General features: G+C 47.2%; 1 protein-coding gene, 2 long non-coding RNA genes and 1 pseudogene across 9 annotated transcripts in view; 3 read left to right on the plus strand and 1 right to left on the minus strand.

Moving 5' to 3' along the window:
- The first annotated feature begins 11,565 nt into the window (after window positions 1–11,565).
- Window positions 11,566–14,827, plus strand: LOC128929711 (uncharacterized). The gene is made up of 2 exons (XR_008476703.2): window positions 11,566–11,815; window positions 13,789–14,827. It is a non-coding gene; the product is annotated as an uncharacterized LOC128929711 (long non-coding RNA).
- An 11,367-nt stretch (window positions 14,828–26,194) lies between these two features.
- BDH1 (3-hydroxybutyrate dehydrogenase 1) lies at window positions 26,195–82,556 on the plus strand. Of its 6 annotated transcripts, none has more exons than XM_008981430.5 (7): window positions 26,195–26,383; window positions 51,529–51,654; window positions 57,633–57,705; window positions 58,664–58,774; window positions 70,993–71,134; window positions 77,865–78,017; window positions 79,976–82,556. In XM_008981430.5, exons 2-7 carry the CDS (start codon window positions 51,572–51,574, stop codon window positions 80,443–80,445), a joined length of 1,032 nt encoding a protein of 343 aa, XP_008979678.1. In that variant the 5' UTR covers window positions 26,195–26,383; window positions 51,529–51,571; the 3' UTR covers window positions 80,446–82,556. The 6 variants fall into 6 exon arrangements, with proteins under 6 accessions (XP_008979678.1, XP_002758259.1, XP_078206680.1 ...); XM_002758213.6 differs by lacking the exon at window positions 26,195–26,383 and adding an exon at window positions 43,569–43,941; XM_078350554.1 differs by lacking the exon at window positions 26,195–26,383 and adding an exon at window positions 44,160–44,266.
- On the minus strand, window positions 38,988–44,198 carry LOC108588393 (uncharacterized; annotated as a pseudogene). The gene is made up of 2 exons (XR_013527227.1): window positions 43,457–44,198; window positions 38,988–39,110 (listed from the first exon to the last, which is right to left on the minus strand). The product of XR_013527227.1 is annotated as an uncharacterized LOC108588393 (transcript).
- A 53,986-nt stretch (window positions 82,557–136,542) lies between the features above and the next one.
- Window positions 136,543–143,086, plus strand: part of LOC144579511 (uncharacterized) — a 15,963-nt gene continuing 9,419 nt past the window's right edge. The window contains exons 1-2 of the long non-coding RNA XR_013527228.1: window positions 136,543–136,645; window positions 137,025–137,183. This is a non-coding gene — a long non-coding RNA (uncharacterized LOC144579511). The remainder of the gene's footprint in view (window positions 136,646–137,024; window positions 137,184–143,086) is intronic.

Here is a 143,086-nt window from a genome sequence, read left to right on the forward strand (position 1 = left end):
TGACTTTTCAGGGCCTCGTCATCTTCAACACCACTCCATTTTTTTCAGATGGACAATCACATTTTTTCCAGTCTTTAAAGTAAAGTGCCTTACAATTCTGGATGAAAGTCCCTCTGCCCTTTCCAAAGACATTGCCCAGCCTGAGCCCCTCCGTAAAGAATTGTAGAGAGCTGTGACTGGCGACAGGATAGGATGTCCGCAGTGCTGAGAAGGCACAGGCCTTGGGAAATGAAGTGAGATAGGATTGTGTGACCGGGGAGGGCTCAAACCCTTCCCTTCCCAGACCACAAATACATTCAGAACCTTTGTTGTTATTGTTTCCTGCGACTCATAATCTATCTCTACCCGGTGTTACTCTGCTGAGTTTAATGAGGCCGCGAACTTATGGACTAACAAGGTCAAATTGACTACTATTTGTTTTTTTGTTTTTTTTTTTTCAGATGGAGTCTCACTCTGTCACCAGGCTGGAGTGTAGTGGCCTGATCCTGGCTCACTGTAACCTCTGCCTCCTGAGTTCAAGCGATTCTCCTGCTTCAGCCTCCCGAGTAGCTGGGGCTACAGGCGCCCACCACCATGGCCAGCTAATTTTTGTATTTTTAGTAGAGACGAGGGTTTCACCATATTGGCCAGGCTGGTCTCGAACTCCTGACCTTGTGATTCACTGGCCTCAGCCTCCCAAAGTGCTGGTATTACAGGTGTGAGCCACCGTGCCTGGCCTTGACTGCTATTTGCATATAATTTTTGGCAAGCCTGTTTCCAATTACAGGTAGGGTGCCCACCCATCTCAGTTTGCCTGGGACAGTCCTGGCTTATATCTGTCCCCTGGCATATTTATTAATAGTGTTCACTCTCTGAGAAGAGTCTCATTTCAATGATAAATTACAGTCTCTCTATTCACAGATTGTTCCCATAAGAAAACACTTAGGCATTAGGATTTAGAAGAGATGAGAGGCTGGGCACGGTGGCTTACACCTGTAATCCCAGCATTTCAGGAGGCCGAGGCGGGTGGATCACGAGGTCAAGAGATCAAGACTATCCTGGCCAACACGGTGAAACCCTGTCTCTACTAAAAATACAAAAATTACCTGGGTGTGGTGACAGATGCCTGTAGTCCCAGCTACTTGGGAGGCTGAGGCAGGAGAATCGCTTGAACCTGGGAGGCAGAGGTTACTGTGAGCTGAGATTGTGCCACTGTACTCAAGCCTGGTGGCAGAGCAAGACTCTGTCTCAAAAGAAAAAAAAAATTATATGTGTGTGTGTATGAGATAATGCCAGGAATTTGAGATTTAAGGGGTTATTATAATCTTGGCATAATTAGCTCTAAGCTCCCTGGAGTTAGAACAAAAGAAAAATATAAAGTGTTAGAAAGTTGATTCTGCCTTATAAAATTCTGGAGGGACATATTCATCAGGGACTAACTTTTAGGAGGATTTTTTCACGTAAATTGTTTTATAAGGAACATTAAGTAACACAAGGAACTAGGTCCTCTGTGGGGTTTTTGCTGCAGTTTCTATGTGGCCATTCTTTTTATCTTGGTGCTCAAAAATGACTGTATTTTTCTAATTCTCTTTCTCTGTGAAAAACAAGGGGGGAATAAAAATTAGGGCCAGGCGTGGTGGCTCAAGCCTGTAATCCCAGAACTTTGGGAGGCTGAGGCAGGTGGATCACGAGGTCAAGAGATCGAGACCATCCTGGTCAACATGGTGAAACCCCGTCTCTATTAAAAATACAAAAAATTAGCTGGGCATGGTGGTACGCGCCTGTAATCCCACCTACTCAGGAAGCTGAGGCAGGAGAATTGCCTGAACCCAGGAGGCGGAGGTTGTGGTGAGCCAAGATCGCGCCATTGCACTCCAGCCTGGGTAACAAGAGCAAAACTCCGTCTCAAAAAAAAAAAAAAATTAGTTCACAGGGATTAACTGAGATAATATGTGTTCAGATGCCAAATAAACTATAAACATCAAAACATTGTCATTTTCATGCACCCCTTCTTGTCCATACCTCTTCTTTCAGTGATAAGAAAGGTTCAGAGAGAGAGGAGTGGTTAATCAGTGGCAAAGCTGACAGGCCTTAAGACTCCTGTTTAATTCCAAATGCTAATAAAACTTCAAATCACTGTTCACCAAGACATTATTGAGATACTACCAGGCCACCAGTGTGGGGTGGGAAGATGATATAGAAAAAAAAGTTAGAGGCCTGAGTTTTGGGCCATAGTGGGCATGGTGGCCCAGATCCAGAGGCTAGAAATGGAGTTTTTAGTCATTGTCATAGAAACATGTTATTAATGTCAGGCATGGTGGCTCATGCCCATAATCCCAACACTTTGGGAGGCTGAGGCAGGCCAGTCACCTTAGGTCAGGAGTTCGAGACCATCCTCGTCAATACGAAACCCATCTTTACTAAAAATACAAAAAATTAGCTGAGCGTGATGGCATGCACCTGTAATCCCAGCCACTTTGGAGTCTGAGGCAAGAAAATCGCTTGAAACCAGGAGGTAGAGGTTGCAGTGAGCTGAGATAGTGCCACTGCATTCCAGCCTGGGCAACAGAGAAAAACTCCATCTCAAAAAAAAAAAACAATGTGGCCAGACGTGATGTCTTACACCTGCAGTCCCAGCATTTTGAAAGGCTGAGGCAAATCACCTGAGGTCAGGATTTTGAGACCAGCCTGGCCAACATGGTGAAACGCTGTCTCTACTAAAAAAATACAAAAATTAGCCAGGTGTGGCACCTGTAGTCCCAGCTACTTGGGAGGCTGAGGGAGGAGAATTGCTTGAACCTGGGAGGTGAAGGTTGCAGTGAGCCGGGATCACGCCATTGTACTCCAGCCTGGGTGACACAGTGAGTCTCCATCTCAAAAAAATAAGTTAACATGTTTTAGCAAAATAAAATCTTTTTGTGGTGTTTGCTTGGCTTGACCTCATGATCCGCCCACCTTGGCCTCCCAAATATATACACCTTATACATACACTATATATGTATATTAAAAATTTATTCTAATATATATATATATAAGAATACACCTTATACATACACTATATATGTATATATGGTGAAACCCTGTCTCTACTAAAAATACAAAAAATAGCTGAGCATGGCGGCGTGTGCCTGTAATCCCTTGATTCTCAGCCTCTCCTTCTGGAGGCCAGCGGGTCTCAAAGTGTGGTTCCCAGACCAGGGAACCACCCTTTAGTAGAGACAGGGTTTCACCATATATACATATATAGTGTATGATAAGGTGTATTCTTATATATATATATATATTAGAATAAATTTTTAAAAGTTAAGAAAAGGCAAAGAAAGAAAGATGAAGAGAAAAGAAAAAAAGAAAAGCAAAGAGGGGCTGTTCCCATTCTGGTTTCACGCAGCCTGTGGGCCTAGTTCCAGTACTGGATTTTCCAGCATTATCACACAACCTTGTTCTCAGCCTCTCCTTCTGGAGGCCAGCAGGTCTCAAAGTGCGGTTCCCAGACCAGCAGTATCAGCACCACCCAGAAACATTTTAGATGTGCAGATTCTCAGGTTCCACCCCAGACCCACTGAATCAGAAACTGGGAGTGATTCTGTTGCACATGAAGGTTTGAGAACCCCTTGAGGCTGTTCTTAGGGTCCTGCCTGGCTTCAAAGAGAAGAAAAGCAAGCTCACAGCTGTTCTCCCTGTTGCTGCCCATCCCCTCACACCAGCCCTGACCCTACCAAGCTGTCCTTTCTAAACCCCTAATACCACTGCTTTTGTTGTTGTTGAAATGGAGTCTCGCTCTGTCACCCAGGCGGGAGTGCAATGGTGCCATCTTGGTTCACTGCAACCTCTGCCTCCCAGGTTCAAGCTATTCTCTGGCTTCAGCCTCCCAAGTACCTGGGATTACAGGCACACGCCGCCATGCTCAGCTACTTTTTGTATTTTTAGTAGAGACAGGGTTTCACCATATTGGCAAGGATGATCTCGATCTCTTGACCTCATGATCTGTCTGTCTCGGCCTCCCAAAGTGCTGGGATTGCAGGTGTGAGTCACCGCAACTGGCCACCACTGCTTTTTTAGTTGTGGCCATTTGCACCTGGACTTGCTTAAAAAATGAAGTGGCGTGACTTTTGTCTAATGCTTTGCCTAGCCAAGACCACTGCTGGAAAACAAAAACCTTGACCAAGTGCCTTGACCAAGCACTTCATATATGGCCCAATTTAGTTTAGTTTTAAAGAAAAAACAGCTATCTCTTCTGCCTCTGATGTCTGTGGTTGATTTTCCAATAGAATAAGCTAAAAAACATCCCATTTATTTTTTAAGGACAATTAGGTTTCCAGGAAGTCCAGAATGTAGAATTCTGTAGAAAGTACCCAGATCAACTGCTATTTCCTTCTACAAAGAGCTTTTTACATTTCCAGATCGGTCTCAGCAGAATAGTTTGTCTGAGCCTGACAGAATATTGATCATTTTTCAAAGAATTTTGAAAAATGTTTACCAGTTTTACTTGCTCACCCTACCATTGCAAGAGACCAGTGTTATGGGCACAGACTCATCAATGGGTAAAACAACCCTTGATCCTCCCCTGTGAAGGCTTTTCTTTGGCTAGATATAAACTCTAAAGGAAGTGAATGGAATTCTGGCTGCATGCCCCTCACACTGCCCTCTTCTGCTGCTGTCTTTCTTCCTTGAGGGAGCTTGCGTGACTATTCAGAATGCTCTCCCTCAAGCTTTATTTTTTATGCGACTTGCTGCCAGGAGAGTTGGAATTCATTCTGCTTACATTACAGAGAGGAAGTGGAAGCCTGAGTTCCTCCTGCACGGGTAGACAGGAGGGCACAGCAGGAGGAGCTGACTTCATTTCCCAAATGGGTCAGCGTGTGCATCCGAGCCCTGGAGCAAGCTGTTATGGCCCATTGGGAGGGCAAAAAGACTGGAGGGAGGATGGGAGAGAAGAGAGAGTGACAGATGGAGACAGGAGAGCATCGAGAACGGAAGCGGCCTACCTCCAAAATGGTGCTTGAGCTGCACTTTAGAATCACCTGGGGAGGTGTAAACTTTCTGTTTTTGGTTTTTGTTTTGTTTTTTTGAGACAGGGTTTCACTCTGTTGCCAGGCTGGAGTGCAGTGGTGCGATCTCAGCTCACTGCAAACTCCACCTCCTGGTTTCAAGCAATTCTCCTGCCACAGCTTCCCGAGGAGCTGGGACTACTACTCGGGAAGCTGTGCCACCATGCTCAGCTAATTTATGTATTTTTAGTACAGACAGGATTTCACCATGTTGGCCAGCATGGTCTCGATCTCTTGATCTCATGATCTAACCCCCTCAGACTCCCAAAGTGCTGGGATTGATTACAGGCGTGAGCCACCGCACCCGGCCTAGGAGGTGTAAATCTAGCCTCATTCTGACAATGAGGCTAGACCCTAGACCCATTAAATCAGGATCTCTGGGAGTAGGATCCAGGCATTAGCATTTTTTTTTTTTTTTTTTTGATATGGAGTCTTGCTCTGTCACCCAGGCTGCAGTGCAAAGGTGTAATCTCAGCTCACTGCCACCTCCACCTTCCAAGTTCAAGCTATTTTCCTGCCTCAGCCTCCTGAGTAGTTGGGATTACAGGCACTGCCACCACACCTGGCTAAGTTTTTATTTTTTAGTAGAGACGAGGTTTCACCATGTCAGCAAGGATTATTTTGATCTCCTGACCTCGTGATCTACCCAACTCCGCCTCCCCAAGTGCTGGGATTACAGGTGTGAGCCACCTCGCCTGGCCAGCATCAGCATTTTTAAAAGCTCCCTGGTGGTTCTAATGTGAAGCCCAGGTTGAGAACCATGATCCCAGCATCACTTCTCCAACAACTGTTGTTTTCCTGCCTTCTCTCTGGATAACTGGACATTGGGGCCACTTCTCATCTGGCTTAATTTGTGTTTTCTTTATTCTTTGACCTTTGAGAGCCATGATATAGAGTCAGGGGCATCTTATGCTAAGTGAAATTTTAATCTGAACTTCTTTTGCTCCAGATGTCTTATTTCTCCTTGGGTCCTGTATCTTTATCAAACGCTGATTTGGCATCCCTGAAAAAATCATTCGTTTTATTATTCAATAATGAGGTACACAGATAGACCTATCATTTGGGTTTGAATTCCCTGGTCATTTGTTTCCACATGATGAATAAATGAACCTTTTCATAAGACAATGCTTAATGATAGTAAGGAAAGAAAATCAGTCTCAACAGTAGAACAGACTTCAAATTTTTACTGGATAAATGTAGTGACCCCTTTCAAACATATGTCACCAGTGTTAGAAGCAAATTTTCAGTGCCACAAAAGAAATAGCACTCGAACATACATTTTGTCAGCAAGGCAAATTTACTTCTATAGAGGGGTGCATCTCACAGATGGAGCAATGGCAAGATCACACCAGACAAGGGAGAGGAAGGGATTCTTATCTGCAACACAGTTAGTCCCTACTGCTGTGTCGTTCCCTGTTGGCTAGGGTTGGACCACACAGTCTAAGCTAATTCTGATTGGTTATTTTAAAGAGAGCAGGGGTATGAGCCAGAGTGGCAGGGTAAGTAGTTTTGGCTGGGAGGATGGTTACAGAGCAAATGACTAAGGATGACTAAGGATGGAGCAGGTAACTAGGGATGATGAAAGACTCTAAATATGTGAGTATAGCGCTTAGGAGGGGTTGTTTACTGCAACTAGGGGCAAGGAGGTGTAAAGAATGAGGAAGTTAAACTTTAAAATGGAGAACAAAGAACAGGGAAATTGAACATACTGACATACTGTTTCTTTGAAGAGGAACTCAGAACTCATTGTACTTAACAATGTTCCTCTTCTTGAATTTTAAAGGAAGTTAACAGGCTAAACCTTTGAAGAGGAGTTTACTGTATTCTATAGCAGGGTCCTTCTACACAGCTGTTTTAAAGTTTACCGACTTATGACATAAGATCAACGTTTCTCTTGGCTACGGTGCTATCTTGTGTTTAGCCGAGTGCTATAGGATGCCTCCTCTCTTGCTGACTACAAAGCCATTTTTGAAAGGTGTCTGGGGTTGAATTCTATGTAAAAGCAAGCCTGGGGGCAGGTGTGGTGGCTCATGCCTGTAATCCCAGCACTTTGGGAGGCCAAGGGTGTAGATCACCTGAGGTCATGAGTTGAAGATCAGCCTGGCCAATGTGGTGAAACCCCATCTCTACTAAAAATGCAAAAAAAAAAAAAAAAAAAAAATGCCGGATGTGGTGGTGCACGCCTATAGTCCCGGCTACTTGGGAAGCTGAGGCAGGAGAATCACTTGAACCCAGGAGGTGGAGGTTGCAATGAGCCAAGATGGCACTACTGCACTCCAGCCTGGGTGACAAGAGCGAAATTCCATCTAAAGAAAAACAAAGTAAGCCAGCTATTGTGCCAGACCCCTGTTGGCTGCACTGGTGATGGCACCGTGTTTGTGAGGCTGGAGAAGAGGCTGGGAGTCAGCGAATGAGATATAGGGTTTACTGAGAGGACTTAACATACAGGGCAGCCCAGTGGCTGCAGGTTGGACTGGAGAATGGCAACCATTTGTAAAAAGCATGCAGCTTATGTAGATTTTCACCTAGCACCTTCCCCCTAGCAACCTCCACCTGGCAACCTTCATTTAACCCAAAAGAAAAGGCTTGGATCCCATCTATGACTCGCATTCCACGGGAAGGATGAGGGGTTCAGATGCCCATTATGAATGAGGAATGAATCTCCAGGTTGGCCCCACTTCCCAATTCCTTAGCTCAGAATTCCAAACACACATTCTTCATAGACCATAGGGTCATTCTCAGGGTATGCTTAAGTTATTGCTGTCAGGTGAATCCTCCATACACGTGTGATTTTTTTTTTTTTGAGACAGTTTCACTCTTGTCACCTAGGCTGGAGGACAGTGGTGCAATCTCGGCCACTGTAACCTCGCTTCCCGGGTTCAAGGAATTCGCCTGCCTCAGCCTCCCAAGTAGCTGGGACTACAGGCATGCGCCACCATGCCCGGATAATTTTTTGTATTTAGTAGAGACAGGGTTCACCATGTTGGCCAGAATGGTCTCGATCTGCTGACCTCATGATCCGCCCGCCTCAGCCTCCTAAAGTGCTGGGATTACAGGCATGAGCCACCGCTCTCAGCCTATATTTTGAATTTGTATTGATTTAGTCTTTATGTTACGCTTCCAAATCTTTGTGTTTTTCCATAGAAGTTGGGTTTTCTGTTTTCATCCCTAGCTAGATGGACTTACTGTCAGGATTCCACAGTTCCAGGGCCAGGAAGAGAGCCTCCCCTCTTCTTAGAACATGTGGAATCATGAAGACCCCTGCCTTAGCCCAATTTCCCTCTTGCAGGAAAGTGAGAGTAAAGGACGAAGGAAGGAAGGAGGCAGAGCGCATACAAGGTGGGAGGTTAGCAAGCGGGCCATGGCTTCCTCAGCACCCACCGCCCGTTGCTCCCTCCGTGGGGGCTTGATGAAGGAGGCTGGGCCTAGCAAGAGTTCCCTTGGGGCACTTCCTTTCTCAGGATGCCCTGGCAAGGACCTCAGGTGATGAGGCAAACTTGAGAGTAGAGAAAGTGGCAGCCAGTGTCAATGGCTGCAATGGAAATGGCAGCATGGCCCTGGCAGATGGCAATGAAAACATAAAAAGCCTGAGGAAAGTGGGCATACTGGGACGGCTAAATCATCTGAGATCAGAAGAGCCACCAGGAGAGAATGTATGATGGGTGGGCCCAGAGAACATGTGATTCAACAAGACCATCAGGAATGCTCAGGTGAGAGACACCAACAGTACTAAATAGGAGAGCTGGTCACAGAGCTGGGCTCATCGCTACCCATGGCAATGAAGCTCCTCTACCCCCAGGTCATAGAGGCCAGGTGGTGGCCTTTGGCTTCCAGATGCCAGGAGGCCACAATTACCATAATGGCCAGCAGAGTTTGTCATGCAGCCAACAGGGCCTGGCCCACACAGAGTTGTGGTCCACCGAGCACAGCATCCCCCTGGGGTAGAATAGATGGACAACCTACTGATATGCTGCTTAGCCTGTCCAGCCAACAAGAGGCACAAGTGAGACGCAGGAGGCTCAGAGCCCTAATACGAACTTATAGTCCCTTGCTCAATTGCTTTGACCTAAGCCAATTTTCAGATATAGAATACATGGACTGAAGAGGTGGCTGGGTCTCTAAGAAAGAACTCAGCACCACTGTGGCAAGAAAAGAGGATTCCCCTAATCTTTCTCTGGAGGACCCATGGCCATTTACTTGGGTGATTGTACACAAAAGAAAAAGGAATCCCCCCCATATCTGGAGGGCTACTCTGTCGGGGTCCGGCACGTCTGCCGGGGGACTACCGACCCGCAGGAGTCCCCGAGACCGCCAACGTAGATGTCTCGTTCAACCTGAGAGAGAGAGTGCGCGGAAAAGAAAGAATATAGAAAAGTAGAGTCTGGAGGGCTGCGTGAAGATTATGGCCAAAACGCAGCAAATTTATTTTTGTGGGTTACAGCTTTTATACCTTTTGTCTTGTTTACATTTACGTCATCTCAGCAGAAAGAAACAAAGGGGAAAACAGAAAGGAAACAAAAACTCCATAAAATAGATATCCGGGGCTTGATATCCTGCTCAGGAAGCAGTTTAAGGGGGCTAATGGTAGTAGTTTACATTTCGATGATTTTACATTCTAAAGATACAATGGCGCCCTTAAGGTGGCTGGTTAAACCTGTTTTGCATCAGGAACTAGAACAAAGGCTTGGCTCCAGGGAAAATATGGGCAGAGGTCTCTGCTCTTCTTAGACATTTCAATTGCAGCAAGTTTATTGCTTACACAGAGACTGAAGGGGGACATGGAAGCAGACAGCACAATGTCCTCATAAACTGCAGGCCTTTGCTTTGCATTCTGTTGTTGCTTTTAGTGAGTCAGCTTCCGGCCCTGTCTCACTCGACAGCCCTCGAGGTAAGGAAATGCAGTACAGGTCCAGCAGCCAAACTGAGACGAATCAACTAACTGTCTCGAGCTTTTGGCGCGAACACCACACTACTCGATGTAGCATCTGAGTTGAAACAGACACCTGGAGACCCAAAGCTTCATAGTGGTCTCCTTGCTAGACTGAGGGGCTGTGGAGGCCAGCCGATCAATGAAGTCCCACCTAAAGTCTGACACACTCGTGTCAGACTGGCCTGAAAGTGGAGGGACATTTATTCCAGGAGACACAACATTCCCCACCTGAGGTGGCTGCAGGGCAGTGTAACAGTTCTGTTAGAGCAGGAAGGGGAGGGGGAAGAGAATTTTTATCATCTTTTATTAGTCATCTTTATTTTCTAAATTTTCTGGAATAAGCTTTCAGTATTAGTGTGAACCAGTCATCAAGAGTTCCTCATCTGGTGTGTTTTCCTGGATGCACAGTGTGGATCCTGCCAAAGGATAGCCCACCATCCTTCAGAGAGGTAAGGTTCAAATCCGAAGGAATGAAGCCCAGGAGAGGTTACCTCTTTGCAGAGGTGATGAAAAACACTAGAAGAGACAGGCCCTGATGTCAACTCAACGAACACCACCCACGTGCCAGGCACTGAGCCGGGCACCAGGATACAGAGATTAATCCAACTTGTCTTTGAAGTCCAGAAGCCCCCAGACCAATAATCAATAAGTAGCCATGGAAGACTTCTCACTAGGGGAGAGGCCACCTCCGTGGGCCTCTCTCAGAACTTGGGATGTCAGTGTTTATTCACTGCTGGGAAGAGCTGACCTTTGAGTTGTTTTCCTAGTTGCAGAAAGTCCTCTGATCCGCCACCTGCATGGGTAAGATTCGGCTGGGTCAGGGCCAGAGCTCCCCGCTGAGCCTGCAGGGCACTGGGCCTGCTATGTGTAAACCAGCAGAGCGGCTTCTCACCCACTGCCCAGGCTGGCAGCCTTCTAGGGAAATCCGTAAAGAAAACACATTTTTAGGTGTGACATATTTTCTCCTGGGTTTCTGCTACCTTGGAAGCAAAGAAGGAGAAATAACTGGCAGTAGCTGGCTGAACAAAATTCCACGGGCTTGGAAAGGCAATTCTCAGACCTGTGGTTGGGTAGCCCAGTGCCTGGCACAGCGGCTGATTGTGAGAGACTTCCGGTTGCTGTTGTTGAGAGGCTTCCGGTTGCTGTTGCCCCAACGAGGCAGTGGGGGTGCCTCCTCACAAGAGAGAGGACCAGAGACCACCCTGGAGGGGAATGGGTCCCTTCATGGTCACCAAATTTGTTGTAAACAGACGCTCGGTGCTGCAAAGAAAAATCAGCACGGTTACCAGATGTGTCTGAGAGAAATCAGAGATTGTTACCAGATGTGTCTGAGAAATTGTACAAAGTGTATTTTTTGGTTATTGTTTTTATTATGAAGTACTAAATGTTTGGAAAACTCTGCCCCTACCGCAAAATCTCTCTCTTTCCCTCCCCCCACAAAGAGGCTCCCTTATCTCTCACTTTACATACCGGCCCTAGCCCTCCCGCCGCCCAGCTTCCCGCCCAGCAGTTCAAACTGACCAACAGTTGCCCACCACCTCGGCTTTTGGCTTCCCCACCCCCCAGCCCTTCAGCCCCCTATAAAACAACCCTGCCCCTCTGAGCGGCGCGGCCATTCTCCTCTTCCTCCCGGCTGGTCCGCCCGGAGGCTCTTTCCTCTCAATAAAGCCTGAACTTAAGGAATTTCCTCTAGCCTGCGGTCCGGTTTCTTTCCCAATGAGCCCAGTCTTCCCGCAGAGGGTAGGTCGGACAAATGGTGCCGGAAACCCGGGACGGGAGCTGAGGCCGTTGGCCCGGCCACGGCCCCCCTCCCCGACCTACCCAACACTGGCCCTGCCACCTCCACGTTCCGATTAAGGTAAGCCAAGTTTTTCTTGCTTTGCCTTCCCCTGCTTCCCGTCTCCTCTTCCTACGGCACGGTGCAGTTGCTCCCTCTCCGGTGTTCCGCACGGACTCCTTGCCTAGTCTCGGCCGAGCCAAGGTAGTCTTCCATTCCGGCTCCAGGAGCCTTCCGAGGGACAGCCGCCAGACGGGGGACGCCCCTCTGACCGCTTCCCTTTCCGTACTTAATTGTACTCCGGGGAATTTGCAACGAACGGGGACGCCTTTTCGTTGCATCTGCCCATCCGCGCCGGAGAGTCTGTAGCTGTGCCTGCCATGGGAAATTCGGAGTCCAAAATACCTCTGAGCACCCCCCTTGGGTGCTTGCTGCGAATTTTACCAAATTGGGATATTCCCAAACCCTCAGAAAGAAAAAGCTTATCTTCCTGTCTCAGGTGGCTTGGCCCCAATACAAACTCGGTAACCAGTCACATTGGCCCCCGACTGGCACTTTTGATTTCAACACCCTCCGAGATCTCGACGATTTTTGTCGCCGCATGGGCAAGGACAATGAAATTCCTTACGTCCAGGCTTTTTGGGACCTCCGTACCCACCCCAACCTATGTTCTTCCTGCTCCACCTACCAAATCCTCTTATCTCGAACCCCCCGTAAATCTTCCTCCACTACCTCTCCCCCTCCCTACTCCTCACCGGAGGATCTGCCTGAACATCTGTCCTCTCCTGCCAATCTCAGCAACCACTCGCCATCAACGGCACGCCCTTCCCCCACTCCCTCTGCACCTCCTACCTCAGAGGCCATGCCTCGCTCTCCCTCTACTCCCTCTGAGCCCCCTCCCTCAGAGGCTGCACTTCCTCTTGCCTCTCCGGTGGCGGCCCACACCCGCTCCCACCAGCCAGCTATCCTGGCCCCACTCCGAGAAGTAGCAGGCGCAGAAGGTTTAATCAGGGTCCATGTTCCTTTCTCACTCCAAGACCTGTCCCAAATTGAGCAACGTTTAGGATCCTTCTCAGCCAACCCGTCCACCTATATTAAAGAATTCCAATACCTCACTCAAACATAAGAAGCCCTAGTCCGGTACACTCGACTAGATCCAGCTCCCAAAACGGGGCCACTGTATTAGCCTCCCACTTTATCTCCCAATCAGCACCCGACATAAGAAAGAAACTAAAGAAAGCAGAAGAGGGGCCAGAGACTCCCATCCAAGACCTGGTAAAAATGGCCTTTAAAGTATTCAATGCCAGGGAAGATGCGGCTGAGGCTGCCCGCCAAACTCGCATGAAGCAGAAGGCTGCCCTCCAGACCCAAGCCCTAGTGGCGGCTCTAAGGCCGGCAGGGAACCAGAAGCCCAAGGCCGAAACCCATGCCCCTCCAGGGGCATGTTTCAAATGTGGAAAGGAAGGACACTGGTCCCGAGCCTGTCCACAACCATGGCCACCAACTAAGCCTTGCCCTATCTGTTGGCTCCCGGGACACTGGAAGTCAGACTGCCCCAGCTTCCCCAGGGTGCCGGTTCCTCAAAACAGACACACTGGCGTTACGCAGCCGGCGGTCACCCTCAGTAGGGAGGAGCCTGCTTGCCAGGAGCCGACCTCCGAGGGAGCTCCGTTCCCCAGTCTACTAGGGCTGCTAGATGACTAGCGGGGCCCTGGCTTTCCGACTCCGGTTACCCTCACCGAGCCTAGGGTCACAAGACATGGGGGCTACCTACTCCGCTCTTCCTTCTTATTCTGGTCATCTCACCCCTTCCCAGGTCTTAGTCATGGGAATCGATGGGACCCCGAGTATTCCCTACCAAACCCCACATTCCCTAGGCCGAAACTTCCCTAGCTGTAACAGAACTATACGGGTAACCACTAATATAACAGCCCCACGAGGAACGTTTTTCAGGTGTAACAAGACCTTAACAAAAACTCTCTACATTGGCCTTTCCTCATCTCTTTTATGCCTCCCGGTAACCCTAGTCCCTTGACTCACTATATATTCCCCAGCCGAATTCCAGATGCTGCAAACTCCCCATCGCCGCACCTGATGAGCTGCCTTCCTACCCATTGCCGTTGGAGTCTCCCTTGCTGGTTCAGCACTTGCAGCAGGATTAGGAGGAGGGGCACTAGTCCACTCTCACCTGGCTATGGCCCGACTGACCTCGCAATTCCAAGCAGCTATTGATGACTCTACTGAGTCTTTAGCATCACTCCAACGACAGATCACCTCAGTTGCCCAAGTTGCCTTGCAGAACCGAAGAGCCCTAGACCTGCTCACTGCTGAACGAGGAGGGACCTGTATCTTCCTACAAGAAGAGTGCTGTTACTACATCAATGAATCCGGCCTAGTAGAAACCCGAATCGAGAGCCTCCAGAAACTCAAAACTAACCTGCAGAGTCAGAAGTTCTCGGCTGAAGCCACAGCGTGGTGGTCTTCCTCTATGTATACCCTCTTGTCCCCATTGCTTGGGCCCCTAGTAGCTGTTTGCCTAATCTTACTTATTGCTCCTTGCTTTCTACAGTTCCTATAGCGGCGCTTTCAAGAACTGACTCGAGTCACCATCCACCAGATGCTGCTCCAACCCTACCCTGAACGAGTGCAAGAAACAGACCTCTCCCCGAACATCCAGGCTCGTTAAGAAAAGAGACCTCTTCAGAACCCCCATCGACCCTTGTCAGCAGGAAGTAGCTAGAGAGACAACCGACGCCCCTGACCCCCTCTTTTTCTTTTCTTTAAGGAGTCGGGAATGTTTGGAAAACTCTGCCCCTACCGCAAAATCTCTCTCTTTCCCTCCCCCCACAAAGAGGCTCCCTTATCTCTCACTTTACATACCGGCCCTAGCCCTCCCGCCGCCCAGCTTCCCGCCCAGCAGTTCAAACTGACCAACAGTTGCCCACCACCTCGGCTTTTGGCTTCCCCACCCCCCAGCCCTTCAGCCCCCTATAAAACAACCCTGCCCCTCTGAGCAGCGCGGCCATTTTCCTTTTCGTCCCGGCTGGCCTGCCCGGAGGCTCTTTCCTCTCAATAAAGCCTGAACTTAAGGAATTTCCTCTAGCCTGCGGTCCGGTTTTTCCCGAACGAGCTCAGTCTTCCCGCAGAGGGTAGGTCGGACACTAAATGCTCTGACAAATTTGAACAGATGGAAGTGTGAGATGAAAACTACCCTATCTGTCCCTTCTCTTAGTAACCAGAGGTAATAACTCTCTTGTAATTCCTTCTAGGTAATTTCTTAGCAAATGTAAACATAAGCATATATATACAGCTATAGATAGATATAGCTATGTAGATGTACAGACATACAGTTGGTTGTAGTTTGCATCAGATCCTCGATTAGCTTTTCTCACTTAATGGTGTATATTAAAGATCTTTCACACAGGCCTGTCACTCCTGGACTCAAGAGACCCTCCCACCTCAGCCTCTTGAGTAGCTAGAACTACCATGCCCAGCTATTTTATTTTTTGTAGAGGCTAGCTCTCTCTATCTTACCCATGGTCCCAAACTCCTAGGCTCAAGCAATCCTCCTACCTCCGCCTCTTGAAGTGCTGGAATTACAGGTGTGCACTGCACCTGGTCTGTTTGCTTGATTTATAGCATTTTCATATGTAATCGTGTGATACATGGGTATGCATTTGTGTACTGTTACTTTAACCCTGCAAATGTTAGGGGTGGGTCATATCTAAGTTTCAGATCTCTTGTCAACCTGCTGGTGAAAAATGGTGTATGTAACTTTGTGTATTTTAAAAAATTAATAAAGTTGCTGGGCACGGTGGCTCACGCCTGTAATCCTAGCACTTTGGGAGGCCGAGGTGGGTGGATCACCTGAGGTCAGAAGTTCAAGACCAGCCTGGCCATCATGGTGAAACCCCATCTTTAAAAAAAAAAATTAATAAAGTTGAGCGCCTTTATATATGTTTCTTAGCACACTTAGGAAAAATTTGCCTTTTTTCCTGTGCACCACCTGTTCATATCCTTTGCTCATTTCTTTCTTTTTAATATTGTTTTATCTTTGTGTATTAAGTGTTCTTGGTGTATTAATTAGCTCTTTGTCATATGTGTTGCAAATATTCTCCTTCCCTCTTTTTGTTATTTATCTCTTGATTTCCTTGAGGATATATCTGAAATATGCAAATATATAATATATAAATATTTACATGCATAAATATAGTATATAACATAAAAATGTTTATAAGTATAAATATGAACCATGTTAACATTTATTTTTTGCCATATAAATGTTCAAATATTTTCTTTGTTCAAATGTATTCATCATTTTTCTTTTTTCTTATTTCTTTCTTATTTTTAAAGTTTTATTTATTTATTTTAGAGACAGGCATTGCTCTCTTCCCCAAGGTGAAGTATGGTGGTGTGATCATAGCTCACTGCAGCCTCCCAGACTCAAGTGATCCTCCCACCTCAGTCTTCCATGTAGCTAGGACCAAAGGCACACACTACCACACCCAGCTAATTTTTGTAGTTGCAGAGATGAAATCTTGTTATGTTGCCCATGGTGGTCTTGAACTCCTGGGCTCAAGCAGTCCTCCAGCCTCAGCCTCCCAAAGTGCTGGGATTACAGGCATGAGCCACCATGATGCCTGGCTAGCCAACTTTTAAACTGTTTGTAGAGACAGAGTCTCAGTGTGTTGCCCAGGCTGATCTCTCTAACCTCCTGGCCTCAAGCAATCCTCTTGCCTCAGCTTCTTTTTTTTAAAAATAGCCATTAGTTACATGCTATTTATTTGTATTTTAAAAACCTAACTTTAACCAATGCGACTGCCTTTAAAAAAAAAAAAAACCTAACTCACTGTGGGATCATTTTTTTAAAGAAAAACACATGTTTTTTTTCCCCAAGAGTGAGCTACCACGTCAGGCTGGAGTTTCTTTTTTTCTTTTTCTTGTCTTTCCTTTTCAACAGACAGGGTCTCATGTGTTGCCCAGTCTGGCTTTTCTTCCCAGCACATTTGAGCATATCATTATATACGGAGCAGTCCAAAATCAGTTGCAGGGAGAGTAAAAGGAAGGCAGAATAGGAAAATATATTTGAAGAAATAATGGCAAAAAAATTCAAAATTTGATTAAACTGCAGACCCACAAATACAAGAAACTCAATGAACCCCACATATAAGAAATGTGAAGAAAATGACACCAAGGGACATCACAATCAAATTGCTCGAAATCAATGATCAATAGAAAACCTTAAAAGGAACCAAAGGAACATTTAGGAAAAATGTATAGATGAACAAAGATTAAGATGACACCGGATTTCCCATTGGAAAAACACGTGAGCAAAAAGACATTGGAAAGCCTGGTGCAATGGCACACACCTGTGGTCCCAGTTATTCGGGGGCTGAGGTGGGAAGATCACTGGAGTTGTGGCCAGCCTGGGCAATACATGAGACCCTGGCTGTTGAAAAGAAAAGGCAAAAAAAGAAAAGAAAGAAAAGAAAATCTGGCCAGATATGGTGGCTCACTCCTGTAATCCCAGCACTTTGGGAGGCCGAGGCGGGTGGATCACAAGGTCAGGAGATCGAGACCAGCCTCACCAACATGGTGAAACCCAGTCTCTACTAAAAATACAAAATTAGCTGGGCGTGATGGCGTATGACTGTAATCCCAGCTACTCAGGAGGCTGAGGCAGGAGAATCGCTTGAACCCTGGAGGCGGAGGTTGCAGTGAGTCGAGATCGCGCCATTGCACTCCAGCCTTGGGGACAGAGCCAGACTCCATCTCAAAAAGAAAATCTGTAAGCAAAATCCTTTAAAAATCCTGTTAAGTGGAATTCCTTCATAACCTTCATAAATGAAGGAGGTGAAATGAAGTCTTTTTTTCAGACATAAAAAAGCTGTAAGAATTTATCCCAAGTGGACCCACACAACAAGAAAGGTTAAAGGAAGTCCTTTAGGCAGAAGGAAAGTGATATCAGATGAAAATACGAGTATATATAAAGGAATGAAGAGCAACTCTGTGGGTAAGTATAGAAGTTCTTTTCCTTATTATATAAATCTCTTTAAAAGATAAATGTTTAAATAAAACTGAGAACAATGCTGTGTAGGCTTTGTAGCAGAAGTAAATGTAAAAATGGCAGCAGGAAGTTCAAGAGGGGAGAAATGAGATCATCGCATGGTTCCTGTACTAGACTATAGTGTACAGTATATCACTTGAAGGTAGAGTGGTTAATGATAGATGCTATAAACCCTTTCAATTTCCTTTCTGGCAAACTGGACACATCTAGTTTAACGATTACCTATTCCTACTCATAAAAAAAAGGGAAGTTGTTTTGGAAACAGATCCACGTAATGCCGTTTCAGCTGTCTTCCCCACCGCAGTCTGTCTTTGCAGCCATGGATACGGTCCTGTAATAGCTAACTGATAATGTAAAGGCAGTGTTTACTTACTGGCAGCAAAGAGTAAAAACGGGTAACTCATTTTGTTTCAACTTTACTTATTTCTCTGTCTCTCTCTCTCTCTCTCTCTCTCACTCACTCATCTGTCTCTATTACCTATTAACTCTCCAGGTTAGTGGCTTCCAGTAAGGAAAATCCTTGCTCAGTTGTCTGAGTTCTGCTTGCATCTATCAGGTTCTGTTCCTCCAGGGCTGAAAAGAACCTGGAGAAACAGCCCACAAGTTGCAAAGATAAAAGGAAGGTCCCAGAGACCAGACCAAAAGGTATGAACTAGGGCCGGGCATGGTGGCCGGGGATGAACTAGGGCCGGGCATGCCTATAATCCCAGCGCTTTGGAAGGCCAAAGCGGGTGGATTACCTGAGGTCAGGAGTTCGAGACAGCCTGACCAACGGGTGAAACCCATCTCTACTAAAAATACAAAATTATCTGGGCGTGGTGGTGCATGCCTGTTATCTCAGCTACTCAAGAGGATGAGGTAGGAGAATCGCTTGAACCTGGGGGGCGGAGGTTGCAGTGAGCCAAGATTTCACCATTACACTCTAGCCTGGGCAACAAAAGCAAAACTCAGCCTCAAAAAAAAGGTGTAAACTGCTGACTGGTACTGAAGGCAGCGCAGCCAGACAGAACAGGCTGGAGGTTTAGCTGGGGTTTGTATGTCACTCTCCTAAAGTCTGGGTTCTAATTGATACGCCTTCTCACTCTTGTCAGGATCATCAATGATTTCTGCATGTTGTTAAATTCAGAGGTCAATTTTCAGCAGCATCTGGAGCACTAGATCACTTCTGCTTCTTTGACACCTGTTGCTCACCTGGCTTCAGAGAGCTCGCTCTTTCTTGGTTCTTCTGTCAGCGTCTCTGCCTGTTCCTTTTTTGTCTCCTTTGCCAGTTCTCTCTCGTCTCTTAGACTGTTCAGTATCAGAGGGCTTCGAGGATCCACTCTGCAACCACTTCTTTTCTCTGCTACAGTCACTCCCTTGGTGATCTATTCCAGGTTTAAGAAATTGTCATTTCTTGCCCAGAATATCTTCCAGACTGAATTACGGACTCCATCTCTCCCTTTGGAGGTATAAACATCTCAAACTTAACATGTTGAAAACTGAACTCTAATCTTCCACTTCAGAGTTCAAATTTCCCTTTTCTGGGCTGGGCATGGTGGCTCACACCTGTAATATCAGCACTTTGGGAGTCCAAGGAGGGTGGATCACGAGTTTGAGACCAGCCTGACTAACAATGGTGAAACCCCGTTTCTACTAAAAACTACAAAAAAATCAGCCAGCTGTGGTGGTAGATGCCTGTAGTTCCTGCTATTCAGGAGGCTGAGGCAGGAGAATCACTTGAACCTGGGAGGCAGAGGTTGCAGTAAGCCAAGATTGCGCCACTGCACTCTAGCCTGGGTAACAGAGCAGGACTCCATTTCAAAACAAAAACGAATTTCCCTCTTTTCAGTTAATGGAAATATATCCTTCCAGTTACTCAGGACACAAAATCTTCAGAGTCATCCTTGCTATCTCTCTGTCTCTCTGCTTTACCTAAAAAGGATCCAGTAGCAAATCCTGTAGACTTTATCTTCTGAGCATATTCAGAATAAGCTACTTCTCACTCCTCTGCTGCCTCCACCCTGGCTTGAACCACCATCTGCTCTCTCCTAAGTTATTCTAACTAGTTCTAATTGGTCTGCTGCTTCCATCCTTGACCTGCTCCTGCGTATTCTCCAAGTAGCAGCCAGAGGGATTCTTTTAAAATCGAAGTCAGCTCATATTACTTCTCTGCTCAAAAACTGCCAGTGGCTGGGAGTAGTGGCACTTTGGGAGGCTGAATCAGGAGGAGCCCAGAAGTCTGAGACCAGCCTAGGTACATAGTGAGAACCCATTTCTACAAAAAATAAAAAGTTAGCTGATTGTAATGGTGCTTGCCTATAGTCCCAGTTACTCAGGAGGTTGAGGTAGGAGGATCGCTTCATCTGGGAGGTCAAGGCTGCAATGAGCTGAGGCTGTGCCACTGCATTCCAGCCTGGGTGACATCCTGTGTAATCTGGCCCCTGCTACCTCCCTGATCATGCCTCCTCCTTCATATCCCCTCATTGTGCACTCCAGCTACCCTGGCCCCCTGGTGCTGTTCTAACTCACGGTACATGCTCCTTACACAAGCTCCTGCCCTTAGCACTTGCTGTTCTCTCTGCATGGAATGCTCTTCCTCCAGCAGAAGCAGAATTACCAATAAACGAATGGAGCATAGCTTCCCGCCCTTTACCAACGTGGGCCCTCTCAAGGCCTTATACCTAATTTTGTATTGATAATTACATGCTCTATTTCTAAAAGAGGTTCTCAAAGTTGTATAAATTTTGGATCCCACAAATCTTGGATCTATTCCTGTCCCCCAGATAGTCGCACGGCTCACTAGTCCATCTCCTTCAAGTCATTGTTCAAATATTGCCTTTGAGGTGAGACTGTTTAAAACTGCACCACTATCCCTTTCTCTAGTAACTATCTTCCTTTCTACTTTGCTTTCATCTTTAGAATTTGTTATTACCATGTGCAGTGTTAATCTTCATTTATTTATCTTATTTATTTTCTGTTTCCCTCATTAAAATTTAAGCTCCGCAAAGGCACAGATTTGTGTATTTTTTTCCAGCTATCCCCAGTGCTTAGAGTAACACTTGGCAAGTAGTAAGTGCTCAATAAATTTGTGTTGAATGAATGAAGCTCTCCTTTTGGCAAAGGAGTGAAATAAAACAATTTGTATTTGTAGATCCCCAAAAGGGACAGTATGACTTTATGAGGAGGACAGAGGCAGGAGGAATAGAAAGGAGGCAGGTGGTTCTGTTTTCACCAAGGACCTGATACCTAAGTCCTGCCAACAACAGTTCAAGGTTGCTGTTTGGTCTGGAGGTGCTGGGGCCAATGGAATGTGGATATTCTGTAAGGGGCAGATGCCCAGAAGCAGGAGCAGACTTGAGGGCCCGATCTTGCTGCGTTGTCTCTAAGGCACCTCACAGCGGATGGATGCTCCCTTTCTGAGCAGGCCACCTGATTCCCTCTGCTTCAGAGATCTCTCCCATGATAAGAAGCCCCTCTTCCCCAGTAATGCTCAGAACACGTGCAAGCCCTGGGAACACCTGAAAGGAATTGAGTAGAATGAATGCAAAAATTTGAGGAAGGGTGAAAACATTAGGTTTAAAGAGTAAGTTAGATTAGGCTGGTTGTGGTGGCTCACACCTGTAATCCCAACACATTGGGAGGCTGAGGCGGGTGGATCACCTGAGGTCATGAGTTTGAGATTAGCCTGGCCAACACAGTGAAACCCCGTCTCCACTAAAAATACAAAAATTAGCCAGGTGTGGTGGTATGTGCCTGTAATCCCAGCTACTCAGGAGGCTGAGGCATGAGAATGGCTTGAACCCAGGAGGAGGAGGTTATAGTGAGCCGAGAACATGCTACTGCACTCCAGCCTGGGTGACAGAGTGAGACTCCATCACAACAAAACAAAACAAAACACACACACACACACACACACACACACACACACACACACGAGTAGGTTAGATTAGTCCAAAGACAGTAAAATAAGGCACGAGCTGGGAAGTTCAGGACAGATTAGAATGGACATGGAGACAGGTCAAGATGTGTGGCTCTGGACAAATGCCGTGAGTAGGCAGGAGTATTCAAAGCTCATTAGTAAATGGTACAGGCTGCCAGGTGGCTTGGTAGTGACAGGAAGCGCAGATGCATCCTGCAGAGGAAGCTGCCAAAGCCGGATTGAATTCTAGATAAATGTGGGGGGAAATCCATCTTGTATAATGTTGCTTCCTACCTGGAAACATGGTACATCTCTTGATTTTTCAGTACATCTTTCATGTCACTCAGTAATGACATATATCCTTTATCGTGACTCTACATTTTCTTGTCTTTAGGTTTTGTTGCTATTGTGACTTTTACGATTTCTTCTGTTATATATTTTGAATGGGAAAGCATCTAATTTTTTTCCTTACATTTGTTTTGTATTCAGCCAACTTACTGAATTCCATTATTATTATTCTGCCTTTTGTCCTCGCCATTATGGTGTCTTGATGGGATGTCTCTCTTTGGCAACCTTTGGGATAAGACTCTGAACTCTGCCTTCCAGTTGCAGTCCCCTCAACCCTGGATGGAGCTCTGTTATTTCTGTGTGGGGATGGAGGCTTATCTCCTGAGCCAGCCTTGGCTTGCAGAACACACTCTTCCTGCAAGCATGGCTTCCACTCTTCTCTGTTGTGGCAGCCACAGCCTCACATCATGAGGATGATAAGCAGCCGTTTAAGGGAAAACCTCTCAGGATAACCTGGCATACCCTGAAAGTCAGCAAACATGAGGGCCCCCTCATAGGTCACTTCTTTTCCCACTGCCAGTTGGGCCTTGCCTTCTAGCTCAGTCAACACTGGGAGACTAGGCTGCTCAATCTGTGGCCTTTGTTTCCAGCTCTCCCGGTATCCTATTGTGTGTTCCTCATGCCCCATGCTCTCCTTGACTCTTCTCTAATTGAAATCCTCCATCTCCCCAGACCTGACCTAGTGAGTGAAGAGAGGAAGCAGGGTGTTGAGACAGGTAAGCTGAATTCCTGCTGCACTGGAGGCTGGCTGCAGAACCTGGGGAAGTAGGAGGGGTGAGGAAGCAAGAGAGGTTCCAGCAACCTTTAGCCTGCCTCAAGAAGTCTCCAGCTGGAAGGCAATGCTAAACCAGAACAACCTAGAGATATCTTGGCTGGCCAGGGCCTCCTAAAAAAGACACCTTGCCACATGGTTACGTTGCCTTAAGAGCACACTCATCACTCAGTGAATTTGCTGTGAATCAGAGGGATGCCCCTGAAGACACATTACCTGGAGGAGACAAGCTCCCCATCCCCAGCACAGCCATTCCCCAGCCTCTTCTATTCCGCTTCTTTTTCTACAGGCTCCTCCTTCCAGTTCGGCTCAGGCCACAGCTGACACCCTGTTCACATTCTGCATCACCCTCCTGAGACAGGGCCTTCTCCAAGTGGTTTGCCTCTGGGCAGGTTCCAAGGCCACCACCTGGAGCTGCTGGAGAGGGTAGTCTGGACAGCAACCCCCTGGTGACCCGGTACTTGCTAGCTCCTCCCCTGAGCCCTCGCAGTGCTGGATGCAGAGGGATGGACCAGGCGGCTGCATGTAAGGGGTGAATGGGAGGGCGTCTGGGTGACTGAAAGGGGAGAAGAGAGGGGAAAGAATGGGAGAGGCTGAAGCAAACATCTCTGAGGAAAATGGCTAATGACAGAGCTGGTAGACAATGGTGAGAAAGGAAGGATGACACCGAAAGTAGTCATGCTCCTTTTTATTTGAGATTTCCTTTTTCTCTTTTTGCTAACTAATAATATGCTATGGTCTGGGGAATGCTTGAGAAGGCCCCATTGTTCAAATATCTCTTTCAGGAACCAGGCACACCATCATTTGAGACTTACTTCTTTAGGTCTCGAAGGCTTTTTGGTCTTTGAGATGCTTTTCTGTAAAGTCAATGCACCTCCAGTGCCCTCTGAACAAAGGCTAGTGAACGTGGACCAGACTTCCCTGGCCATCCTCATCTCCTGCTGCTTACCCTCCTTTCTTCCCCAACCTGAAGGAGTAACTTCCTCCCCATAGAGAGCTCCACGGCTATGCCTAACTTATATCACCCTCCCCAAGCTGAAGGAATAGTTCCCTCCCGCTTCCAAAGCTCTATGGCTATTCCTAACTTACCTCACTGTGCCCAAGCTGTCCTGGAAGGGAGGAAGCTTTGGATGTGCCTGTTCTCTTCCTTGGGCTGTGAGCACCTGGACAGCAGGGACTGCAGAGACCTCAGGGTGTGGAGGGGGTGGAAAGCAAGTCTCACATGTCCAGTTTGGCCTGAGACAGCCCCCTACCTTGACCTATGCTCCAGGCCCTGGAGAGACCAATTCCACAGTAGAGGAATCTATTTCAATGTTGTATCAGAGTCCAGTCCAGAAAGCAGACCATGCTATATATATCAGTCAGGGTTCCCCAGAGAAACAGAACCAATCTATACACAGTGGGGTGTGTGTGTGTGTGTGTGTGTGTGTGTGTGTGTAGAGAGAGAGAGATTTTAAGGAATTGGCTCATGTGACATTGGCTCGAGGCATCATCAGAGGTGTTTGAATCAGAGCAACACCATCTTGAGTAGCAGTTGGGTAAAGTAAGGCTGAGACCTACTGGGCTGCATTCCCAGAGAGTTAGGCATTCTAAGCCACAGGATGAGATAGGAGGTCACAAGATACAGGTCATAAAGACCTTGCTGATAAAACAGGTTGCCATAAAGAAGCTGACTAAATCCCACCAAAACCAAGATGGTGATGAGAGTGACATTTGGTCAACCTCACCGCTATCTGTTTGACCAAATATCTGAGTACTTGGCTGCCATGAGGAAAGCAGCTGCCAAGGACTGAGCCCCCTCCTCTGCATGCTAAAACCTTTACAGAAAAAAAATTACAATTTCAGTCCTGCCAAGTTGACACATAAAATTAACCATCACCAGTTCGCTCCTTGTCCATTAGGGACCCACACATATCTCCTTAAATCATACTTAACTTCCAACTAAAGACAATAACAAGATCGTATTTCTGTGTAACATGACACAACTATCCTTCATATAACTGCATTCTACTGCACGAATCCTTTTCCCAGAAGAGGATACAAAGTCCTTAGCTGTATGAACGCAAAATACATCTTGGGGCCCCAAAATCACTAAGATAAAGGGAAAAGTCAAGCTGGGAACTGCTTAAGGCAAACCTGCCTCCCATTCTGTCCAAGGTTGTCCCTCTGCTCACTAAGATAAATGCATATCTTATTGCCTCCTTTGAAAAGGCTAATCAGAAACTAAAAAGAATGCAACCATTTGTCTCTTATCTACCTGTGACCTGGAAGCCCCCTCCCTGCTTCAAGTTATCCCGCCTTTCCAGACCGACCCAATATTCATCTTACATATATTGACTGATGTCTCATGTCTCCCTAAAATGTATAAAACCAAGCTGTGTACCAGCCACCTTAGGCACATGTCAGGATTTCCTGAGGCTGTCACAGGTGTGCATCCTTAACTTTGGCAAAATAAACTTTCTAAATTGACTGAAACTTGTCTCATTTTGGGGGTTCACAGGTGATATTTACTATTCTTGACATCCTGTAACTTAAACACTATAATATAAAGTTAGCAATATTAAATTCTGTGAGATAAAGTAATACATCTTATGTTACATGCTAGAGGAATAAGAAAGGGAAGAAAACAAAGATGCTATACACACACCAACAACTCACAACAAAATAAGGAAGAAACACTCATGAAAGTTCCACCTATTGTTTTTGTAACTGGTCATGCACTCGTAGCTGGTATTGATAACTATCTTCTTTCACTACTCATTCCATATTCCCTTTGCCCTCAGCAAGCACCTGAGCTGGTCATGGATCATTAGCTGGTGAGGTGACCGGAACCTCCATTCCTAAAGCATCTGGGCCATTAGTAGTCCTGCCTGGATTGATTGCTGTAATTTTCCATTGACTTTCATCACAAGGCATGGGAATACTAAGAGTTGTCTTAAGAAATCTCACGTATTTCAGACATACTCTTCCTTACCTCCATTGCGACATTCAAGGGGTATGGCTTTGGCCCCACCTTCTTGCAAATGACCCTATCTAAAGCCACTTGGCCATTTTGAAATCTTTCTTAGGTCCTGATTCTGGGCTATGCTCAGGGCAGTCTCTGAAGACTTCTCACCCTGTTCAGGCTGGTTCCTGTGCTAATTTATGCCCACACACACCTGGCAGGGAGGGCTAAAGATGGAGTCAGTGGGAGCTGCCCTTTGGCCTAATTTATTTTTAATGTATTTCCAAGCAGCAGCATCTATCCTTGACCCTCTGCTTGTCAGAGGGCCAAACTCACAGACATTTTAAACTTAAAACAAACAGTTACAAAGCTGTTGAACTTTGCCTGTGCAAGGGCAAACATAAAAACATCCCAAGCCACCGGCTTTACTTATCACACATATATGAGAATGTCCCTTCCCAGCTAAAACAAGCATTGAAAGAATATACAGAAAGCCTGGAGAAGGTTTTCAGGGTGTTTATTCACCCTGTCAACTGAGAATTAAGAGGATCTGGCTGGTCACTTGCTTGGAGAGGATCCTGCAGGCTGATAGTGCAGCCTGGTAGCACCCACTGGCTAAGGTGAGAGAAAGCTGAACTTGAATGTGAGGGCTGTCAGTGAGAAGAAAATTCAAGCCATGGGTAAGGCCTGGTAGAGAGGGAGGAGGCTGGGGAGGAGTGAATAGGCCTTTGGAAAAGACGCTGTTAACCCAAACAGAGAGGCAACAGCTTTGCAATTAGATTTTCTATTTGAAAGAGCAGGCTTTGTCCCTGGTAGCAATTGGCATAAGTAAAAATCATATACATTCATTGGGGAAAAGAACTGGAAAAAGAATTAGGCAAAATAAGCATGGTGTTGTATCTTGTTTTTTAAAACAGCTTATTGTAACAAGTTAGATAGTCGTTGAAAAAACCGGAATTTGAAGTTCAGAAAATCAAATCAGTTTTAGGGGTTGAGAATCAACATTACACACTTTTGCCTTTTAAAATTGTTTATTTGTTTGTTTATTTATTTAGAAATGGGGCCTTGCTATGTTGTCCAGGCTGGTGTGTAGTGTTCAATCGTACCTCACTGCAGCCTCAAACTCCTGGGCTCAAGGGATCCTCCTGAGTAGCTGTCACTATAGGCTGGCACACCTCAACTTGTTCCTGGACCAAACCGAAGGTTGGGTTCTTATTCTTGCAGCCCAGTGATGACATGCAGATAAACTGGGAAAGAAGGGAGTTCATTGCTGTAACTGAGGAGAAGGCCTGGAAAATATCACAAGACCAATTCAAAATTACAAAGTTTCCAGAGCTTATATACCTTACAAGCTATATGTCTATGTGTATGTGTGTATTCATCTAAAGACATAAGTGATTGGCTTCTTCTAATCTAAAACTGAAATCTGAGTCTTGAAGGCCTTCCTCTGGAGCCTCAATTAATTTACTTAATCTAAATGGGTCCAGGTCCTAGGGTGATTACCCTTTTCTTATCTGCTGCTAAATCACAGAGTTTTGGGGAGTTCCTTTAGTCCCCAAGAAAGCTTGTTTGTGAAGGTCTGAGGAGTTTCTTAAGACCCACAATAAACTTGTTTAATCCCAAATGGGTCCTGTTAAGAATTCCTTTGTTATCTTGTCATGCTTCAAGGCCTAGGAAAGGGCTAGGCAACTGTTTGTGGGCTTTTGTTACATTCCAGCCTTGGTATAGGGCACTGGTTCTATCAGCTTTTAATATTTAACTTAACCACTCAGTGCTGAAACGCTTGTTGTGAAGGCGTACCTGTTTAGCTGTTAGAAAGACCTGGTCTGCCACAAACTTGCCTGGCTAATTTTTAAATTTTTTGTAGGAACAAGGTCTTGCTTTTTTGCCCAGGCTGGTCTTGAAATCCTGGGCTTAAGTGATCCTCCCATCTTGTCCTCCCAAAGAGTTGAGATTACAGGCATAAGCCACCGTGCTTGGCCATCTTTCAAAGTTTACATGTGTATTAGTCCATGTTCTTATTGCTGATAAAGACATACCCAAGACTGAGTAATTTATAAAGAAAAGGAGGTTTAATAGATTCACAGTTCCACATGGCTGGAGAGGCCTCACAATTATGGCAGAAGGCAAAAGGCACATCTTACATGGTGGCAGGAAAGAGGAGAATTAAGCCAAATGAAAGTGGTTTCCCCTTATAAAACCATTAGATCTTATGAGACTTATTCACTAGCAAGAGAAAAGCACATTGGGGAACTGCCTCCATGATTCAATTATCTCCCACTGGGTCCCTCCCACAACATGTGGCAATTATGGGAGCTACAATTCAAGATGAGATTTGGGTGAGGACACAGTTAAACCATATCATTCCACTCCTGGCCCCTCCCAAATCTCATACCCTCACATTCCAAAACAATAATGCCTTCCCAACAGTTCCCCAAAGTCTTAACTCACTTCAGCATTAACTCCAAAGTCTACAGTACAAAGTCTTATCTGAGACAACGCAGTCCTTTCCACCTATGAGCCTGTAAAACAAAAGGCAAGTTAGTTACTTTCTAAATACAATGGGGGTACAGGCATTAGATTAATATACCCATTTCAAATGGGGGAAATGGGCCAAAATGAAGGGGCTAAAGGTTCCATGCAAGTCCAAAATCCAGCAGGGCAGCCAAATCTTAAAGCTCCTTTGACCCCATGTCTCAGATCTGGATCTGAAATATGGGGTTAAAGGAGGTTTAAGATTTGGCTGATGCAAGAGGTGGGTTCCCATGATCTTGAGCATCTCCACCTCTGTAGCTTTGCAGGGTACACCCTCCCTCCTGGTTGCTTTCATGGGCTGACAATGAGTGTCTGCAGCTTTTCCAGGAACATGGTGCAAGCTGTCAGTAGATCTACCATTCTGGGGCTGGAGGACAGTGGCCCACCTCTCACAGCTGCACTAGCCAGTGCCCCAGTAGGGACTCCATGTGGGGGCTTCAACTCAACATTTCCCTTCTGCACTGCCCTAGCAGAGGTTCTCTCTGAGGGTCCCACCCCTGCAGTCCAGGCCCCACTTCTGCCTAGACATCCAGGCATTTCCATACATCCTCTGAAATCTAGGTGGAGATTCCCAAGCCTCAATTCTTGACTTCTGTGCACACGTAGGCTCATCACCACATGGAAGCTGCCAAGGCTTGAGGCTTGCACCCTCTGAAGCCACAGCCTGAGCTGTACCTTGGCCCCTTTTACCCATGGCTAGAGCAGCTGGGATGTAGGGCACCAAGTCCCTAAGCTGCACACAGCAGGGGGACCCTGGACCCAGCCCACAAAATCATTTTTTTCCTCCTAAGCTTCCAGGCCTGTGATGGGAGGGGGCTGCTGCAAAGGCCTCTGACATGCCCTAGAGACATTTTCCCCATCATCTTGGCAATTTGGCTCCCCATTACCTATGCAAATTTCTGCAGCTAGCTTGCATTTCTCTTCAGGAAATGCATTTTTCTTTTCTATTGCATCAGGCTGCAAATTTTCCAAACTTTTATGTTCTGTTTTCCTTTTAAAACTAAATGTTTTTAACAGCACCCAAGTCAGCTCTTGAATGCTTTACTGCTTAGAAATTTCTTCCACAAGATATAGTAAACCATTTCCTTCAAAGTTCCACAACTCTCTAAGGCAGGGACAAAATGCTATTAGTCTCTTTGCTAAAACATAGTAAGAGCCACCTTTACTACAGCTCCCAAGAAGTTCCTCATCTCTATCTGAGACTACCTCAACCTGGATTTTATTGTCCATATCATTATCAGCATTTTGGTCAAAGCCATTTAACAAGTCTCTAGGAAGTTCCAAACTTTCCCACATTTTCCTGTCTTCTTTTGAGCCCTCCAAACTGTTCCAACCTTTTCCTGCTACCCAGTTCCAAAGTCACTTCCACATTTTCACATACCTTATAGTAGTGTCCCACTCTACTGGTACCAATTTACTGCATTAGTGCATTTTCTTGCTGGTTATAAAGACATACCCAAGACTGAGTATTTTATAAGGAAAAAGAAGTTTAACAGACTCAAAATCATGGTGGAAGGCAAAAGGCATGTCTTACATGGTAGCAGACAAGAGAGAGAACAAAAGCCAAGGAAAAAGGGATCTCCCCTTATAAAACCATCAGGTCTCATGAGACTTATCCACTACCATGAGGAAAGCATGGGGGAAACTGCCCCCATGATTCAATTTTCTCTCACCAGGTCCCTCCTGCAACCCATGGGAATTATGGGAGCTACAATTCAAGATGAGATTTGGGTAGGGACACAGCCAAAACATTTCAATATAATCACTAGAACCAGTAACTTTTCCTCATTGAGGACATCAGAAATTGGTGTCTGTATTGTACTCATTGAATATAATTTCTGTGTAACAAAACAATTTCAGTTTATGTTGGATTATCCACACAAATAATGCCCAACTGATTATAAAAAATTCTGTACTCCATGCTGAGTTTCCGTAACTCTAGAAAAAGAAAAAAAATCTGTACTCCAAATAACCATAGAAACTGGGATTTAAAAAAATCCCTTTCTTCAAAGAAAGAACCACAGGACAATTGGTGGTGCAATTTAAGCAAAGCATTTGGAGTAGGGACTTGGACAGGATCTGTCTTTGCCACTTTCTGGTTGTATAGTTGTGGGCAAGTTATTTGACCCTGCTTTCTGTCAAAGTTTTCAGTTGCAAATGGGAATAATCTTAACCTACTTTTGGGATTATTGCAAGATTAAGTGAGATAATGCATAGAGGGCACTTGGCACAGTGGCTGGTACATAGAAATCAACTATTAATTGCTAAATTGTAGTATTATTGCAAACAGGGAGTCTGCATTGATTTATCTTTTCACTCTAATAATATAGCACAATCCCTGGGATATAACAAGGACTTAATCAGTGCAACCTGAATGAATGAATAAATTGTATGGGTTGTTGCAGCTTAGGGTATGATGGGCAGAGATTTTTTTTAAATTTAATATCCTCATATTTTCCCTCTCCACTATCCCAATTACCTCAAAAGAAAATTGCTTAAATGTCCAGACAACCCGTTCCCATGCACAAAATATTTGTGCTTATACAAACACTCATCTTAATGAATACATAAGAGTTAAGAGACAGAAAGCAGGTGGGGGTGCCTGGTACTCCCCCTCTTTTCCCCTTGAAGTCAAGCACTTGTTTTACTAGCTCATTCACTGGAAGGAAAAGGCAGCTCCTCCAGTTCTCATTCATCCACAGAATTCAGTATTACAATCACATTCAGATCAGCTGTCACAGGCTCTTTTTAAAACACTGGATTCTGATTGCCATAGCTTTGTTTTAGAAGCAGCATGGAATAATATACTGAGCTTCTTTCCTTCAATTACAGAAAAAGCTACTCAATACCTCTAAAATTCTACAGATTTACAGAAAAAGCTACTCAATACCTCTAAAATTCTGCAGATTAAAGGTATGATTTCTAGGGGAAAAAAACCTTTAAGAAAATTCAATTGCATCAAAACAAACAGAAAACTGGGGGGGGTTTGGGGCGGTAGATAATGTTTTTGTTCTGTATACCCCAGTATAACTCAGCAAAGCAGGCTGCACACTGGCTCTGTGAGGACTTGGAGTGGCTGCCTAAGGGCAGGATTTAACCTGCACTGTCCCTAGTTAATACTTAACACTGAGCACTTAATACTAAGGGCAGAGAAGATCACGGGCATTCAGACCCTGGACAGGGCCAGATCCAGCAAGGGAGGGCTGGGAATGATTACATTCAGCTTGCATTGGAGGAGAGAGTGAGCTAGGAGGGAAACAGGCAGGAGAGAACACCATGGTCTCTCAGGACAGGGGCCTCTTTTAGGGGTGCTTCATTCTGACTGAGAATCTTTCAGAATACTATCTCTTCTACAAAGTCTGTGCTGAACCCTTATTAGAACTCTGATGACACTTATTTGTCCCTCTTTAAAAGACTTAGTTCTAACAATTCATTTAGCTTACATACATGTCTCATTTCCATCTATGAACCCTGAAAATCTGAGACAGATCTCAGTTGATTCAGAAAGCTTATTTTGCCGAGGTTGAGGATGAGCACCTGTGACACAACCTGAAGAGGTCCTGACAACATGTGCCCAAGGTGGTCAGAACACAGCTTGGTTTGATCCACTTTAGGGAGACATGAGACATCAATCAACATATGTAAAATGAACATTGGTTTTGCCCAGAAAGTTGGGATAACTAAAGGCAAAAGCAGGACAGGGAGGGTCTTCCAGATCACAGGTAGGTGACAGACAAACACTTGCATTCTCTTGAGTTTCCGATCAGCTTTTCCAAAGGAGGCAATTAGATATGCATTTATCTCCGTGAGCAGAGGGATGTCTTTGAATAGAATGGGAGGCAGGTTTGCCCTAAGCAGTTCCCAGCTTGACTTTTCCCTTTGCTTCGTGATTTTTGAGGGCCCCAAGACTTATTTTCCTTTCACGTTTCCCCCTTTTCTTTTAAAAAATATTTTGGAGAAAGCATTTTAAGAGAAAATGAGTCTCTGTTCCCAGGTTTCATCTAGTATATCATGGCTAGGAAGGATGGGTTATTTCTAGATGGGGAGGTCCCAAGTTATTAGGAAAGCTCATATTTAGAAGGTTGTGAAGTCTCATGTCCTGTGAAGAGAAAATAGGGGGAGGAAGGTAGAAAAACAACAAAAGAACAATCCTGGAAAACTGATATAAGCCACATTACTCTGAAGTTCATACATCAGTAGGCATGTATAAAAGTGGCTTTTATATATATATATATATATGATTGCTGTTATTTTCTTAAGTTTGTCTAGCTTCAGTTTTCAGGGCTTTATGAAAGCACAGCTTAGTTTTTATTGACTCCAAATTAGAAAAAATTGGAAAGAAAGAAGAAAAAAAATGGAAAACAAAGTAACAAAACTTACTCTGAAAACTTGGAACCAAGAAAAATTAGAATTTGTTTCAAACTGTAGAAAATAATAAAAATCAAAAAACATTAGGTGAGGCTAGAATCTAACAATAGCTGTACCACAGTTTTGAATCAAAATTTTTCTATCTCCACTTTCCCATTTTTACTAAACACAAATAATGGTAGAACTGGTGTGCTTTATTATACTTGTCCTAATTATTTGTATACAGTGCAGCAAGAATAATTATTTTTTTACATAGGCTTTTAAATTGGCTTTGAAGGAACTTTGTTTCATAGAAGGAATCTCAGATAAGATGTTTTTTAAAGCCAAGACCAACCATGGATTTGTGCCATCAAGTACCTATGAGTTGGGTGATCCTTTCCTCTTGAGGTTCCAAGATAAACTTGGGGCTTCTGGTCCTGTCAGAAAGTGACATTCTTTACTTACCACGAGTCAGGAACTCTGTACAGTGACTGTGTAGACAAAAGTATGAGGCCAGTTTATCTAACGGGCTTTTACTGGCTCCATAAGTCAAGTATGAATCCTTAAAGGAAAGCACCCCATTCCAGTCAAAACCTTACTAAAATAACCAGTTTCTCCAATTGTGTCCTGTTACAAATGAAAACAGATTCTTATTGCACTTACACAGATAACTGTATTGTCATAAGTTAAGAATACTCACAAATAGTTCCCAAATCCTGGAGAAATCAGATAGAAACAAATAGGCTCGAAATTTTGTTCATAGAAGTATACTTCACTCAATTGTTAAAAGCCGTAGATAGCTTAACAGTCGTTTTCTTGTTTCTGAAAAACAAAGGATCACAATGTTTTAAGCAAAAAGTTAAAAAGATTTAGTCTTTTATTAGTTCAGTTCATGCAGTTAACTTTTGTTCTGATATTCATGAATATTTCAGTTCTCCATGAGAGTCCTGAAAGTTGTTTTCTCTATCCTAATGTCACAATCTCCAAAGCTATCAGAAACCTGCATTTAGGAACACCTGTTAGAGTTCTACAGGTGATTATAAAACCAATTTCTAAGGAGGACCAAAACAAGACAAGTGTTTGTGGATAACAAAACATTTTAGGACAGCCACAGTCAAAGACACAACTGACAAAGAAACTTGTTATCTCTGTGGCAACAATAATTTAACATAACAATTATAATTATTACTGATAACATACACTAAGTCATATCAAAATTATAGGAGTTTCCTGTGATTATGGAACACATACCAATAACATATTTATACAAATAAAGCCAAAAGAAAACCAAACACCATTTAATATTTGACATTTCCTATATAATTTTTATACCAACTAAGCCAAATTATGTCATTTTGGGCTTTAGGAAACCAAATATGTTAAAGGATTAATTTGATCAGAAAAAGACATAATCTCAATTTGATTTTGGAAAGTTTATTAAATATCAAAGGTTTAAAACACTTGATATCACAGGTTATTGTAAAATAAGTCATTCATTTGATGAAAGTGATAACTCAAGGGTTTAAAAAAAAAAGCAAAAACTTTCTCTTTGAGAGAAGAGAGTTAATATTCCAAACAATAAACCCTAGTAAAAACAGCAGGAAGCCAATTAAATTTGTTTTCAAATATTTTAAAAACAATCTATAAAAATTTAATCTTGACCATAAGCTATAACTTCCATAAGCCTTTTATAACCTTTATAACTTTTATTTAGGAGTCAGTTAACGCTTCATGAAAACCTTGTTAATTTGACATGGCCCCATATGGTGGTCTTGCATCAGTGTGCCTTTGACATTAATGATTAATTTATAGAGAAACTGAACTTATTTTATCTCTCAACATTGATCCTTATAATCTCACATGCCCACCTCTCCTGAGATAGACCCTGGGGCTTGAGAAGTTGAATAAGTTTAATTTTTGGCCCTGCGTTTCAGGAATGCAGTTTATTTTGATTGGCATCTTCTACTGGGACTGAAGATAGGGCTTTAATTGCGGCAATGTTTAAACTTTAGCAGGACTTGGTGTCTTTTTTAGACCCAGGAGTCAAAGCCCTATAACTCAATGTCACAAACACTTTCAAAGCACATACAGAGAGATACATGGGTGTAATAACCTTAACTTAAAAAAATTTTAATCTCAGATGTTTTCCTAAGCAAACCAAAACTTAATAATAATATGACAACTTGATCATGTAATAAGTTTTTTAAAAAATAAATTCTCTCATTTTGACTTACACAGACTCTTCACGACATGCTTGAACTTTCTGGTTTGTCCTGAACATCCCTCTTTTTTAAACAGTCATTTTACTCTAGGACTAAATTTACCATACAAGGTTCTTTCTTATATGAAATTATTTCTCTTTAAGCTTTTTTACTCAAAAAACCTCTTATTTTTATAACTTTATTTTATTTTTTATTTTATGAGAAAAAGTCTCACGCTGTCACACAGGCTAGAGTACAGTGGCAAGATCTTGGCTTACTGCAACCTCCATCTCCCAGATTCAAGCAATTTTCCTGCCTCAACCTCCAAAGTAGCTGTAATTACAGGTGCCCACCACCACGCCTGGCTAATTTTTGTATTTTTAGTAGAGATGGGATTTCATTATGTTGGCCAGGCTGGTCTCAAACTCCTGACCTCAAGTGATCTGCCCGCCTCAGTCTCCCAAAGTGCAGATTACAGGTGTGAGCCACTGTGCCTGGCCATAACTTTCTTTAGATCTCTTTTATTTACTAGTTCTTTTTATCTTGTTTTATACAAGACTTTTAAATAGCTTTGAATTAGAGAAAAATTGTTCATCTTTTTAAAAATGACATATTTTGGCCAGGTGAGGAGGCTCATGCCTGTAATCCCAGCACCTTGGGAAGCCAAGGCAGGCAGATCACCTTAGGTCAGGAATTCGAGACCAGCCTGACCAACATGGAGAAACTCTCCATGTTGTTTATTTTGTAAAAATACAAAAAAAAAATTAGCTGGGTGTGGTAGTGCATTCCTGTAATCCCAGATATTCAGGAGACTAAGGCAGGAGAATCGCTCGAACCTGGGAGGCAAAGGATTCAGGAAGCTGAGATCACACCATTGCATTCCAGCCCAGGTACAAGAATAAAATAAAATAATGTTTTCCTACAAATATATTTTTATTGGAAAGTACCCATATAATGAAATATCTATTACCTAATTTAATATAATTTTAGATTCTAAATTATGATGAGTTTGTCTACAAGTATTTATCCTATTACATTTTCCTAATTACTTTGTTTTAGATTATTTATCAAAACTGTGATAGTCATAATTTAAAGTTATGGAACCACCAGTGCAAAATTATAACAGAGACCGAAAGAGTTGATCTAACTGACTCCATCTTGCTTTTCACCTCCAAACTGTCCTTGTTCATTCCTGGGCATAGGCTGAACTAACTTTGGGAGGAACTTACTTTACAGTTTAGCTTTGAAACAAAGACAGTAACAAACCTTACTGCCTGTGAACTAGACTGCCTAAAGCCACAAGATTAGAAGTTATGGTAATCTTACTAAATTTAAGATGTAGCTCTTTTTATTAAACTAATATCAATGTCTTATTTATTAAAGATTACATAAGCAAAGATTATTCTGTTTTGGGCTGGGTTTATAGTTTTTTAACCCCTATGCCAAATTTTGACACCTTATGGTATTTGGCAGGGGTAGGCATGAAATTGTTTGATTAGTAAGTGCAAACAAAAATGTATGCTGGTAAATTCTTAAGACATTTCTAATATTATTTTACCAATAATTTTTGAGCCAACTTATTTATTAAAGATTTTACTTGTCACATGAACTTGAAAAAGTATTTGACTAGTCTTTTTTTATATCTGACTTAAGTGCTTTTATTTTATTTTTTAAGCCAATTAATTCAAGCTTTTTTATACAATTTTAGTAGTGAAACATTGTGTACACAACACATAAATATACACATATTAGGCATGCCTATAGTAGAACTTTTTTTTCTTTTGAGACAGAATCTCGCTCTGTCATCCAGTATGGAGTGCTGTGGAGTGATCTTGGCTCACTGCAAACTCCATCTCCCAGAATCAAGCAATTCTCCTACCTCAGCCTCTTCAGTAGCTTGGATTACAGGCGTGCACCACCACACCCGGCTAGTTTGTGTAATTTTAAGGGATGATGTTTCACTGTGTTGGTCAGGCTAGTTTCCAACTCCTGACCTTAGGCGATCTGCCCGCTTCAGCCTCCCAAAGTGTTGGGAATACAGGCATAAGCCACTCTGCCCCCCTGAAATATATCTTATACGTTCATAAAGACCTCTTTTTTCCCTAGGTACTTGTCAGCAAAATAGCCCTAAATTTGCACATTAAGGGAAACAACTCAGGTAGAAATCAGCCAGCAAAATTTACGTCGTAAGGTACAAAGTGAAAATCTGGTGAGCTAGAAGGAAATTAAAATGAACTGAATTAACAATTGAACATAAAATTATTGAAGTCTATTATAAAGGCCTTCAAATATATACACATGTACATACACACATATACACACGGATTCTGTAACTCTTACTCCAGTACTTTAGCCATGAGATGCAAAAAAACCCCAAAAAACTGTTAGATCCAAACAGAGGTTTTATCTCAGTAGAAAAATAACAGCAGATTTAAAGCAGGCAGAAAACAAAATAAAGGAAAAGGGGACTAGGAACTCTAGAGTTTGCAGGTTGACTTTAGGGCTCTCTTTCCTTAATATAAATTCGCACAAAGACTGTATTACTTCCATTTTACTCTGGCAAGTAGAAGAGCCATAAAACCAACAGGATGCTCAAAAGGGGGCCATTCTCTTTGTTTTCTCCTCATCCTCAGATTATTTGTTTCCACTTTTTTTTTTTTTTCTTAAAAGGAAGAAGTGAGCTGTGGCCTAGGGTTTCTGAGTGGTGGATTGATGTGAGTTGCTTGTGGGCAGCACTCCACAGTGTGTCATCACCCTCTTAGGCATCTCAGTTTCTCTCTCCAGAGGTCTATGCCCCCTGAGAGGGCTCAAAATGCCCTTATATGCATTTCCTGGATATGCATATTTAAAAATTAAATTTTCTTAAATATGCATTTTTAAAATTAATTTTTGCTGGGGACTTGCCTGCAGGACCACTGCATGTCACAGGGGTCAACTCCCCAGACACTCCCACGAGGTCCCTGGTCACCCAGGGGTGCCTTTTGGCTGGAAGGAACAAATGCACTTTCTCTTCTGAGCTGAAAAAACTCAGTCTCTCATTTACCTATGAAAACAACAGTTCAGTTCCTCACACAAATGCACAGAGACAAACCAAATTGAGATTACTTTTGGGAGAAAAAACAATAGAGAAGACCCTTAAGAATGCATCTCTGAACTAGAATTAGGATTCTTAAACAATAATTTCCTGGGAGAGAAAAGAAAAAACCCAGCTAAGACCACTTCCTAAAAACTGTGCTCAGCCACCTGTAACTTTATAACACTCGTCTGCCATTATATGTTCCAAGGTCAAATCCTCTCACAGTGCAAGGTCATCTCTGGTACCCAGAAAGCAAAAGAGGTCAGGTCATGCAATACAGGAAAAGAGAGTTTTAGACCTAAGAAGAATCCACCCATGACTCTTGACACTTCACAAAGAAAACAGAACACTCCAAACGGAGTGAGTGCCCCCTTTGTTCTGAATTCTTTGTTCTTTTTTTTTTATTTTTTTGAACCGGAGTCTCGCTCTTGTTGCCCAAGCTGGAGTGCAATGGCACGATCTTGGCTCACTATAACCTCTTTCTCCCGGGTTCAAGCAATTCTCCTGCCTCAGCCCCCTTAGTAGCTGGGATTACAGGCCTACACTACCATGCCTGGCTAATTTTCTATTTTTAGTAGAGACAGGGTTTCTCCATGTTGGTCAGGCTGGTCTCGAACTCCTGACCTCAGGTGATCTGTCTTCCTCGCCCTTCCAAAGTACTGGAATTACAGGCATGAAGCACTGTGCCCGGCCTGTTCTGAATTCTTTAAAGGGGTTCTAGAAGCCTTCTCTAGATTTTTTTGGTACTGCAGATGGCAAAGGGGAAAGGAATAGTGTGGAAGAAAAGTAAATGAAAGAACATTGGTTTTTGTTTTTTAAAGACAGAAAGCAAACACAAAAACCAAGTGCATTTTTTTTTCTTTTGCAGCTGTGAGAAATTTTGGCCAGATTAGAGAGGCTCTGTTAACCATAATTTGGAATTCTCACTCGGATTTGACCAACTCAGGTAGAACAAACAACCAAAAGCCCAATGATATGCTCGCTGAGCGCTCTTGTGGTAAGGAGAAATTAAGACCAGCTGGTGTTAAACTTTAGCCAAGACAAAACCCCAGTTCAGCTACTTACCTAGGGATGGGTCTCAGGCTGAAGACTGCCTTTTGCCATCCTAGAAGCAGGAAAAACTTGAATTCATCTTCCTTGCTGGGAGTGAGCTCAGACTCCCTAAAGGAGTTATCTTCCTTCTATGTCCTGGAAACAGGAAATCTTGCCTTCCATGTTGGAAGCAAATAAAATTCAGAAAAAAGGTTGGTAGTGGGGGGGAGTTGTACGGCAAAATAAACTCTAGGTCTTGACCAGAGATCAGGGTTTCTCTGGAAAGGGTGCTCCCAGACCTCAGCAAATCATCCTATTGGTTTGAGCCGTAAGGTTAGCGCATGCTGGTACCAAGCACTGGTAGATTTTATCAAAGGTCAGGGGCATCTCCACACAGAATCCCTCCACAGTTACCAAAATGTGAGCTCTCAAAATCTGAGACAGGTCTCAGTTAATTTAGAAAGTTTATTTTGCCAAGGTTGAGGGTGCACACCCGTGACACTGCCTCAAGTGGTCCTGACAATATGTGCCCAAGGTGGTCAGAACACAGCTTGGTTTCATGCATTTTAGGGAGACAGGAGCCATCCAACAACATAGGTAAAATGAACATTGGTTTGGCCCTCTCAGTGAGCAGAGGAGTGACTGAATGGAATGGGAGGCAGGTTTTCCCTAAGCAGTTCCCAGCTTGACGTTCCCCTTTAGCTTAGTGATTTTGGGGGCCCAAGATACTTTCCTTTCGCACCCTCCTTGAAGGCAGGGTCTAAGGACTGTTTCCTTCCCAAAACTAGCTTGGTAATTTGCAACTATACCCTCCTGGGTTGAGGGGATTATGCTAAGTGCTGAGGACCCTGGCCTGAGGCCTTGTACCTGAACAGAGAGGAGCCACTTTAAAGTAGAGGGAGGGAGGCAGAATCTTGGTGCATGCTGTATAGGGAGTGTCCTGATTTCCACAGACTGTGTTCAGCCTCACAGCTGAACGTTTCTCCAGTTCCAAAGTCAACAACCAGAATGGTAGAACAAGGAGAAAGGTTTAAGGTGGGGCTGAGAATGCTTTGTCTGACCCCTTAACCCAGTCCCAACCCTTCAGCTGGCCCTTTGTCCTGGGAGTCTACTACTTTCTGTGTCAGAGTTTACTAGTGGTGCCCTAAAAAGGGCAGAGCATTTGGGAAATAAAGGAGAAAAAGCACAAACCCAACCAATCAATTCCTCCTTAGCAGAGTTGGGAAAAGTAAGCCGAGATGCCTCTTTTGGGTTAACCATTGGCTTAACCTGGGTTCCCCAAACAGCAGAGCCTGAGCAAGGACCTGTGTACAAGTAGTTTATTTGGGGAATGAATCTATTTTGGATGGTTAAGATAAGGAGAAGATCAAAGTATGATTTCATGAATCACACAGTTTATTGCCATACAAAGAGGTCTTTCTTTTTCACAATTCTTAAAAAGGGGGAGAATAATGAGAAGAAATCTCACAGGGGATACACTCAACAGACCTGTTACATTAATCACATAATGAATGAGTTCCAATTTCATTTAGAGTCCAATTATTAAAGTTCAGTTGAGGCCAGGCACTGTGGCTCATGCCTGTAATCCTAGCATTTTGGGAGACCCATACAGGTGGATCATCTGAGGTCAGGAGTTCGAGACCAGCCTGGCCAACATGAAACCCCGTCTCTACTAAAAATACAAAAATTAGCAGGGTGTGGTGGCAGGTGCCTGTCCCCACTGCTCAGGAAGCTGAGGCAGGATAATCACTTGAACCTGGGAGGCAGAGGTTGCAGTGAGATGAGATTGCACTGTTGCACCACAGCCTGGGTGGTTCAATTGCTCACTTAGGATGGAAAGCAGGCTTTTGCAGATGCAAAGTCCAATCAGAGTTTGAGGCACAACTTTCTAGGAGAGCTTCTCAGGAGGGACAGCTTGACCAATACAATGGAGATCCACGAAGATAAATGGGATCCTTTGATGCTAGAGAGAGGTGCCAGTGTTGTGAGACAAGCCTGGCCACATCCTAAGCTCTCTAAGTGTCTATCAAAATCTTGGGTTTATATGTGTTTTGGAGTCCAGTAGTTGAGGTCAGTAGCTCACATGTGGGGTCTGATAAAGTGTGACATAACATTTCCTTGGGTAGGGAGAGTTCACTTCGTGTTCTATTCACAGTAAAACAATGTCACTCTCACAGCAAACTGAAAGTGTTTGGAATCATTTTAAAGCTACATAAAAAAATCCCAAGGAATTGGAGGGGAGGGCTTGGAAGAGCCAAATAGGGAAGGAGAGAAAGAGAAGGGTATATTCGTGAGTTGATCAAGTTGGTCACTGCTATGGGCAAACAGAATGCTATCATTTTAGGAGCTGTATAGAACGTGTCTCAAAATTGCCCACCGGAAGACTGGAAGAATGGAGTATTTTTCCAGCAGCTCCTGTCTGCCCTGTGGTCAATGTTTGTCCCTTGAGGTGTTCCTTTGCACTTCCAGATTTACTCATGTGTCAGAGTGGGCAGCGGATTCCTGCAAGGGTCCCAGGCTGCAGTGCCAGAGTAGCAGGGGAATGCCAGGAACAGCTGAGGCAAGGTGCTCTCAGGTTACACCTGTTCACAGCTGGATGCCACAGCACAGCTGGACTGGGAAGATGTCAGGCCAGACATGGGAGGTGTGTAATACAACCTCAGAGAGGTCAAATGTCCTTTTCTGTCTACTGCAAATAGAACTATAATTCTGTTTAATTCTTAGAGTCGGGATCTACAGTTTTTTCTTGGTGGAAAGATTAATTCTTCATTTAACTGCTTTTCTAGCAAAGCATAATCCTCAAGGTGTAATTTCAGTATGGTGATTTATTTTTAACCCCGTGGCACTATATGACTAATGTTCTGAAACACCATCACTGCAGCTAATCCAGGCTTGAGTCTGTCTGTGAAATGGGCACAGAAAACCAAGTGCATCCTCCCTTCATGATTCTTCCAGTCTTCCAGGCTGTTTGTGCCAAAAGCTGGCGATAAAGAAGACAGCCTTAGCCCTCCAGAAGCTTATAGAATGTCGGACAGGGCCAACAGTTTTGTTTGTTCTTTATTTTGAGACAGAGTCTCCCTCTGTTGCCCAGGCTAGAGTGCAGTGGCACCATCTCAGCTCACTGCAACCTCCACCTCCAGGCTCAAGCAATTCTCCTGCCTCAGCCTCCCAAGTAGCTGGGATTACAGAGATGTGCCACCATGAATGGTAGGGTTTCACCACATTGGCCAGGCTGGTCTTGAACTCCTGGCCTCAAGTGATCCACCCTTCCTCAGCTTCTCACAGTGCTGGGATTACAGGTGTGAGCCACCATGCCCGGCCTACAGTTTTCTTTAAATCTCCATTAAGCTAGTACTTCCCTCCAGTTTTCATCTTCCTGAATTTGTGAGTTTCATTCATTCTCTTCATTCTATTCATTCCTTCCTTCTCTGTACTTTACTTAAACATAGTTGTTAACCCTCAAAATCTGAGCCAGGTCAATTTAGGAAGTTTATTTTGCCAAAGTTAAGAACGCCCACCAGTGAGAGCCTCAGGAGGTTCTGACTTGCGCCCAAGGTGGTAAGACACAGCTTGGTTTTATACATTTTAGGGGGACAGGAGACATCAATCAACATATGTAAGATGAACATTGGTTCAGTCTGGAAAGGCGGGACAACTGAAGCAGGGAGGGGGTTCCCAGGTCATAGGCACATTAGAGACAAATGGTTGCATTCTTTTGAGTTTCTGATTAGGCTTTCCAAAGAGGGCAATCAGATGTGCATTTATGTCAGTAAGCAGAAGGTAATTTTGAACAGAATGGGAGTTCCCAGCTTCACTTTTCCCTTTAACTTAGTGATTTGGGGGCCCCAAGATTTATTTTCCTTTCACATAGCTCTGCCAATATTGTGTCCTGGTACCTTATCTCTTCAGCCTGTTTCTCATTCTGGAAACTGAGGTGTCCTGGCACAGGGCGGTAGGGCGGGTGGCGCGGTGGGGAGGAGTTGGGAGGAAACCCTTATCTGTGGCCGATTGCTTAGTTTGTTCTTATTATTAAAACTCTGGGCAACTGCTATTCTTAAATTATTTTTAAAAACCCTAAGGAGCAAATCTTCAAAAAAAAAATTTTTTTTTTTTTTTGAGACACAACCTCGCTGTGTCGCCCAGGTTGGTGTGCAGTGGCACGATCTCAGCTCACTGCAACCTCCGCCTCTCGGGTTCAAGAGATTCTCCGGCTTCACTCTCCCAAGTAGTTGGGTTTACAGGCGCGCCACCACGCCCAGGTAATTTTTGTATTTTTAGTAGAGACGGGGTTTCACCATGTTGGCCAGGTTGGTCTTGAACTCCTGATCTCTCAAGTAATCCACCCGCCTCGGTCTCCCAAAGTGCTGGGATTACAAGCATGAGCCACAGCGCCCGGTCTCTAAATACATTTATCGGATCAAAAGAAATTTAAAAACCAACCAACCCTAATGAGCTCTAAAGACAGCAACACGCACAGGACTTGGAAGGAGCCTCTTCCTTACCAGGCTTTTCCTCACTTCGGGGAGCGGCTGTTTCACCTCCCCGCCGTAGCCCGGGAGGCTGAAACCCTTTCTGCACCTGGCTCCACCTCCCTGGCCCCCGCCCCTGCCACGCAGTCCCGGAGCGAGAGGCGGCGAGGAAATCTGGAGCCCGGCTTAGGGGCGAGACTGCCGCACTCGGCGCCTAGTGATCCCGGCACCTTCGGTGCTAGGAGGGCCAGGCCGGGCGCCCAGGGTGGAGGAGGCATCTCGGGGCCCCCTGACAGGCCCCGCCCAGCGCAGCCCCAGCGCGCGCTAAGTGATGAGGCTCTTCCGGGTAGCCTAGGCCGCAGGCCCGGAGTGCGGGTGGAGGGGCTTCCAGAAGGACCCGGCGGCAGCGCCCCCACTCGGCTCTCCCGACAGGAGCGCGGGCACCTGCGCGGCGCCGGGTGAAGGCGAACGCATCGGCGAGCCCTCCGCAGAGGAGGCCCCTGCCCATTTGGTTTTGGGTAAGAGGAGGGGTCCGCGTCTCTGCAGCTGGGGCGGGATGCCTTGGCGCCCTCTGCTCTTTTTGGTTCGGTCTCGCGCTTTCCCTTAGCCCGGCTGCCGGGATATGGGTGGGGAAGGCGGCCTCGTTCCTTATAGGCCGAGCGCGCGGCCTCAGCGGGGTAAGGGTAGGATGAACCATCTGGCCAGACCCCAGGGGGTCCTCATGCGCCTCCCTCTCGGCTTCTCTGTGGGCGTCTCCGGCAGCATCATCTGGCATTTATTATTCGGAATAATGTGCCCGGCAGGAGGAGGCCGTGGGTTAAACACGCGGCCCTGCAGCTCCAGGTGAAACGACTCATTGTTTCCTGCCGGCGCAGTTTACCGAAGGGGACCCAGGCCCCACGAAGGGAAGGAACTGTCTCAAGGTCACGTCGTAGTCAAAGGCCGAGCCAGCCCAGGCCCAAGTCGTGTGTCCTGCCTTCCAGGCCCGGGCTCTAGGCCCTGTCCCCTTTCCGACCGCATCTCCTGGTCCTATCCGCGTCCCTCCTCCTCCTCCCACGTACTCCCCGAGGCTCTGTTCCCTGTGTTTGGGGAGTGCTCCCTCTGCGCCGCAGCGCCCAGGTGAAGAAGGCTGGATCGCAGGCAGACCGCCGGGCCAGCTGCCCGAGCAAGGCCGAGCCGACGGTTGCTAGAGGACCAGAGGGGTCGCAGGGCCGGAGAAGGAGGAGGAACCGCGGGGGCAGGCTGGGGATGCCAGAGTGGTGGTGGGCCCGGGGCGCACCAGCGCGAGCACCTGGGGACTTTGGGCGGTGCCGGCTCAACCAATGGGAGGCGCGGCCCTGGCCGAGCCCCCTCGTTCCCCGCCTTCCTGCCGGCCGTAGGGGAGCGTGGCTCTGGGATTGGATGCGCCGCGGTCTAGGGCGTTCTCGCGCTCTGCCTCGTTTCTGGAGCGCGCTTAATAGATACCCTGTGTGCCCCGGCGCTCGAACCTGTCCCGACCGGTCCACGCGCCCTGGGCGTGCGTCCCGCGAGCGGCCGCATCCAGGCTGCGTCCTTCTGGAGAAAGGTTTGGGGCTGCGCGTGGCGTCGAACTCAGCCTTTTTTTTTTCCAGCCAGTCAGCCTGGAAACCTGCCTGTAGTCAGCTGATGCAGTCACCCTGCAGTTTCTACTTTGAGGGGTTACAGAGGCACGAGGCACATATTTCATTATGGAGGGCCGCCTACAGGCGTTGCTCGGCCAGGATCGTCTGTGACGCAGCAAATGTCCTGGAGAATGTCCTTGCTGCAAGAGGCGTTGGAGCCAGGCTCTGCACAGGGCGTGTATATCCCTGGTCGGCGAGGAAGCTGACCCTTGAAATTTGTGAAGCTTTTGGATTCACTCAATACACATTTACAGAGCCTCTGCTTCCTGTGAGGGACCACACAGTTGACATTGGAAGGAGCAAGAAGACAGTGATTGAACATGTGGGTCCTGGCTGTACGGTGCTCACAGTCCACGTGGGGATTGGTGGTAGGATGGGGGCTTGCGAATGTTTATAAACAGAAATCCCTAGAATACAACCCTGGCCATGTAGGTGCTGTTATAGAGGCACAGAAGGAAGGAGATTGGGCAAAAGATTTTTGAATTAGGGGATTAGGAAAGGCAGCTTGGGGGAATTATTTGAACCAGTTAGAACTTGGTCAATGCAATCAGTTTGGTATAGGATGAGCAAGCCTCAGAAATTGGAAAGTACAGGACTTGTGGAGGGATAATGTAGCAAATGATTTGATGAGTAGAAAAGTATAGTTGTAGATACAGTTTGGAGGAGCCAGGTGAGGACTCAGGCGCTCAGCTCGTTGTGTACCCTGATTTGAAATGTAGTAAGCATTTGTGAATAGAAAGGCTCCTTAATCATTAGTACTGCTGTCATTTTTTACACCTGGACCAAACATCTTGGAAATGTCTTTGTTTCTTCCTTCTTTCATATCCTACACTCAATCTGTTGGTAAATGGTAGTGGACTGTACCTTCAATATAAAGCTAGACTTACAAATGCTCATCACTTCCATGGTTTTCACCAGGGCTGGCACCCTTTTTGTTCATTTCTAAGGAAGAAGTTTTCACATTTCACTGGAGTTGTGCAATATACATCCTGCATGACTGTACATGGTAGCCCTGGATTACTGCCACAGCTCCTAACTGGTCTTTCTGCTTCTTCTTTAGTCCATCCTCAGCTTTTTATTAACCCATCGAGAGTTGTCTTTTTAAAAATGTAAGTCTGACAATGGCACTCCTTTTATTAAAACTCTCTTAATTCATTTAATTATGTACTGGCTAGGCGCCGTGGCTCACACCTATAATCTCAGCACTTTGGGAGGATGAGGTGGGCAGATCACTTGAGGTGAGGTGTTCGAGACCAGCCTGGCTAACATGGTGGAACCCCGTCTCTACTAAAAATACAAAAATTAGCTGGGCATGGTGGTGCATGCTTGTAACCCCAGCTACCAGCATGGGAGGCTGAGGCAGGAGGATTGCTTGAATCCCAGGAGGTGGAGGTTGCAGTGAGCCGAGATTGCACCCCTCTACTCCAGCAGCCTGGGTGACAGGTGAGATTCTATCTCAATAAATAAATAAATAAATAAATATTATGTATCTGTTGCGTGCAGGGCACTGTTGTACATGTTGGAGATACAACAGTGAACAAAACAGACAAAAATTCCTGTTCTCAAAGAGCTTGCATCCTGAGACTGAATGACAACAAACAAGATAAATATGTACAACATGTGGAATGCTATAATGTAATAAAGTGGCAAGGAGGAGGGAAAAAATGGAAGCGGAGAAGGATTATTGATAAAGTCAGGGTTGGGGTGGGATAGATGGGGTGGCCAGAGGATGTCTTAGTGAACATTTTAGTCAAGGACTGAAGTGAATGAGCCCTGTGGATATGGGGGGAAGAGTGTTCCAGGTAGAGGGAACAGTAAGGACAAAGGCCCTAAAGCAGGAGCTGGCTTGCCATGTTCCAAGGACAGCAAGAAAGCCAGGGTGACCAAAGTACAGTGAACAAGGTAGCAATGAGGTCAGAGAGGCCATGGGGACCCAGAACATGGAGGGCCTTATAGGCAAACTCTAGATTTTGGCTTTTTTTTTTTTTTTTGAGACGGAGTTTCGCTCTTGTTACCCAGGCTGGAGTGCAATGGCGCGATCTCGGCTCGCCGCAACCTCTGCCTCCTGGATTCAGGCAATTCTCCTGCCTCAGCCTCCTGAGTAGCCGGGATTATAGGCATGTGCCACCATGCCCAGCTAATTTTTTGTATTTTTAGTAGAGACTGGGTTTCACCATTGTTGACCAGGATGGTCTTGATCTCTTGACCTCATGATCCACCTGCCTCGGCCTCCCAAAGTGCTGGGATTACAGGCTTGAGCCACCACGCCCGGCCCTAGATTTTGGCTTTTACTCTGGCAGGAGTTTGGTGTAGGCATGACATGATCTGATTTATGTTCCGCAGGATCCTGCAGGCTGTGCTGAGCAGAATCTGCAGGAATTACACAGGAACAGGAGTGTAGTTGGGAGGCTACAAGGGATGAAGGCTTAGACGAGGCTGGTAGCAGAGGATCCTAGATACATTGTGAAGGTAGCATCGACAGGATTTGCTGAGTTCTGGGCTGTGGTGTGTGCAAGAAAGAGGAGTCAAGAATGAGGAAGATGTAGGGGAACAGGTCTGCGGGACAATAGCACAGGCTCAGTTTTGGACAGGTTACATTTGAGTTACCTAGCAAACATTCAAGTGAAGATTTGGATGGGCAGTTGTTTACATAAGTCTGAGTTTAGGGGAGAAGGCTGGGTTGGAGATCAACCTTTGGGAGTTGGCAGCATGTGAATCGTATTTAAAGCTACTAGTACATGTCATGGTGGTGAGAACAGACCAAGTACAGAGTCCTGAGACTCTGTCATTTAGTGGTTTGTCTTTAATTTGGTAGGCAAGCCCTGTTCTCCAAGTGAGAGAAGGCCCGCTTGATCTGGCAGTTGTAATTATGGCATTTTTGACAGCTCTGGTAATACATAGTCTTGGGGAAGGACAGATGAGGAGTGGAATGGGGGAAGCACGTGTTCCTGTTGTCATTATAAGGTCTATATTGAGCTATTCTTAGAATATAGGTCAAAACTGAGAATTAATAGTCATGTTCTAAGCCTCATACACTCTTGTGTATGTGAATTAGTACAACCACTATGGAGAAGAGTTTGGAGGTTCCTCTAAAAGCTAAAAATAGAGTTACCATATGATCCAGCAATTCCCCCTGCTAGGTACGTACCCAAAAGGAAGGCAATCTGTCTATTGAAGAGATATCTGCACTCCCATGTTTGTTCCAGTGCTTTTTACAATAGCTGAGATTTGGAAGCAACCTATATATTTTGGTGCTGCTGCTTTTGCAGCACGAAGAATTTACATATAACAGACCTCTGCAAGAGTCATGTCAGAATGGAACATAGTGAGCCCAGCATTGAGGCAAGGATGCATACAGTTTTCTTTTTTTCTGGAGTGGGAGTGTTTCCATGTGTTACACCTTGACAGTGGGGAGGGTGTGCCCTTGAGAGAAGGCCCAAGTGTTTCTAGCATTAGAAAAATGTCTCCAAGATTATAGGCTGATATGTGAGCATCTTGATTTCGTGACAGTGTCTTATGAGTTTGGCCCTGGGAGTCAAGCCCCTGTGCTCAGTCACCTTAGGGGTGACTAATTCCTTGACTTTCAAGGCCAAGGAGACTGAGCTACCCACCTCCAACAGCCATTTCTGTTCCGAAACTAAAAGGCAAGAGAGTGGTGTGTGAAGTTTGAGAACTTAATATTTACAGAGAAAAACATTAAGATGACAAACAGTAACTCCTGTTTCAGGTTTAGAAATAGCTACAGGTTTCAGAAACGCATGTAACAGACTACATTGAGAATACTGCATTGTTCAAGGGACTGAGTTTTTATGCACTTTTAATTATTTTGACTTTAGTACTTTTTTTTTTTTGAGACGGAGTTTCGCTCTTGTTACCCAGGCTGGAGTGCAATGGCGCGATCTTGGCTCACCGCAACCTCCGCCTCCTGGGTTCAGGCAATTCTCCTGCCCCAGCCTCCTGAGTAGCTGGGATTACAGGCACGCGCCACTGTGCCCACCTAATTTTTTGTATTTTTAGTAGAGACGGGGTTTCACCATGTTGACCAGGATGGTCTCTATCTGTTGACCTCGTGATCCACCCCCCTCTGCCTCCCAAAGTGCTGGGATTACAGGCTTGAGCCACCGCGCCCGGCCAACTTTAGTACTTTTAAATATTGCTAACTTTAAGGAAAAAAAGTGGAAAGCAGCTCTCTATTTGGAGATCATATTAAAGCATTTTCTGCCACAGGCATTGAGCTAGGGGGTGGAAAAGGCTTTAATTGTAGACGACTGAATTGGAAGTCTCCCAGTGATGGTGACCTCAGACTCTGGTCCCTGGTTTTTGTGGGAGGAGGTAGAGATGTGTGTGCTTAGCGAGCTGGTCAGTACTTAGATGGCGGGAGGGGGGCCTCATTACAAAGTCTGAGCCAACATGGGCCTGTGCCTTCCACAGAACCATAAAAAGCCAGTCTGGGCTCCATTCTGCTGCTCTCTGCAAGGTGCTTACCGTGGAAACTTCTTTTGTGGCCACAGGCCGACTTTTCACCTCCAGACTGCCCTGCGGGAGCCCACTCAGCTCCTCCCCACACCCCAGGGACTCAGAGTGCCTCCTTTGTGTTAGGCTCGTTCTAGGCACTGAGGATTTGGTAGTGAACCAGGTGGACAGGGCTCCTGGCATCACTGAGCTTACGATCTATTATTTACTTTATAACAAATAAGATAATTTTGGATTACGGTAGTTGCTATGAGAGTGATCTTACAGAGACCAAGCTGTATGCTGCATGGGAGCCGCTTTAGTAAGTGAGTCAGAGGACTCAGCATCCAGGATGAGGGCAGAGGAGGAGCCAGGTCTGAGGCAGGAGACAGCCTAGCATAGGTGAGGAGCTCTCAGGGTCAGTGCTGGCTGCAGTGCAGTGAGCAAAGAGGAGGGTGGCCCGGTGAACTAGAGGCCTCCACGGAGGTGGAGGTCAGCCCCAGCAGGCATGGAAAGTTGGCTTTAAACAAGGAAGTTGCATAGCCTGACTCGCGTTAAAAATGTTTCTCGGCTGGGCGTGGTGGCTCACACCTGTAATCCCAGCACTTTGGGAGGCCGAGTTGGGCAGATCACAAGGTCAGGAGATCAAGACCATCCTGGCCAACATGGTGAAATTCTGTCTCTACTAAAATACAAAAAAAATTAGCTGGGTGTGATGGTGGGTGCCTGCAGTCCCAGCTACTTGGAGGCTGAGGCAAGAGAATTGCTTGAACCCAGGAGGCAGAGGTTGCAGTGAGCCGAGACTGCACCATTGCACTTCAGCCTGAGAGACAGACTCTGTCTCAATCAATCAATCAATCAATAAAAAGGTTTCTCAGGCTGCAGTGCTTATGGGTGTGGCAAATAGGGGCGATAGTTTACTGTAGTTCCAGAAAGATACTGTAAGCCAGAGATTTTGCCTGCTTTTCTTTCCTGAGGATTAAACAGATTAAATGCCCCCACCTGTCTCTGGCAGTACAGCAAGGCAGTGGTTGCTTAGTTAACACTTACTGCTGACCTTGGGCCCAGGTGGCTGGTGATCAGTCAGGTTTGGGGTGGCAGCAAACAGGCCGGGGAGGAGCCCCTCAGGCAGTACCTTATTACTGGGAACAGTATGACAGACTATATCCAGGTAGGCAAAGGAGAGGCTAGAACCTATTTACCTGCCCACCTTCCTTCCCTTAGGTGTGGAGGAATCACTGTTAACAACAGGAGGGCAACATATTCACGTGCTGATCAGCAGTCAATGCAGAAGAGTGGTGGTGCCGGGTAGCCTTAAGGTGTTACCAAGAGATTCTTGGCCTTGTTGCAATAGGTTGATTTAACCTCAAATGGGGAGGGAAGGGGGAGGTCATGTGTGTGTTTTAATTACTAGAGTCTCTTATTTGGCAGCTCCAAACTCTGTGCTATAGTGAATTACTGATGAATTCAGTCTCAGAGACATAGGCCTCTTGTTTGTTGGGATGGGGGAAAGAGGCGAAGAGCTGGGTCAGATGCTATGTGACATGAGGACAAGCTGCCTACAGAGGCAGGTGGGCACCTCGGGAGTGAAGCTGATGCCTTGGGGCATCACAGGTGGGTGTTTCACCAACTTAGAGGAATAGGATTTGCTGAGTCTGATCCCTGAGGGTTAGGTCCCTGAGTCTCACAGCTGTTGGCGGGTTTGAGGATCACTGATCTGGGCCAACCTGCTCACGTTATGAATCGGCGATGACTTGCCCAAGGTTGCCCAGTGCATTGGTGGCACAGCTAGAGCCAGAACCCAGGCTTCCAGACACCCTGGCTCTTGACTCTTTCCATCATGAGGCTGCAGCTTAAGAGAGCAACCAGCGCAGACTACCTGGTACCAGGACTGGACCTGCGTGGAACCGATCCAGCCCAGTTTGACTTTCACAACCTGAAAGAAACATGACTACTCCTCATTAGAGCCCCGAAGGCAACAAAGCAATGCTGAGGGTGCGTTTTGTGTTTCAGAGCCGCCGGGAGGAAGTGGGCCATTCTACCACTTGTGGCTGCCATGCTGGCCACCCGCCTCTCCAGACCCCTGTCATGGCTCCCAGAAAAAACCCTACGTGCCTGTGATAGAGAAAATGGAGCAAGGTAAGCAACTAGAGGTGGTGGTGGCCTTGAGGGTGACATTTTCTGGGCAAGCAGAGCTTTTCACACATGGTCGGTACAGGCAGTAATGAGGCCTGATTCTCAAAGATGTCTCTCAATACCTATGTCTCCTAGCAGAGGAAATTCTGAGGTGTCCTGGGAAGACATTTCTTCCCAGGGTTCACAGGGCAAAAAGGAATGTCTTTCATAACTGCTTCTTTTTTTCTTTTTTCTTTTTTTTTTGATGGAGTCTCGCTCTGTCATCCAGGCTGGGGTACAATGGCACAATCTTGGCTCACTGCAACCTCCACCTCCTGGGTTCAAGAGATTCTCCCACCTCAGCCTTTTCAATAGCTGGGATTACAGGCACATGCCACCATGTCCTGCTAATTTTTGTATTTTTAGTAGAGACAGGGTGGCCAGGCTGGTCTTGAACTCCTGAACTCAAGTGATCGACCTGCCTCAGCCTCCCAAAGTGCTGGGATTACAGGCATGAGCCACCCTGCCTGGCCGTACCGCTTCTTAAAACACTTGTTATTTGAAATAACTTTAGACTTAAACACAAAACTGCAAAAAGTGTTGCAAAGGGTTTCTGGATCCCCTTCAGCTAACTAACTTCCCTAAATGTTAATGTCTTATACAATCACACTGCAATGATCGAAATCAGGAAATTACCATTGAGAGAATACCACTAACTAGTCTACACACCTCATTCCAGTGTTGCCAAGTGGCTACCGATGGACCTTTTTCTGGTCCAGGATCTAATCCCGAATCCCACATGACACGGAGGTATCATGTCTTTTTAGTTTCTTCCTACTGGGGGCAGGTCGTCAATCTTTTTCGCTCACGACCTTGACACTCTGGCTGGTTATGTTGTATGATGTCTCTCAGTTTGGGTTTGTGTGGCAAGAAGCCTGCAGCAGTGAAGCGGTGCCCTTCTCCACCCATCGTGCCAGGAGGTATGTTATTTTATGCGTCTCATTAGTCACCTGGATAACTGCTCTTTTAAAATGTTATGCATGAAATCAGTTCACTGAAATGTCCCAAGACTTCACTGACTCATTTGTGTGATTTCAAGGAAGCATTATGTAAGTTCAAATTAGACAAGCAGCTGTTCTTCTTTGAGAGCGCCTGGAATTGCCTTTTCCCAGGGGATCCAGTGGGCTCTGATGCCACATTTTACTCTTTTGCAGTCTGAGCAAGGAAAAAACAAGAAATGCCTTTTTTTTCTGTTATATTTGCGGGGAATGAAATTGAAGGTTAGGTTGAATTCAAAATCTCAGGAGCTACATCACTGGTATTTTCTATGCCAATAGTATTTTTAGAAGAAGGTGCATTTAGGCTGAGACTCACAATGCCCAGGCATTGTGGCACCATCTCGGCTCAGTGCAACCTCTGCCTCCCAGGTTCAAGCAGTTCTCCTGCCTCAGCCTTCTGAGTAGCTGGGACTACAGGCATGCGCCATCACACCCAGCTAAATTTTTTGTATTTTGAGTAGAGACCGGTTTTTGCCATGTTGGCCAGGCTGGTCTTAAACTCCGGATTTCAAGTGATCCGCCTGCCTCACCCTCCCAAAGTACTGGGATTCACAGTGCCCGGCCTGGCTTTTAGCAGCATTTGCTTGAATTCATTTCTGAGAGATATGGAGGCTTCACTTGGAGCTGGGGCTCCACCGACCTGAAGACACCTTGTGAAAAGAGTTTGGAATGCCCCATCAGCAGGAGGCCACTGCCATCTGGGTGGGGATAGAGCTTGGCTTTGTTGAAGGGCTTGTGAAAGAAGGTGACTGGCTGTAATTGTTTTTTCAGTGAGTGATTCATAAAAATGGCAAGATCTGTCTCAAATATAGCTTTTAGGGATTTCTCTAAAATACGGCTTTTAGAGATTTCTGGAGGTTTTTTTATAGAGGAGAAAGTCATCCCACAGGAAGTTAAAATACTTTCACAAAGGTTTTGTTCTGAAATTTAAGGAAAGTGAGGCTTAGTCAAGCTCCTGGCTCACTTGAGGGGAAAGAAAGGTTGTCAAAGGGAATTCTGAATCTTCTGGATGGGCTGAGAGGGGCCTGGGTGGTATGTGGGCAGCACAGAGCTGAGTCAGGGTAGAGTAAATATCATCAGGGCAGCATGGAGGGGACAACACCATTTGTAGTTGCTCAAAAAAAGAGAAATACTTCCGTGTAACAAAGCATGTTACACATAACGAAGCATGTGTAGGATTTGTGTTTTGTTTTGTTTGTGTTTGTTTGTTTTTGATGCAGAGTTTCACTCTCGTTGTTCAGACTGGAGTGCAATGGTGCGATCTTGGCTCACGGCAACCTCTCGCTCCTAGGTTCAAACAGTTCTCCTTCCCCAGCCTCCTGACAAGCAGGGATTATAGGCAAACCCCAACCACGTCCACCACGCCCAGCTAGGTTTTTGTATTTTTAGTAGAGATAGAGTTTCACCATGTTGGCCAGGTTGGTCTTGAGCTCCTGACCTCAGGTGATCCACCTGCTTTGGCCTCCCAAAGTGCTGGGATTACAGGTGTGAGCCACCATGGCTGGTTGCATGTATAGGATTTAAATGCTATAACCTCCACAACACTGATGAAAGCAATCAAAGATCTATATAAATGGAAACCCGTAGTGTACTCAGGAATTGGAAGAGTCAACAAAGTAAAGATGCTAACTTTCCCCAAATTGATATACAGGTTTAGCCTGCCTGCCTGCCTGCCTTCCTTCCTTCCTTCCTTCCTTCCTTCCTTCCTTCCTTCCTTCCTTCCTTCCTTCTTTTCTCTCCTTCCTTCCTTCCTTCCTTCCTTCTTTTCTCTCCTTCCTTCCTTCCTTCCTTCCCTCCTTCCTTCCTTCCTTCCCTTTCTGTTTCATGGAGTTTTGCTCTTGTTACCCAGGCTGGAGTGCAATGGTGTGATCTCGGCTCACCGCAACCTCCACCTCCTAGGTTCAGGCAATTCTTCTGCGTCAGCCTCCTGAGTAGCTGGTATTACAGGCACGCGCCACCATGCCCAGCTAATTTTTTGTATTTTTAGTAGAGACGGGGTTTCACCATGCTGACCAGGATGGTCTCGATCTCTTGACCTCGTGATCCACCCTCCTCGGCCTCCCAAAGTGCTGGGATTACAGGAGTGAGCCACCGCGCCCGGCCTAGCATACTTTTTATAAAAATCCCAGTCATATTTTTCATAGATAAAGATAAGATTACTCTAAAATTTATATGGAAAGGCAAAGGAAATGGAATAGCTAAAACAGTTTTGAAGAAGAAAAATGAGGTAGCAACACATGTATCAGTGAAATAGAATAGAAAATCCAGAAATAGGCCCACCCAAATATGCCCAACCAATTTTTGACAAAAGTGGAAAAGCAAGTCAATGGAGGAAAGATAACATTTTCAAAAAATGATAGTGGAGCAAATGGATACAAAACTTAGACCTAAGTCTGACATCTTATACAAAAATTAACTCAAGACTTAAGATATAAAATATAAAACTTTTTTTTTTTCTGAGATAGGGTCTCCCTCTGTTGCCCAGGCTGGAGTGCAGTGGCACAAACTCAGCTCATTGCAACCTCCCCCTCCCAGGCTCAGGTGATCCTCCTGCCTCAGCCTCCCAAGTAGCTGGGACTTTCAGGCGTGAGCCACCATGCCTTACTAATTTTCATATGTTTTGTAGAGACAGGGTTTTGCCATATTGCCCAGGCTGGTCTCAAACTCCTGAGCTCAAGCGTCCGCCCACCTCGGCCTCCCAAAGTGCTGGGATTACAGGCATGAGCTACCGAGCCCAGCCAAAACTGTAAAACTTTTAGAAAAGAAGATAGAAGAAAATCTTTGGGTTCTCAGGGCAAAGAACTCTGAGAATTGACACCAAAAGTATGCCTCATAAAAGAAAAAAATTAGACTTTATTTAGGAGTTAAGAGTTTAGACTCTGGAGTTTCAGTTCCAGCTCTATCACTAACTACATGGGGCATTTAAAAATTCCTCCGTTGTCCCAAGGGTTGCATGGGTGATTGTAGATGGGGACACTGAGATCCTGAAATTTCCCCAAGCATCACTGTTGGTTGGTGGCAGGAGCTGAGTTAGAACCTGGTCTCCTGATTCCAAGTCTAAGTGAAACACTTTTCCCCTGCAGCAGACCCTGTGACAGAGGATAAAACGGCAAGTTATAGACTAGAAGAAGAGTTTTGCATACCACATATGTAACAAAGGACCAACAGCTAGGACATCTAGAGAACTCTCAACATTCCATGGTGTAGAAGAACAAACAATTCAATAGAATATGGACGAAAGACACGAAGAGACATTTTGCCAAACATATGGTGCCGTGGTCTGAATATTTGTGTTCTCCTCAAATTCCTGTGTTGAAATCCTAACTCCCGAGGTATTGGTACTAGGAGGTAGGGGCGCTGGGAGGTGATTAGTTCATTAGGTGGAGCCCTCATGAGTGGGATTAGTGCCCTTGTAAAAGAGATCTGAGAGAGACTCCCCACCCCTTTGCCATGTGAGGTTACAGTCAGAAGACTTCTGTCTTTGAAAAAATGGGCCCTCACAAACAGTCTGCTGGCATTTTGTTCTTCAACGCCCAGCTTCTAGAACTGTAAGGAATACATTTCTGTCATTTATAAGCTACCCAGTCTATGGTATTTTGTTATAGCAGCACAAACAGCCTGAGACAGGTGGCAAATAAACATGAAAAATGATCAGCATCATTAGCCATTAGGGAAGTGCCAATTAAAACCAAGCAAAATACCGTGATACAGTGTTCGGCATGGCTAAACTAGAAAATCGTGACACCACCAAACACCAGCAAGGATATGGGGAAACTGGGTCACTCAGACATTGCTACTGGGAATGTAGACTGCAGTAGTCACTTTCAGAAACAGTTTGTCCGTTTCTTAAGAAACTAAACATGCAACTACCATACAACCCAGCAATTACACCTCTGGGCATTTATCCAAGAGAAATGAAAACTTAATGTTTGCGCAAAAACCTATGTAGGAATGTTCAGGCAGCTTTATTCATAATATGCCCAAACTGCAGACAACCCCGATGTCCTTCAATAGGTAAATAGCAAACTGTGGTACCCCATGGAGCACTACCTAGCAACAAACAGGAGCGAACTATCAATACACAACAATCTGGATGAATCTTCAGAGAATTATGTTGAATGAAAAAGCCAGTCCCTAAAGGATACACACTGTATGATTCCATTTACATAGCATTCTTGAAAGGCTAAAATTATAGAGAGAGGGAACAGATTTGTGGTTAAAGATGGTGTGGGGTGGGAAGAAAGTGGGCGTGGCTATAAAAGGGTAACATGAAGGATCCTTGTGGCGATGGAAATGTTCTGTATTTGTATTGTATCAGTGTCAATGTCCTGGTTTTGATACTGTAATGTAGTTTCAAAAGATGCTACCCTTCGGGGAAATTAGGTGACGTGCCTGGCATCTCTCTGTGTTATTTCTTAACTGCATGTGAATCTACAATTATTTCAAAATAAAAAATTTGATTGAAATAACTATCAGGAAGCTGAGCCTCCTGGGGATTAAGACACTGAAATTGCAGAAGGCTTTACCAAAACATACTAATGCAAGAATCGTTCAAACTTGAATTAGCCTGAAACATTACCTATCTATGTACCTTGGAAAGCAGAAAATGGAACTTTATTGGAGTGGGGCACCGGACGGTCAAGGTTTGGCAGAGCCTACCCAACAAAGGTAGCTAGCTTCTAAATTGGCTTTATTCTCAGGAAGGCTTATTCTAGACAGTGGCAAACATAGCCATAGCAAATGCTGGCTCACATTCTATCAGCCTAGCAACCCTGGTGGAAAGAGGGCCTCTTTCTCAGTTGTACCAGCAAGCTGTCTCCAGGAGCCTGGGCTGGAGAGACACACAGTCCTACTTCAGGCCAGTGGTGGCTGAGGGTCTGTCTAGTTGCTTCTGCCCCAAGAACAAGGTCAGTCCTGTACTGATGGTTTCCTTTTCTCTTGCAGACGCCCACTATTGTTTTGTTCTGCCTCCTTTATCCCGATTGGCCGTCGGACTTATGCCAGTGCAGTGGAGCCGGTGAGTGGAAGCACAGCTAACTGGGGGCCAGTTGGATGGTCAGAACCCCTTCTTCTCAGCCCTGGGCCCTGAGCTACCTTCAGAGTGGGGCTTTAGTGTTTCCAGGACACTCGGAGCCACTTTCTCACTCAACCCTCCCTCAAAGCTTCTCATTAATAATGGTATCACACACCCCCATCTATATGGGAAGGAAGCAGTAATGAGGCATTCCAGCCCCTCCCAGCCAGGAAGCTATCAGTGGAGGCCTAGTGGGGAGCCAGAACTCCCAGCCCCACTCAGCAAGTTAGGGGTTAAGAATTTAGACTCTATGCCGAGCGCAGTGGCTTACACCTGTAATCCCAGCATTTTGGGAGGCCGAGATGGGAGGATCACCTGAGGCCAGGAGTTTAAGACCAACATGACTAACATGGAGAAACATCCATCTCTACTAAAAATACAAAATTAGCCAGGTGTGGTGGCACATGCCTGTAATCCCAGCTACTCAGGAGGCTGAGGTGGGAGAATTGCTTGAACCCTGGAGCTGGAGGTTGCAGTGAGCTGATATTGATTGAGCTGTTGCACTCCAGCCTGGGCAACAAGAGCCAAACTCCATTTCAAAAAAAAAAAAAGAGTTTAGGCTCTGGAATCTCTCAGCCCTGGTTTCAATTCCAGCTCTATCACTAACTACATTGAGCATTTAAAAAAAGACCTCTGTTTTCCCACATGTAGCATGGGTGATTGTAGATGAGATCCTAAAGGCAGAAGTAATTTTCCCAAGTGATTTTGCTGGTTGGCAGCAGAGTCAGGTTAGAACCTGGCCTTTCCGCTATACCGAGGTGCTTCTCCAGATAGCAAGAACAAGGTAGGGAGGGCCAGGCTTGGGCCACTCAGGAAGTGTCACTGCACAGAGGGTGGAGAGGCCTTGTCACTTTGTCCTGGACCCTGGGTTCCTAACATGGGATCTGACCTTGTATAACAGGTTGGCAGCAAAGCTGTCCTGGTCACAGGCTGTGACTCTGGATTTGGATTCTCACTGGCCAAGCATCTGCATTCCAAAGGCTTCCTTGTGTTTGCTGGCTGCTTGATGAAGGTAAGACACGGTTATCTCCTTCACCATTGTCTTTTACACACAGTCATTGTTTTATAGTCTTTTAAAAATGCCTTTCCTAACAACTGGCTCATCTTTGCTTAAACAGGCCGGTACATTTCACTGGCTTCAGTCTCACTTATTCTTCACAGCTTTGTCCATCAATCATCCATGCATCCATCCATCTATCTACTCATCCCTCCATCATTCATCAAATGCTAATGATGTACCTGACACTTTGCTAGGTGCAGTAGAAGAATGAGACCTTGTCCCTGTTCTGAAGTTGCTCCCTGTGGAGTGGTGAGGAGACAGCCATGAGTAGACACAGCTGATGAATTAGAGTAAAGAAGATTCTCAGGGGTGTGCAAGAAGTTTCAGCGAGACTGTACAGAAGGAAGGGACTGATGATGGCATGCCAGAGGAAGTGACATTTGTTCTGGGCCCTGGAGAGCAAATAATACTGCCATAGGAGGAAACTGGGAGGAGTTGCCTGCCGGACAGGAGGAATCACCTGGGCAGAGGCTTGAAAGCATGAGGCTCCTTTGGGACACATCAAGTAGAATTGAAGGTGCATGAAGGGAAGCACTGGGGCATGAGACTGCAAAAGCAAACTGTGGATAGTCCCCAATTTAGAGAGTTGTGCGCCCAACACCATAATCCAGTTTTCGAACCTCTCCATCACTCAGAATTCTGTCTCTTGACCATTGACAGTTAATCCCCACATACACCTCTAGGCCTGAGCAGCCACTAATTTCTAGTTCTTTAGGTTTGTGTTTTCTGGACTTTTCATCTACATGGAATCATACAATACGTGGCCTTTGGGGCCAGGCTTCTTTCACTTAGTGTAGTGTTTTTGAGAGTCATCCGTGTTGTACAATGCATCAGTGGCTTGTTCCTTTGTATTGCTGAATGGTATTCCCTTGTATGCCTGTACTATATTTTTAAAACATCCATTCACTAGTTGCTCGATGTTTGGATAAAAATGTTAGGGTTTGGGTTATTGTGAATAATGCTGTTATGACCATTCACACACGTCTCTCTGTAGATGTGTGTGTTCTACCACTCCTTTTAATGAAATTTAGAAACCAAGATCTGGGCACTAGGTGGGCTCATTGCCAGTGGGGCTGAGGGCATTGCTCATCCTTGCCCCTCTGAATGGACAGAGCTAAAGACGTATGTATCATCACACACATGCACACATATGCACATGCTTTATCTATCTGTAGCATACATCTGAAGTCAGTGTAACCTTGTGATTTTATTTATTTATTCATAAAATCACGAGGTTACACTGATCTCCTACTCCAGTTCAACACAACGGCATTCTTCCTTGCTTATCTCATTCATATTTCTTCCTTCTCCTGCAGTTAGAACTCTTGATTCCTATATCAATATATTTACTTAATTGATTAGTCCTGCAATACACACAACATAGTGTCAGAATTGCTATATTCATATTATTACAAATAGCAAACTTTACTAAGTAGGGTGTCAGCTTGGATCCTCCAAGAAGTCAATGCCAAAATAGGAGTAGATGTGCAAGAGATTGATTAGGGACATGCCTATAAAGTTTCAAGGGGAAGGGGCAGAAAAAGGCAGGGAAAGCTTTTGATCGTAATATAGTCTGTGATAAGAAACTGCAAGGAAGGAGGATTAGGGAGGCAGTGCTTCAGACTGCAGTGTAGACTGACAGTCTTTGTGAGGACCTTGGGGAATATCCAAGAAAAGGTTGTTTGTTAGAAGAGACCAGTGTTGGGCAGGAATGGCCAGCCCAGCATTCCTTCCATGTGCGGTCATTGGCCGGGAGCAGGCCGGCATGTGTGGTCATGGCATTCATGCCATGGCTGTGGGCCAGGTTGTAGTGCTGGCGAAGGCGTAGCTGTCAGTCGCTACCGCAGCAGACTTTCCTGAGGGAGGTCTAAGCACCTCCGTGGTCACCACAGTAGAGCTTATTTAGGATTTCTTTAAAGTGTTTTTTGACTTTAAAAGTATGGCTAAAGGTATACAAAGCACTATTTTTTTTTAACATGGAGTCTTGCCCTGTCGCCCCAGCAGGAGCTAGAGTGCAGTGCTGTGATCTTGGCTCAGTCCAATCTCTGCCTCCCGGGCTCAAGCAATTCTCTTCCCTCAGCCTTCTGAGTAGCTGGTAGTATAGGCTCCTGCCACCATGCCTGGCTAATTTTTGTATTTTTAGTAGAGATGGGGTTTCAGGTTTCACCATATTGGCCAGGCTGGTCTTGAACTCCTGACCTCATGTGATCCACCTGCCTCAGCCTCCCAAAGTGCTGGGATTACAGGTGTGAACCACCATGCCTGGCCCAAAGCACTATTTTTAAAAGCTATGTGGATTAATTATTGTTTTTTATTATAATATTATTTATTTGAAATACAATGCCATTTATTTGTGATCTGTTTTCCCTCATTCTTGTTGGCATAATTTAATTTCTGAATATGTAAACCATTAACAAGTTTGAAAAGTCAAAAATTATACAAATAGGTAAACTAAAAGTAGTGTTATTCCCTCACCTTCTGTCCATTCCACTCCATTCTTTCATTTCCCCCCATGTTACACAAGTGTTTGCACATTGCATATGCTCTTTGGTTTTTTAAAAGTTACCAATATATCTTGAAAATCAATTTGTATGACCTCACAGAGATCTTATTCACTTTTTAAACAGCTTTGAAGCACCCCACTCAGTGGGTAGATCCTAATTTACTTCACTAATCTCCTATAGATGAGCATTTAGGTGCTTTCAATATTTTGCAATTACAAATAATGCCACAATGAATAACCTTGTGTTTTTGCATTAATGGGGGATTATCTTTAGAGTAGATTCCTAGGAGTGAGATTGCTCTTAGATCAGAGGGTAAATAAAATATATTGTCATTTTAAAAGATTCCCAAATTTTTCATCACAGGGTCATGTAATTTTACATTCCCACCAGGAGTGTATGAGTGCCTATTTCCACACAATTTCACCAGCAGAGTGTGCTTCAAGCTTTTGGCTTTTGCTAGTCTGATAGGTGGGAAATGTATCTCAGTGTTGTTTTGATTGTATTTCTCTTCTGAGTACATACCCCTGTTCTTTAAGGACAAGACCCAAAAGCTTCCCAAATATCACTTGTGCTCTCATTCTCTTGGCCAGAACGTAGTCATGTGGCCTTACCTGGCTGCAAGGAAGGCTGGGAAATGTAGTGAGTATTCTGAGACAATATGTACCCTGCCTAAAACATCAGGCGTTTTACTGCTATAGAGGAAGGACAAAGGGAAGAATGGGCATTCAGGACAACTTGCTTTCTCTGCTCAGTGGGTGAGACATTTTTCTTCATTTTCAAGGCAGTGGGAACCCAGGGGAGGACTTTTTCATAGTATGTTTGATATCTTTGTAATGTTCCATACCTGTTCAATTTAAAAATTTCAATAATATAAACAAGTATAGAAGTCATTTGCATTGCCACACTCTAAACATTCCATCTGGATCAGAGAAGGTTTTGTTTGTCCTTTTAATCTTTACTTCTTTTGAATTGTAAAAGTAATACTACATATTCATAATTAATTCAAATAATATAGAAATATATTATGTAAAAAGTAGAGTATTGTCAGGGGCGGTGGCTCATGGCTGTAATCCCAGCACTTTGCGGGGCTGAGGTGGGCAGATCACCTGAGGTCAGGAGTTTGAGACCAGCCTGGCCAAGATGGTGAAAACCTGTCTCTACTAAAAATACAAAAATTAGCTGGACTTGGTGGCACATGCCTGTAATCCCAGCTACTTGGGAGGCTGAGGCACAAGAATCACTTGAACCCAGGAGGCAGAGGTTGCAGTGAGCCGAGATTGCGCCACTGCACTCTAGTCTGGGCAACAGAGCGAGACTCCATCTCAAAAAAAAAAAAAAGTAAAGTCTTCCCAATCTCTTGTTCCAAGGCAGCTTAAATGCAGGTGTTTACATTATTTGGGACTTTTGCTATTACAGGTTGAGTATCTCTTATCTGAAAGTTGCATTATACTTGCTCATCATCTCTGATCTGAAAATCCAAAATCCAAAGTGCTCCAATGAGTATTTCCCAGGAGCATCATGTCAGTGCTCAAAAAGTTTCACGTTTTGGGACATTTCAGATTTGGGATTATTGGATTGGGGTGCTCAACCTGTATTAACAAAGCCTGGCGAGCCATCTTGCACATACATCTTTATCTGGAACCATTGGTGATTCTCGGGAATGTTTTGTAGATGTGAGTGCAGGTTTTAGATTTTGTTCAGATCCCCAAACTGCTCTCCTGAAAGGCTGGACCACTCCTGGCAGTGTGTGAGAGAGGCTGTCAGGGGAGGGTTCTGGGGGATGGGTGTGGCATCCTTGGTGCTGGGTTTTTCTGCAGAATGTGAACCTGCCTCAGCAGGTCCTGGTAAGAACTGAGATGCCATAAAAATGTTTTAAATGGCCAGGCATGGTGGCTCGTGCCTGTAATTCCAGCACTTTGGGAGGCCAAAGCAGGTGGATCATCAGGTCAGGAGTTCAAGACTAGCCTGACCAACATGATGAAACCCTGTCTCTACTGAAAAAAAAAAAAATTAGCCGGACATGGTGGCATGTGCCTGTAATCTCAGCTACTCAGGAAGCTGAGGCAGGAGAATCGCTTGAACCTAAGAGGCAGAGGTTGCAGTGAACTGAGATCGTGCCACTACACTCCAGCCTGGGTGACAGAGCAAGATTCCGTCTCAAAAAAAAAAAGGAAGTATTAAAGTCCCTTGTCCTTTGTTAGGCTTCTCTACCATTGTGCTGGCTTGTCCAGTGACACAAGGAGCCACACTCAGATTCCACAGCACAGTGCAGAGGCTGCTTGATGCTGCAGAAGACTCTCCAAAAGAGTCTTCTCTCTTTGAAGGGCCGTGGAGCCTTGGGTTCTAGTCCCAGATTGACCACTAACCTTGGGAAGGGGCAAACACTTTCCCTCCTGGGCCTTAGTTTCCTCTTACTACACTAATAGGATTGGACTGGTGATCTGAGGTCCTTCCACTCCTACAACAGTGATTTTATAATTGGTTGACTGGCATTTTGAAGAAAGTACCAGACAGACTCACTGCCAGTTTATGTCTGCGGGCATCCGCCTCTTGACTCATTCCATTTGCTATCTCAGACCAGTTAGGCAAATCAGAAAGCAGTCAGGGCCACCAGAGACTTGGATAAAGGACCATGGAAGCTGAAAGGAGGGATTTGTTTCTAGCCTGATTCTGCAATGTTAGCCCCATGATGGATTCTGGCTACATCTGTACCTAAACACTCTGCCCGCTCTTGTTCAGAATTAGTTTTCCTCTGTGTCTCATATCTCATTGCCTTGGACCAACTCAAGAACTTAGCTCCAGCAGATGTCTGCTGCCTCCTACATCATTGGCTCCACACTCTCTGCTGGGTCATTTCAGCACATGCATGCACGCACACGCATACACACACACACACACACCCACACACACAACACACTCACTCATACACACAAACCTCTACACCACAACATCCTGTGTGCATTACCTCCCCATGTCTCTGCTCTTCATTGCAGGAAAGCACCCTGAGAGGGGGCTTAACCCACCTGGATCAGGCTTTGCCCCATTACCCTGTTTATGTACTTGTTTATTTATTCAGCAAATATTTACTGAGCACCTAAGATAAGCTGACCGTGTTCTCTGTTGGAGATACAGCATATAACAACTCAGGGAAAAGTTCTTGCCCTGGCGGAGTTTATATTCCAAGGGGGGTTGATAGACAAGTAATAAGATAAGTAAATTGCTTCTCTGAGGGCTGATAAAAGCAGTAGAGAAAAGTAAAGCAGGAAAAGAAGAGAAAGCATGAATGTGGTGAAGGGGGTGTTCAATTTTCAGGAAGGAGGAAAGACCAAGAGGGTAAGAGGAGGAGCTCCCTCATCTAAAGGAGGTGCATGAGTATGTCACAGAAACCCAGGGGAAGAGGGGACAGCCCAGTACTAAGCCCCGGGAGGAAGCATGCAGGGTGTGCCTGAGAGACAGCAGGAAGCCCCTGTGACTGAAGCAGAATTCGAGGGGAGCAGCGCGAAGTGAGGGGTATGGGAGCAGATCTTGTATCAGCACAGGGAAGGCTTAATGAGAGGTGGTGTCTCACCACCATCTGGAAGGATGAACAGGAGCTCCGTGTGAAACGGGGCAGGTGGCATATGAGGCACTGCCAGTAGTTTGAGGTGGCTGAAGCCCAGTGCCCCGGTAAGCTGGGAAAAGAAGGCAGGACCAGACCAGAAAGGTCTCCAAGTGCCTCTGACCCAGCTTTTATCAAGGATACCAACAGCCCCCGTTTCGCCAGACCCATTGGCCACTTCTCAGACCACATCATGCCCGACCCGGCAGCAGCTTTCGACCAGATAAACCACCCTTGCTCATAACACTTTGTTTCTTGCCTCCATGCTCTCTGGGTTCTTCCCCAACCTGCTTGCTAGCTCCTCCTCCCGCCCCATCCCGTGAACATTCCAGTGCCCAAGCTCGCTTCTCTCTTTGAAGTGTTTCTAACACGTGTGATAAGATGCTTATGCATGACATGTGTCACGTGTCCTATTCTTCCCTGAGGTGCTAAACCACCTGCACATACATGCTACAGACTAAAATCTTTCTGCCAGAATCAGCTCATTGGCTGCCTCAGTATTATAAGAAGTGGAGGCAGAAGAGGTTGAGGGGCTGGGAAAGTTGTTAGTGTGCTGTGATATTTTCCCTCTGATGGCAAGTTCAAAGAGATGGGCTTCATATGGATGCTTTGGAGAGCTTCTGGACTTCTCCAAGTTCTTGAACTCCCTGGAGAGCTTCTTGGTTTACCATTTGTGCCTGGAGTCTGGAGGCCACAGAATGGGATGCTAATGTCTACCAGAAGTCTAAAGGCCAGAGAATGAGGTAGGAATAGCTCATCTGGGAGCAGAGCAGAGAGCTGCTGGGGAGACGGCTGTCCTGCTACCGGGGCAGGAAACAGTGGCCTGGCCCTGTGTGGACAAGGGGGAGAGCTGCTTGGAGTCACCTTAAGGGTAACCATTCAGTAAGCCAGCTAGAGGATCCATGTGGCCCCAGCCAGAAGGGTCCATCACGGAGGCCAGGGGCTGGGGGAGGCCTGCTGCTCTGCCACTGATGGGTGGCGGTCAGAGGTCTCCAGGGCAGAATCTTTGTGGGCTCCACAGAAGCACCCCAAGACGGAAGAGCTGGCTTTTGTGCCTCTGCCGTCTCAGGGGCAGCAACAGCAGTCAGCAGCCAGCCTCAGAAGGCTATAGTTTCGCCCTTCATTTGCCATTCCTGGATCCAAACTTGGATGGGTCAGTAGTTAAGAGTAGGAGGGAGGAGAAGCTAGAAAAGAGTGAGAAAGACAACCTCCACCAGCACCTACTTCCCACAGCTCTCAGGCCTGGGTGGGGGAAAGCTTTACCTCCGAGACAAGCTTGGCAGTTTGGGTTTTCAAACCGTACTGGGCTGGAAGTATTTCCTTAAGAGACTGAACAGGACTCTTCAAGCCAAAACAAAGAGGCTCTCTGTCCACTATCGGAGATGAGTGGCAAAGCTCTAAGACTTGCCTGAAATTTCATCCAGGGGTGGAAAAAATAGCTTACAGGTGAGGTAGAAAGGGACAGTAAGAGAAAGAAGTAGGTTTATCAATAAGCCGGTTACACAAGCACCAACTCAGCGGGTCCGAAAGCTTGTCCCTGAGCAGTGAGACAGGTGGACAGAGACTCCAGAGACCTACAGAGGGGCCAGGGAGGAGGTGTGGTCTGCAAGGCAGTTCCCTGAAGGGAACGGGCCACCAGAGTCCACAGCCAGCAGGCTGAGGGTGGTTGGGAAGCTTCCCTGAATAACTGGGGACAAACTGGTAGCTTTCGTCCCTGTTGGCATGGTTGTCAGGAGCAGGGTGTGGAGGCTGCTCAAAGGCAGATGAGGGTTCCTGGGGTGGTCTGTCAGGTGAAGATAGAAGGGTGGCGTTGCTCTCCTGGGGAGCCTGGATGCTAAGCCTGAAGCTGTGGGCAGTGAGATTAACCCCCTAATTTCCTCTAAAAGAAAACTCTTCACTGTCCAACTGCCAGGTTAAGAGTTTATGGCTGGGCACAGTGGCGCACGCCTGCAATCCCAGCACTTTGGGAGGCCGAGGCAGGTGGAGCACAAGGTCAAGCGATCGAGACCATCCTGGCCAACACAGTGAAATCCGATCTCTACTAAAAATACAAAAAATTAGCTAGGCATGGTGGCATGAACCTGTAGTCCCAGCTACTCCGGAGGCTGAGGCAGGAGAATTGCTTGAACCCATGGGCAAATGTTGCAGTGAGCCGAGATCGAGATGGCACCACTACATTCTAGCCTAGTAACAGAGTGAGACTCCATCTCAAAAAGAAAAAAAAGAGTTTACATGGGCACCCTGATTTGGAGTGGGGAGCTTCCCCTGAGATCTACAGGGCCATTGTCGTGATGCTGTCTAGAGCAGAGGAGAGGTCTTGTGTAGGGGTCTGAGAAGAGCTGAATGATAGCAACAGGGTTAACCAGGTCCCAAGAGGAAGGACATTCAGATACCTCTTGTGCATTTCAGCTAGAATCCACCTTTCTGAGGTTCCCACCATGTGGGCTGTACTCCAAGGGGCATTTGAAGAGCCACCAGGTGGAAGACACGTGTTTGCCTGGTACCCTTGTGCTGTCTGTGGCAGAGAGGGGTCTGTGGGCACTGCATCATCCGACCCAGACTTGAAGACGGCATTTGTTCTTTCTTGGTGGAGTCCTCTGTGGGAATGACACTGTGAGCTCCAGACCTATCTGTCCTGTGAATCCTATGCCTGCGTCTTGTTTTGAAAGGTCGGCACATCTAGGGGATTTCAGAACCAAACTTTAGGCTAACCAAGCTTCCAGCCTGGCTGCCCTGTGCAAAGGCATTCCTGGTGCCAGGCCTTTGCGGAGACTCAGTGGTCATGTCACATTGCTTTTTCAAAGGCCACTGGGGAGGCTTCCTTTTGATGGAAAACCATGCTGGAATGATGACAGTCTAGGAATAGAAGGGGTATTGGGGGAAATCAGCCCGACCTCCTGTCCAAGGCCTGGATTGTCTCCATACCACATTTTCCACACCCCATCCTCAAACATCCCTCCAACCCCCAAACAATCCCCTGTACCTACAAACAGCCCCCATCCCCACCCCCACTCACTGCCTAAACACCTCCAGGCAGCCCATGCTGTCTCCAGACTGTGAAGATCACACCTCATTTTGAGCTAAACTTGACTTGTTGGCCCTGGCTCTGTTCTCTGTGGCTGCACAGAACCAACACATTGCCTCCCTCAATCACGTTCCACTCAAGCCTTCTCTCTCCAGAGTCACTCTGTCCAGTACCTTTGGCCCCACTGGGCAGTCCTGTCACCATTTTCTCCTAGGTCTGAAATTGCAAGATGGGATTTCTCCAGTCCTCGGTTAGGGTTCTTCTGGTTCAAAGCAATTAGAAGGCTCAGTCTAACCAGTAGGGTACTTACTTTTTTTTGAGATGGAGTCTCACTCTGTCACCTAGGCTGGAGTGCAGTGGCACAGTCTCGGCTCACTGCAACCTCTGCTTCCTGGGTTTAAGCAATTCTCTGCCTCAGCCCCCTGAGTAGCTGGGATTACAGGCACATGCTACCATGCCTGGCTAATTTTTTGTATTTTTAGTAGAGACGGGGTTTTACCATCTTGACCAGGCTGGTCTTGAACTCCTGACCTCGTGATCCACCTACCTCGGCTTCCCAAAGTGGTGGGACTACAGGCATGAGCCACCACGCCTGGCCTCAGAGGAGAATTTTCTACCCTTGACATGTGCTGACCATCCTGGGCTCTCTACCCTTGCCCATGCCTGGGATGTTTGCTTCAGTAGCAGCTGTGTGTGCCATGGGCAAGCCCTTGGCTGGAGAGTGGGCATTTCTCTACCCTTTATTCTTGGCAGCTATTCCAGTCCTCTTATAAGAGTCATCATTGTGCCATGCACCACTCAGGAAAGTCATTGCCAATTAAGTCATTTATGACCAATTATGTTTAATTTTCACATCGAGTGTAGCTCATCCCTATTGTGAAAAAAAAAACAAAACCCGTGTTTCATAGACTAGGATGAAATGTGGCACACAAACCGCCTCATGACACGAGGGTTCATGTGACAAAGCATGGCAGCACTTAGCACAGTGTTCAGCACAGTGGACATTCAGGAAATGCCATCTGCTCTGATGAAAGCGCCCCAGCAGCTCAGCAGTGCCCATGGGCAGACCCCGGCCCACCTCTCCAGCCCTGTGTCCACCACTTCCTTACGTGTCTGTACTGTCTGCAACCGATGGCTTATGGTGGCATCCTCTTATCTCTTCCGCAGTGCCCCGACCCCATCGGCCCCCTCTTGTTAATATCCTCAGCTGTCACTGCCCTTGAAAGGTCTCCCCTGCCCACCCCTCCTGTGTCCCTCCCATCTCCTACAAGGTTCCATACAACACAAGTCACTATGTTGCTTGTGAACTTACCTGTCTCCTCCCCTAGAACGTGGCTCTGGGAATAGGGGCTGAATTCTTTATCTTCAGTGCTGGAACACAATAGAGGTCCAAGAAAATTATTGCCAAATAAGTGTATAAAGAGCCAGCTCGGCCATAGAGACCCCCACCCAGGTGGTGCTGAAGGAATTGAGAGGCAGACACCCAGATAGAACAGCAAAGTGAGTCTATCGGGGGGGGGGCCAACACCCTTCCAAACTGACAGGCTGAAGGCCCCCAGCAGATTCTGATCCACGTGTTTATTCTCTCTAACAGGTGATTATTATTAATAAACAGGTGTTCTGTGTTTTCTCATGACACAAAAATATACCAAGTAGGCAGCTGTTGCCTGCTCAGCACTGATCACAGACAAACTAAAAAGCATTTGCCACAGGGGCAGGGTCAGATGTCTTAAAGAATTGTTTTGACCGGTGTATATTGATACGTTGTCCTGCCACTTTGGAATGCCCCAAGTAGTTTTCTACTTGGGGGGCGCCAGCTAGGTTTTCCTTGCCGTCGTTCTTCCTAGCAAACGATATATTCTATCAAACACTCAGCAGTCACCAATATTCATAAACTTAGCATTTCTCAACATCTATATTTATAAACTTAACATGTTGCAACACTCGTGTTGAGTGGTACCTGAATTGGTGTGGCGTTTTATACTCTAACAGGCTTCTCACAAATCCGTTTCCTTACTCCATTAATCTGACAGGTCAGGACAGGTGGTGATGTTCTTGTTTTACAGCCAGAAAAAATGGACACCTGTTAAGGGACACCCCTGAGTGCACAGATCCTGCTCGTGACTGAGCTGGGATCTGAGGCTGGCTCTGGCCTATTACCAATTTGGAGTTGATGGGTCCTTGGCTTAGAACAGAGGCAGCGAACTGGCAGCTTGCTGGTCCTATGTGGCCTGTGGACGTGCTTTGGCCCACATAGTTTTTTTTTTTTTTTTTTTAATGTGTGTAAGTTGCCAACATTTAAAAGAATTAAGAGGTTTCCCAATTACTAGCTTAAAAATGTAAGCACCTGGCACCGTGGGCTTCCATCCCCACATGGGTAATTCCTGACATACGCTGTACTCCCAGGCCCCCCACCTACCCCACTTCAGTTTGCAACCGCTGCTTGGAGAAAGAATCCTGTCGTGAGGCCTTGGGGCCAGCTCTCGGTCCTACTCATCGTGTCTGTGGCACTTAGCTTGGTGCTTGATAGGCCATCAGTGCTCAGGATTAAAAACAACCACATGTGGCCGGGCACAGTGGCTCACGCCTGTAATCCCAGCACTTTGGGAAGCTGAGGCTGGCGGATCACTTGAGGTCAGGAGTTTGAGACCAGCCTGACCAACATGGTGAACCCTGTCACTACTAAAAATACAAAAATTAGCCAGACGTGGTGGTGCACGCCTGTAATCCCAGCTACTTAGGAGGCTGAGACAGGAGAATCACTTGAACCTGGAAGGCAGAGGAGGTTGCAGTGAGCTGAGATCCTGCCACTGCACTCCAGCCTGGGTGACAGAGTGAGACTCTGTCTCAGAAAAAAAAAAAAAAAGAACTGCATGCTGGTGGGACAGGGCCTGGTCAGGCCTCCAGAGAATCACATCTGCAGTTGCCAATGTGCCTGAGGCTTTGGCCGGGACTTGAGGCCAGCTCCTGTCTTGGCAGGGGTCCTCAGGGTCTGCCTCGGTGGGAAGGAAGGAGGTAGAAGCAGCTCCTCTCTCCTCCCCAGGACAAAGGCCATGATGGGGTGAAGGAGCTGGACAGCCTAAACAGTGACCGACTGAGAACCGTCCAGCTCAACGTCTGCAGCAGTGAAGAGGTGGAGAAAGTGGTGGAGGTCGTCCGCTCCAGCCTGAAGGACCCTGAGAAAGGTAGGGAGCCCCTTCGGGCAGGAGGGGCTGTGTATGGGGCCATTCCAAGGAGCCCTTGCCACACACCACCCTCCGCTGGCCGGCATCCTGCCACCGCGCTCCTTTTATTATTTAAACTCTTTCTCCTGCACAGTAAGAGGAAGGGGATTCAATTACACACCTGTGCAGAAGGGCAATGAAAAAAATGCAGCCAGGAGGTGATTTCAGAGTTCATGGAGTGCTTTGTGGCTATGTACTGATTCAGGTCAGTTCAGCCAACACCCACTGATGCCCCCTCTGGACCAGGAGCTGGGTTGGGTGCTGGGGACACAAAGATGGTCAAGGCCCAGTCTGTTATCCCCAGGACCTCATAGTTCAGCTGGGGGACTGAGTTCAAAATCAGGGAGCCGTGCAGAGCAGCACAGGAAAGAGGCGTTGATCCAGCCAGGGGTGCAGCGGAAACAGGCCAGTTAGGGCAGATTGTGGGGAGAGCAGGAACCACAGCTGGGAGCAGGACAGGGTAGGGTAGTGGGGCTGTTCGTCAAACGGTGGTATTAGCCTGGCACCTCAGTATGAGTCACACAGGTCAGGTCACATGGAGGGGATGGCAGCCAAGGAGGCTGGGGAGGGAGGTCTTGGATCCTAGGCGAGGGAGCATGTACCCTCTCCCGACAGCACTGGGGAGCCACTGAGGGAGTCATCCTGAGGGAATAGCCTGGCCATTGAGAGACTTGTGAGGCTTCCTCCAAGGATGGCAGTGGCAACGTGGATTCAAAGGGGGAGTTAAGCGTGGGTTTGAGAGTCCGGAACTAACGTGGTAGGTGTTGGGAAACAGGAATGGTCAGGTGCCAGGAGTTCTGAGAAGGCGAAGCTGGCCGGACTTGGTGACTTGGATGGGGGATGAGGTGAGGCGTGAAGTCTCTGTCCTGGACACCTGGTGGCCTGCACTGCAGGAGCAGGTTGGGAGATAGGGAGATACCGAAGCACCGCACCCCCCCCAAGGGACTGTCCTGGCTGGAAAAGCAGGTGCCCATGGCAGGAGGTGACACAGGGAATCAGGGAGATGCACAGAGGGACCCCTGGGAATATGACTGTTTGGGGGTCAGAGGAGGGGAGAGACAGCTGTCAGAGAGGTTGGATACAGTGTCCTGGAAGCTAAAGAACCAAAGGTTTGGGAGAGTGGGGGCAGTACCACTAGCCAACAGGGTCAAAAGCTACAGAAAGTTCCAGTAGCATAAGGACTAAAATATTCTTCCAGTTCAGCCATCGGAGGACCTTGGTGAGAGGAGCTCTGTCTCCAAGAAGTGGTGCCATTCATGTAGAATACAGCAGTGGGGGATAGAGCTCCCTGGAGCTGCGCCCCCAGCAGCGTCTGGAGAAGCGAATCTTGAAGTTTATCTTTGAGCTTCCTGACAGCCCAGGCAGAAAGGGTATGTCACATTCAGGCCTCTGCTTTCCCTCAGAATGGGGTGGGGCAGCTCCTAGGAGCAGTGACTTCAGTGGCTGGGAAGGAGGAGGAAATGGGAGGAGTGACCAGATCCTTGCTGGGAGCTCTGCTGAGCATGTATCAAGCAGGTGGACGTGGGGTCTCTCAGAGCAACAGCCTCAGAGGCTGCAGGTGTGGCTGTTGGTGACGCTGCTGCTCTGCCTGTCGCTGATGTGCTGCCTCATCAGCCCACTGCCGTTCCCATCCTCCCAACAGGCCAGTCACAGGCCCTCTGTTCTCTGTTCTCACTGAACATCTGTTTAATAATTAACAGGCAGAGCCAGTGCTCCTGTTCCATTAAGAAAAGGCAGAATGGGTCCCGCTGGGGTGATTACCAGCTTGGACCCTGCAGCCTGCTTTGCCCCTCCCTGGCAGTATATTCTCCCTCCCACCTTCCCTGGGCAGCTGGAATATTGCCTTCATCAACTACTGGGCAGGAAAACAGCTCCATCAGCGCCACAAAGCCACTTGATTATAGTGTGGGTTTTGTGGTATCTAAAAAGCCCATGGAAAGGCAGCATCACCAGAGACCTGAGCAGAGAACACACCAGGCCAGGGGTGCTAGTCCTCTGCCCCCTGCTTCTCTGGGGCAGAACCACCTCCATTCTCTGTACTGGACTGGCCAGGAAGCCTAACCTGCCAGGCAGGATGGGCCCCGCCCACGCAGAGGGGAGGCACTCACCCGCTCTGTGCAGGGGATCTGAGCTCAAATCCCAGCACCAGCCTGATGCACAAACCTTCCCCTGCTGCTTTTTCCACATTCTGGAGGGCTGGAGAAACCACTCACCATGAACTTACTTAACCAATACTGCATTTGTTTTTGGAAAAAGATTTGAAGGCTTTTAGGTATGAAAAAACAGTACATCTGTCAGATATGCAGTTTTGTGTCCCCATCTGGCGCGCTCTCTCTCTTGCCCGTCTTCCTCTCCCTTCACCTCCGTCTCCCTGATTCCCCTCTGGACTCTCCCCTTTCCTGGCCTAGCCTCTGAAATTCCCTCTCAGGCAATGCCGACTGTGAACGCCAGGTGGCGCCCTCCCAGAGTGTTCCCACCCGCAGTGGCCGCCACCGGCCCATACCCCACGCAGGACATTTCATCGGGGTTCTCTTCCTCTTCCCCCACCATGGGGGCACATTTGGAGGGCGAGTTTGATGCCCTGCCCCCTGGCTCTGTGGAACAGTTGCTGCCAAAGCCTGGGGAGCCAGCCACCGGGGGCGAGATGATGGAGACTATCTGATGTTAGCTGGAGCCCTCTGCACGGGTCCCCTGCCCCAGGGAGGACATCTGCAGGCTGGGACCAGCCCTCCCTGCCCCCACCCCAGGGGACACTGAGCCCGGGAGCCCAAGAGCAGGCTGTGGGCATGGCCTGATCTTGGCACATCACTTACCAGTCAGTCAATATTTGTTTTATTTATTTATATATATATATTTTGAGATGGAGACTCGCTCTGTCGCCCAGGTTGGAGTGCAGTATGATCCGATCCTGGCTCACTTCAACCTCCACTTCCCCTGATCAAGTGATCCTCCTGCCTCCGCCTTCCGGATACCTGGGATTATGGGCACCTGCCACCATGCCCAGCTAATTTTTTTTTTTTTTTTTTTAAGTAGAGAAGAGATTTCACCATGTTGTAGGCTGGTCTCAAACTCCTGACCTCAGGTGATCCACCTGCTTCAGCCTCCCAAAGTGCTGGGATTATGGGATTACAGGCGTGAGCCACCACGCCTGACCTGACCTGGGCTTCACTTCTTATTAGAAATGTGACCTTGGCTTGCACCTGGTGGGTTTGCACGCTGTGTGGGCCTCAGCTTGCCCATCTGTGAAGTGAGGAGAGTGCTCTGAGAGCCGTCCAATGCTCACACCTGGATGGGACCACTACAAGAGCATGGGGAGAATTTCAACACAAGTTGCTTTCAGGCTGATGGGCGGGCCGAACACATGCAGGGAAGCAGGGGAGAAGCCTGGGAAAGGCCTTGCCTACCATGCTGTGGGATGGAGACCATAGAGCAGGAAGTGACTGATGGGCAGAGGGTCTACCTGACGGGTGGGGTGAAGACTGAGGTGGAGGAGTGAGTGAGACAAAGAGACCCAGGAGGAGGCTTCTCCAGTAGCCCAGGAAAGAGGCAGCAAGGACCCAAACGAATACCAGAGAAAACGGGAAGGAAGAACCCACCCAGCAGAAGAACCATCAGCAGCCTGGGGTGTGGGGCTGAGTGTGAGGGCTTTGTCCTCAGACTGATCTGGGTCCAAATCCCACCGTCCCCACCCGTAGCTGGGTGACATTGACCAAGGTGCTTCAGCTCTCTGAGCTTCAGTTGCCTCAACCGGATATGAGACAATTTAGGATCTATTTTGCAGGGTGGTTATGAGGATCAGGGAAGTTAATGAATGCAAAGGGCTTGATTAGGGGCCTGCCAGCTGTCATGTTGATCTTGATCTGTAATATTAACAGAACTTGGTGACTCATTAGATGGGGAGGGGTGGAGGAGCTGGAGGAGTCACAGACGAAAGTGAAATCATTAACAAAGAGGAGGAGCAGGCTGGGGCCGCTTGCCAACTTGGTGTGTTGGCTGTGTTTAGGGCGAGTTGGAGACTATCGGACATTCAGGTGGAAGCGAAGCAGGAGGAGAGGGGGATGAGGAGAGAGCCGTGACTCCCGAGGAGAACTGGGGAGCCACTGATGTGGAGGCAATCTTGGGGTTGTTGCAGGACCCCAGTTGCTGTTGCCCCAGCCAGCGGGAGTGCCTCCTTGAGTTTATTGAGAACATCGGCTGAGGACGCCAGACGGCAGCTAGGTCCACAAACTCTCAGCACTCACCAAGTCAGCAAAGCTTCACCCCAGGGCCTGTATGCTTTCACAGGTCATTTTCCATTCAACTGTTTCGGATAGTACTGTAAAATTGTTTTATTTTGAGGTAGCAAAAGGGCTTTATGCATTTTAGGTCATGGGATATTGTCCCTTATGAATCAAACACAAAACAGCTGGAAAATTCACACACGTGAAGATGAGGAGACCTGAGAGTTGAGAGGAGCAGGATTCGACTGGGACGTTGGGGGACCCTTGTATCTGGGGGCAGGTGAAAGAAAGGTGTCAGGGCGGATGCAGGAGACGCCTAGGAATCACTGGGGGTGATGTCCTTGGCATACCACCCTGGATACCCTGGAGAATACAGGTTCAAGACCGCTGGAGGACTGGGACCCAGTGTGGTATGGAAGGGAGGTGGAGAGAGGTGTGAGAGAGAGAGTGAGTGAGTGAGTGTGTGTGTGTGTATCTGAGTGTGTGAGAGTGAGAGTGTGTATGTGAGTATGAGAGAGTGTACATGTATGTGAGAATGTGTGTGTGTGTGTGTGTTTAAGATGGAGTCTCGCTCTTGTTGCCCAGGCTGGAGTGCAGTGGCCTGATCCTGGCTCACTGCAACCTCATCTCCCAGGTTCAGGCTATTCTCCTGCTTCAGCCTCCTGGTAGCTGGGATTACAGGCACCCGCCACCACACCTGGCGGATTTTTGTATTAGTGAATAGAGTGTGTTTTTGGAAGGCTGGGAGGGAAGGAAGGAAAGCGAGTAGCGCAATTACAGAAGGATCTTCGGGATATAGAAATGTGGTATTTGTAGACATTCATTCATCTAACACACATTTGCTGAGCACCTAATATGTACAGCACTGAAGGGCTGGAGTCATGGGCAATGGGAAAGCTAAAGTTGCGTGAAAGAGAGAGAAGGATCAGTGGCTGTGGTCTCGAAGATGACATGGGAAGTGTCAGCCATGACATGTGGGGAGTGGCCTGCTGCTCCTCCTGGGAAGAGAAGAGGGTGAAGACTCAGGGCACATCTGCAGGGAGACCCCGGGAGCTGTGGGGTTGTTGTAGATGATGCTGACCCTGTCATTAGCATCTGAGGGAGGTCACAGGTGAGACCTAGAGCCGGGAGATACCCGCAAGGCTTTGGTGGGGAGTGGGAGGGAGCTGTTCATGGACACTTGGTTAGCCAGCAATTTCCTTTCCCGAATAAATGCCCTTAATTCTCCATAATTGAAGGAGAAGGCACCAGAGGGCAGTGAACAAAGCCTTAATTTGGGTAACACGGAAGGAAAGCAGCTAGAGACCAATTACTCTGTCATTTACACAAACTCATTTCCATAATTAACTTGGAAAATGAAGCAGTGCTGAGTTCCCACAGGCAGGGATGGCCCGGGGAAGGGAGCTGGGCTCTGAGGTGGCACCTCAGGAAGGAGCACGGGGCTTTTGCCACAGGAGTCTGAACCTCTTTCCACAACAAAGAGGCAGGGCCCAGCTCTGTCCTGAGGCTCTGACCCATCCAGCCTTTGCACCCCAAAACTGAACTCCAAGAGGTCTCTGCAAAACACAGCTGCCTCCTCATTGCCCTTTCAGGCCTGTCTCTGACTTACTGGATAAACTTAAGCCTGTCCTTCCCCCTCAGGGCCTCAGTTTCCCTAGCTGTAAGATTAGTTAATAGACTACATAAACTCCAGGAAACATTCCAGCACCAAGATCCTCCGAGTCTGCAAAAGCCAAGCATCCCTTACTCAGCTAGTGTTGCAGGAAACAGTGAACCCAGGTAGACTGTGACGGTGTACATTTCCTCTGATCTGTACTCAGTCCTGTGGAACCTCACATATGACCACCAGCAATCAGTGAATGCCATGGCTTCCAGGAGAGAGGGGAGTAATGGAGTAATTGTTAGGAAGGTCTCCGCGGGGAGCAGGATGGGGCCAGACCCATGATCATGGCTTGGCTGAGCCTCTGACTTGATGTGTGACCTACAAGCTTGGTCCTCTCTCTGGTCCTGCAGAAGGGGCTTGGCCTGGGAGACCCCTGTGATTTCCCTGGTTTCTAGCAAGAGAAGAGAAGATGTGAGTGACAGCTTCAAGGTAGAGATGAGGAAACAGGAACGGCGTGAAACTCGGGCTGTGGGGGTGGGATGGGATGGAGTAGAGTGGAAGTGGGAATATGAGGTGAGTGAGACTCAGGCTGGGGAGTCTCAGTGGCAGGCTGGGACATCCATCCTGCGCCCAGAGATGGAGCCAAGCAGATGCGACATGAGGACTGGACATTCTAGACATCAGGGAGGGCTGCAGTCAGCACTTTAGGCCTCCTTATCGCCTGTCATTTCTGAGTGACTCTAGAAAGTTTCCTGAGAGCATTGGGCAAGAGGCTGGGAAGTCCCAGGGAAAGGGACAGAAGTGGAGAGGCTGCAGTGTCTGCGGCCAAGCCTGTGTGGTAACTGCACATCTATCCCTACCTGTCCAGGGATGTGGGGCCTCGTGAACAACGCCGGCATCTCGACATTCGGGGAGGTGGAGTTCACCAGCATGGAGACCTACAAGGAGGTGGCAGAAGTGAACCTTTGGGGCACAGTGCGCATGACAAAGTCCTTTCTTCCTCTCATCCGAAGGGCCAAAGGTGAGTGGGAAAGGGGGCGCCCTCCTGCCCCCAGGCCTACCCTACGGGTTCATCTTTGCTCAGAATGGAAATACCTGTTGCAGCAGCTCCAACATCCACAACTTAGCAAGGCTGGGCTCGTGAATCCCAGGGGCTCTGCTCGGCCCGGGGTGATGCTGGGCAGTGGGGCTGTGGCCAGGTAGGGGGAAAGAGGTGTGTGGCTTTCAGGAAGTAGAGCAGGTAAGAGGTCAGTGGTCTGTGTAGCAACAGCTTAAAGATTTTAGACGCCATCCACTCTGGGAACCTAATCTAGAGAGGGAATCATCCTTTGCACAAAGCTGTCTGTATACATCATTGCATCGATTGGGTGTGGTCAAGTAAAATGTGGCATATTCATTCTGTGGTTTATTGATACTGTGGTTGAAAACGTGGTAATTGTGGTCTTAAGCAACAATAGTAATAATCAAGATTAGAAATTTGGAAAACCGGCCAGGCGCCGTGGCTCACACCTGTAATCCAGCACTTTGGGAGGCCGAGGTGGGTGGATTATGAGGTCAGGAGATCAAGACCATCCTGGCCAACACGGTGAAACCCTGTCTGTACTAAAATACAAAAAATTTGCTGGGCGTGGTGGTGTGCGCCTGTAGTCCCAGCTGCTCGGGAGGCTGAGGCAGGAGAATCGCTTGAACTGGGAGGCAGAGGCTTCAGTGAGCTGAGACTGAGCCACTGTACTCCAGCCTGGTGACAGAGCAAGACTGTCTCAAAAAAAAAAAAAAAAGGAAAGCCAACAAAACGCCCAAACCATGTGGGTGGGCAAATGTGAGCAAACCACTTTCGAAGTCATTGACTTGGATTTTTTCCCTAGTATGACAAGCAATTGTGGCTAAAGGGGTAAGATCCATACACTGTTGTGAAGTTCTAGCAGCAATAGGCATGAACACGGAGTGCAGCTGTAGGATTTTAGAAGAAAACCCTAACCCTTCAGTGACTTAGAGGTTTCTGAAAGGTGCCTTCCCCCAGTGCCCAGGATGGGCTGTGAGTTCCTTCCTGGAGACACACCTAGGGAAAACTGGTTCCAGATCTGCCTGGGCTTCCCAGGCCGGGCCAAATGCAATCCGCTTCCAACCCCCAGTTCCCAGGCCCAGGAGGAGCAGTGGGAGGCCCCTGATGCCCCCAGGCTGGGCCTGTGGCTAAGGGCCTCGGAGAGGGTGGAGGGAGAGGGGTCAGGATACTCTCCCAATGTGCAGGATTCTCGCCTCATGTCCTAGCCCTGAAGTTAGATTCAGAAACCCTGCCCCTGCCCCTGCCTGCTGCTGTGTTTGCCAGACTGTCCTGGGCTCCACCCAGGTGTAATGGAGCTGGGGCAGTGAGTCTAACAGCACGTGCCCTGTTGTCTTTCAGGGCTGTCTCAGGGCTCCCTCCCAGGTGCAGCCCCCGGTACTTCCTCCTCTGCCCTCCAACCCCCATTGCCAGTATTGATAGCAGTGGATAAACACTTGGCCTTAGTGTGTGACTTATCTGCACATCTTACTATTGGAGCTGAATTTTAAGCTCCATAAGGGGAAGGAGAAGGTTTTAGGCTGTATCTCTCCCTAACCCACACCAGACCTTGCTCAGATCCACGCAGACACAGCTGTCTCGCCTCCCCCTTCTCCCCTTGTGTTTTCACCCCAAATTATTATCACCGGATCAGGCTCGATCTGGTTTTTGAGTCAGCCATGTGTTGCCCATCACACCGTACCCTCCTGCTTCTCACTCACTTGTCCTCCGCTGTCCCTCCTGGCACAGCCAGGTTCCCAGGGAAGATCAGGGGTGCTGATGCTGAGGCATGGGCCTGAGCTGGCCTTGCCTACTGAATGAGAAGGCTCCTGGGTGGCTCAGAAGGGGTTCCAGCCAAGCCTCTGGAGACATGCCAGACTTCTGCCCTCTGTGTCATAGGGCAATGCCACCTGAGCAGGTATCTCTGTCTCCCTCTGTAGGCCGTGTTGTCAATATCAGCAGCATGATGGGCCGTATGGGCAGCCCGGCCCGTTCCCCATACTGCATCACCAAGTTCGGGGTGGAGGCTTTCTCGGACTGCCTGCGCTATGAGATGTACCCCCTGGGCGTGAAGGTCAGTGTGGTGGAGCCTGGCAACTTCATCGCTGCCACCAGCCTTTACAGCCCCGAGAGCATTCAGGCCATCGCCAGGAAGATGTGGGATGAGCTGCCTGAGGTCGTACGCAAGGACTACGGCAAGAAGTACTTTGATGAAAAGATTGCCAGGATGGAGACCTACTGCAGCAGTGGCTCCACAGACACGTCCCCTGTCATCGAGGCCGTCACACATGCCCTGACCGCCACCACCCCCTACACCCGCTACCACCCCATGGACTACTACTGGTGGCTGCGAATGCAGATCATGACCCACTTGCCTGGAGCCATCTCCGACATGATCTACATCCGCTGAAGAATCTCACTGTGGCCTCCATTGGGGATCCCTGGCGGAAGGGGAGGGGAGGGAGGAACCCATATAGTCAACTGTTGATTATCCACATGTGGATTATCCGCCATCCCAGGAAGACCCATAACTGGTTTTAGCATTACCCAGAGGGAATAACCCAGCCTGACTCGTTTGCATAGTGAGTGACTTATGCCTTCAGAAATGGGGTGTGGGGTGGCAGGCAGGGGCCTCTGAATCTCAGGGCAAACATGGTGCATCTGTCTCTCTGGAGATGATTTTCATACAGAGATTCTGGGAAAACATCTTTATATTAAAAATAGATTTATTATGGAATAGAATCAAAATTCCTTTACATCTTTAAGCCACATTGTCAGTTTTTAAAAGTTATCTCATTTGATCCTCAAGCCAGTCTCCTGAATAAAAAGGACAGGTTTTTTTCTTTTGTACGTGAAGAATTTGCAGCTTAGAGAGGATGAATGAAATAGCCTTTTTATTGCTTATCAACAGTGCAGTCATGTGTTCCTGCCACTGCTGCGGAAACACTTCACATTTTGCATTGCAGGGCTGCTTTGTATTCATCTACCCAAGAATCTTCTGACTTACTCTGTGTCTTCATCTGAGCCACACATACCAAGTGCCCACTGGTGCCTCTGCATGTCCGTGGTGCTGTGTGACTGGCCAGCCAGCAGCCAGTGATTCAGAGCTGGCTGTATGGAGGGGGTGGGAATCCTTCTGGAGATTATTATTTTTTTTTTTTTGAGACAGAGTCTTGCTCAGTCCCCCAGGCTGGAGTGAGGTGGCGCCATCTCAGCTCACTGCAAACTCCGCCTCCTGGGTTCAGGTGATTCTCCTGCCTCAGCCTCCCAAGTAGCTGGGACTATGGGCATGCATCACCACGCCCAGCTAATTTTTGTATTTTTAGTAGAGACGGGGTTTCACCATGTTGGCCATGCTGGTCTCAAACTCCTGACCTCAAGTAATCTACCTGCCTCAGCCTTCCAAAGTGCTGGAGTGGGCTGCTGTGCCCAGCCCTGGAGAGTTTTACTTGAGATTTTTCCATCCTCTTTTAGGACTCAGAGTAGACTTGTGTGGAGGTGCTCTCTGGTTAAGAAGACAGATTGTTACTGGTTTGAGTCTGCTTGGTTTTGCCTTGGGTGGGCCAGTGTCAGTGGGGCAGTGCCATGATGGGGCACTGTGGCATCTTCTCTCCTTGCAGTGGATTTGGGGTCCCTGGTTGCCTCATATGCTGCTTACACATGCACACACACACAGACACACACACACACACACACACGTTTTGCAAGGCTTCAGCGTAGCCTTCATTCCCACCTTGACTTTATTTTCAATTAAGAAGTGGTGCCACTTTAGTCAGAGTCTGCATGATCACTTCTCGGATTTGAGTTTGAAAGCTGTCATCCCTGCAACTGCCCAGGGCTTGTATGTCTGGACCAAAACCAAACACCAGTCTTCCAGGTGGCTTTAGCCCTAGGGCAGGGTCCCAAGTGCCAGCCTTACAAATCAGACTATGAGTAACGTTTCCGTCTCTCCGCGGCCGGGCTGGGCCTGCCGCTAGAGGGCGCTCGCCTCCTCCGCAGCCGGCGCCGGCATCCATTGCCCCAGACTCCGAGCTGCCACCGGAGCCCAAGGTTTCTCTCGGCGTTCGACTTTCTCACCTCGGAAACTGGGAACAAAGAAGCAAGAAACGCTCCTTTAGAAACAGTGTTCCCGCTCTTCTAGCAGCTGCGTGGCCCGAACCTGGAGTCTGGTGCCAGGAGAAGGCAGAACCCGGGCAGCTGGAGTAGGCTATGGGGTTCAGGCAGTGCCAAGGAAAAAGTCTCACAATGAGTAAATTCAGCTTGCCTATTGGGCCTCTGTTCCCGCTGTCTTCAAACAGGGATGCCCTGTCCCAGCTCCCCTAGGAGGAGGGAGGGGAGGCAGGCAGGGCTGAAACCCTCCAGAGCACAGAGAGGGACACTTGATGGCCGTTGCACTCACATAACAATAGGATGCTTTCGTGCCCTGGACTTTGTTCTAGCAGGTTCCTTTGGAATTGCATTTTTACGCGTTGGGCGAATTTGTTTTCATGCTGAAGTTTATTAAAGAAAAATAGATGGAGACTTGGAGTTGCACTTGTGAGTCCTTGCCTGGGAACTAGAGGAAGTGGGGCCACATACTCTGGGTCTCGATCAACAGAACCAAACCTCAGAGAAGCTGCATATTCATCTATTGGAATCTCCTGAGTAAGTCAGAGCTGCTGGGCTGGCCTATAGTTTGTCCTGGTTTTAATAATTTCCAGTGATTGAGAAGCCCAGGGTACTCTCCCTCCAAATAACCACAGTGCTAACTTAAACCTTATTATTTACCATTTGCTTTCTGGAAGCTTAGAGGTGGGTGTAGGACCTACTTTTCATCTTTACCAGAGTGGGTGGTGTGGTGCATTGGCTCACACCTGTCATCCCAACACTTTGGGAGGCCGAGGTGGGTGGATCACCAGAGGTCAGGAGTTCAAGACCAGCCTGGCCAACATGGTGAAACCCCATCTGTACTAAAAATACAAAAATTAGCCAGGCATGGTGGTGGGCACCTGTAATCTCAGCTACTTGGGAGGCTAAGGCAGGGAGAATCAATTAAACCTGGAGGGGGAGGTTGCAGTGATCCAAGATCATGCCACTGCACTCCCTGGACAACAGAGTGAGACTCCACCTCAAAAAAAAAAGAGGTTAAGGTGGACAAAACAGAGGTGTTTATTTCCATTTTATAGATGACATAACTGAGGCCCAAAGAGGGGAAGTGACTCACTCAGTGTCAGTGTCACAGTAAATCCAGGGCAGAACCAGGGCCAGAACAAGTCTCCTGAGGGGCACTCTTCACTGTCACATTACACTGTGGCTCACAACAGCTATGGAAGTGAAGCCAGTTGGGGTCACCAGGCACCTACACCCTCACTGCTTGTCTGCTGGCAGAGAGCCATCTCTTTTCAGAATAAGGGGTAGGGAGGAGGCCTTTGTGTGGACCCACGGTCTGGTGACTCAGCCAGTACAACCCCCTCCCTTGATGGTTGGAGGTTGGGCAAAGGTTTTTTGCAAGATGCGCCTGACAGTGCCTTGTTACAGAGCACCTGCTGCGCTTAGCATTCCACCCGGGGCCAAGAGGCTGTGTGAACAGGTGACAGCCAGCCTAGCCCCACCTGTCACAAGCTGCTAGGGCTGCACTCCTGCCACCCCTGGCAGGGAGTCTGACAAAGACTCCCCACTTGTGAGGTCTGTTCACTACCTGTATTTCGGACAGGACCCAGCTCTGCAAACCTGTGCAAACAACTTGTGATGCAGGAGCTGACATGAGCAGGTAGAGGCTCCCCTGGCTGGGTTGGCCAGACAGCAACCAGGCACAAGTGCCCAGTGCAGGACCCGCTCCCCAGTCACTGCTGCCCCCTCTCACCTGATTCTCACAGCAACCCTTGGCAGGTAGGCAGGGTGGGGTTATCTTATTTACCAACAAGGAAACAGGCTTTTCCAAGTCTGTCACTAAGTGAGGGGTAGAGCTGGGTGTCAAGCCAGATCTAACCTCCAGCCCAGAGCTGGTGATGCAGGAAAATGAGGGCAGATGGCACCAGGATCTGAAATAGGAGGGAAAAAGACCTCAGTTATGTAATAGCGAGTAGACTCTCAGTCTCTGTACAGCAGCAACCATCGGGTCCTGCCACTCGAGCTAGCCCCTCCTTCCCTTCCCGTTTTGGGTTCTGAGCGCGGTCCACTGCAAGAGAAGGTGCTGGAGGAGCCCCCAGCATGTTTCCAGTAGGAAGTCTGCTTTGTCTGGGCCATTCCCGAGACCGGGCTCTAGAAATGCAAAGACCAAGCAGGCAGTGCCGAATTCTGGAGCTGCCCTCAAAGGGTTTGAGGTTTATATGAGTGAGCACAGCACTTGAGACGTCAGTGATGATTTCTACTCAAAAAGACAGAGCAAGAGGGCTGAGGTGTTCTGGGAAAGATGAAACAACCCCACAGCATATGAGGCCTCTCTAGTGTGTGCAGGCACTAAAGAAGGGTGGCTTGTGAGTGACACATTCAGAGAACAGCTGCCCCCACAGGGTGGGCAGCTGTTGGGTGAGGGGCCAGGGCTGAAACAGGCTGCCAGGACCCCCACAACCTCAGGGGAGGAAAGGGCACTCACCCATCATTGTGCCTGGATGAGGAGCCTGCTAGCCAGGGCTTGAACCCCTCCAGTGACAGGGAGTGTGTTACTTCCTAAGAGGACATCTCCTTGGTTCAAAAACATTTATCCAAAGACTGAGCTGAAATCTACCACTCCACTTAACTTCTTTGGCACCTGGTTATGACCCAGACCTGCACAGAATAACCCTTCTGAAAGAGACTTCCAGATGTTTAGAAATGGTGGAGTCAGGTTTAAGAGCCCAGGTCCCCCCATTTGACAAGATTTCCATCTCCTCACTGTCTGAACAGAAGGTTTCAGCTGTGGCTATCCAGTCCGTCACTCTTGATGACACACAGCAGGCTGAATGGCCATTCGAATTTCCCTCAAGCAGCCAAGCACTTTGAGACAAATTTACTACCTTTGGTGAGATGCTGATATTCCTCACTCCCTACTAACCAAGTGAGTTCCTGGCAGATCTCTCATCTGATCCTCATAAACAGCGTGTATATTGGGCAGTATCATTGTCTACATTTTACAAATGAGGAAACTGAGCCTCAGGGAGGTGAAGTGATTTGCCCAATGTCACAGAGCCAGAAAACGAGAGAGCCACGATACAGATGCAGGCCATCTGGCTCCTTTTTCTATTTTTTTGAGGTGGAGTCTCACTCTGTCACCCAGGCTGGAGTGCAGTGGTGCGATCTCAGCTCACCACAATCTCTGCTTCCCGGGTTCAAACGATTCTTTTCCGTCAGCCTCCCGAGTAGCTGGGATTACAGGTGTGCTCCACCATGCCTGGCTAATTTTTTTTTATTTTTTTATTTTTAATAGAAAATCACCTTGTTGGCCAGGCTGGTCTTGAACCCCTGACCTCAGGTGATCCACCTGCCTCAACCTCCCAGTGTTGGGATTACAGGTGTGAGCCCCAGCGCCCAGCCCTATCTGGCTTCTGTACCCAAATCCCCTTCCTTTACCCTCAGGCTGCCTCAGTGTCCCAATCAGGGGCCAGAGCTGGGCTGGACTCAGTGCAGTCAGAACCTGACCTTGCATGTGGTGAAGGGGCGGCGGGCAGGTGAGGGAGCAGTACAGCCAGCTTTCTCCAAGTCCACGGTTTTGCAGAGCAGCCTGGAAAGGGAAGCACAGGCTTCCCCACCTCATTGCACGTGTGTCTGCAGTGTCTGTGCCATCTCCCAGGGGCCTGGGTGGTGATGGAGGGCCTGAGGGTGGAGAGAGCAGGGGCACGAAGCATTCCCAGGGCTGTAGCCGAGGCCATCCTGGACTCTGCATCTGTGAAGATGTGTAGGGACGGGGAGTGAACGGGGACTGACCTCAGGAGATGCTCGGTCCCAGAAACACCATGTGCTGCTGTGCTGCTCCCTCGGTGAGACTTAATTACTCTATAAAATGTAAGGCTACTCCCACTTATCAAATTATAGATGAGTTTCATTACAGCACACTAACCACTCTGGGCTCCTTCAGAAATAGCAGCAGGCTGGCTGCTCTTCTCACCTTCAGCTGTAGCCACTCCAGTTTCAGGAGGAACTGCCCATGGTTCCTGGGGCCTCGGAATGCCGCTCCCTTCTCTCCCAGACAACAAGGGTCTCCGTATTGGGCATGCAGCTGTACCTGCCACCACCCTGCCAGCCACTCTCAGCCAGTGAGTGCTCTGTGGGGCCATCCAGCCAGGTGTTCTGTGACTGGATCGTTGACTCTGCTGCAGCCTCTCTCTCTCCACCCACACTGTGTTCTGGACAAAGGTTTTGGCTCATGATGTCTGACCAGTGGTGGAAAAAGTGGTGTGGGACTTGCTGTAAGAAGCAGAGAGGGGTCATGGTGCGGGGTGAGAGATCTATGCTTTATGGAGACTCGGGGCATCTTCAGGAAGCAGCCTCAAGAGCAGCAGGCCACGAGGGAGTGGGGACAGCTTGGTGACATCACGAGGAGCATCAGACTCTTCCATGCAGGCTGGCGGGACTGACAGGCTCTCTAGTGGAGGTGGTGCAATGGGACTTCAGGAGCTGCTGATGGTCCCAGTGCCATATCAGTGTCATACGCTGAGGTGCAGCCTATGCTGGCACAGCTGCTGCCTCTCCCTCAGCCCTTTATTACTTGAATCTCTTCTTTGTGCCAGGTCCTGTCCCACAGCGGGCAGCCCACTGCCCTCCCATAGCTCACAGTCTAGCCCAGGGTAACCCAGGGTAACAGTGGCCAGGATATGGTTCAGGAAGTGAGAGGCTTGATTCTATCACATGTAAATAAAAATAGACATTTTCAATCTACACTCAGCCCGTCTTCTTCCCCGCACAACCTTGGAACCCCCTTGGATGCTAATGTGAGAGGTGTGAGCGGGCGGTGGGCGCTCCTTACTTAGGGAGCCCCATGACTTTGTCAAAGGAACAATGAAATATGAGGGCCCCTGGAGACCCAGATGCCAACAACGTGAGGTTGCCAAGCAAATGGGGCTGGAACCGCCTGGAGAATAACCAGGCAGGGGGCTCTGGACACGCGGGACTGGGACTGCACACGTGATGTTGAGGCTGAGGGCAGAACCAGACCAGAGGTTCAGGCTGCACCCAGATGTGGAAGGGTGCACACCACGTGGGCACATGACAGATTGGAGTTTTCGACCTTAGGGGTTTATTTTCTGTGCGGTTAAGCGTACAACAAAAGAAAACAGCAGAACATTAAAAAGGGATAGGCTCTTGGTTTTCTGCAGCAGAGAAAGAAGGGGCACATCTGGAGGGTCCATGCTTCTCCCCTCACCCCCGGACACCCTCCAATTCCCTCCCCTTCGGGACCCCCTCGGGCCTTGCAGCTGGCAAACCGCTCCCCACTGCTGTGTGTTTAGTGACAATGGGGCCTCGGTCACTGAGGGTTAGTGGCAGAGCTGTGTGTCTGGCTTTAGTCCCTGCTGGTCCCCTCCTCACCTGTGCGGATTGTACCTAGGTGGTCCCTGGGAAAGAGAGCCCACAGATGATGCCCTGTTAGAGATGAAAGGGACCTCAGAGACCCTGCAGCCAGGGGGACGGGAAAGAAACAGGCCTTGCAGGCCAGTGTGTTCTGGGTGAGGTCAGTTAGAAAGAACGGAAGTTTTGGAGTCAGATGCACCTGACCTTGAGCCTGTTCTGCTGCTTCCTGGTTGCATAAGGCTGCCAAGTTATCTACTTTCTCTGAGCCTTCGTTTCTTTTTTGGGGCGGGATGGGGAGGGTCACTAACACTTAACACTCACACTAGGGCTGGTGCCAGCGAGCATTGCAAGCCTCGGTTTCTTTATGTCTGTGATGGGGATAACCATCTGTACCTTGCAGAGTGTGTAAGCTCTCCAACACAGCGCCTGGCACAGCAGAGGGGACTCAGTAGGTGCCCCGGCTGGTGCAGTCACGGCCTAAAAAATCCTTTCCCATCCCTACCCGATCCTTTCTGAGAAATGCAGACACTGTGGTCCAAGAGCGTTCTAGAGGCACAGACAGAAATGGGGACATACTCAAGGTTGAACCAATGGGGACACACTCAAGGTTGAATCCCAGAGGCCTAGAGCAGAGAAGGCCATTGTCTTTCCTGAGTGCTAAATGCAGATTGGCCTCCACAGCCATGCATCACCACCTTCCTGGAAATCCCTGAAGATTTCCTGATTGCTGAGTGGATTGAGAAATTATTAGCCAGAAGGCCTTGAGCCTAAAAGCTAGACAAGTCCATCCCAGACAAAGAAGCGATTTTTTTTTTTTTCTGTGATAGAAACCCTCAATATCATCCAGGGGGATCAGCCCATTCATTCATTCAGCTTAGGGGAGGGGAATGGACCAGTCCTTCCTGCCCCTGGCTATCTGTGTTTGGACTCTGTCTGTTACCATTCAGTTTGTCGTACCCAGGCCCTGGCTTCCTATGTGTTCTCCTTAAGAGTCCAGGGTTAAGAGCTGTCTGTAATCAGGCTGCAGGATGTCTATGGTAAGATTTGATTCCCAGCCTCAAGTAGTTCCCAGTCCTGTGGGGCTGAGGGCGTGAGGGAGTGGAGCAGATAGGATGCAGCAACCCGGAGAATTAACTGTCACTCAGGACAGGCTGGGCTACCGTGGATGCACGAGCGAAGTTCATGGCAGCAGGAGAATCTCACTGGGCAGATTACGGATGCTCCCTAAAGGAGGTTGTGTTTCAGCTGAGCCTTGACAAGTGAAGACGGTTTTGATAGATAAAAACAAGAAGTGGGGCACTCGACAGGACATTTCACAGCCAACAGAGCAGGATGAGAACGGCTTAGCATCTCTGGAGGATGGACTCTTTGAAAAGTAAGTACAATAATGTTGCGAGGCTTGAAGAACTCCAGCCCCTGAGAAGAAAGGGCTGGTAGAAGGTGTCCCCATTGCCCGGGGCACTGTTCAGACAGCTCTGAACCCGTCAGAACCACATGACTCTCAGTTGGACTGCAGAAGCCATCCAGCCCCTTGGATCCTAAATGTACTGCACACGAGTCTCCTGGGAAACTGGTTAAAAAACAGAACCGGTAAGTCTTGAGCGGAGCCCAGGAACCTTATTTCTAAGAAGTGACTCCAAGGCACAGCCAGGAAAAGGATGGCCAGAGGAGAGGGGTTGCTGCATTCCCAGTTAGTGACAGATCTGCGGCTAGACCTGGAGAGGGAGAGCTGGAACACCTGTGACAGGCAAAACATTTTGCCTGTCCCCTGGCAGCTACTAATAGTGAAACTCCTGGAGCAGAAAGGGATGAGGGCTTGTTTCAGAAGCACCAGTATGGGGAGATGCAGGCAACTTTTCCTTCCCTTCTCAGAGACCTTTTTGGTATAAAAGAAAGCCCAGGCGGAAGGGGACACAGGTGTGTTGGGAGCCTGGCAAAGGGCGGATGGCTGGCTGGTGTGTTCTCATTAACAGGAAGAAGGCTGGAGCCCCCAGTGCAGCTGTGTCCTTCCAATTAGGCACTTGGATTGCAGCTCTGGCTGGTGGCCCAGCCTCCCCAGAATTTGCAGTTATGTGTCCTGCATTGGGCAACTCCACCAAACTGTGCCAAGCCTGCCAGCTTGCTGTGCCCTCTGCCCCTCCGAGCTGCAGCTTTGCTCACTGTCGTCTCCTTGGCCAGGAGTCAGCTGCCTCTCTAGTATCCCTCCTGCCTTTAGTTGAGGCTGGGAAGCATTGGGGAGGTGGTTAAACATGGCGGGGCTTTCTCAGACCCATGGCAAGAGGCCTAAGTTTCAGTTCCAGTTCCAGGTTCTCAGCTGCAGACTGAGCCGCTGGGGATGGCTGAGGAGAAGCCACACGTGCCCATCTCTGCTTTCTAGCTCTCAGGTGCTTGCTTCCGGGTGCCTAGCTAGCCTAGACAAGCTGGGACTTGGGGGCAGAGATTGCTGCATGTTCCTATATTCATTTTCCCCTTTTATAGAGATAGATCCACCAATGTTCAGCAGAGCACATGGCTGCTGTGAGAAAGACTACATTTCTCCAGACTCCCTTGCAGCTAGGGGGTAGTCATATGACTATGTTCTGGCCAATGGGATGTAAGCAGAAATGGTAGTACAACAGCTTCCTGGAAGCTTCCTTAAAGGGAGCTTATATGCATCTTTTTTGGCTCCTTCAGCACTTCATTCTGCAGCCTGGAACGTGGGATGCTGTCATCTTAGACATAAAGTTCCAGACATTTGTGACATTGCAACAAGATAGTATTTGGATCCCAGACACTGGGAACCACTTTCCACCTTTGACTCCTTCATTCAGATTTTATGTGAGAAGAAATAAACTTCTATCTTTTCTGCATTATTATAGTTTGGGATTCTTTCCTTGTATGCAAACCAAATCCTAACGAAACCCCTAACCCAGATGGTTGGGCGATGGAAGCCATCGCATACACATGGGGCAGGAAGCCACATCTGATCGTAAGTAATAAGCATTTATTAAGCATTTGCTACACGGCAGTCCTGGGTTAAGATGGTATACACATTATCCCCTTTGATTCTCCCAGTGATACTATGAGGCAAGATTTATAATCCCAGTTTTACGGATGATTAAAATGGAGCTTAGGTTTAAATATCTTGCCTAGTTAGAAAGTGACAGGATTTAGAACCAGACTGTCTCTAACTACTGGGTGCAAGCACTAACTATTCCTCAGGCAATGAAGAGGGCTCCCGCCATGCTGGCTGCAGCCTTGCTGACCTCACCTGGGCCACAGGGTGCTGTAGCTCCCCTTTGATTGAAAGGAGAGATTCATGAGGTTGGGACCGAGCCAAAATTGAACACAAAACAGGCCGAGATGATAGGCAACCAAACTGTCATCCTTATACTCTGAACAAAACTCTTAAACTTGAAATATTTTAGAGAGCTAGTTCTTCTTCTTCACTTTGTGAAGAAGAAGAACTAGCTCTCTAAATATTTTTAATTTTAATTTTATTTTGCACTGCACATTTATTTTGATACAAAGTCTTGCTCTGCCGCCTAGGCTGGAGTGCAGTGATACAGTCTTGGCTCACTGCAATCATTGCTTCCTGGGTTCAAGCGAGTCTCCTGCCTCAGCCTCCCAAGTAGCTAGGATTACAGGCACACTCCACCACACTTGGCTATTTTTTATGTTTTATTTTTAGTAGAGATGGGGTTTCACCATGTTGGCCAGGTTGGTTGAACTCCTGACCTTAGGTGATCCGCTGCCTCGGTCTCCCAAAGTGCTGGGATTATAGACATGAGCCACCACGCACAGCCTAACAGCCTAATACTTTTGTTTTGGAGACAGAGTCTCACTCTGTCACCCAGACTGGAGTGCAGTGGTGTGATCTCAGTAAGTGATTCTCCTGCCTTACCATCCCAAGTAGCTGGGATTACAGGCACCTGCTACCACACCTGGCTAATTTTTGTATTTTTAGTAGAGATGGGTTTCTCTGTGTTGGCTAGGCTGGTCTTGAACTCCTGACCTCAGGTGATCCGCCCACCTCGGCCTTCCAAAGTTGTGGGATTATAGGCATGAGCCACCGCGCCCAGCTTAGTTCTTCTTAATGAAGTTATCCTCTCGGAAGCATCCTCAGCGAGATCACCTTCTGTTTAGCGGCTGAGCTAACAAGACTCAAGAATCCTCTTCTTCCATCTCCTCCTTCTATGCCCATCCTCCTTTCTCTCTTCCTCTTTCTCCTCCCCTCCCTCCTCCTGTTCCTGAGATCATGGAGGTTGTACCAGAGGCCCCTTACATAGCATGGGCTATCGCCAAGTGGGCTTTTGTTAATCTTCTTAGCTCCAAAGATTTCCATGAAGTAGCAACCTCTAAATGCCCAAGAAATAATGAATTCCATCTGGGCAGTCAGGAGACCTTGTTACTATTCCCTGTTCTACTACCAACTGGGCACATCATCTAGGCAGCAAATGCCATCTCCTTTCTGGGCTTTACCCTCCTCATGGGTAAACAATAGTAATAGCAATAACAGGAACATCTAATACATTTTTTTAACAGACAAGGTCTGGCTATGTTGCCTAGACTGGCCTCGAACTCCTGGGCTTCAGTGATCCTCCCACCTCAGCTTCCCAAGGTAGCTGGGACTATAGGTGCAGGCCACCACACCCAGCGCATCCAGCAAACAATATGTTGATTCTTCCAGACTCAGTATGTTCTAAATGCTCACAAGCGTTTATTCACTAATCCTTACAAGGTCTCTCTGAAGAAAGTCCTGTTACTACTGTGGATAGGGAACCTGAGATACCAGGGTTTTTTAGTGGCCCAAGGTTATGTATGCACCATGAAGTGAAAATGAGAACAGCCTTGAAAGCGGATCTGGCAGCTGTGTTAAACGACCTCTCAGGCAAAGTCTCCAAGCTGTAAAGACTAAGTGGGGGTGCTTGGGTGGAATGGGGGTGGGGGTCTAAACCCTCCCCCTTCCTCCCCCTCCCCTTAGGGCAGAGGCACTTCCTTCCTTCCTTCCTTCCTTCCTTCCTTCCTTCCTTCCTTCCTTCCTTCCTTCCTTCTTCCTTCTTTCCATTTTCTTCCTTTCCTTCTTTCCTCTGTCGCCCAGGCTGGAGTGCAATGGCACAATCTCAGCTCACTGCAAACTCCGCCACCCGAGTTCAAGCGATTCTCCTCCCTCAGCCCTCGAGTAGCTGGGATTACAGGCTTGTGTCACACGCCCTACTAATTTTTGTATTTTTAGTAGAGACGGAGATTCACCATGTTGGCCAGTGTGGTCTTAAACTCCTGACCTTGCTATCTACCCACCTCGGCCTCCCAAAGCGCTGGGATTACAGGCGTGAGCCACCGCGTCCGCCCCCACGTGGAACATCCTAAGAATATCAGTGCCTGGCACGGCTGAAGTGTAGGAGGGCAGGGAGAGAGCGTGCGCCTTGAACATCGAAGTCGTGGTGCCCGGCCACCTGCCACCTGTGACTGGGATGAAGGGCTCGATCAGAACCTGTACCCGAGTTTCCCTGCAGGACGATTAACCACCACACCCTCCATAATCCGTGTGTTTTCCAAATGAGGAAAATCCCCACTAAGGAGAGCTGGGGTGCAGGGGCCTTGCGCTCATTGCGGGCGGGTCGTGCGCCCCCCTCAGCGATACCCCGTCCCAGGCCCAGATGTGCTTGCGGCTCCCCTACTCATCCGCTGCCTGGGAGCCGTGGCCACCCCGGCGCCTCATCCAGGTTGTCTCCAGTCCCCGCCCTTCCCGGCCCCCGGGGCCCTGCAGCTGGCCGACCCCTCCCCGAAGCCCCACACTTAGGGATGGGTTAGTGATGGAGCGGTGCGCCCGGCCGGCCGTCCCTGTAGGTAGGTCTTCTACTCGCCTGTGCGGATCCTGCCTTCGTTCACGCACCTGTCCCGAGTGAATGCGGTCGAGGGATCTGGGGGTCTGAGGCCTCACTCCCACCTCTGAGCTGTCGGCTACTGTGTCAGGAAGCCACTGCCACAGCTCTGCCGAAAAGTCACTCTCTGGCTCGTGCTCATTCAGGTGCCCTGTGGCCAACGCTGAAAGACACCTGGGGCCCTTTGCGGATGGGTCAGTTTCCCACTGGCCACTGGCCAGGCCTGGCCACCAGTGTTCTGGGGAGGCTGGAGGGGTGTCAGGGCTGAGGCAGCTGGAAGAAATGTCCATTTGTCCCGTTTTGCTTGATCTGTTTCTGCTTTATTTCAGAAAGGGGCTCAGTGCCTCAGATACATCCTGCCAAATATTTCCATTTTCAAAGGAGACCATGAGTTTCCTGCTTGCCCGCTAAGATTTGTTTATTGCAATTGTGTCAATAAATTGCCCCTATTTACCTACCCGCTTGACTCTTAGGAAGCCTCCATCCTCAGGCTGTGGAAAGGACCCCTAAATGAAGGAACCTTTCCATTTTTCTCTGATGCCGCACCTGTGCCAAGGGTTAGCCCTGCATTTGAAGTGGGTTTGTTTATTTGTTTTACCCACTGGTTTATTGCATGCCTTTGGTCACAGTCCATCATTTAGAGCTTCATTTCCCCATCTGTGTAACGAATCAGTGGTACTTTCTGAATGATCAGTGATTCTTCAGCAGTATCTCGCTTGGGCATGGTGGCACCTGTAGCCCCAGCTTTTGAAGAAGCTGAGGTGGGCCCAGGAGTTTGAGGCTGCAGTAAGCTATGATCGCACCACTGCCCTCCAGCCTGGGACACACAACAAGCCCCTGTCTCAAAAAATAAAAAATTATCTGTTAAGGAAGGATTCTGCTAAAATCTTAAAGTTTGAGACCCACTGGCCTAGGCGACGTCATGCCTGGGCCCAGGAACGTGTCTGCTTAGGTCTCTGAAAGCTTTTCCCTGTTTCCTCACCATGATGCCCCCGAGTCTGATATGTCTTCTCCTTTCAGAGTCGCTAGGCTGAGCCCAGCATGGCAAAATGAGGGTGTACCATGAGGCAAAAGACCTGCTGCCCTGGGACAGCCCAGCCAGAGACGGGAATGAAATTACTTTGCGGAGCTTTCCTGCCTCCTGGAGTAGAGGACATTCCTGTTACCATCCCTTTTCGCGGTTCCCTGTCCAGGCCTCCTCTGTCCTGACTTCTTCTACAAGAGAATGGCAGTCCTTCCAGTGTAACAAAGCTGCCTACGCCCACTCTCATGTGACACAGCAACCCTGTAGTGGAAGGAGGCACAGGAATTGCTTCCCCTCTTTTGCAGATGAGAAAAAGGCTCAGAGAGATGAAGCGACTTGGACCAGGTGACAAAACAAGTGTTTGGCAGCATCCTGTAAGCATCCTGATAGCTTCAGGAGAATAGGGACACCCACCAGCTGGGAAAATGGTTCTGACGTGGTCGGAAGGAAAGAGGGTGACTGAGCTAATCCACCCTCTCAAACCTGCTACAACAACCAAAACAAACTCGAAAGGGTGGGGCAACTTCCTTGGCTCCCCTGAATACTTGCCAGGGCTCCTGAGCCAGGAAACTTTAAGAGATAGGTAAAGGGTCCTGGCAGTACCAGGCCAGAGGCAGGAGGGTGCTGATCCAGTGACTCCCCATGCCCTGCCCTCATCCGGCATGCACACACCTGCCTATGTGAGTGTCCTCGCCCATGGCACCTTCCCTGACACAGGAGCATGAAGAAAACAAGCTGTGAGCAGAAAGGGCTCTCCCTGCCAGCCTGCCCATAAGGCTCTCACAGTCTCCCCCAAGCTTGCTGACAGCTTCTTAGCGTCCTCTACTTAGTTTCCAAGATGGGCCCAGCATGTCCTCAAGGGACCCTGGGTGGAAATTAGTATTCTAGTCACACCTCCAGTGTCGGTAATCCCTTCTGCTTGGGCAGTGCTTGGGAGTTTTCAAAGTACATTCACATCAGAGGCTGGCAAGGTAGGCAGGGCAGACAGTGGAGAGCAGGGTTGTCCCCCACCCTTTTTTTTTTTTTTTAAGACAGAGTCTTGCTCTGTCACCCAGGCTGGCGTGCAGTGGCGTGGTCTTGGTTCACTGCAGCCTCCGCCTCCTGGGTTCAAGTGATTCTCCTGCCTCAGCCTCCTGAGTAGTTGCGACTATAGATGTGCACCACCATGCCCGGCTAATTTTTGTATTTTTAGTAGAGACGGGGTTTTGCCATGTTGGCCTGGATGGTCTTGATCTTCTGACCTCATGATCTGCCTGCCGATTACATGATCTGTAATCAATCCCAAGGTGCTGGGATTACAGGCAGGAGCCTGTATAATATGGGGTTGTCCCCATTTTCTGGCCAAACTGAGACTCAGGGAGTGGGGCGACTCGTCCAAGGTCACAGCACATCACTGGGAGACCGAGAACTGGGACCTGGGCTGAGGGCCCTGCTGTATCCATTTCTGGCTTTGTGTATGGGGTTTCCAGCTCCACTAAGGCCACAGCAGCCTTTCTGCCAAGATAAGCATCGGGCATCTTTCCCTATTTTCAGCATTTTCCCATGACAAGCTGCCCCTCTTAGAAAAGGGAGGGGGACCCTGTAAGCAGACAAAAATCATGCATCTGACCCTTTCCATGCCCCAGCCGAGCCCTGGCCAACCGAGGAAAGAGGGTGTCAGGAAGACTGAGCTCAGTGTTCAGCTCAGCAATCAATTCTCTGGGGGTTTGGGGCCAGGAGGAAATTTCTTTCTGAGTCTCAGTTTCTTCTTCTGTCAGCTGAGCTGAAGGATGAAAATGACTATATTTAAACAACTCACATGAGAATTGCCTGAAAAGTTTGTACAAAACCCAGATCCCAGGGCTTCACACCAGGCCCTGTGGATCAGCTCTGGGTTTGGGAAAGTCTGTGGGAACCCACGGTGTGAGGTAGTTTCCTGGGTGATCCTGAGCCCCACTGACAGATATCTGAGACCACAAGACTCAATGGTCCTAGGGGCCTTCCCTGCTCTGACATCCGATTATTTGAGGTGTGGGAAGTGTGATGAGTGCACTCTGACTCTGATGATTTCCTCCCATGTTTTATTCTTTGTAGCAGACTCAGGGTCACGGAAGTGGAAAAATATCTTGAACAAATCCTAGAGTGCAGTCTGTTTGGGAAAAGCACAACAAGTATCAGAAGGGCCAGGAGGGGTGGGGTTTGCATTCCATGAGGCCATGAGCCAGCTGTGGGTTCTTGGGCCTCCGAGTGAAAGGTGTTTCCCAGGCTCCAGTCTGGGGTGTACCAGGTGTCCCACGCATGGACATGTCTCAACAACAGAATGATTTCTCTGGTGTGGCCTCCACCCAAGTTCATCTAAAGACTCTTCCTGGCTCCAAATGGTCACCTTCCCCCTGCCGCATTCCTAAGGAGCCCCTAACTTTCAGGCGGCCAAAGTGACCCTGTCCACTCCTGGAGTGTTGCATACTTGGCACCCTCATGCTTGGCTACGTGGAGAAGCCAAACGTCACTTCCCTGCTGGCCCCAGACTAAACCAGTCATGGTTCTTGGCTGCAAACAAGAGAAACTCATTTTGGCTGACTTAAGCAGAAAAGGAACTTGTTCAAGGATATTGGGTAGCATTGAGACCCGCCACGAAAACCAAGTGAAAATAAACCTGGCCTCGTCCCGGAGAGACGCATGCCATGGGGATTTCCCAAAACTGATTAGGGAATGCAGGTGCCGTGCATCCCATGAAATGACAAAGGCCTCTCACATGTGGGTGCAACAACCTGGAGGGGTCTACAGCCCAGAGAAACGTTGGTGATTTTTGCTATGGCTGTTGCCAACAACTGTGTTTTCCTGTTCCTCCCTCTTAAGTTTCAAATCCCATATGCATCTGATCTGAGAAGGGCAGTACCAGGAATCACCTCCTTTGCTCCACCCCATTAATCCCTTCTGACACCACAATCATGTTTTCCACATGCAGCCAGTGGGGCTGCCAGCTGCTGGCCTCTGACTCCAGACAAACCCTTTTCCCCTGCACCCTCTGCTACTCACACACAAACACCCTATCCCATGTCTCCCTAGCCTCCCCTACTTTACTGGAAAAGGGGCATTTGATATCCAGAACCATCCACTGGGATTGCATTTTTTTCTAGTCATTACTCTCCCTAATTCAATCAATCAACAAATATTTACCAGGCATTTACTATGTGCCAGTTACTATGCAAAGGGCTGAGGGGTGAAAAAAAAAAGCCACTATCTTCACGGGGCTTAGAGTATCATGGGGACACAGAGATTGATCAAAGAATCAAATCAATCAAATCTTATTACCAGTTGTCAAAACTATGAGAGTAATGGTCACAAAAACTTTGAATGCTTTAGTAGGGAGATCTGATCTGGTCTGGGAAGCTTCCTTGGAAAGGTGACATTTGAGTTAAGATGTGAAGGATGAGAGACAGTTGGCTGGAGGAATGGAAATGGAGGAAGGAAGGCTGGAAGAAAGGAAGGGTGGGCATTCTAGGCAGAGGGAAAAGTATGAGAAAGGATTCTGAGTAGAATAAAGCCTGTCTTCTCTGTGAAATTAAAGAAAGCAGGGTGGTTGGAGCTCCCACTGTGGGTGAGAGGGATGGTGGTGCTACCTGAGGCTGGAGAGGCAGGCAGGGGCAAGACCAGCAGGGCATTGGGCACACATGATAGATTTTAGTTTTTAACCAAAGAGCAACAAAGAACTGTTAAAAATAATGTCAGGAGGAGTTGGGGCCTGCAGTGTAAACAAATTGGAGATAGCAAAAATGGATGAGGAGGCCTGTGAGGAGTCCAGGTGAGACATAATAAATATTGTCTTGGACTAGCAGCTGTATAACAGAGCTAAGAGAGCATAGTCAAGACGTAGTTCAGCAGTGAAACTGACAGGACTTGGTGATAAGCAGAATATGGAGTGAGGTAGGGGTGAGGGAGACCATGTGTGACTTGGAGGTTTGTGGTGGATGGTGTTAGAGAACACTCATTCCCCACTCCTCATGTTTCCTGGTGGAGGGACTTCTGTTAAGAGTAACAGTGCCTCATTCCTTATATGATGGTGTGTTAGCGAGGAGAAGCTGGGCTGGGGCAGTTTAGCACCTTCTGGATTTTCTAATCACGCCCACCTGCCACAGACAGATGCGATCTGTCTGCTTTCTGGGCCCCACATGAGCTTAGTGGGGCCAGCTCTACCTGCCTCCCATCACCCCCAAGCCTGCAATCTGGGAGGCAGTGTCAGCTCAGGGTGGCATAACCAGTTTGATCAGTCCAAAACCATGGTTCTGACCTGGAAATGGAAGAGAGATGTCATTTTCTAGACCCCTTCAGCACTTAGAGGAGTCATTTACTAAGGCAGGGAACATGGGAGGAAAACCAGGCTTTGAGAGAGAGAGAGACTGTGAATGCAACTTTGGAACCCTTTTCTGGCCACTTATTTCTTAACTGGCTTAAATATCCCATGAAATCACTACATTTGCCCGTGCACACATTTTTTTTTTTTAATTAAAAGACACATTAAGTAATCCAAGTAAGAATTTCTAAAATCTTACTTTGCTTTGGTAGGTTAGCTTGGACTCACAAATCCAAACCAGATGAGGTCTCCTTAGAGAGGTCACACCTGCGCCACATCCTGGGAGATACTGACAGTAACAACTACCATCATCAGGCACTTAACACACATCCCATACTGTGCTAAGACCATCACGTGTAACCTTTACAGTACTCTACAAGAGACACTTCTATTACTTCTACTTTTCAGATGGAGAAACTGAGGCCCAGAGAGGTTAAATGACCTCAGCAAAGCCACCTACTTAATGAGAGGTGAATCTAGAATTCCGAAGCTCTTGCTCTTAAATGCTACACTGAACGAGAGGATGTGCTGGAAGATTTTTGACCAATTATGTGAAAAGTAAGAAGCACAATTGTGGGCTTTTTGGCTTCTTTTTAGAGATGGAATTTCCCTGTGTTGCACAGGCTGGCAGCATAGCGGTCCTCCCCGCCTCAGCCTCCTGAGTAGCTGGGACTAGGTGCATACCATCACGCTCAGCTAGCACAATTGTTTTTTATGCTCTTGGCTGAGAGATTCCTAGGACCCACTAGCCCTATTGGTCTGTTCGTTCCTCTTCCCAATCCGCGTTTGTCCTGTCAGCCTTTGCAGCAGCCACCTGATCTCAAAGTTCTCTCCAAACATTTTCCAGACATCCTCCTCCCCTCCTCTAACACAGAGACGACCTGTCTGGTAAAGCCTCTCAAATCCAGCCAGAGTCATCTGGAAGAGTTTAGCAGGCGGGCAGGAAGACCAGCCTGAAATTGACTTAGCTGGGATTCTGCCCGAGGCCCTCACATTAGCTGTGCAATGCAACCTCTGCCCAAAGTGTAAAACAGAATGCTCTGGAGCTGCTCATGAAATCACCTCACTGTGCCCACCGGATTGTCCCATTTGCTTTGGAAAGTAATACCACTGTGAAATGTGGTATCTCCTGTAGTTCTGCATCGGAAGCAGAGAGGGCATATGCGGACTCCTTCCCGATTCTAGCAGGCATGGTCTCCACACCCCTGCACCTGGGCCTCTGATCAGGGGCTTCCACAGCCTCCTGCAGGACTGAGCGCACTGCGGTCTGAGCCCCCGGATGTAGTCCTCCACCCTTACCCTGTTCCTCCCCGAGGCCTCCTGTGTCAAATGAAGTAATCATTATCCCCACCTCGTGAGCCACCATAAGAATAAATGATTTAATATATGCAAGGGGCTTGGCACCTAGTAAATGTTATAAAACAGTTTGCTATCATCTGTCACTACCACCACCACCATTCAGTACATGGTTTCTCACCTTTGTACTTTTAAAAAAGTAAAACCAACTGCCATATGTAATATAATTTCTTTACTAATTCATTGAAACCAACTTTAAATAAACCCATTTTTAAAATGTAGCCAGCCTTGGCCAAGCGTGGTGGCTCATGCCTGTAATCCCATCATTTTGGGAGGCTGACATGGGCGGATCACTTGAGACCAGGAGTTCGAGACCAGCCTGGCTAACATGGTGAAACCCCATCTTTATTAACATACAAAAATTAGTTGGATGTGGTGGTGTGTGCCTGTCATCCCAGCTACTCGGGAGGCTGAGGCAGGAGAATTGCTTGAACCTGAGAGGCAGATTGCAGTGAGCTGAGATTGAGCCACTGCACTCCAGTGGGCAACGAGTGAGACTCTGTCTCAAAAAAAAGGAAGTAGCCGGGTACAGCGGCTCACGTCTGTAATCCCAGCACTTTGGGAAGCCAAGGCAGCAGATCACAAGGTCAAGAGATCAAGACATTCTGGTCAACATGGTGAAACCCATCTCTACTAAAAATACAAAAAAATTAGCTGGGTGTGGTGGTGTGTCCCTGTAGTCCCAGCTACTCAGGAGGCTGTGGCAGGAGAATCGCTTGAACCTGCGAGGTGGAGGTTGCGGTGAGCCGAGATCACACCATTGCACACTAGCCTGGGCAACAAGAGAGAAACTCCATCTTGGGGGAAAACAAAAGTATTACACCTCTTCCTATGTAACAGTATCCTTGAAATCACAGGTTTAATGGTTCTAGTTATATGTTTAAAAGCTCATTACAGTAAATACATGCCAACTGGCGTAATAATTTGCTCTTGCAGCAGGAAATCACCTTGCGCTGACTGGTGGTCCTCACACCTCTCTTTGAAGCCTGCCTATGCAGGCTAAATCCTTGCACATCTTTCGGTCTCCTGGTCTGCAAAACAAACAGGGGCAGGGTGATGCTGGTTTTGATCATGCTTTGTAAACTGCAGTCTGGCAGTGGAGTTGATCTCACAGGGCCTCCCCACACCCACCTCATTCCAGAGTTCCTGGTGTGCTCATTCTCTAGAAGCTCTAGCAGCTCACCCAGGTTTGCAAAAGGAACAGCTTATAATGAGTCCTCTCCACTCTCATCCCACTTCTCCCGGGACTTTGTTGGGCTGTCACTCAGGTATGTTTTTTTCTCTCGTGTTTCCTCTCCTTGGGTTAGAACAGCCCCCAAAGTCTATTTTAACCCTTTGTCCTCATTCAGCATCCAGCCTTCCTCTTATCTTGACTTCACTGAGGGTGCCAGGTCCGTTTGCTGTACTCACGAGGTGGCACCCCCAAACCGAGGCCCTCTAGCATAGCCTCCAGCCTGGCTGGGCAAACTACCCCAGGCTTGGGAAAGCAGAAACTCCCAGGAGTTTTCTCTCCCCTGGCTACAGCTCCCCTCTTGCTTGCTTGCCTGCTCCCTTACATCATAGGTCCACAAACGTCTTTTCTCTGGACCTAACCAGCAGAGGCAGCCGCTCACATTCTGCTTCTTCCTTCTGCGTCGCAATTCATTAGGCATTCCCTCTGATCTGAGCCTCTCTTCCCCTCTGCACACGAGCCAACAGGGTAAAATCTCCAAGAGAGGCCTTGGGGCACCTTCTGCTCCAAGGGGAGAAGACTGCAGCCTGGTGGGGCTGTGATGTGGGCAGAAGAGAGGCTGGGAGTGAATTCTGGGCGGATGCCTGGAATACTTTGCATTTCTCTGACCCTGCCCGGCCCAGCCAGCATGCAGAGCTTCACCAATGCCCATTTAGAAGGCCCACCTGCTGGTGTGGTGAGGTCCTTGTTACCGCTGGCCCCCATCAGACACAGGAAAAGTAGAGGGAGCTGAGGACAAACTTTAGAAAACTGATGACAACATGATTTATTTTATGAGAGAAAGGAAAACAAATCCAGAACATCCACCTGAAGAGCGGAAGGGAGCAGCGGTTTGCGGTTTAGAATACAACCGTGCTGTTAGTCTGTCCATGCACCACTGCGCCCACAAGGATGTACAAACAGCCCTTCGAGACTGAGCTGCATCAGGCCAGGCACGGCAGCTCACGCCTGTAATCCCAGCACTTTGGGAGGCTGAGACGGGCTGAATAGCTTGAGGTCAGGAAATTGAGACCAGCCTGGTCAACATGGTGAAACCCTGTCACTACCCAAAATACAAAAGTTAGCCATGTGTGGTGGCACACACCTGCAATCCCAGCTCAGGAGGTTGAGGCATGAGAATCACTTGAACCCAGGAGGCGGAGATTGCAGTGAGCTGAGATCACGCCACCGCAATGCAGCCTGGGCAACAGAGTAAGACTCTGTCTCAAAAAAATGATTGAGTTGTGTCTTCCCAGTCAGAGGATGTGAAGATTGGGGTCTAGTCAGGGAATCCCTGGGTCCTCCTCAGGCCTGTCTTTCCAGGTAGGCCTGAGGACCTCCCCCTACATTTGGCCCTCTCTCTTTTTTCTCCCCACCCACACCCCAATTCCTGCCCCATTGGATTTCCTCAACCTACTGCTCCCATTCCCAGGCCAGGCCTTGGGTCCCCAGGCTCCAAGACAGGTCAGGCATTGGTGACATTGGGTCTTTATCTGGGCAGGGACTGTGCTGGGGGCTGGTGGGAGAAGCAGGCTGGTGAACTTTGTAAGGCATGGTAACCTTGTTCTCTGTCCAGCTGACCCCCTTGGTGCAGTTCCTGTGTCTGGATACACTTACAGAATCGCTACTCTCCCTCTCCTCTGAGCTGGCCTAGCTTTGGCTAATCATAGGCCCCGGGAAAGGGCAGGGGACTCAGGTATGGGTTAGAGGGATAGAAAAGTCCATTCTGCCTTATACATATGTTTAACTGATTAGAACACTTCATTTCCTCACAGCATGTATTTCATTGAACTACTGGGAACTGTCATCTCTTATAAATGAGGTTCATAAATGGTTGTTCCAGTTTATGTCATTCTGGAGGAAAAAAGCTTCCAGAACCGTGAGATGGTGCACTTCCCACAAACTTAGACGGGCTGAAGGTATCTGTGAGTGTCAACACTTATTACGACATCCTCATATGCTGGGATAGCTAGGAGGTGACGCAGGAACATTCAACAGCAGAGATTATAAGGACAGTAAGAGAAGAGTTACTACCGTCACCATCTCATGCCAGTTAAAATGGCGATCATTAAAAAGTCAGGAAACAACAGATGCTGGAGAGGATGTGGAGAAATAGGAACACTTTTACACTGTTGGTGAGAGTGCAAATTAGTTTAAGCATTGTGGAAGACAGTGTGGCGATTCCTCAAGGATCTAGAATCAGAAATGCCATTTTAACCAGGAATCCCATTACTGGGTATATACCTAAAAGAATATAAACCATTCTAATATAAAGACACATGCACATGTATGTTTATTGTGGTGTTGTTCACAATAGCAAAGACTTGGAACCAACCCAAATGCCCATCAATAATAGACTGGATAAAGAAAATGTGGCACATATACACCATGGAATACTATGCAGCCATAAAAAAGATGAGTTCATGGCCTTTGCGGGGACATGAACAAAGCTGGAAACCATCATTCTCAGAAAACTGACACAGGAACAGAAAACCCCGCATGTTCTCACTCATAATTGGGAGTTGAACACACGGACACAGGGAGGGGAACATCACACCACAGGGCTTGCTGGGGGCTGGGGGTTAGGGGAGGGACAGCATTAGGAGAAATACCTAATACAGATGACGGATTGATGGGTGCAGCAAACCACCACATGTATACCTATTTAAGAAGCCTTCACGTTCTGCACAGGTACCCCAGAACTTAAAGTATATATATAAAAAAAGAGTTAGTACAATTAAACTACTGCCTAGCTGCTCAGCCCTGTGTCAGATGGTGAAGATTCGAAATTAAAAGACATGGTCTCTGTGCTCAAGGGCTCCCAGTCTAGGCCACTTTGACTCAGAAGAATTTGAAATGACCCTTCAAATCCACTCTTCTCTCGCCACTGACCTCAACTGATGGGTATCAGCCTGTCATCAGACGGGTACGCGTGTGACGAAGGATCAGGCAGCTTACCTTTATTCCTTCTTAATGTTGTGTGCCTAAATCTTGGGTGCACGGTATGTGTCTGCAAGCCCTTTTACATTTTCATCCACATCAGTATTCGTTTTTGCTTCTCAGCTAAATTCTCAAAAATGAGAAGGAAGCGTGCTTATTCATTTACATTGCTATGTGCAAGGATCTGCTCAACCGAACACCTGGATTGTATTTTGCTAATGATGTTGATGTGGACGTTGACAAAAGCTTGATAACTCAGTAACTATGTAATATGCCCTATTTTTAAAAGAGAGCTTGGCTGGATCCCAGCTAAAGCCACAGACAGAATTCAGAAGAGGGTTCTTTTAGGAAAATAGTAAAAGAAAAAGATTTGCAAACCCACCAGATGAGAGAACAGTATTCATCCTGGCAGTTCTGTCTGCCTTTGGTACTGTTCAGGTCACCCCCTGAATGACACGATGTCCCTGTGGATCTCATTCCATCTGCTTCTGTTTGTCATGGCCCCGGGCCCATCAGTCCCTCAATGCTAGCCTTCCTGCCTCCCAGGCAGGTCTGGGCTTCTGTGAGTCACCCTCACAGCAGCCGTGACCCATACAACATCTCAGAGTTTCTCGGCACAACAATTCATCATGTGCCTCAGAGTTCATCCAGCAGTGTCAGGAAGAAACATCAGGATATGGTTCTATGCCTAGTCAGAAGCTGTCCTGCAAAACAGCAGTGCAGTGGAAGATGGAAGTGCTTCCCAAGCTGAAGCCGAGCAAATGCAATCTTGAGATATTTTGTTGATCAAACTCAACTTTTTTTTTTTTTTCGCGACCAAGTTTCACTCTTGTTACCCAGGCTGGAGTGCAATGGTGTGACCTCGGCTCACTGCAACCTCCATCTCCCGGGTTCAAGTGATTCTCCTGTCTCAGCCTCCCGAGTAGCTGGGATTACAGGCATGCGCCACTATGCTGGGCTAATTTTGTATTTTTAAGGAGAGACGGGGTTCCTCCATGTTGGTCAGGCTGGTCTCAAACTCCCAATCTCAGGTGATCTGTCTGCCTCAGCCTCCCAAAGTGCTGGGATTACAGGCGTGAGCCTCTGTGCCTGGCCTTTTCTCTTTTTTTGAGATAGGGTGTCACTCTGTCGCCCAGACTGGGGTGCAGTGGCGGGATCGCCATTCACTGCAACCTCTGGCTCTTAGACTCAAGCAATCCTCCCACCTCAGCCTTCTAAGTGGCTGGGACTACAGACACACACCACCACACCTGGCTAATTTTTGTATTTTTTTGTAGAGATAGGATTTTGCCACGTTTCCCAGGTTTGTCTCGAACCCTTGGGCTCAAGCAATCCACCCTTCTTGGGCTCCTAAAGTTCTGGGATTATAGGCATGAGCTACTGTGCCATGCCTGAATGCTCTGGTATCAGAGACAGCACTGATACTCTGGAAACCTCTCATAGAGGGCTTTTCTACTCCTGAGACCAGTGCTGATATTTAGCTGGTGTGCAGGATAAAAACAACCCCATCCTACCTGCTTCCCTATGCCCTCTCATCTATGGCTCTAAGGGAAGGGACTGGTTTGGCTTCCGCTCTGATAGAACAGGCAGCAGTCACACAACCCATTTAGTGATAGAAGAGTCTCTAGATCCATTTCTTATTCTAAGACCTCTGGTAGCTTTACAGCTTCCTCTGAAGTTTGCCTGGTCATGTCCCCATCTCTGGCCTGAGATACTCCAGCTAAACAATGCAATGGGAAGTATTTTGGCAGCCTTTGTATCTCTGTGTACCTGAAAGGTGTGCCCTCCTTGGCTGGGAAACTAGAAATACCAGCTTGTGAGAGCTGGGACGGGCCAGGACCACTTTCTCTGAAGATGTTGCAAATGTAAGGCAAGGACATTGAAAACCAAATTCTAGAGGATACCAAGCAGAGACAAGCGTGAAAAAGAAAAGAAAGGTGACCAAGACTGACGCATAACATAAAATTGGTAGAATGGGCCGGTGGCTCACACCTGTAATCCCAGCAGTTTGGGAGGCTGAGGCGGGCAGATCACGAGGTTGGGAGTTCTAAGACCAGCCTGGCCAACGTGGTGAAACCCCATCTCTACTAAAATTGAGGTGCCTGTGATCCCAGCAACTCAGGAGGCTGAGGCAGGAGAATTGCTTGAACCTGGGAGGCAGAGGTTGCAGGGAGCTGAGATTGCGCCACTGCACTCCAGCCTGGGCAACAAGAGTGAAACTCCATCTCAAAAAAAAAAAAAAAAAAGAAAAGAAAGGACATGGGAAGCTGAGGGCCAGAGAGCAGAGGGGACCCGCTCAATCTCTTCCAGTGTCAGGGGCAAGAAACAGACGAGAGGCAGGGTCTGGTCTCTTCATAGGAGGGAGTGGCTGGAATGGAAGAGAGAAGAGGACAGAGAACCCACCTAAATCCCCGAGGCGATGGAGCCTCACCCAAAGCATATCCGGAGTAGGGACAAAAGGTACTGGGGAGCTATTAAGGGAGCAGAGCCCATCTGGATTGTTCTGTGTGGTCCTAGAGCCCGCTCCACTTTCTACCAGCCCTGGGAATCCATCTCCTCTCCACCCTTTGTTCAGCCCCTACTTTGGGAATGGGGAGGTTGCTCTTCTAAGCAACCTCCAGCTTCAGGGCCCTGTCAGTCATGTGACCTTCTGCAACATCCAGACACTTACTGGGTATCCCTTGTGTCCCTGATTAGTGTCGGACCCAGAGCTTGGTCTCTGTCCTAGCAGTCTCATGATCTTGTTGGGGAAGTAGGGGGACCTTTGAGGCACTCAGCACAAGGCACTCCAAGGTAGGCATGGCTCCTGGTATAACCAGTGGATTGGTAGAAGAAGCAGAGAAGAGCCTCACGGGCACGTTGCCTTCTTGGAGGAGATGAGGCTGAAACTGGAGTTTGAGCATTAACCGCTGGGATGGGAGTTTCAAGTAAAGTCACTGCAGCAAGAGTACACACATTTTTTTCTCAGAAGGGTAGAGGGAAGGAAAGTTGTTAGGGCAGCCTCAGAGTCATCAGATAAAGGCCCGTGTTTTATAAGCTTTTTTTTGAGACAGAGTCTCGATCTGTTGCCCAGGCTGGAGTATAGTGGCGTGATCTCGGTTCACTGTAACTTCAGCCCCCAGGTTCAAGCAATTCTCCTGCCTCAGCCTCCTGAGTAGCCGGGATTACAGGCGCCTGCCACCACACCCGGCTAATTTTTGTATTTTTAATAGAGATGGGGTTTCACCATGTTGGCCAGGCTGGTCTAGAACTTCCGACCTCATGATCAGCCCACCTTGGCCTCCCAAAGTGCTGAGATCACAGGCATGAGCCACCGCACCCGGCCTTTTAAGCATTTTTTTAGCCACACAGTCATCTTTGTCAAAGGAAACCCTCCTCAGAATGTGTCAGCCTGCTCAAAGCAGAACTGCTCTATCTTTTCAGCTTCTTTCTTATCCCAGAGTTAAACCTCAGCCCCACTGCCACCTCAGAAAATGAATGAAGCTTTGCAGCAGGACTAGTGCAACCTCATTATTGGACCAGAAGGGAAACTGAGGCATGGAGAGCAGAAGGGATGGGCTCGAGCTCAAGTTTTCCCACCAGTCCTTGCTGCCTCCTGAATGAGGCCAGACTGGAGATACTTTCAGCCAGGCTAAGGGATGTAGCTTTCACAAGATGGAGAACCTTAGAATGTGTTCAGACAAAGACGCTCTTTATGTCATTCCGGTTTGATAGTCCAGCTAATGCTGCAATCTCTTGATTTTTTTTTTTTTTTTTTTTTGAGACGGAGTTTCTCTCTGTTGCCCAGGCTGGAGTGCAGTGGTGTGATGCCGGCTTACTGCAACCCCCGCCTCCCAGGTTCAAGTGATTCTCCTGCCTCAGCCTCCCAGGTAGCTGGGATTACAGGTGCACAACACCACACCTGGCTAATTTTTGTATATTTAGTAGAGACAGGGTTTCATCATGTTGGCCAGGCTGCTCTTGAACTCCTGACCTCAGGTGATCTGCCCTCCTTAGCCTCCCAAAGTGCTGGGATCATGGGTGTGAGCCACTGCACCCCGCCTATGTTTCAATTCTTTCATTGAGAAGACTAGCATATTTAAATCATCTGAGAAATACCTCTAGCAATGCAAAGTTAGAAAAACTAGTGGGGATGGTGCTTTGGGCTAAAGAGGGACAGATGTCATTTGGTTAAGTTTTGATAAATAGATGAATTGACAGTGAAAAAGTTCAGTGGAAGAATCAGTGCTTCCTTAAACTGCAGCATAAATTAGCCAAATGATGTGACTTTAATTAGGAACTCAAAAATAACCTTAAAAGCCCTGTTTTGAGTTCACAACTAATGCAAGGAACTGATCAACATCTGTGGAAGCAAGGCAAGACCTTCCGCCTGTCTTTCCTGGGGTTTATCTTGGCCAAGGATCCTTCCAGTAGTTTCTGCCGGTTTTCATGACAAATCCTAAGATTCAGTGACCTTGAGAAGGAGAACTGGGACTTGAGATGAGGTGAAACAGCTAAAAAAAGGCAGCACATGTATTGATTTTTTTTTTTTTTTTTTTTTTTTGCTTATTCTTTCATACACACAAGCTGAGAAATACTTCTTGGAGAAATCAATCACTTCCTGAGGTCTCAGAGTCAAATGCCCCCCGCAGTCAACCAGGAGAGCTGCTTTCCCAAGCCTTGATGCCCTTAGCACCACCCACTACAGTTCGTAAAGAACTTTCAGATGTATTCTCTCATTTGAGCCTCACAAAAATGCTGTGAGGCAGGCCATTTAGGCCTTGTTCCCATTTGAGAGATGGGTCAGAGAGACAAGAAGACTTGCCCAGGATGGTGTTGCTAGTTGGCATTTATTCAAATATCCATTTGTTTATACTCATTTACAAGTATTTGTTGCTGCAGCGGAGCCAGAGCTGCTGACTTGCTTCCCGGCACTCCTTTGATCCCATCAGGCTCTTTCACCTAAGGATGTAAATAAAAATGGATTTTCCACTGGAAACAGGTCAAATGACTTAATACAGCCATAGACAATTCAGAGTAAGCTGGTAAATCCTAAATGAGTCATGCTTTATTTGAATAACAAACCAGAGGACCGCTCAGGCTTGCAGCAGAAAGAAATAGGATTATACAATTAGAGGGAATTCATTTATTGAGACCAGTGGCTTTTAGGCTTTTAGACACTTCTAAGGCATGCAAACTATTTTTTTTTTTTTTATTAGTCTTGCTCTGTCACCCAGGCTGGAGTGCACTGGCCTTGGCTCACTGCAACCTCCATCTCCTGGGTTCAAGCGATTATCCTGCCTCAGCCTCCTGAGTAGCTGGGATTACAGTGGCCACCATGCCTGGCTAATTTTTTGTTTTTTTAGTAGAGTCAGGGTTTCACCATGTTGGCCAGGCTGCTCTCAAACTCCTGACCTCAGGTGATCCACCCACGTCAGCCTCCCAAACTGCTGGGATTACAGGCGAGAGCCACTGCACCGGCCAGCCATTTTTAAGATGAAGTCTTATCAGGCAGTTCAATGGGAAAGCCTATCAAAGCAGCTTTTCTGAAGAACAGGAAGCCCCACTTAGCATCTCTGGGAAACCCTCTTATTTACAGATGAGGAAACAGGCCCAGAGGCCCAGGGAGGCACCTGAGCTGGGGCTGGAACCCCAAGGCAGTGTTACTGCCATTGAAGGGTCCTCATGAAGAATCAGCTGATGGTTTGCCTATGTTTTCCTCTGTTCCCCATATTTCTAAATATATATTATCCTTTCTATCTCCTTTGATCGAACTATTTCCTTTTCTCAGAATGCATTTTCACCTGTGAAACTTGCATTTTTTGCTCCAGACCCAGATCAAAGAGATCTCCTTCCCACCCCCTGCACCTTCCCTTGCTACTCTCCCTAAGGGTCATGACTAGAGAGACTTACAGTCCCATTTCTGAGTTTCATTACAACTCTTGGCGACACTCTTAGGACATTCTGCTTTGTCTTAGAGTCATTTGAGCTTTAATCTCACCCCTGAGATTTCATCCTTCTTAGGTTCTGTGATAGGGTCCTCATTGTAGAGTCTTTTATTTTTGTGCTGGGGGTGTGTGTGTGTGTGTGTGTAATGAAATTGATGTATAGAATCAGTTTCCTTTCTGATATCCAAGTTCTAGAGTCAGCCTAGCTTGGGTCTCCATCCTGGCCCTGCCATTTCCTAGGAAAGTCATGTTGTTTTTCAGAGTTTTGTATCTTCAGACATTACACATGCCCACTCTTCTGTGAAGAGCCAAAGACAGGGTATAGTTAGAGGCATTTATAAATGCAGACTGCCTTGATGGCTAGCGTATTGAGAACAGTGGGAACATTTTTAAACTCAGTCCTAAGATCCTAAAAAATTGTGCAATGCCAAGTAACTGGTTAATTTCGATGTTCTCTTTCCAGTGAGTTGCGTAGGTATTACACAGTTTCAGGTTTCCTTCTACCTGCATGTTCAGCCGGCATGTTCTTGTATTTACTGCTCTGGAAATGAGATCACTGTATTCTTATTGACTGAAACTGTTCATTCGTTTCTAAAATGTTTTTTGAGATCTACTATGGTACATTATCATGGGTTGAATTGTATCCCCCCAAAAGATATGTCAAAACCTAACTCTTGGTACCTATGAAGTTGATTTATTTGGAAATACGGTCTTTGCAAATGTAATTGAGTTAAGATGAGGTAATGCTGGAACAGGGTGGGTCTGACCGCAATGTGACTGGGTGTCCTCGTAAGAAGAGGAGACATAACCATAGATACAGAGGGAAGCTTGCCAAGTGAAGATGGAGGCAGAGATTGGAGTGATGCTGCCACAAGCCAAGGAAAGCCTGGGGTTACTGGCAGCTGCAAGAGACAAGGAAGGATCCGCCCCTAGAGGCTTCAGAGAGGGCATGACTCCACCAACGCCCTGATTTCCAACCTCTAGCCTCTAAAACTGCAAGAAATAAATTAATTTTTTAAATTAAAATTCCTGAGCTCAGGAGATCCTCCTGCCGCAGCTTCCTGAGTAGCTGGGACTAGGAAGCATGCCATCGTACCTGGCTTAAATTTCTGTTAAGTTGCCTAGTTTGTGGTACTTTGTTACCGTAGACCTAGGAAACGAACACACAGGCAAACTGGGAACTCAGCAGAGAATAAGACATGGTCTGCCCTCATTAGAATGAGGGAGGTGTGACAACAGACACAAATGAATAAATATTAAAATGGCAGTTTCTGCTAAGTATACTGATGAAATTGAACAGGGACATGTAACATTTCAGTTCTGACCTGAAGGAAGAGAAGCCCATTGTGGGAGAGGTAGATAGCAGCCAGATCACCTAGGGTCTTGGGATGCTGTATGGGAAAATGGGCTGTCATTGAGCCAAGGTGGCCACAGACAGACCTAACTGGGTTGTTCTAATGGATGCTGGTGGCTTGGAAGCAAATGGCAGCAATGGAGAAGGAGAGAAGTGGACAGATTCGAGGTACCTTGTGATGGCTGAGCCAAAAGATCTTGCTGATAGGTTGGCTGTGGAGATGTGAGAAAGAGAGGAATCGAGGATGATCCTAGGTTTTTGGTTTAAGCCAAAACCATTTATTTTGTTGAAATGGGGAACATTAGGGGAGGCATATTTTGGAGAGGAGAGGGAAGGAATCAAGAGTTCTGTTTGGGTTGAGATGCCTGTTAGATGTCTCTGTGAAGACGCCAAGCAAGCCACTGGCTACGTGAGTCCAAAAGTCAAAGTCCAGTGTCCTTCACCCTGTCTGGTGATGAGATCTTTCCAAATATCAAGGCCTGTAGTGAGATTGGAGAGAATTTCTTTCTTCCTATTGGAATATTTCTTTCTCCAGCGGTACAGCTGGCATATACCCCCCGGGAATCCCTGGATAACTGCTAATGCCAAGAAACTTGCTAAGTAGCCCTGAAGTTTTCAAATTTCTTCACAAAGTACATTGTGCTTCCAAAGCTTTCTGCAGCGTCTTCAGAGTTGTGTCTAGCTGCATCAGCAGAGCTGGGTCTCTTGGGGCTTCCAGGATAAGCTGGGTGGAAGGATGGGGAAAGCGATAGGTGACCCTGGACAGTATTCCCAGGACTCCAGGCTCCCAGCTGTTTGGCCAATTAAGGGAGAAACCTTTTGCTTTGTACTTCCCACACAAAGAGCTCAGGGAAAAAAAGAGCCAGCAATGCCGGCACTCTGGGCAGGCCGAGTCTCACGTGAGGGTGCTGACTCAGAAGGACCAGTTGCTTGCCCTGGGAGTTTGCAGTCGTTGGCACAATCAAAGATCAATTAAAACATGCCATTCTGGTTTGCTCACCCTACACCAGCCCCTCCAGGGCACTTCCTCTCACTTTCAGCTCCTCCCAGAGTTCTTTGCTGCCTAATTAACTTGGAACCCAGTAGCCTGAGCAGGAGGCAGGCTGAACTGCAGTGAGGAGCATTGCACCAGGAGCCTCAGCCCCAGGACCGGCTTTGGCTCCACTGTAACTATTCCTGGGACTGTGAGCAGATCATTTAACTCCCTGGGCCTTGGGTTCCTCAACTATGAAACGGGGTGATTGTCCACCTTCTTGTCCAGGTGTTTTGGGGATTAATCTTGAGAGTAAAGAATGTATGTGACCACACTCTGAAAAGTATAAACTCCTCTTTAAATTTAATAGATTCTGTGATATCTAACGTATACAATATGACAAAACACATTTTAACCCATATTAAAAGCAATTCTAAAAAAGAAGTATTGCTTCTTTTTTTTTTTTTGATATGCAATTTTGCTCTTGTTGCCCAGGCTGGAGTGCAATGGCGTCATCTTGGCTCACTGCAACCTCCACCTCCTGGGTTCAAACGATTCTCCTGCCTCAGCCTCCTGAGTAGCTGGGACTACAGGGAAGCGCCACCACACCTGGCTAATTTTTGTATTTTTAGTAGAGACAGGGTTTCTCCATGTTGGTCAGGCTAGTCTCGAATGCCTGACCTCAGGTAATCCACCCACCTCGGCCTCCCAAAGTACTGGGATTACAGGCGTGAGCCACCGTTCCCGGCCATATTCCTTCTGTTTTAGTTGCAAAACTGTTTAGAGGGAATAAGTCAACAATCCACAAACTTACAAAGTTTCTCACAGCTGACACCAGTTCTCTCTGGCCTCAGTGGCCCAGAGGGGGAGCTCTAACTGGGTGCCCAAGAATGACTGCAGCAGAGCGTTCCGGGACCCTCTGAGGAAAGGCTGCCAGATTAAGCAAATAAAAATACAGGATGGACCAGGTGCAGTGGCTCAAGTCTGTAATTCCAGCACTTTGGGAGGCCAAGATGGGAGGATTGCTTGAGTCCAGGAGTTTGAGACCAGCCTGGGCAACATAGTGAGACGTCTCTACAAAAAAATAAACAAAACTGGCCAGGTATGATAGTGCAAACCTGTAGTCCCAGCTACTCAGGAGGCTAAGGTGGGAGGATTGCTTGAGCCCTGGAGGTCGAGGCTGCAGTGACCATCGTTGCAGCACTGTACTCCAGACTGGGTGACAGAGGGAGACCTTGTCTCAAAAACAAACAAACAAACCAAAACCAGGATATTCACTTAAAATGAATTTCAGATAAACAATGAATAATTTTTTGTATGAGTATGTCCCAAATATGGCATGGGATACTGTATACTACTTTCATTGTTTATCTGAAATTCAGATTAACTGGGTGTCTTCTATTCCATCTGGCAGCTCTCCAGGATGCCTGGGAAGCATCAAGCAGAGGACTCAGCCTCTTGAATCCCCAACGTGCCTCACTCATGTCTCCAGGAGAGAGCCCTGCCTTCAGGGGAGGGTCTCCTTGCACTCCAAGCTCTTTGGATAAGGAAGGGATTTATTGGCCAGGAGCAGTGGCTCACACCTGTAACCCCAGCACTTTATGAGGCTGAGGTGAGTGGATCACTTGAGGTTAGGAGTTCAAGACCAGCCTGGCCAACATGGTGAAACCCCATTGCTACAAAAAATACAAAAATGGGCTGGGTGCGGTGGCAGGCACCTGTAGTCCCAGCTACTTGGGCGGCTGAGACAGGAGAATTGCTTGAACCAGAGAGGTGGAGGTTCAGCGAGTCAAAATCGTGCCACTGCACTCCAGCCTGGGTGACAGAGCAAGACTCTGTCTCAAAAAAAAAAAAGAAAAGAAAGAAAGAAAGAAATGGTCTACCTCTAATGACTCAACATGGCCAGGTGTGGTGGCTCATGCCTATAATCCCAGCACTTTGGGAGGCTGAGGAGGGTGGATCACGAGGTCAAGAGATCAAGATCATCCTGACCAACATGGTGAAACCCTGTCTCTACTAAAAATACAAAAATTAGCTGGGCATGGTGGTGCATGTCTGTATTCCCAGCTACTCAGGAGGCTGAGGCTGGAGAATCACTTGAACCGGGGAGGCGGAGGTTGCAGTGAGCCGAGATCGCGCCACTGTATTCCAGCCTGGCGACAGAGCGAGACTCTGCCTCAAACAAAACAAAAACAAAAACAAAAAATACCTCAATACATATATTCGATGGCTGCCTATTTCCAGAAGAGCATTATCTAATTGTGTAAGACAATAGGTCCAGCCACCATGGACTTCAACCTCAGAGAGGTTTAAGAAAGGAGATCTCCTCCCTTTAATGGAAGGAGAGGACACCAAACTCACAGGAGACAACCAGATGGAGGGTTAGGGTGAGGAGAGTGTTCACTGGGGAGGAGGATGGAGAGAAAACCAGGTTCAGGGGCTCCTCATCCCACAGTCCAGCCGCCTCCCCACTGACTGGACACTCAGGACTCAGCCCTGGTGTTTGTCGTGTCCTCACAGTTCTTCCCTGCAAGGTCCACACACTGGAGCCAGCAATGGGCTTTGGAGGTAGGCTTTTCAGTGAGGGAGAGGGACCCAGCGAGAGAGAATTACCTGAGACGGTGCCTCCCTGGAGAGCAGCATATTTCAGACTCTCTGCCATGACTTGTCGTTAGCAGCCCCAGAAGCCCACACAAAGGAGAAGGCAAAGAAAATTGGCTGCTGAGCCCGCCATGTTCTGAATTCAGCAGACACTTGTCTGGGTCCATCGAGTCTCCCTCCTCGCCTTGGTTCCACAATTCCTGCCTTTCCCCTTTATTTCCTGACCAACTACCTCAAGCAGGGCCTTTTAGCTGACTCAGGAAGGGAAATTGGCCGGAGTCCCGCTCATAGGATGTTTACATTCGGAGGCGGGGAAGGTAGGAAGGAAGAGGACTGAGGACTGAGAGATCATGTCCAATTTGAGAACCCAGGAAGGCTTCCCGGAGGAGCTAGCATTTTATTCTGAGTCTTGAATATATAGTATTTGGACATGTGAAGACAGGGGAGAAGGAGGGCACACCCACACAGAGGAAGAGGAAGGGCAGGGAACAGGGTTGGGGAAGTCCACAACACAGGAAAGTGTTGGTGGTCAGAGAGTATCAAGCACCCCCTGAGGCTACCTTCAGGACTCAAACTAGGAGTCCAGAAAAAAAAGCAAAGTGAGGCTTGCACCATCCTGGGATGCTCAGAGAAACATTCTGGCCACTCGTTTACCTCTTTTTCTCTTTTCCTTCTGAAAAAGAAGGAAAACAGCACATTTTGTCTGTTGGAGGCTCATTTATAATTCAGGCAACCTCCTTCAGAGGGAGCAGGTGTTTCTCTGGGATGAAACACCTTGGGAAGCAGAATGTACAAGTGGAAAAAAAGCACGTCACAGCACAGCCCGGCAGAGAAAAGCCTGGGTCGAGGCAAGGGCAGAAGGAAGAGGAGGCATGAGAAGACAAGGCAGCGAAAGACAGCAGCATCCCTTCCCACCCCAACATGCACGTGCTCTGGCACGCGTGAGCTCTCTCTCTTCCTCTCTCTGCAAATCTGGATTGGCATTGCCTCCCCTCAACCCCACTGTCCAGAATTCCATCATTAGAATGCCTTTCTTTGAGTTTTAATAGCTCCTCCTTCAAGACTATCCCCTCTTTACCTTTTTTTTTTTTGAGACAGAGTCTCTCTTGTTGCCCAGGCTGGAATGCAGTGGCATGATCTCCGCTCACTGCAATCTCTGCCTCCTAGGTTGAAGTGATTGTCCTGCCTCAGCCTCCTGAGTAGCTGGGACTACAGGCGCATGTCAAAGCGCCTGGCTAATTTTTGTATTTTTAGTAGAGATGGGGTTTCATCATGTTGGCCAGGCTGGTCTCAAACTCCTGGTCTCGAGTGATCCACCTGCCTCAGCCTCCCAAAGTGCTGGGATTACAGGTCTGAGCCACCGCACCTGGCAAGACTCACCTTTTAACAAGTTCATATCCTTATAAAGAAAAGGATATATAAAGATATATACATATCAGAAGGACATGTCTTCAAGTTGGCCACACCTTGATTTTGACCACAAGTGCACATTTCATGAAACCATCTTCTGAGCAGCCATAAAATAACCATATCAAACACTCCTTCTTGGTCTGGAGAGGAAAAGATAATTTTCTGCTGATCCCTACCTCCTATTAGAGACATTTGGTGCATGGGGCACAGTGACTCCACTCTTCCGGGTTGCACACACATGAACACCAGCCAAGCCACAGGGCCTTTATGTGTCAGGGTGTATTTGTCTGTTCTCACGCTGCTATAAAGAACTACCTGAGGCTGGGCGCAGTGGCTCACGCTGTAATCCCTGCACTTTGGGAGGCCCAGGTGGGTGGATCACCTGAGATTGGGCGTTTGAGACAAGCCTGACCAACATGGAGAACCCCTGTCTCTGCTAAAAATATAAAATTAGCTGGGCATGGTGGAACATGACTCAAAATGCTAAACTCAGTCTGAGACTGGGTAATTTATAAAGAAAAGAGGTTTAATTGACTCATAGTTCCCCATGGCTAGGGAGGCCTCTGGAAACTTAGAATCATGGCAGAAGGCGAAGGAGAAGCAAGGCACGTCTTATCATAGTGGAGCAGGGGACAGCGAGCGACAGGGGAGGTGCCACACTTTTTTTTTTTTTGAGATTGTTTCACTCTTGTTGCCTAGGCTGGAATGCGATGGTGTGATCTCAGCTCATGGCTACCTCTACCTCCTGGGTTCAAGCAATTCTCCCGCCTCAGCCTCCTGCGTAGCTGGGATCACTGTCCAGAATTCCATCATTAGAATGCCTTTCTTTAAGTCTTAATCGCTCCTCCTTCAAGACTATCCCCTCTCCACCACCACGGCTGGCTAATTTTGTATTTTCAATAGAGACAGGGGTTTCACCATGTGGGCCAGGCTGATCTCAAACTCCCGACCTCAGGTGATCCACCCCCTCAGCCTCCCAAAGTGCTGGGATTACAGTCGTGAGCCACTGACCCAGCTGGTGCCATACTTTTAAACCATCAGATCTCATGAGCGCTCACTCGCTATCACCAGGATAGTAAGGCGGAAATCCACCCCCATGATTCAAGCCCCTCCCTCCAGATCCCTCCCCTGACATGATTGCAATTCAACATGAGATTTAGGTGGGTACACAGACATAAACCATATCACAGGGTCAACAGGGAAGACTCATGACCCTGTTGTGGTGTGGCCTTGAGGTGAGACATTGTTGGGTTGGGCTCAGGTGAATTTTGTTGGCGCCTACTTGAAGGTGTCACAGGAGTGAAGGTGGGACTGAAATAAGTGGCCTTTGGGGAGGCCAAAGAGTATCCGGAGGTGCCTAGGAGTGTCTGGGTCAAGGGCAGTCCTGTATCTTATTACAAGCAGCTGTCCCCTTAGTTACCAGTTAGCTCTTCAGCAGGTGCCTGCCTGCTGGCAAATCACCGAGAGCAAGAGCCAGACACAGGTGGAACCCGGCTGCGGGTGGAGATGCTGGGAGGCAGTGGGGGCTTCAGGCAAACTCACTTCCCTGCCCTCTGGCCTGGGTTGAGGTGTGACTGTGGTACCACCCCAGTGGGAAAGCCCACTGGGACCTCCTCATCCTTAGCTGGGAGGCAGACCCCCAGAGGGCCTCAGGGAGCAAGTATAATCCCAAATAAAGGCAAGGCATTAAAGAACTCCTGAGGGCCTAGCATTACTAATGGCCTCCGTAAGCTGGGGAAGATCAACAGCTGTTTAGAAAGGGCTTCAAGGAAGAAATGAGTTTAATTTTTTTTTAAGGAGGAATTATAAATACTTGCTCTCCATGAGGATGAGAGGCTGAGGCAGGATTTCCCCCAGATTAACAGTGTTTCTATAACCTTTGATGGACATGTGCCAAAGAGGAGGTGTGTAAGTAGAAATTAATGACTAGATTGATTCTTTAATCTATTTTTCTCGTACCTACCCAGAGATCCCAAATTCCAAAAGAGAAAATACACTGTTTTCTAAAACAGATTAATACCTTCCATCCCGTGGCACTCAGGAAATGAAAAAGGCTTTTAAGGCTTTAGAGGACGAATTTGAAATGCCACATACTTTTAGTTTGGCAGTGAAAGTAAAAACAACCCAGGATTCCGTTTGAATGCTACAGGTACAGTGTTTATCTAGTACTTTTCTCCAGGAGCTCTGAGCTCTGCTGGATGTAAACACTTTCTGCTGTTTTTTTCCCCTAAGGGAAAAGGTGGTCAGCATTACTGGCCCAGTTTGGCAGCCAGGGAAGCAAGGCAAATAATGGGGAATGATTTGTCCAAAAGAACACAGTGACAGTGTTAGACTGGGTTAGAAGTGTTACCCTCTGTCCACCGTCTGTCTTCTTGGTGAAGTTGCAGTTTCAGAATAGAAATTACTGTAAAAACCCTGGATTGGCCCAGGCTGGTGGCTCTTGCCCGTAATCCTAGCACTTGGGAGGCCGAGGCGGGTAGATTACCTGAAGTCAGGGGTTCGAGACCAGCCTGGCCAACATGGTGAAACCCTGTCTCCTTGACTCTACTAAAAATACAAAAATTAGCCGGGCGTGTTGGCACATGCCTGTAAGACCAGCTAGTCAGGAGGCTGAGGCAGGAGAATTACTTGAACCCAGGAAATGGAGATTGCAGTGAGCCGAGATCGCACCACTGCACTCTAGCCTGGGCAACAGAGTGAGACTCAGCCTAAAAAACAAAACAAAACAAAAAACCCTGGATTAAGCACCACTCACTGGAAAGGAGGGAAATGAGGGGAACCCTAGGTCACAGAGGTCCATTTCTTCAGGGCCTGGAAACGTGTTTTTCTTTACTTGCTTTGCCCCCTCACCCTGCAGGACTAAAGCTGAGCACCCCTCTGTGGCCACAGGCCAGCACTCTACTCATCATCAAGGCTCCCCCAGGGCCTCCCGCCGGTACCTTTGTTTAGAGTCAGAGTGCTGGCATTTGCCCCAATGACCTGATGTGGCTTGTGTGATGACCTAGTGATACTTGAGTTCAATTCTCCTTTGTTGAAAGCCTTCTATGTCCTAAGTCCTGAGGCTACACTTGGCAGAGGCAGAAGAGAGAAGCTATCTTGATCTTGTGCTGACTTCAGTGACTGTCTGAGGCCAGCCTGCATGGGAAGCTATGGGGTTCGTGGTTCTGTCATTAGTGGCTTGGGCACAGGGCATTCACAGTGTGGAGGAGTGATGTCTTAGTTTTGGTTCCAACCCCATCTCTGCCACTCACAGACATTGTGTTGAGGCTGAAGAAGCAGGTCGTTTAGCCTTGCCAAACTTGGGCCTCCTGACGTGTAAAATGAAGATCATGGTCTCAGCCTCACGGTGGCGGGGACGGGGGTTGAACTGGATAGTATATGTGAATGCCTGGCACCTAGGAGGCACACCGTAGTTCTGGTTATTGTGATTGGTTTAGTTCTGAGTGTCTCTGCGTGATCCTTTGGCATCAGACTGGAAGCTATGCTTCTGCTGGTTCTGTCACTCCTGCCTCAGCTCATAGCTGGCAGGGAGGGCCACAGGTGGAAAATTCCAGGCATTCTGGAGCGTGCCTCAAAGCACACCGACTATTCCCATAGGAAAACCAGGAAGCTTCCAGACTACAGGGCCCGGGCCTCCCTCGTGCAGGGTGGGGTGAGGTGGTGTTTGAGCACATTTGTTTTGCTTTGTGGATTTCTTTGGAAATCGGAAAGGGCATAGACTATTGCTAAAAAGACAGTGTTTTCTCTCTCTTCTCCATCTGATGTTGTCCATTAGATTTTTCCCCATCAGATGTTGGCTATTAGATTTGGGGCTGGGGGAAAGGAATCGGGTCTCCAGAAACTCTAGGTCTGCTTCCTGATTTCATAACTGGCTAGGATAAATGTTTTTTTCCTAAAGAAGGAAAAAAACATTGTCAGTGGGAGGTGAACCCACAGGGTTTGTGGAAAAGTTTCATGGCCCCTCCTCCCTGCCCCCATTACTTCCCACTGCTTCAGCAGATGCTGTTCAGATACCAGCACAGCTGACCTTGACCTTGACAGACAAGCCCCACCTCCTGTCCCACACCCCCTTCCCATGGGGCTGCTTTAACGGAAGGGTGTTGCATTGTGCTCTTCGTACCCATGCAGGGCCACACACAGCCCCACGGGTGGGCAAAACACATGTCACAGACGCATGCAATTTTGTGCAGGAGAAGGGTGTGAGTGTGTTTGTCTTTCGCATGGTAGATGATATCTACCGGCATTCTGTTTTATCAGAGGTTCCATAGATATTCTCTTCCTCATATAGGCTGAATTGTGTCCACCCAAATTCATAAGTGAAAGCCCTAATCCCCAGGACCTAAAAATGTGACTATATTTGGAGATAGGGACATAAAGGAGCTGACTGAGTTAAAATGAGGCTGTTAGGGTGGGCCCTAACCCAATCTGACTGCTGTCCTTATAAGAAGAGGAAATTCGGACACACAAAGAAACAGCAGGGGTGCACATACACCCAGGAAAACCCATGTGGGGACCCTGAGAGAAGGCAGCCATCTGCAAGACAGGTAGAGAGGCCTGAGAAGAAACCAGACCCGCCAACGCCCCGATCTCAGACTTCTAGCCTTCAGAACTGTGAGAAAATCAATTTCTATTATTTAAGCCATCTAGTTTGTGGCGCTCTGTTTTGGGAACCTTAGCGAACTAATACACTTTCCATTTAGGTACAAGTTTTGTTGTTGTTGTTTTTTAGATAGGGAGTTTCTTTTTCTTGAGTTCGAGAGATATACCCAAAGGGAGCTTGTTTTATTGAGTAAGGTTGACTGCAAACCACCCCATGAAGCTCTTGGCCAATTTAGAAAAAGATACAAATAAAGCCCTTGTCCCCTAATGTTGGTCTCTTTGCACGGCAGATCCTAAACCATAGAGATCATCAGAGAAGATGGATCTATTTGTACTGACAGGAGAGGTTGTGCGTTTATGAGATTTGTCCTGCCAAGCAGTGCCAGGAAAAATGAGTGATTATGGTAGCAAGCGATTCGTCTTAAAAATTGATTTATAAACATCAGTAGAGAAACTGACATTTGTCTCACTGAAAGAGATTCTTTTTTTATTTAATAAGAAATACATTTCTGCCAGTTGTAATTCTAGTTAACCTCATACAATATGTTCTGGGCTTTACTTTTTCCTTCAGTTGTTGATAATTTGGTAAACTTTTATTGCATCTGCAGTTCTTTCTGAGGCTAGAAGATTCTAGAATTTCTGATAATAACTTTCTTTTGAAGAGCACTCTCAAAGAAGGCTTCTAAGAACCCTGTGAGGCGGTACATGTATCATTACTAACAACTAGCACTTGTCCAGCACTTTATCTTCCACAAAGCACATTTATACACACCATTTCATTTAACTGCCCCAGCAGGTAAATGCAAAGAAGTTAAATGAATCGCTCAGACACAGCGATTTTTCATGCTGAGCTGGGATTACAAGGCAAGCTGGAGTTTTTCCACAATGCCATCCTTTCTCTTCACAGAGGTTTTTTTTTTAAATAGTTAACATGGTGAATTTTATCTTTAGATTACTTTTTAATTGATACATAATAGTTGTACATATTTATGAGGTACCTGTGACATTTTGATACACGCATCAAATCAGGGTAAGTGGGATAGCCATAACTTCAAACGTGTCATATCCTTGTGCTGGGAACATTCCAGATCTTCTAGCTATTTTGGAATATGGAATGAGTTATTGTTAGTCACCCTATTATGCTACTGAACTATAGAACTTACTCCTTCTAGCTAACTGCATGTCTGCACCCAGGAACCAGCATCTCATCCAGGCTTAGAGGTTTGATTGTTCCACAGTTACCCAGAGGGAGAAACTGACAGGGAGACAGATGGGTCTTAAGGAAGTGGTACTATTTGTCAGCAATGGTTCAACTGCAACCCTGAAACTGAATCACATCCCAAAGTCATCCTAGAAACTCTTCATGTGTGTGATTCTAAAGTCCAAATAAACTATCATTTTGAGGGTGTCAGCTATGCAAATAAATGTCTCGAACTCCTTATTTATTTATTTATTTTCCTGGTACAGAATCTTGCTCTGTCACCCAGGCTGGAGTGCAGTGGCATGATCTCAGCTCACTGCAACCTCTACCTCCCTGGTTCAAATAATTCTCCTGTCTCAGCCTCCTGAGTAGCTGGGATTACAGGTGCCTGCCACCACGCCTGGCTAATTTTTGTATTTTTAGTAGAGATGGGGTTTCACCATGTTGGTCAGGCTGGTCTCAAACTCCTGACCTCATGATCCACCCACCTCGGCCTCCTAAAGTACTGGGATTACAGGGGTGAGCCACCGGGCCTGGCCTCAAACTTCTTATCTTTTTAAGTAATCTGTTGGAATTCAGTATCAGAGCTGTCAGAATTGAAACCTAGGGACGGAAGGAAGAGGTGAGGGAAGAATCACAGGCAGACTTGCAGTCGCTCTGGGAAGTCAAAGTCCTGAGCCGTCAGGACTTTGCTGCTGCTGTTTGCATTGGCAGGCTCAGTCTTCGTTTCCACCCAGGACTTTGTCTAAGGACATGCTGTCTCTGTTCCCCCGTTTTCACCTTCATCCAGAGCAACCCCGGCTTGCCAGGCTTGTCCTCGCCCTGTCTCATTGCTTCATTGCCTCTTCTCCAGCACACTTCAAGAGAAGGGAGCCAGCTGGAGAGGACAGCTCACCCTGGCTTGGAGTCATGCCAGAATGGACTGAATCCCAGGGGGACTTGTTTGTGTGTTGGGTTAACGGCCTCCACTGGTGTAAAGGTCCCGTAACTCATTGCTACTCATCCTTCCAGGCCTGGTTCAGATGCCACATCTTTGGTCAGGACTCCCCCGATGCAACACAAAACGAATCTCTCCTTCCGCTGGAGCCCCAAAGCACTTTCCTGGGTCCCTCCTAAGAGCATTCCTCCCCACGAGCTTATATTTTGGTTATCTATGTACCCATTTTATCACCGTAATAGACTCATTATAGAGACTGAGAGGACTCATTCAGCTCAACCAACCCCAATGTGCAACCAAAAATGCTCAGCGGTGAGGATGTGAAACTGAATGGAATTCACATGCCCCCAAATATCAGTTTCAGAGGTACTTCTTAGCCAGACAGGAGTGCCCTGCTTCCTTGAATGGATGGGAACGTAAATGTTTCATCCACATTTTTCCTGATGCGAGGGTGCCTAATTCACGCCGCCTGCCCACAACCTAATGCTGTCTTCCTCCTACTCCCCAACTGCGTCTTTATTTTCTTAACCCTCCTTCCCCCTTGGCAGGTTTCAGTGGCTCTAATCACCCATCCTACCTCCTACACCCTCCTTCTCCTCTCAGCCTTGGTCCACAAACCATGGAGTAAACTCCAAAAACAAAGTGATCTTCACAGTGCTGCCTCATCAATCTTCAAATTCCCACCTGGGGCCCTTGAGGGGCTTACTGAGGAGTTAGGGGCAGCAAAAACTTGGCTAGACTGAGACCTATTAATGAAGTCTACTGCTCTGGGAATATTTTAGAAATGTTCCTACTGATGGGATACTCTTTAACAAATTTTTCAGTTAGGGACCAGGCACCATGGCTCAATCCCAGCACTTTGGAAGGCCAAGGCGGGTGATTCACCTGAGGTCAGGAATTCGAGACCAGCCTGGACAACATAGCGAAAACCCATGTCTACTAAAAATACAAAAATCAGCTGGGCATGGTGGTGGGCACCTGTAATCCCAGCTACTTGGGAGGCGGAGGTGGAATAATCACTGGAACCCAGGTTGCAGTGAGCTGAGATCTGGCCATTGCACTCCAGCCTGGGTGACAGAGTGAGACTCCATCTCAAAATAAATAAATAAATAAAAGTTTACAATTTTTTTTTTAGACAGAGTCTTGCTCTGTCACCCAGGCTGGAGTGCAGTGGCCCAATCTTGGCTCACTGCAATCTTTGCCTCCTGGGTTCAAGTGATTCTCCTGCCTCAGCTTCCTGAGTAGCTGGGATTACAGGCACCCACCACCATGCCTGGCTAATTTTTGTATTTTTAGTAGAGATGGGTTTTTACCATGTTGGCCAGGCTGATCTCAAACTCCTGACCTCGTGATCCACCTGCCTCGGCCTCCCAAAGTGCAGGGATTACAGGCGTGAGCCACCGCGTCCAGCCTCAGTTCCTAATTTTTAAGGATGGTGGAAGAGAACTCACAATGATCAATTTCAGCTGCTAAACATTGTTTATCCATATACATATTTGCCATAACTGATTTCTCTGTAGTCCTTGGGTTCTATATAGGTATTAGATAAACAGTGATACTGGAACATACTCTAAATCTGAACACTGCCACTCCCAGGATCCAGTCCCCCACCCAGATCCAATCCCCTGAGTCCTTCTCCCTCCTCACTCACACTAAACTCTCAATAGTTTCTTTGTTTTGTGGAAGGTTTCCTTAAAACCGCAGGTTGAGCTGCTATGTTCTTGACGCACAGGCAGACAGCCAGCTGTGCACAATTCTTCCTGTGCAACTCACTTGGAGCAAAGAGTGATCTTTTTTGAAGCTTGAGAATATCAATATGTGGCTGCTTTGCTAAAGTGCTTTCTGTCTCTCACAGTCAGAGAAATCTGCTTGCCTTGAGCTAGCCTCCAGTTTCTTGTTAAGAGCTAATTTTAGAGCTAATTTGGGTTCCATTAGTATATGGTTCTGTTGCAAATCTGACATTAACATTGGCGGCTTGATGAGTAACCAAGGGAGGAAAAGCCTTTCACCCTAACTGCAGCAATGCAGGCACATATGGCGTCATTTTTCAAGGAACAGATTTTTGTCTTTCATGCCATTTCAGAGCTGTTTCCCTCTGAAATTACCAGCTCTAATTTAATGCAGAACATGCCTGGATGTCACTGCAGAGATCTAGTTAAACTGAGAGAGCTGGCAGGTTCCACAAGTTTGTAAAAACAGTGTTCATTTGCACAGTGTAATGCCTCCCAAGTCCATGCTCACAGGCTGGGATTCAGCCCCCAGCAAGTGTGGGGCTCTGCTCTTAGGGGTCTCCAAGCCTCTTCGGAGTCAGTGCTACCCAGAATCCCAGCATCCCAGCCTTGGGCTGATGAGGAGGGATGGTGCCAGAGCTGCCTTCTTTGTTTCTCTGCCTCTCTCCTTAGAATGAGCAGGATTTTTTTTTTTAAAGAAAGAAAGAGAAAGAGAAAAGAGGGAGAGAGAACAGGAGTCTTGCTCTATTGTCCAGGCTGAAATGCAATCTAGAAATAGGTATTAAAAACCTCTTTTATGCTGATAATTGTAATTAACAGCGGAGATCGGAAGGAATAAGGAAAGAAAATAACAAACAGCCAACCACTATTTCATTTAAGTCTGTGAAATGCTGTGCAAGTGCTGAAGAGTGATTTGCTTCCATTTGTGTGGTCACTTCAAAATGGGAGTAATGTGATACTAAAAAAAATGTATGTTCTGTGGATCTGGGGTGAAGAATTCTATAAATATTCACTGAGTTAACTTGTTCCAGGTCTGAGTTCAAATCATAAATGTCCCTGTTAATTTTCTATCTCCTTGATCCGTCGAATATTAACAACATGGCGTCAAAGTCTCCCGCTATTATTGTGTGGGAGTCCAAGTCTTTTTATAAGTCATTGAAAACTTGCCTTATGTATCTGGGTGCCCCTATATTGGGTGCATATATATTTATGATCATTGACTCCTATTGTTGCATTGATCCTTTTATCAGTATGTAATGTCCTTTGTTTCTTTTAGTCTTTGTTACTATTAAAGTCCATTTTGTCAGAAACGAAAGTTACAACTCCTGTTTTGTTTTTTCTCTCTCTCCATTTGATTGGTGAGTCTTCCTCCAACCTTTTGTTTTGAGTCTTTGTGTGTCCTTGCTTAGGAGATGGATCTGGATACAGAGTGCCGACGTGTTTTGACTTTTTATTCATTTTACATGTCTATGTCTTTGATTGGGGCATTTAATCCATTTAAATTCAGGATTAATATTGATATTTGTGAGTTTAATATTGTCATTTAATGCTGGCTAGCTATTTTGCCCATTAATTGATATAGATTCTTCATTATGGAGATACTCTTTACTTTTTGGTAAGTTTTTGGGATGACTGATACTGGTTGTTCCTTTCTGTGTGTAGTGCTTCTTTCAGAAGCTCTTGTAAAGCAGGCCTGGTGGTGATGAAATCTCTGAGTGCTTGCTTGTTCATGAAAAATTTTATTTTTCCTTCATTTATGAAGCTTAGTTTGGCTGGATATGAGATTCTGGGTTGAAAATTCTTTTCTTTGAGGATATTGAATATTGATCCCCACTCTCTTCTAGTTTGTAGGGTTTCTGCTGTGAGTCTGATAGGCTTCCCTTTATGGGTGACCTGACCTTTCTCTCTAGCTGCCCTTAGAATTTTCTCCTTTATTTCAACCCTGGTGAATCTAACAATTGTGTGTCTTGGGGTGGCTCTACTTGAGGAATATCTTTGTGGTGTTCTCTGTATTACCTGCAGTTGAGTATTGTCCTGCCTTACAAGGTTAGGAAAGTTTTCCTGAATAATATCCTGAAGAATATTTTCCAGCTTGGATTCATTCTCTTCATGACATGCAGGTACACCTATCAAACATAAATTAGTCTTTTCACATAGTCCCATATTTCTTGGAGACTTTGCTCATTCCTCTTTACTCCTTCCTCTCTAATCTTGTCTTCTCGTTTCATTTCATTAAGTTGGTCTTCAACCTCTGATATCCTTTCTTCTGCTTGATCAATTCAAGCGTTAAAACCTGTGCATACTTCTCGGAGTTCTCCTATTGTATTCTTCAGTTCCATTAATTCACTTATATTCCTCTCTAAATTGTCTATTCTCGTTAAGATTTCGTCAAACCTTTTTTCAAAGTTCTTAGTTTCTTTACATTGGACCAGAGCATGTTCTTTTAACTCACAGAAGTTTCTTATTATCCACCTTCTGAAGCCTAATTCTGTTAATGGAATGCACTCCTTCTCCATCAGGCCTTGTTCCCTTGCTGATGAGCAACTGTGATCTTCTGTAGAGGGAGAGGCATTCTGATTTTGAGTATTCTCAGCCTTTTTACGCTGGTTTCTTCCCATCATTGTAAATTTATCCACCTGTCGTCTTTGTAATTATCAACTTTCAAATTAGGTCTCTGAGTGGATGTCCAGCTTGTTAATTCCCAGCGCCAAAATCTGAGCAACCCATTGTGCCGGCTAAAACAGTGGCATCAAGATTCTTGGTGATTTTCTGTCCGGGAGTCTCCAGTCTGGCTTCACTCCTGAATCCCTTCTTTTTTCAGCTCCAAACGTTGACCAAAAGGGGACCCAGTCCCGTTTACTCTGCACCGAGAACCGCCACGCCGGCTGCAAAAGTCGCGCTGGCAACCCATGGGGCTCCTCCACTGGGTATCTCCTGGTTCTTGAGCAACAAAAATTCGTCTGAAAGTGTGGCGTCCTCTCATTCTCTGCGCTTTCACTGGGAGCTACAAGCCTGAGCTGCTAGTGATCGGCCATCTTGGATCTCTCTCCCTGGATTTTTTTTTTTTTTTTAGATGGAGTTTCACTCTGTCATCCAGGCTGGAGAGCAGTGATGCGATCTCAGCTCACTGCAACCTCTGCCTTCAGGGTTCAAATGATTCTCCTACCTCAGCCTCCTGAGTAGCTGGGATTACAGGCATGTGCCACCATGCCCAGCTCATTTTTTTTTTTTTTTTGTATTTTTGGTAGAGATGGGGTTTCACCATGTTGTTCAGGCTATTCTCCAACTCCTGACCTCAAGTGATCCACCTGCCTCTGCTTCCCAAAGTGCTGGGATTACAGGCAGGAGCCATTGTGTCCAGCTAAAATGACCAGGATTTAATGATTTTGTCCCTGAGGCTGGGACTCTGCTTCCCCAGACTCTAGTAAAGGGAGGTTAGGGCATTTCCCATTTCACCCCATGACCAGCTGCCCACATGCTTGGGGCCGGGTGGCTTTAACTGAGATCCGTGATTCCAACTGTGGCTGTGGCAGGGAGGACAGGAGACCTGCTTGCATCTGAACTGGTCACTGGCTGGATGACCCTGTTTCCTGAGTCCCCATTTTCTCACCTGTGAAAAGAGAGAATTCTGAGAGTATCTCCACTCAAGAGCCCATAATAGTAACTTGCATTTATCTAACTTTTTACATTTTTCTGAGAACTTTAATTTTGTTCTGTCCTGTGAGCATTACAACATCCTGTGAGGCAGGCATTCCTGTCTTACACTTGGGAAATTCTGACTCAGAGAGGCAAGAAAACTTGCCCAAGCCCACACAGCTGGTAAGAGGCAGAGATAGACTGGGACCTAGTTGGCCTCACTCCCAGATTAAGGCTCTCAGAATCAACAGATGGAATAAGAAACTAAGCTTTGAAAACAGCATCCCATGATGAGGGCTCATCTTGGAGAGCAGACAGCCATGCCCCACAGGCCTACAACTGTTCAAACTTTTCCAAGGTGAAAAGATGGCACAATGACCTGGGAAATTATATTCTTTCTTTGGGTCATGCAGTATCATGAATGAGCACCCCAGAAGAGGCTGGAATGCAGTAGGAAAAGTATGAGTACTGGGTCCAGTCTTGGCTCTGTCTCAAGTCACTGCGTGACCTTGAACAAGTAACTTGGCCTCTCTGAGCCTTATTTCCTAAAAGAGGCAGGTAGGCAAGCTATTCTCCAAAGTAGGTTCCCTCTGGAGAGGTCTATGGTTCCATGGCAACAGGTTTGATGCCAGGACCAAATCACACAGCAGCCAGTGTAAGACCTTTGTTCAGAAAAAGGAAAATGCTCCATGAAATTAAAAAGGAAACTTTATCTAAACAGCAACCAAGACAAGTAACTCCTGTACGTGACAGGCAAATCATAAAACAGGGTCACACACTGAGACCCCACAGGAGCCAGGTGGGGCAGGCCTAGGAGAGCCAGACCTGGTACGGGACAATGGGGAATGGTGGGGACTGCGGCAAGCGGCAAACACTGCCTAACTTCAAAAGGGACAGTGACCACTCAACTCCAGCCAAATGTTGTCAGGCGGGAATAGAGATGCAGTGTCAACAATCTTCCAACTTTTCAAGAGAATTGTAAATCTGAATATTCATGTGAAATATCCTAATTTTTAAACATTGGAAACAAACCCAAAGACTTAAAAACCGTTTCATGTCAAACAGAATGTGTCTGCTAGCCATATGCTGCCCAGGCGCGCTAACATCTTCTCGGGTAGTTTGTGTCTGTCTTTGCCTTCAACAATTTCAGAGAGCCTGTTTCCTGGCCTTCCTTGGGAGCATGCTGCAGTGGTGACCTGCCTGAACCCTTTCAAGTCAACAATACTTTACATCACGCAAATCCCATTTTCCTGTCGATGGCCTTTGAGGCTGGATGCCTGACAGGGGCCAGCGTGCACACCCGGTTCCCACTCCGCCTGCCTGAAAATAACCTTCTCCAGAGAGACAAACAACGGTGGGAGGGGAAAAGGATGATTTGGCCTTGCTCGGAGGGTAAAACAGATGAGGTTATTTTTTCCTGCCATCATTTCTACTTTATTGGATCACATAACCATTTTTATTGTTAATTTAGGTGCAAATTAATTGCTATACAAAGGAACAGAAATGCAGATGAATGTCCTCACCATGACTTGAACCTTAAACGGCAATTACTGGGCTTTGTAATCTAATAGAGCATGTATCAGTGAGCTGTGGTGTGTTCTCCGGCCCAATTCACCACTAAGTGGAAGAGGGCTATCCCTGGAGATTCCTGAACAACCTGGGCACACCTGGGGTAGGCGTTGCAGATTCCAGGGCCTCTGTGCGCCTAGCCTCCTCTTTCCAAGTGTGATTGAATGACAGTATTAGAAGATTTGACAGATTCTCATGAAATATTTTTCCCCCCAAATGATTTTTTTTAACCACACTTTTGTGATTCTGTACTTACATTTTTTTTTCTGCAGAGCCACATGTAAAACATCAGATTTAGAAGGCACTTTAGAGAAACCCCTGTCTTTCCATGGCCCAGCAGTATCCCTAGTTCCCCCGCCTGGGTGTGAGAGCCCTCCCAGGCGCGCTCAGGCAGTGGCCCCTTTAGGGTCCTGATTGTGCCTGGCTGGAACTGCCTAATTATTTGACTGAGTCTTCCCCAAATGGACTATAAACATCTCAAAAGCAGGGACAGCATCTTACCCACCTTAGTGCCCTCTGCTCAGCACATGGTGGTAGTGGTGTAAGGATAGTGGTGTAAGCAGCAATGCTCAGAAACTAAAGAAAAAAGCTGCCCAAACCCCTCACTTTATCTGTGCTGGTAGCACCCCAGTGAATCCTCCCAGATACCATACAAGTAATTTCCTCCTTTGAGCCACAGAGTTTTGCAATTTCCGGCCTAATTTTGTCATCTTCCATGTAATCGTAAAAGTCAAAATAGCCATCTAGACATATTTTCTTAGTTTCCATTTGCCAAATCAATTCCATCTCTCTTACAAATAAAACGTAGTTACTTTTTAATCAAATGAAAAGATCTCGTGTGACTAATGAAATTGTACTGGATAAAAAATTCTTTTTAAGAAAGGAAGAAAGTTTCTTAATGAACAGCAGTCAATTCTAGACTCTAGATTAAATCAAACAAATATTTTTTCCTTGCCCTTGGAACAGCTGTATTGGAAACTGTTTTGAAGCTCCTATGACAAGATTTTAGATTCTCATCACAAACAACTGAAGGCATTGCATGACTAGTTTTCTCTAAATTTTATAGCCATTTGAGAGCCTGTTATAATTCAGAGAATTTTTGACTCACTTGCAGGAAATTTTCTTAGCCTACATATTTTACATTCCAATGTAAAAGTCCTGAACTTTTCATCAGAAGTGGTTTAAAGCATCAAATGTGAGCTAGTCATAATGACTTTCTTGTTTTTCTTGATTTCCTTATAGAGGTTAGCTACCTGGGTATAATCAATGGGTACTTTCTGTTTTTAAGTCTATAATCTGTACAGAGCCTAGTACAGTGTCTTATGTGCAATCAATGTTTGTTGAATGAATGTATAAATGACTGAATAGATGTCTCTTGAAAAAAGACAAAACATTATTCTAGAGCATTCGTCCTTTGATGCTGCTGATAGAACCCACAGATTTAGATTAATAGAGTGTCAAAGCTAAAATTACCCAGAAATATATAATCTGGTTCAGTGTTTGTTTGTTTGTTTTTTTAACTTTTCAGATTTAGAGATTAAGGTTCAGAGAACCCACAGGTCACCTGAAATCCTCATTGGGAATTTCAGGAAATAGTACTAAATGTGAACGCTAAGGTAAACACAGGTTTTCATGGCAACTGAACATGGGCTTGTTAGTTGCTTTCTATTTTCTTTACCTTTGTGAAATTCTCATAAACTGGGATTCAGAAGTACGTAAGAAGACTAGTTGGTGTAAGCTCTTAAATACTACCTGGCTCTCTCATCCACTAGTTGCTATGGAGTAGAGTTTGGTATTTGGTGGCTCTGAGACCCCCCAAGGGCTCCATTACTAATTCAGGGGGAATGGAAAGAACTCTGCGTCCCGCATCAGCTGGGGCCCTGGCTCCAGCTACGCCAGCCATAGATCCTAAGACAAATCAACTGCCCAAGCTCCATCCTCATCAGTAAATAGAAGTGGTAGCCTCTGTTCTCCCTTCCTCAATGTTTCGGAAACGGGCAAGCCCACAAATACAAGGAGCTGAGGTTGTTCCCAGGGGTAGTGCAAGCAAGGGCATACCATGGGGGTTGGGGGTGGCAACCCTGGGGTGCTGTGCTTCCATGCTCAAGAACTAAGAAATAGGGAAAATTAACCCTCTGAGAGTCAAACCAGAGGTTCCCAACTTTTTCCAGTATAAATCCTCCTTTTTTCCTTTTTTTTTTTTTTTGAGACAGGGTCTCACTCTGTCACCCCTGCTGTAGTGCAGTGGTGTGATCTCAGCTCACTGCAACCTCCATCTCCTGGGCTCAAGCCATCCTTCCACCTCAGCCTCCCAAGTAGCTGGGATTACAGGGGCCTGCCATCACGCCTGGCTAATTTTTGTATTTTTTGTAGAGATGGGGTTTCACCATGTTGCCCAGGCTGGTCTTGTTCTCTTGAGCTCAAGTGATCCACACACCTCGGCCTCCCAAAGTGCTGGGATTACAGGCACGAGCCACTGCACTTGGCCTAAATCCTGCTTTTATCCTCAAAATATTTCCCAGACCCATTCCCACACAATCATATTTATGCTTTTAGTATTTGTGACCAAGAAATCATCTTGGCCACAAACGATTAGGAATTATGACCACTGTGTAAATTGCTTATACTTTATTAATTGCTACATCATATGAATACTTTTGACAAACACTTGTACTAGATTAGTGCATACTGTATTTTCTCACAGATACTCTAGATACTCATGGATTAAATGGCTTCTCAGAATCACCCCCTCTGCTCTCAGATCAGGGAATTCCTACATTAAACTATAAAATATAAACATAATAAATGGATAAGAGCTGAGCAATGCAACCATTTTAAGTGGACTCTGGCTCCAGGTAGAAGTCAGACTTACCAGACATTAACACATCCAAAGAAAGAAGGTGTTGGTCACGAGAAGGCTTGGTTACCAGCGGAAACTCAGAAGAGGTAGCACCACCCAGGTGAGCACTGGCAGTGCCCTCCAGTATCGCCCAAGTCCTGGTAGACCTAGGTGCATTAGGCGGCCTGTGACTTATGTAACCAACTCCTGACGCTCTACTCCCAGCTCTGCTAAGCATCCTTGCTGCCAGCATAGAGCAGCCAGACATCTGATGGTTGTATTTTGCTGCAGACGGATGTCTTGACTTTAGATCCTAGAACCATCTTGAGATGAGCCAGGTGCACACTTTTTGAGATTAAACAAAGTACCCAAGTGATGGATGACAGAGTAGGTCTCCGAGCGTGGCCCTGAGGCCTCTGAGTAGCCTTGGAGCAGCCACCCTACTGGTCCCCACTGGGGTGCACCTTTTTGAGTCAGCATGAACCGTGTTTCTCAACCTTAGCACTCCAGACACTTGGGGTCAGTAATTCTTCGGTGTGAAGGGCTGTTTTGAGCATTACAGGATATTGAGCAGAATCCCTTGGCCGCTATGTACTAGATGCCAGTAGCGTCCCATTCCCCATCCCAATTGTGACAGCCAAAAAGGTCTTCCTACATTGCCAAATGTTCCCGGGGCGAAGGGGAATGCCCCCCGCCACAGTTGAGAACCGCCATCATGACCCATCCCCATCAAATATCTGCAGGATGGGGCCACATGAGGTTCCTCTCAAAGACCAAATCATTTCTGAATGCTCAATACATTAAATTTACATACAGTGTGACCTTTGTCTAAAGGATGTTAAAATTCTCAAAAAAAAAATTAATTCCAAGGAGTTTGTAGTTTTTGTTTTTGTTGTTTTTTTTTTGAGATGGAGTTTCGCTCTTGTTACCCAGGCTGGAGTGCAATGGCACGATCTCAGCTCACCGCAACCTCCGCCTCCTGGGTTCAGGCAATTCTCCTGCCTCAGCCTCCTGAGTAGCTGGGATTACAGGCATGCGCCACCATGTCCAGCTAATTTTTTGTATTTTTAGTAGAGACGGGGTTTCACCATGTTGACCAGGATGGTCTCGATCTGTTGCCCTTGTGATCCACCCGCCTCGGCCTCCCAAAGTGCTGGGATTACAGGCGTGAGCCACCGCGCCCGGCCGGAGTTTGTAGTTAATTTAGAAATACAACCAGTCTCCACTTCACTATAATGCAAAGGAAATAGGGATTCTGGCAACTGAGTGAATAGACACTTCCTTTGCTGACCTGGTGATTCAAGGGTCATTTTTCTGAACATCAATTGTTCTGTCACAAAAGTGTAATATGGATGGATTGCACTGGCTATGTGTGGATTCCAGGGGAGTCCCTGGAAGCTGCTGGTATTTTGTTGTTTTAAAAAAGAAATCCTTGATTTCTTATTAACCTCTTCTTCCTAAAAATACTACAAAAAAATTTCCGTCACCTGAGAAACAAAATTATTTTGTGCTCAAAAATTGAGGGTATTTTTTTTTTTGGCTGAAATTGTTCCAGCATTTTTTTTAGGTAAAATATACGTCTAAAATTTACCGTATTTACTATTTTTAAGGGTACCCTTCAATAGTAATACATTTATATTCTTTTTTTCCTCTTCATCCTCTCCCTCCTTCTACCCTTCCGTGCCTCCGGTAACCACCATTCTCTTCTCTACCTTCATGAGACCCGCTTGTTGAGCTTCCAGAGTTCTAGCATTTTCTAAAGGATTCTGCGATTGGAAACCCCTTGGTTAGAAGAGAGCATTCCCACCACAGTCAGGCCTTTTAGGAGTGTAGCGTCCTTCACTGCTCCAATCTCTACAGAGACAGGTATAGCTGGTTCTGTTCAGGGGCAAGGTTTTCCCCTGCTGGCTTCATCCATACTCACAGCCTCCAGAGCTACCAAGTGCTGTTCACGGGTATCCAGTGCTGTTGGTGGAAGGGGCCACACCAAGTAAACCCAGGTATCTTCACTCCCTCCCGTCCAGGCCCAGCTGCCTCTTCCTGCTTCTGCAAGCCTAGTTTTTTCTAGTCTTTCTTTTTGAGACAGAGTCTCGCTCTATTGCCTGAGCTGGAGTGCAAACTCGGCTCACTGCAGCCTCTGCCTCCCAGGTTCAAGCAATTCTCCTGCCTCAGCCTCCTGAGTAGCTGGGATTACAGGCACGTGCCACAAAGCCCGGTTATTTTATTTCACTTTTTTTTGTATTTCTGGTAGAGATGGGATTTCTCCATGTTGGTCAGTCTGGTCTCGAACTCCTGACTTCGTGATACTCCCGCCCCGGCCTCCCAAAGTGCTGGGATTACAGGCGTGAGCCACTGCGCCCAGCCTCGTGTTTCCTAGTCTTTGGGAGAGGAAAATCCGGTTTTGCAAGCACACTGCAGAGCCTTTGTGTCTAACCCTGGCTCTGTGGGTTCTGTGAGTGTTTGTTTCTGAACAGTTGGGAGTGTTGTGCCCTTTGGTACCAGCAAGAGAGCAGAGTACCAGGGAAATACACAGACCAACTCTTGGAAATGTAACCCTATCTGTTGTCTTACCTACTATGTGAGCTAGAAATGAAGACTGAAAAGCGCAACCTTCAAGGCAGCCCTGCACCGAAGCCACTTCCCAGAGGGCTGCGGCTGAGGCATCCCACTCTTCCGACCACTGGGCCTGGACTCCATTTAGTCTTTTCTTACTGGGGAAAAAAAGCTCCCGCTTGGGTCTTTGTCCGTAGTATTAAAGAGAGACTCTTGGAGGGCCCTGGATGTAAACGCAGAGGTTCTAAGTTTAGGACCCTGCCAACTGCCCCAGTGGGAAGGCTGCTAGGAAGAAGAGTGGTTACCTGGACCCAAATGCAGGCAGGCCAGCCCCCTTCAAGACACCCCCAATGAGAAAAGGTGGACCCATCACAATGTCAGCTGCTCTCCACCTCACCACGGCCTCTGAGAACAAGCAAGAGAGGAGGGGAACCTGGTCTCACTGTGAGGAAGGAACAAATTACAAACACTTGTGGCCATTCTTTTTTTTTTTTTTTTTTTGAGACAGAGTGTTGCTCTTGTTGCCCAGGCTGCAGTGCAATCCATGGTGCCATCTCAGCTCACCACAGCCTCCGCCTTCCAGGTTCAAGTGATTCTCCTGCTTCAGCCTCCCGAGTGGCTGGGATTATAGGCGCCCACTACTGCCACACCTGGCTAATGTTTGTATTTTTAGTAGAGACAGGGTTTCATCATGTTGGCGAGGCTGGTCTCGAACTCCCGAGCTCAGGTGATCCAGCTGCCTCGGACTCCCAAAGTGCTGGGATTACAGGCGTGAGCCACTGTACCCGGCACATGCCATTCTTTCTTTCCCCAGCTGGGTGGGCTGGGTGCTAGTGCAGTCACCCGGCAGCCAGTGCTGCTCAGCCTTAGGGAGCCTGTATGCAGGAGAGACAAAGCCTTTGTGCAGAATGCCCCACCCTGGGCACTTGACAGGGCGAGTGAAGGGCCTGTGGTATTTCAGCCTCCACCCAGCTGCTGGACGGGCAGCCACACGCTGAACAGCCTCACCTGCCGCAGCCTTGCTCTCAAGGGTTCTGCTTTCCCCCATGAGGAGAAATAAGGGACCAATTGATCACGCCTACTGGGGGCCAGGTACTTTATATATTAGCTCCTTTAATCACCCCAACAACTATGTGAAGTGGGAGTTATTTATTTTTTTTGACAGAAACTTGCTCTGTCACCCAGGCTGGAGTGCAGTGCTGCAATCTCAGCTCACTGCAACCTCTACTTTCTGGTTTCAAGTGATTCTTCTGCCTCAGCCTCCTAAGTAGCTGGGACTACAGGTGCCCATCACTACCACACCCAGCTAATTTTTGTATTTTTAGTAGAGACAGGGTTTCACCATGTTGGCCAGGCTTGTCTCGAACTCCCGACCTTGCGATCCGCCCGCGTCAGCCTCCCAAAGTGCTGGGGTTACAGGCGTGAGCCACCACGCCCAGCCTGAAGTGAGATTTTTATCCCCATTTTATAGATGAGGTAACTACAGCTTTGAGATGTTATGCACTGAGTCAGGCCTGGTGAGTCTTCACAGAAAGGGACTGGCCTACAGGCTCCAAGTGGTCGGCTAGTTCCCTGGTTCACTGCTCTCCCTCGGGAGTTCTGGATGAGCAGTGACCCAGGCAGGTAAAGGGTAAGAATTGCTGCTTGAAGACCCAGACAGATACCCAGGAAAGGCCTTTGCCCGGGAAGGTCTATCATAGGGATTCCTCACAGTGAGACAGACAGGATCAGCCTCTCCTGAGACAAACTACTGCTCTTGAATTTGAAAAAAATTCTCAAGTCTGCTTCTCATCTGTAATGCTTCGTACCACTGTGTCTTTTTCCCAGTTGGTATTGGCAGCAATAAAATGCCTTGAGGGCCAGACAGGGCATCAAACTCGGGGAAAGCTGGGGAACTCTGTGTCCTCTGAATCCAGTTTGGATGGAAAGGAACCCCAAGAGGGAGGACAGGTGGGGGCAGCTGGAAAGACAAGACCAGGTTCCCCTTCTTGGGTGTGTAGGGAGACAGTGGTCAGGACCCCCAAAGAGAGCAGAAGATGGGCCTGGCAGTGAGGTGGGGTTCCCCGAAGGAGGCTGTGTCCCGGGCTGTGTGGCCGCCGAGCTGCTGAGCCTGCTGAGCCCCGTATCCGGTCGGAAGTCCGAGTCTGGCACTTCTGGCTCCGGCTGCTGCAGCTGTTCTGAGGATCTGCACGATTAAAATTCTCCTAGCTCTTGGTGGCTGCAGGAATGCAGTCACGTGGTAGACGTGGTGCCTGGGAGCTGGCGTCAATGAGAGCTCAGTCTGAGAAAACTGGTCCCTTCCCTCTGAGACATGTCCCTGCCGGGCGATTGCTGGAGGCAAACCTCACCACCCACAGGGAAGGGATCCTGAGAGGGACCCAGCCTGGCCTGGGAACTCTTCAGGGGCACCGGTGGTGAGTGAGGGAGGACACAGGGACACAAGAAAATCACTTCTCCTGCTGACCAGGATGTCGCCGGCCTGCCATTTCTGTAGCGGCGCCTTGCGGATGCTTCCACTTCCCTTCATTCATTCTCCTCTCTACCACAATGCTACTTTCTCTGCAAGCAAGCAAGCAAGCGTCTGGTTCCTGGATAACTTCAGAACTACTGCCTTAACATCTTCACTCCTCTATTATCCGGTCCCCTTTGCTAAGAACTGGCAATCAATGAAGAGGGCAGAAGCTTTCCTTTGAATTTCCTGAGTGAACACCAAGGCTTTGTTATTTCTGGGTCCCGGGGATTGAAGAAGGACCAGATTTCTAGCTCCTCTGCTCCCTCCTCCCTCCTCCAAGCCTCTGGATGAGAATGCATTTCCTAGTCACCTATGCTCAAACCCATTTTGTTAATCTTCTAACGCTCCCTCCAGCACACTCAGCCCTCCTCTGCCAAAGGAGACACGGCAGCCAGGTCTTGCTCAATTTCAGCCTCCCCCAACCCAGCTTGTTATTGCTGGGGAAGCTCCCTCCACACCCAGGAAGCTATTTCCCAAAGGAGCCCGATTCCTTCCTATTGTTTTTCAGTTTGTTTTGTGCTGCTGTTTTTGGTTCTTCCTAACTGAAACCCTCATTCCTGTCTAAGACGTCCTGGCAGAAATTCACACTCTCCTATCAGCAACCTTTTTTCTTGTCAGAAATCACTGTTGTGTCAGAAATCACTAATTTTTTTTTTTTTTAATTTGAGATGGAGTCTCACTCTGTCACCCAGGCTGGAGTGCAGTGGAGCGATCTTGGCTCACTGCAACCTCCGCCTCCCGGGTTAAACAATTCTCATGCCTCAGCCTTCCAAGTAGCTGGGATTGCAAGTGCCCACCACCATGCCCGGCTAATTTTTGCACTTTTAGTAGAGATGGGGGGATTCACCATGTTGGCCAGGATGGTCTCGAACTCCTGACCTCAGGTAATCCACCCCCTCCATCAGCCTGATGGGTGGATTACAGGCATAACCAAAATTATAGGCATGAGCCACCACACCCGGTGGAGAAACCATTACTTTCCTTTTAGAAATCACCATCCTGAGAAAAATTAGTTTCCTTCAGAAATTCTTGTTTTTTTGTCAGAGCTCCGTGCATATCCCATCGGAAGCCAACATCTGCAGTCAGACATCCCTGTGTTCTTGCATAAAACACTGCTCTCCTGTCAAAAATCCTTGGTCTCCTGTCAGAAATTCCTGGCAGGAGCTTTCAGTCAGAAGTCATTACTTTCCCACAGGCGATCATCGTTCCTTGCCTGATCCTTCCTTCCCCAGAATGTTCAGAGTCGCTTGTCATCCTTTGACACTGGTAGTTCCCTCGTGACTTCCTTGCCGGGAGAGGAAGAGCCACTGCCGGCTGTTCGCACCTGCTTTGACACATCTGTTGAACCTCAGTGTTGTCTCCAGAAGCAGCCTGGGGCAGTGGACACAGCATGGGGGTGTCCACAGCCTCCTAGACCCCTCCTGGGTGATGAGAGATAAGTCATTTCTGCCTGCTGGACCTTTTCCCCCTCTTTTTGATGGGGGTGAGAAACTCATGTACTCTGCCTGCTTCAGTGCGTCATTTAATTTAGATCAATGACACTTCTGACTTCCAAAAAGTTGCTACCTTGTTTGAGATGAAATCTCTTTTCATGTAATTTTTACTCACTGTTGCTCCACAGGACAAATCTAATACGTCTTCCATTCCATAGCCCTTCAACCCTGCCCCTTAATCTTCTCTTACCTGGCTAAAAACGCCTCCAGTTCTCTAATGTTCAATTTCAACCTGTTCAGTTCCTTGTGTTGTGTGACTGGTTTCTGGGTCCATGGTCAGCCTGCTCCCCGAATTCTGCCCCTGATCCCACATTGTTTGAGTTTGTCTGGGTCTTTCTTGGAGTGTGTTGTGATCAGCTCAGAGGAGAGCAAGATTGTCACCTTGGTCAGGATGGCATAAGCTTTTCTTTTTCTTTTTTTTTTTCTGAGACAGAGTTTCATTCTGTCACCCAGGCTAAAGTGCAGTGGTATGGTCTTGGCTCACTGCAACCTCTGCCTTCCAGTTCAAGTGATTCTCCTGCCTCAGCCTCCTGAGTAGCTGGGATTATAGGCACGTGCCACCATGCCTGGCTAATTTTTTATTTTTAGTAGAAATGGGGTTTCACCATGTTGGCCAGGCTGGTCTCGAACTCCCGACCTCAGGTGATCTACATGCCTCAGCCTCCCAAAGTGCTGGGCTTACAGGTGTAAGCCACTGTGCCAGGCCTTGCATGAGCTTTTATACTGCATATTCAATGTGTTTTTCTATTAGAGGTTTGTAATTTTCTCTGAATACATTTTTCATGTCATTTTACGTTAATTGCAAAATAATGTTTTGTATTCTTCAGGGAATGAGCTCTCTTTGTTGTATTTCCTTCTAGTCTTCATCACTGGAATCTAGAAATGGTATTTTTTTTTTTTTTTTTTTTTTTTGAGGAGTTTCACTCTTGTTGCCCAGGCTGAAGTATGATGGCGCGATCTCGGCTCACTTCAGCCTCTACCTCCTGGGTTCAAGCAATTCTCCTGCCTCAGCCTCCCAAGTAGCTGGGACTACAGGCGTGCACCCTCATGCTCAGCTAATTTTTTTTTTTGTATTTTTAGTAGAGACAGGGTTTCACCATGTTGACCAGAATGGTCTTGATCTCTTGACCTTGTGATCCATCCCCCTCGGCCTCCCAGAGTGCTGGGATTGTAAGTGTGAGCCACCGCGCCTGACCAGAAATGGTATATTTCTTAGAATCTGAAATGTTGCTGAACTGATTTGCCATTTCTAAATAGTTTTCCTGGAACACTCTGTGTCCTTCATGGGGTGGTCACCCATTCTGTCTTGTGATGGCGACAGCTTTATGGCAAGCTGCAGCACGTGTTCCATCTTGGCACTGCTCATAATGGATACCAACGCCCTCTCAGCAGGAGCTGTGCTGGCTATCAGAGGGCACATCGGAGTACAAGGAAATGGGGGGGCATTATGAACCGGGTAATCTTTTGTTAATTCTGATTTCCATTTCTTGAAGGAAATAGTTCTAGTAACTTTGGTAATTCAGCTATTAATAGCAACCCATTGCCACATACTTCACAAGTGAACACGGATCACACCAAAGTTGAAAACACTTGGCCTGGCGATTAAACAGGTTTTTCACTGGATTATACACTTTAAAATAGTGAATTTTAAGTGATGCGAATTAGTCCTTCCCCTGCTAAATGACAACAAAAACAGAAAAAGTTTTAAAAATAGGCTTTGGAGACAAATAGTCAATGTCCCAGCTTTGCCCTTAACAGGACCTATGGCCTTAGGCAATCACGGTACAGTCTTTGATTTCTCTGAATCTCAGTTTCATCCTGTGTAAAATGGGATTATCAATTGCCCCTCTTTCATTCCACTGATGAAAGAAACTCTGCACCCCACGCTATGAAGTAGCTAATCAAAATATCCCATTCTCCTAGACATAATATTGATGAAGACACACTCACATGACCCAAAGAAGCTCAATCAAGATTCTTGAGGAGGGCAAATGTGGATGTTGGGTCAAAATAGGGCTCTCTCCTTCCAAAATCATAAGATGTAAAGCTCATGAAAGCCGGTGTTACTGGGGGTCATCTTTCCCATGACATGGCGAGAACATACTGGAGAGTGAAGCTGACATAGCGGAAATAAAGGGAGAGAAAGATTTCTGACATTGTCAGAATTAAGTTGTCCAGCTTAGTCTGAAGCTAGACACCTCCTGATATTTTCATTTATGTGCACCAATAATTCCTTTTTTTCTTAAGCTTGTTTGAGTTGGGTTTCTGTCATGAGCAACCCAAAGAGGCTTAATACAGAAATGTGTTTCATCAGGCTGTGGTGAGAATCACGTGTGGTAATACCTGTAAAGCATACACCACTTATATAAGCAGGGACTCACAAACGGAAACTTACTGTTATTAATGATAGCATCATGCAATGGATAGAAACAGTTTTGTACATGCTTAACCTTATTACCCTGTACTAGCAAAGATAGTACTAAGTACCACATAAAGTAGAATCTCAGTAAACATATCCTTAGAGACAAATTGGTATCTCTTTACTTTGATATAGAATTTAAAGATAAATTCATCTGAATTTCTCTCTGCTTTTTACTCTTAGGAGATAAAGATGATTCTACAAAATGGAAGGAGTGTTGAACTTGGGGGTCAAGAGACCAGGGTTCTGGTTCTGATGATGCCTTTCACATACCGTATGCCCTGGGGAAGCCCTTTCCTGTGTATGGGACTTGGTTTCTCCATTTGTCAAATTAGGCTATGGAAAAAGGTATCCAGAGATACTTTTAATGGCCCATGATTTCTTTTTTTTTTTTTTTTTCTGAGATGGAGTTTCGCTCTTGTTACCCAGGCTGGAGTGCAATGGCGAGATTTCGGCTCACCACAACCTCCGCCTCCTGGGTTCAATCAATTCTCCTGCCTCAGCCTCCCAAGTAGCTGGGACTACAGGTGCACGCCACCATGGCCAGCTAATTTTTGTATTTTTAGTAGAGACGGGTTTCACCTTGTTGACCAGGATGGTCTCAATCTCTTGACCTTGTGATCCACCTGCCTCGGCCTCCCAAAGTGCTGGGATTATAGGCGTGAGCCACTGCGCCCAGCCAATGGCCCATGATTTCTTGGGATTAAAATAAATTCAATCTCATAGCCTTTTTGCCTCCTACCCACAGTCTCCCACAATGACACATGGTAGAGGTAGTCAGAGTACTTGCAAATGGCCATTTGCACAATTTTGTATTCCCATGAGAAGATGCAAGGAAGTTCAGCACTCTTTACTTGCTAATGTAAAAATGTTACTGAATGCTTCTTAGAATGACTTTTAGCGGCAAGGCCTGAATTATAACTTAATATCCAGAAAAAATCAATTGAAATGAATATTTTTCATTCATCAGGCATTCATTAAAGACCTTCTGGGTACATACTGTGCCCAGTACCTGGAGAACAAAGGGCCTAAGGCTCTGTTCCTGAGGTCAAGGAGAGCACTGGCTCGCAAGGAATGCTTCCTGAGTATCTTGTTCATCAAAATTTCCC

The sequence above is a fragment of the Callithrix jacchus genome, chromosome 15, assembly GCF_049354715.1.
Source record: "Callithrix jacchus isolate 240 chromosome 15, calJac240_pri, whole genome shotgun sequence".
NCBI lineage: Eukaryota > Metazoa > Chordata > Mammalia > Primates > Cebidae > Callithrix > Callithrix jacchus.

Excerpts from the sequence above, each read along its gene's own strand:
- BDH1 (XM_078350554.1), top strand. The coding sequence starts at position 44,214 with ATGTGCCCGGCAGGAGGAGGCCGTGGGTTAAACACGCGGCCCTGCAGC. Across the intron at positions 57,706-58,663 it reads ATGCCAGTGCAGTGGAGCCG|GTTGGCAGCAAAGCTGTCCT; the intron begins GTGAGTGGAAGC and ends CTTGTATAACAG. Across the intron at positions 71,135-77,864 it reads CCTGAAGGACCCTGAGAAAG|GGATGTGGGGCCTCGTGAAC; the intron begins GTAGGGAGCCCC and ends CTACCTGTCCAG.